This window comes from Malaya genurostris, chromosome 3 (assembly GCF_030247185.1).
Source record: "Malaya genurostris strain Urasoe2022 chromosome 3, Malgen_1.1, whole genome shotgun sequence".
Taxonomy (NCBI): Eukaryota; Metazoa; Arthropoda; class Insecta; order Diptera; family Culicidae; genus Malaya; species Malaya genurostris.
The window spans coordinates 49,191,595-49,311,242 of record NC_080572.1 but is presented as its reverse complement, the minus strand read 5'-3'; the positions used below and the strand labels follow the sequence as shown (position 1 = coordinate 49,311,242).

The 119,648-nt window shown below is 37.2% G+C and overlaps 4 protein-coding genes and 2 non-coding genes across 17 annotated transcripts; 3 read left to right on the top strand and 3 right to left on the bottom strand.

Annotated features, from left to right (window-relative positions):
• Positions 1-1,629: 1,629 nt before the first annotated feature.
• Positions 1,630-94,898, bottom strand: LOC131439170 (protein 4.1 homolog). 8 transcript variants are annotated; one of them, XM_058609868.1, is made up of 16 exons: positions 94,731-94,895; positions 93,922-94,108; positions 20,799-20,980; positions 20,294-20,739; positions 20,080-20,232; positions 19,660-20,018; positions 19,441-19,598; positions 18,913-19,017; positions 14,605-14,707; positions 14,470-14,540; positions 11,389-14,121; positions 10,936-11,154; positions 10,574-10,690; positions 10,250-10,411; positions 10,078-10,188; positions 1,630-3,703 (listed from the first exon to the last, which is right to left on the bottom strand). In XM_058609868.1, the coding sequence occupies exons 3-16, from the start codon at positions 20,940-20,942 to the stop codon at positions 3,638-3,640; spliced, it is 4,947 nt and encodes a 1,648-aa protein (XP_058465851.1). In that variant the 5' UTR covers positions 20,943-20,980; positions 93,922-94,108; positions 94,731-94,895; the 3' UTR covers positions 1,630-3,637. The 8 variants fall into 8 exon arrangements, with proteins under 8 accessions (XP_058465851.1, XP_058465849.1, XP_058465850.1 ...); XM_058609866.1 differs by having other exon boundaries at positions 93,922-94,103; XM_058609867.1 differs by having other exon boundaries at positions 94,736-94,895.
• LOC131439722 (U6 spliceosomal RNA) lies at positions 52,219-52,325 on the top strand. The gene has a single exon (XR_009231182.1). It is a non-coding gene; the product is annotated as a U6 spliceosomal RNA (small nuclear RNA).
• Positions 60,867-60,973, top strand: LOC131439721 (U6 spliceosomal RNA). The gene has a single exon (XR_009231181.1). It is a non-coding gene; the product is annotated as a U6 spliceosomal RNA (small nuclear RNA).
• On the bottom strand, positions 86,396-87,949 carry LOC131433790 (uncharacterized). Its single transcript, XM_058600387.1, has one exon. It carries the CDS (start codon positions 87,947-87,949, stop codon positions 86,396-86,398), a length of 1,554 nt encoding a protein of 517 aa, XP_058456370.1.
• Positions 94,899-103,286: 8,388 nt separating the features above from the next.
• Positions 103,287-104,591, top strand: LOC131435342 (peptidyl-prolyl cis-trans isomerase Fkbp12). 2 transcript variants are annotated; one of them, XM_058603118.1, is made up of 4 exons: positions 103,287-103,402; positions 103,487-103,556; positions 103,641-103,801; positions 103,917-104,591. In XM_058603118.1, the coding sequence occupies exons 2-4, from the start codon at positions 103,520-103,522 to the stop codon at positions 104,043-104,045; spliced, it is 327 nt and encodes a 108-aa protein (XP_058459101.1). In that variant the 5' UTR covers positions 103,287-103,402; positions 103,487-103,519; the 3' UTR covers positions 104,046-104,591. The 2 variants fall into 2 exon arrangements, with proteins under 2 accessions (XP_058459101.1, XP_058459102.1); XM_058603119.1 differs by lacking the exon at positions 103,287-103,402 and having other exon boundaries at positions 103,409-103,556.
• Positions 104,592-106,361: 1,770 nt separating this feature from the next.
• Positions 106,362-116,745, bottom strand: LOC131435341 (protein EFR3 homolog cmp44E). Of its 4 annotated transcripts, none has more exons than XM_058603114.1 (4): positions 116,243-116,745; positions 107,469-109,077; positions 107,024-107,403; positions 106,362-106,896 (listed from the first exon to the last, which is right to left on the bottom strand). In XM_058603114.1, exons 1-4 carry the CDS (start codon positions 116,322-116,324, stop codon positions 106,490-106,492), a joined length of 2,478 nt encoding a protein of 825 aa, XP_058459097.1. In that variant the 5' UTR covers positions 116,325-116,745; the 3' UTR covers positions 106,362-106,489. The 4 variants fall into 4 exon arrangements, with proteins under 4 accessions (XP_058459097.1, XP_058459096.1, XP_058459098.1 ...); XM_058603113.1 differs by having other exon boundaries at positions 106,362-106,902; positions 116,243-116,744; XM_058603115.1 differs by having other exon boundaries at positions 106,362-106,902; positions 107,033-107,403; positions 116,243-116,744.
• Positions 116,746-119,648: the final 2,903 nt, after the last annotated feature.

Sequence of the window (119,648 nt, the reverse complement as noted above, 5' to 3'; positions counted from 1 at the left end):
CTTGATATATTCTTTATATTTTATCATTATTTATTATTTGTTTAGCATTAGCAATTTGTTATTGGTTTGCAAATCACTTCTACCCGGGCATGGTTGAATGAACCGAATGGCACTATGCCGATATCGAGCTTTTGGTTGCGGAAGTACCAATAATAGTAACCAAATGTAATAACATGTATCTCACTTCACTTTCTCACATATGATTGAATAGATTATCGCCAACTTAAATTCAAATGTAGTATATCAATGGAACAGTACTATGCAACAGAAATCTTCAAAACTAGTTCCTAAACTTTTTTTAAGTTGTAGTATTTCGGGGAATTTCTGCTGTAATATACAGGAGAAAATGAAAAAGGCATCATTGCACCACTAGGTGGATTAAAACAGGTTTTGAGTAAATCATCGGCTGTCAGACTTGCTTCAGTGACAACACCGTCCATTTCCACCTCCTTCGATGGAATGTAAACTCTATATTCAAAAGCAAATAATTTACAATTTCGTTCACCTGTTTCACCTCTATATTCAAAAGCAAATAATTTACAATTTCGTTCACCTGTTTCAGATCGTTAACAACAACTCGAATTTTATCTTTATTAACTTTGGAGATTTCTAAAACTTTAGAAAAGTGTGATGTCAATTCCTTTGTAATTCGCATCAAATTTGATACCTTTTTTTTCGAAAATAGACTATCCATGGCCCAGGGGTACCCTCTGGATAATGTCTAGCCCTTGGAGTATTTGAGATCTTACTAGTATCCGGAATCGGATTCGGATGATCTTCCATGAAATCATCCATTACATTAACTGTTTTTTCTTTGGTAAATTAATAATATCAAAATGAAAACTTATGTATAGTAAAATTTTCAGTTATAAGAGAAATAAAAAAAATAAATTAAATTAAATCTACCTTGTTGCTGTTGTCTCTGTTCGTCAGTCGTAAAGAACGACGTGAAGCTCATCCAACGATTTCCAATTGGCAGTCTTTTGGTATCGTTTTCTGCTATTTCAGTTGCTCTGCCTCGCGATATATGTCGTCTCTTTCGATCCTATGCAGCGTGCAAATTCTGGTACCTGGTAGATCAGCAGTGGGTTGCTTTAGCACCTCTTTGCCTTTGCACTCCTTCGTCTTCTCACATTTATGCAATGGCACCTCTGTTACTCGTCACTTCTATGCGCTCGCACCTCTGTGTCTCTACACCTCTGTGCGTATGAACGGGATGGCCTTCGTTGCCAGCTTTCCAATTCGGAAACGCCCCGAATATTGCCTTTGCGATTAGCACCAGCAGTTTTAACTACCTGCATCCGTTAACTCACGAGCCAGTATAATCGAAACACAACCTCTTCGCTTGAATGGTTTTTACTGAATCATCGTGAAAATGTTCTTAAATGCTATTTTCGAGTCAACATTCTGTTGGCAAAGATTCTATGCATCAAATGAATGGAATAGAACGTTGTAGAGAAGCAGAATTGATATTTGGTTTAGAGTGCACCTATTCCTCCTAACACCTAATATTGGTTCACGACACCGTTTGGGTGGTGGCACCTTGGTTAAATCTCTTTACGAGTCTTGATGATCGTTCGGTCATTGAAGATTTATTGGATGATTTCGGCATGAATAAGGTACTGGGGATGGTGTTTTTTGCCACATAAGCTAGACTTAACCATTTTATTTCCTTTCGGCGAATGTCAGCAATACGTCCACTTTGCTTACTTGCACATATTAATCGTTAGCAAAGCTGCAAATTGCATTTTCTTACATTGTCATTCATCGATTTTTTCTGTTTGATGTTTCCGTTTAATAATCAATCACATGTGTATTGTTTGATACCTAACTTTTCTTGCTTGATTAATGTTCATTTTTTTACTACGCTGACATCTAAAATGGCGTTCAAAAATTAAACATACAGTATATTTCAAAGGCTCACTTCATAATTTGTCGTAAATAAATCTCTCTTAGAACAAAAATAATAAAATGATTGCAAAAGAAAGGGTCAACAAAAAGGACCCTATCAAACTAAGCTAAAGTATTATATATTATTTTATGTTTAATTTTCAACATACTGAATCATCAGATTAGACAGATAAATCAAGACGAAACATAAACTGCCCGGTGTCACCATCTGCAATGTGTGGTGAAAATAAACAAAACAGTTTGATTTGACACGACACAAGCTAATTTGATTTCGTTAACAAATGATACGATTCGTGGATGAGAACCAACCCTTATCGAAACTTTACAAATTTGGCGAGCCAATGCACACTTCTGCTAAAAGATGTTACAACTCAAGCAAACTATAATAAATATGTGTTTCAATCGTTAATAATATCTTGATGCTACCAGTTCAATTTGCGGTGTCGATGAAAGCTTCACGTACAAGTAAAAAAAAAAGAAATAAGTTAGCAATTAGTACGTTTTCGGCTGTAACCATATTATTTTGTTTCGGAATGTTAATTAAAATAAGAAAATAAATAGAAACACAAATCGATAGACACTCTACACATAGACAACATACATAATAAAGGGATTAAGAATATATTCCTCTATTGCTAGGAAGAAATGAAATACTAAAAAAAAACATAATAATTGTGATGCCGATCGCAGCGTCTTCTCCTGCATGTTTTTGGCATTAATAACGACGTCGCCAACATTGTAAATTCACTCTAGAACACTACTCTCGAAAAAATGATCAATGACAATATCTGTTCCATCATAACTAGACTTGCCATCAACACAGATCCATTCAATGAACACGCAGGCATTTTTCGTTCGTTAAATACGATCAGCTAGAAACATCTGTAGGATTCTACTTTTGCAAGAGGGAAAAGTTTCTGCCAAAATTCTGATTTAATACGATAGAAAGGATAAATTTGGAAAAAAAATGTTACCGTCTTCCGGTAACGCGTATATGCTTACTGTATATTTAGCTACGATGTGTAGGTACAATCACTAGTAGTAGACATGAGGACCACAGTTTGGGTACATTTGTTTCTTTTTCTTTTGCGACGCTCAGCAGTAGTAGTAATTTGCGCTTGATCGTGGTTATTATTCATTGTGATGTCCAGAAAAGAAAACGTTCACTTATTCGATAAAGTTACGATTAAGGCTCCGACTCGGGTGCCTGCTAACGTAAAACATTGAAAGCAAACATTCGATTTGTCAATTTTCTTGCTTTATACTATATATTTTTTTGTCAATTAATAAAAGCTTCTCATTCTCTTAGGTGTGTAAATATTGTTAAATATTTTGCAACAACTTCGCTTTGCTTGTTTTTGTTTCTTATTATCTTTAGCGAACAACATTTTATATCATCAGACATCAAACAGTTTGATTGTATTTGTTTGCTCCTCAAAAAATTTGTTCTTGATTTTATGTTTATTTAAAATTAATAAATGCTTAGCCTATGTTTGTAACTGTCCTCATTTTAGCGCATGACTGAATTCCGACTTTTTCTTTCAAGCTTAAAATCAACCAGTGAAAGAAATACAAATTGAGTTTCCCCGATACTGTTGTGATGATAGTTTTTTTTTCAGAGATTTAGCGTGGAAACCAGTATCTCCTCGAGTGAGTTACTGAAGCATACTTTTTCGCTAGTCCGTAACTGAAATGCAACTCTGAAGGCATTATTGTACGATCGGGTTTACTGCGTTTGCTGCTGAATTTCGATCTTCTCGACAGTCATATCCGGGTTCATGGCGGTTGCTTCCTGGAATATTAAAAAAAAAAACAAAATTAGAGCTTCAGTTATGGTTGGGATTTTAAATGGATCAATGTGACAATGCCCTCAAAGTTTAGTTAAAGTTGAGCTTGATTCCACTTTTGTATGGATTTGTGAGAATTTTGTATGCGTGGGCGTGAGATTGAACCCAGATTGAAATTCTGTGAAACTTTCAGTATGATTCATTGAGGCTACCGCCGCTACCAATTGAGGAAGTCAGGGAGGAAGATTCAAAATCCATACGCGACCCACTGTCATCAGGCCTTAAGAGCGGCCGCCTGTCACGACGTCATCTTGTTGAAATCAACATAGAAGCTTCAAAATCAGCTGATTGCATTGTAAATAAACAATCAGTAATGCAATCGTTTTACGGTTTACCATGTTAGTTGCAAGAAAATTACAGATTTTTCAGCTGATTCTCTTACAATAACTTTTTGGTTTACCTAAAATACAGCAGACAGTGTTTTGGGGCATCCAGTTTAAATTATTTTCGCGATGAGTATCGCAACATCGCAATATTTGGAGCCCGAAACCTGAGGGGCTTCAGAACAAATTGGCTCAAATGGCACGTTCCCCTTGATATTTGAAACGATAATGTTTTTAAATGACCGAACTGCTTTTTCGTTCGCACTAAATGTCAGGCAATCATTTCTATCGATATTCCGCTAACCCTTCGCATTCGAAAAAAAGGCATTTATCATTGTTTAATTGCACAATTTGGCTTATTTTGAATCGGAAAGAATTGTTCAAATATGTTCAGACTTCGAAACAATCGAATCTTGTAAAAAGAAATCAGCAGGTCGGTTTGTTGTATTTTAGCTGGCGTTAGTTGCGTCCTGCTTGGTGCGTATAGTAGCGCTTGATACCAAACTTAACCCAGTTTTCTATCTAACTGCTGTCAAACCGTTTGTTTGAAGCCAGTTTCAATTTCATTGATCTCAGAATTGCAATTCGAGTCAGTTTTGAACCTGATTCTTATACCGGGTTTGCTCACACCTCCGTTGCTGAGTTTGACTCCATAACAGTTTAGTGAGTAGAGTTGGTTTGATGAAACTGTGAAAACTACATTATATAGATCCCATACACACAACGATAATATTGAACTTATTCAGCACTTCATGAACTTCGCACAAGCAATTTGATACTCTACTGCGAGTTTCAAGGCAAATTCAAGAAAATGCATTCAACATCGAAGAACTTCGGTCCTTGAAATAAACTGTGATCCATTCAGAAGAATTCACAAAAGCATGCTTCAACGTTTACGTCCCTCATTCGGTAACATTCGCGGAACTAAATGTATCAGCAATAATGCAATTTGAACCACCTCTGAGGAAATAGAATGCGGTTAGAAAAAGTGCGACTTTACTTTTCGGTTACTTCACTTATACGATTCATCTTCGAAACAAAAGGCGTTTGCCATGCACATTGTGAACTTATCAAATAACCTAATAGTAGCTTTCAACTCTATCGAAATCGGTTCAGGCATCTTCGAGAAAATTTAGCGTATTGAAAAAAAACTGCAACCTGTCGGTTACGTCAACTGTAAGATTACATCTCCCAGTTACATTAGTTAATCTAAACACTGTTTTATCAAGCGATTTGCTATTATAAATTACATTAAATAAAATACATTTATTTTGTGCATGATCTTATAACTATTTAGGTTTGTTTGTATCAGTTCATCACTTTTATTCATATAATAAAGCTCATGGAAGAGAAAGGGGTCCAACATGAAATAAAATTTAAATTGGAACTCCAATAGACTTAATGAAGTGATAAAGAAGTTTCATGTATGTAAGGTCACGACAAGCAAGAGTGTCGCGAACTGGGACATTGGATAGTCTTCCTTAAGTACGCAAGGAATGAAATCCCTACTCACATCCAGTCCCCTAACCATGCCTTTGTCGATATTTTAGGAATAATTGAGTGCATCCACCGACCCAGATCATCTTTATCCCAAGAAGCTTGCCAGCTGACAAGTGTTCTTTGGCAAGACGCGCTATAGAATTGAAAGCAATCAGTTTCTCATAAATTTCATCCTCAATAGCAGCACGTTTGGCTAAAATATCGGCTGTTTCATTGCCTGGAATGGAGCAATGAGCCGGGACTCTAACAATTGTGATTTGATAATTATTATTCAATATGTCGTTCATTTTTCTCAATTTAATTGGTTAAAATTTTGTACAACTAATCGATTGTTGTTTTTTTCTAGACATGACATGAGTTTGAACATGAAACGTTTCTGGTGAAATGAAGAGGATTTTTGTTTTGCGTTTTACTATCTTCGTTCTCAGCCAACTGACAGCATTCGAAAACAGCAATTTCGTTTACCTGAATGGTTATAGTAAAACCAACAGATATGTTAGTGAAATCAACAACAGCTTAGTTGAAACAACCAGGGTGTGAAGAAACAAATGCAATATTGTTATTTTACGATCTGAGGGTTCTCTGAAGCTTGCTCAATGATCTCATAATAACTTTTGAATAGGCCTGAGCCATTTTTGAATTTATGACCGTTATTTTCGGTGGATCCGGAATCGGATACCGGGAACCAGAACAACCGGAAACGTTTTGATTGGCTGTCTACTGACAATGACTATCGATTCGAATAGTTTTGAGTCCAGTTTAGATTTTGTTCTGTATTTTGCACCGCCGCTTTAAGTGACTGTATACAACTTTCAGCACTCTTCACCCTATAGTTCCGGAACTGGAAGTCGGATCCGGATGAAATTTAAGCAATGTTAGTGTATAAACATGATATTGCCAATCATTTTCATTCAATGATTGAAAGAATTAAAGAAAATACTCACACAAAGATAAAATTAATAATAATTCAAATCTGAACTCATTTCGGTGCACTATCGTATTGCAATTTTTTGAAATGCACAGTCATGTGTTCTTAGTACACACCGAAGCTTCTAGATGACTACCAACTGAAAACGACCAGTATATCATAAACTTTTTTTTCGTTCGGGACTTTATCAGTAAAGATATTGTGCTTAGGTATTAATTGAAGTGATTCAAATAGAGATAACTTAGCGGTTCACGTTGAACTACTGAGTGGCGTAGCAGTTCAACATGAGCTGCTATGTACTGATGTGTTGAAGGCGAAACGTAAATTCAAAAAATAAATCATGTAATGTAATCATGTAAAAACAGTCATGTGCGCTTAGTACAAACCGGTTACTTGTGACTTGTAAATAGGTTTTAATAGAAGGTACTAGTTTTAACTTCTAGCGTGTTCAAATAGATATACCCAAACATTGTATGTGAAAAGTTGAACTTTAAAAAATGAATTGTATATAAAATAATTAAAATGGCAATGATGACTGGGCTTGAATTACCAGTTTTATATCATTAATGATATTTGTCAGTTGTTTGCAGTAACGAAAATTAAATAAACAAGCAATTGGACAAAGCAATCGTTGGCCATGTATCAATCCACAACGTATTAGTCACATATGCTCATACTATTTATATACTTGCGTGTACAGCAAATCAGGTTCATCTACTTTTCATTACATTTCAGTATCTACAGTTTATACTGATTGGGATAACCAAGAACGATGTTGTTAAAAATTATTTTATAAAACTTGAATATTTTGGTTTTGAATCACCGTAGATTTCAGAATTGAGATTAATTATAAATTCTATAACATTTCCCCGAAAACCATTCTCCACAACATAAAAAGCCGAAGCTTTTTCCCCAGAAATTTATTGCCCAGAATGTACTAATTCCCTGAAAAACAAATTGTACAAAGTAAGAAAACCCAGGAAAAAAAATCCCAGAATGTACCGAAGTCCAGAAAACCGTACACCTGATGGAATTAGTCGCTAGAATACTATATTTCGAAAATACCACCAAAATCAATTTTTACACGGTTGGGTTCCGTGCGTTATACTCCATACAGTTTTTGTACGAAGTACGAGGATTCTTAGCGTACAGAATCATTGCATGGCTAGTACTATGATTCTATTGACACTAAGAATCAGATCAGGGAAGGGATGGGATCCTGCCAGGCGTGCTTCTTCGTGCATCAACTAACAAATTCTTTGAAATAGATCAATTTATTTCGAAATAATTCGCTCTTCTTTGTCGTATTTTTTTAATCAAAATTCAATGTAACTGAAAGATCTTCCAATATATAAATAATATACAATTCGGTTTTACAGTGGTTGTATAGTATTTCTTCATAAGGAAAGATACACAACATCTACTCACCAAAACCGTTCGGGAAATATTCATAACATTGTATACAACAGTATGGAATAAATCATTTTTACAATATTCAAACTATTGCTACATTTAATGTCTCAGATAAAACTTTGGTGCCACCTATAAAATAAATTTTCAGTTTGTCTATTTTGATTCAATCTACAAATTGTGTCAAAGACACCACGCCTCAAAACAATTCTTATTCCAAGTTATAACATCTTACAATTCATATGTTCACTTTAATACACTCAAATTATTTAATCAGTTTTGATGGGATAGCCATCAATCTGTAGATTTTAATAAGAACTTTAAAATAAAAATTATCAAAAAATCGAAACCCAGATATTTTTTAATTTAATTCTTTTGATGCATTTTGAAATTATTGAGAAAAAAATCAAATATTTTTTCAGTGTATATATTTTTTAGAGTGCCCTATTGATTCCCTACAACTTTTTCCTGGACGTCATTTTTGTACGATTAACGGTTTCCGAATTACAACGAGAAGAACTTGATCACCCGTAAACTGTAAAAATTATCAAAAAAAAAATTAAAACCCCGATTTTTTTTTATTTAACTTTTTCGGATTATTTTTTCAGTGTATGTTTTTTTAGAGTGCCCAATCGATTCCCTACAACTTCTTCCTGAACGCTATTTTTGTACAATTAACGGTTTCCGACTTACAATGATTTGAAAAAGGCAATTTTTGTGAAATGCAAAAATACATACACCCTTTTTAAAAATCAGTCCTGAGTCGAATTGACCTCTCCATCGGTTCAAAACTTATGGTTTGCCATACTGAAGCCATGTGCAAAGTTTCATCCAAATCGGAGAAGGTCGATTCTGATTTTGTCACTTTTTCGTCTACTCATTCATGGAATTGCTCTATAGGAAGAGGCATAAAAAGAAGTCGGATCTAAAAAAAATGTATGAACTTTGTGGGAAACCATAAGAACTTTCATTTCAATCTAAGCTTGTGAAAATCAGTTCAGCCATCTCCGAGAAAAGTGAATGACAATATTTGTCACACACACACAGACATTTGCTTAGTTCGTCGAGCTAAATCGAATGGTATATGACATTCGCTCCTCCGGTCTGGGTTGAAAAGTCGGTTTTATCAGTGATTGTATAGCCTTTCTATATGAGAAAGGCAAAAACCAACCGGTGGTGAAGTGGTACTGAAAAATGTTCGAAGAAGCGTGTAAAGCGTTCATCTGTAAGCATAGGGGCAAAGTCACCTTTCGACACGATTTTCGGAGTAGTTTGCTACCAACAAGTTCGATTCTTTTTACCAAACTAATAAATTCTCTGAATCGCCCGGAATTTCGACCAATCGAAAAATACTGGACAATTTCAAAGCAGCGACTTGGCGAAGCAGTCAAGGACATCTAAAAAATGGATGCAAAATGAGAGAAATGTGCTGATTCCATGTCCTTTTCCATTGCACAGTGGTCCGAAATGGGAAATTAGATAGAAAAAAATATTTTCTCTATGAAATATTAGTTTTCGGTTGGTGTTTTCACAAAAGTTGTGTGTAATTAAATTGGGCTTCTTTTGAAGTAAAAAGTCATTAGGATGGCCCACGTTTCGACTGAAATCTAGCTTTCTTAATGAAATTTGAAAAGTACTTGCGTTCGTACTGAAGAATCGTGACCTTCTAATGTAGTACTGTAAAACAACCATTAACGGACTTTTCAAACTTAGTTATGCAATGACTCTCTATACGGAACAGAAATGCCGTTTTTTTTTTTATTTCAATGGACCTGACTTGCGGGTTTCTTCAATACGGATAAGTAATTTGATTGTGGGTTGACACATTCACGAGACCAAATAAAATATAAAAGATTCTTCTCTACAAACCAGTGTTCGGTGATAAAATTTTTTAAAATGTCGGAATATTCATTCTCATGAATAGAACGTCACTGACTCGATTCAGTCGCTGCTGTGTGTGAATATAAATTCTGGTTTAACCGGTCTGAACAAAAAAGGAGGGACGGTTTCATTTTGGCATATTATGACAATGGTTCATTCCATCCCGTGGGAAGCACTTATTAAAAAATATCATCCAAAAGCTACATATCCCGACGAAAAAATATAATTATACAAGATTTTAAGTTTAGCTTTGCTGAGGGTGCTGTGAGTGACCTACCTGTATGGCTTCAGCTAGCGCTTTGTCATGATCGATTGGATCACCATCAGATTGGATTGTGATTTTCTGTTCCACTCTCGTTTCTACAACACCATCTCGTTCCGTTTTATACTGAAAAGCATAGATTTACAATTATTGGTTTTCAATAGTACCGAAACATTTGCGTTCTTACGGTAATCGTTTCTACAGTTCGTGTTTTACTACTAACTGTCTGACTGGACACAATTTCTCCTTCAGCAGACACTCCTTCGTTGTTGTCATCCAACAAAACCCGGTGATGTTCTACATTAGGACCGGTTGGTATCTTCGAAGCGCCAGTTACGTCGTCAACTCCCTGTTGGTTTGAACAGAACAATGATTACAAATTTTTACTCTAAATCGAAGTCACGGCGTCGCCCTATCTATATACAATTTTTTTATCCTTTATTTTTTTAATTCAGCTACATTTAGTTCAAAAATCACTGTTAATTCGTTTAGTTTATTATGCAATACCAACCGTATAACTTTTGTTGTAGATTACGGTAGAATCATCTTCAACGCCATCGTACGGACCATCGATTGGTGTTCCGGAGTCACCGGAACTCGTCGATGAAATGCTATCACGGCGAGCATACTATGTTTCAAGTCGTGCAATAATTACAACATCGATCGGTTCAAATAATTCAAACGCAAACAAAGCGAATTAAATCCAAATCACGAGCAAACCACCGGTTCGTGCAGGATCGAATGCAGCATGCACAACATAACATATTTTCGAATGTTCATGGATAAAATAAAATAAAACAAATATAATTAATTAGAATAAAGTAATGCGATGCAAACTAGAATACAACAGCAGTTTTCCCGTCGTTGTCCTACCTGATCCCCACTGGTTACCGTAGCCGTGGTCTTAACTTCTTGTGTAATCACTCGTTGTTCCTGCCGTTCGCCGTGCTGCGTCGTAGTGGTTGCGACCGTTTTTTCTTCCAGCTGCTGTGTTTTGGCGTTGGTACCGAGATCTTCGTGGGTTGTGGCGGTACGTGTCGTGACGGCAGTAGCTGTTAAGAATTTCCCCTGAATGTCACTTGGGGCATCAGCCTATGGTAAGTGAGTTACGATCAAGACAAAGCTAGTTTGATTACATGAGGTTACTCGTGGGATGAATTTCACTTGACTGAAGCTGCCAATCGCTTTCATGATCATCAATTTCGAGAGAGCATTTTATAAACCAAAATGCATGCATACAAAGCGTAATTATATTTAAACAATAAACAAGTCTCAACAACAAAAAGCAGCACTCAATCAGACAAAAATTTACCACGATCATCTTACCTTATGCTCCTGTGTTGAATAAACGATCTGGCCGGTGCCCAGGTTTTGTACCTCTTCCTCTACGTTGTGCGTCACTCCATCTTCGTTTTTCGTGATCACCTGTTTCGTTGTCGTTTTCACCACGGTGGGAGTTCCGTATTTCCCCGTGGCACCCGCACGGGGTGTTCCTGAATTCATATCCTTGATACTTTCGCTTTCGTATTGTGCCATATCGTCATCGGAGCTTTCCGAGTCCCGTCGAATCGCTTTCTTGCCGAGATGTTTGATACCTTCGTAGAACTGTTCCCTCGTGATCGGGACCGTTTCCTTAGTGACGGTGACATTTTTGCCAAAATGGCTCGGTTCGATGTCGGCATAATTTAAGATCATTTTTCCTGTCACCGGGTCACGGATTGCCGTAGCAGGATCAATGTCTCCAGTGTTCGGATCAATATGACCCCATTCGGATTTGATTCGACCAGTAACGGGATCAATTTCTCCACTTAGTGTCATAGTCTGGGTAACAGTTGTTCGAGCTCCTGCAATGCTAGGATCGTTCGGATCAACCTGGTAGGTTTCGCCCGTGATCGGATCGCGCATCTTGTACACGTATACAGTCTTTGTAGCGATATTGTTTATTTTACCGGTAGCAGGATCAAGATCCACTGCGTTTAAGTCTACCTCTTCTGGTTTACCTCGTTCGTCTTTTTTAGTTAGGATCAGAATTTTGATGATTACCAATCGACCGGTATTGGAATCAATTTTTCCAACCTTCGTGTAGATTTCCCCGTTCTCATTGTTAATCTGCGAAGCAGCGAACAGCGGCTCACCGGATGTTTCATCTACCAAACCAGTGGCTGAGTACACCTGCCCAGTGGTTGGATCGACCTTGGTCAGATTAGGGTCTAATTTTGTTTGCTTCTCGATTTCATTTGTTTTAGAATTCAGATAGCCATAGATAGTGATAACATATCCACTCTTTGGATCGATCTGGCTTGATGTATAAATTATTTCACCAGTTTTTGGATCCTTTCCATCTGGAATCCAAATTTGATTGGTTTTTGGATCAACTTTGATGTCTTTATCTTCAACCGTCGAAACATGTTTTCCACTTGAAGGATCAATTCGATTATGAACAATTCGAATGGAAATAATTCTTCCGTAATCTTTATCTGTCTTGCCTGTTTTTGGATTAACTTGGTTCTTCAGTATCACCTGGCCGGTGACTGGGTCGATTTTGACTTCCTTCGTTTCGGTCTTGCCTGACTTTGGATCAATTAATGTAACCGTCTGCTTAACCAAATCAAATTGGCCAAACTTCGTGCTCACCTTCCCGTCCTTAGTGTCAAGCTGACCTGTGCTCTTATCATACACCACCGTCTTGGGATCAATGATACCTCTCTTGTCAAGTTTCCCCAAAACTGATGTGACCTCTACAACCGGATCCACTTGATTTCCGATAGCGACCAAATAAGCTTGGCTGTTATCCACTTTGTTGGTTTTCGGGTCAGTTACTCCAATAATAGTTATTTGACCGTTGTCGTTATCCACGGCAATGGAACGTGTGATAACTTTGCCGTTCTTCGGGTCTATAGTTCTCAACTCGCCGGTCTTTGGATTGATCTCCCCATACTTTGTGGCAATGACGCCAGTCTTGCTATTCAGAACGCCACGCGTTCTCTCGATTTCTCCATTGGTTGTATCAATTTTTCCAGTGACAGGATCTATTTTGCTTGAAATCGCGGTAATTTCCACAATCAAGTCATCATCGGGAGCGACAATAATAGCTTGACCCAAACTCTCATCCAATTTACCGCTGTTGGGATCAACAACACTTCCGACCACATGAATCTGACCAGTTTTGGGATCAGTCTGACCCTGGAAAGTTTCGTTCTGTCCAGTTCGTGGATTGAAATTGACAACAGTGCCAGCCTTGGGATCAATCAGACCGTATTTGCTTTCAATTTGCCCGGTTTTGGTATCCAACACACCCGTGGAATGTTCAACCACTCCGTGTGCTGTATCGACTTTCTTGGTTTTTGGATCATACTTCGATATAATCACCATAATTTTTACCTTTTTCTTTGCCGGTTCCGTGACAGCCGCCCCTGGTACAAAATTACCAGCCTGTTCGCCGCTTATAAACGCGGCATTTGGATCATTACCGTCATCCAATGGACGGAACATCCCGGCACCACTCAAAGCCGCATCACCCGAACGTCCTTTGTTTGGTGAATATGACCGGGCACTGGTTCTTACACCTGTCTCAGCATCTGTTTCTCCGGGTAATCCTCTGGCTGTGCCTTCTGGCGAAAGTTTATCTCTTTTCGCATCTTCGTGGGGTAACCCAGGTGTTTTTCTTTTTTCAACCGATTCTCTCACCTTCGCGTCTTCTCCGGGAGCATAGTTGAAAGCCAGCCCGGTAGCTCGGCGAATTTGCGAGTTCGGACTCAACTGTGCATCCTCTTTATCGCGGGCATTCTGAACCGGATCTTCATCGTACCGGAAACCACGCGTCTTGACATTCTTCTTGTTGGGACTAGTGTTCGGATCGCTTTCCGAGTACTCGTACGGTTTAGTGAATCCTGGTTTACTACCATCCTGTTTTTTCTGACTCTGTGCTTGCGCCTGTGTTTGCTCTTTCACTGGTGGCGTACCTTTTTTGCTACCATCCCCGTTGGTAGCTGTTACCGGAGTGGAACCCGGAGTTTTTTTCTCTTTCGGTGACTTTCGCCCGGATGAAAACAGGAAGCCCTAAATCGTTTGTTTTGGGTGTGCGTAATTGTTCAACGGTAAAGTGCATTTTTTGGATTTGTAAAATGACAAATAAAAAGAAAAGACACAGGAGAAAATGTAAAAATCTAGACTCTACTCAAATCTTACTATCTAGCGATAAAAGAGGGGAAAACACCTATGGTCATTCAACGTAACTTTAAGGTGAAGAATTGTTGTTCAAGAATTGTCTGATATTTCAACTATGGCTACTTTATATTGGGGTAATTGAAATCGGAACACAGCACGTAAGGCACACAATATAGACGGACAAATTCCTCAGATCTTACATTTAACTAATAAATTGTTAATAGGAAGCTACAAACTTACTTTTCGTTTTCCGCCAGGTGATGTCTTCTCCTCGGTAGATGAATTTAATGTTTCCTGGTTTCCATTGTTACCTTGAATGGAAGTAGAGTACGATAATTACCACGCTTCAAACACGCTCAAAACACAACTCATTACCGTTAACAACATCATCCTTCACCGGAGAGCTTGGTTCCTTCTCGGTCTTTTCCTTATCTTTCTTTCCCACCACAGGAAGAACTGCTATACCACCGATTGGTTTCTGCAATAAATTATGTCAATCGAATTAGTTACTGTACCGGTGGTCCCTGGGTAGAAGGCTATGAGGGGGCGATTAATAGTGCAAACAAGGCAACTAGTCTAGCTAAGGCAACAGAAAGAAGCTATCGATTTCGCTACTATTTCATTTACGCGGATTTATTTATCGACTGATTAGATTTGTTTGGATCTTATTTTATAAAATATTCGTGATGGTATTTCAAGGGATATTCTTACATTTCCATCGACAATGAACGAGCGAAATTGTTGCGAAATGATTGTGTTCTATTAACATTATTTACAGTTGAAGATTTGAACGGTTGATAGCAGAAATCGGATAAGTGCAACTTAGAAAGCTTCGTTTAAGTATTTTTTTAAATAAAAAAACATATGTCTTTATTCGGCTTTTGCATTTCAAATTTGTATACCGACTGTCGTTGCGAACGAAGCACCGTTTGCTTGTTTATTACGGTCGGCCAGATCCATGCTCCGTTCCACAGCGATTCGGCAGAAAAAAATTGAATGCAAGAACCGGATTAAAACATTTTTATTGTAAGAACTGACTCTTCACCAAACGGGGCCGTGTGTCAATTTTAAAATTGCAAAACTAGATCTCTTTCTTTTGAAAACGCAGTCATCTGTTTAAGGATTTACCTAATTTAACTACCAATCGATTCGGAAACATTTGATATGACCACGTCCCAAATATCGGTAGTGTATTACACGTCACCCTTCATTTTCTTAACTATACAGCAGAAAATAATCTACGTCTCAAAGTTACAGTTTCATAAACTAGTGTGCAATTACGAGGAGCTTCTCCTGTAAATGAGATTTTTCGTTCCTTCATTTCAACCGTTTCAATTTCTATCTAGTTATTATTTTTAATAAGATACTGTGAAGGGTTACCATATTAACAGATTTCTTTGTAAAAATACAGGTTTTTAATCTATTTTGCTAAACAGATTCTGCGTCACAGATCACAGATTTCTACAGATTTTCAAGAATATTTTGCAAAACCAACAGATTTCTTTACTGTTTCTTACAGATTTTCTCAGATTTAAAATGAAAGTATGAATCACAGATGATAAACAGATGATTTCAAGTTGAAACACAGATTACAAACAACTCTTGTGATGACCACCAAAAAACAATATTTAATAGAAAAAAATTCGGACCACTGTGCAATTTCTCAAAATTTGAGAAAACTCACTTGTTGAGTTAATCATGGCTATCACACACTGTTGAAAACTCAATCATAGATTGCTAATCAAATTTCTGATGGCATGTAAAAAGAATCATGATGTTGCGTTCAGTACAACTCGAAATATTCACGATTAAGTTTAACCCATTCTTCCACACGACGAAATTTGAAAAAGTGCCCCATAGTAGGTAATACGTATTCACATAACTGGCAAAACTTTTGTTTACAAGAGGTGAGATAAAAGATTTTTTTTGCAATTTTCTCAACGGTTTTCTATTTAAAATTTGATACGTATTATTCCGTTACAAATTACTTTTTGATCAGTCAAACTTTTGACTGACGGGAGACGCTACCCTTAATAGCAAAGGAAATAAACTGGATCCTCAATTTACGCGCGAAGTCGGGGACGCATAAGTTGAATAAAACATCACATTATCTTAAATATTTCGTGCAAAAATAGCATTTTTTCAATTCAATTTGATTTTAGTATAGACAACCTACAAAATCTAAATTCGTTCATACGCAAATGTATCTAGAACCATCCGAGTATGTTCTGAGACTACTGAAATCTGTAAGAGATGTTCCAAGGTCCAAGAACTACTTGGAATATTGTCCTCAAAGATAACACCGTGCCACAACCTGGACTCAAACAGCCTTTGTCTATTTTTTATTCGTTGTTCACATCTTTAGTGCTACATACTACCATACAGGTCTTAAGGTCTATACGAGCAATCAACAACCTATGTTTTATTTTACAATGTTGTTCATAGTCGTGGAGCTACATATTGCTTACTGGTCTACTTTGATACGTTCAAGCCTGGTAGATCTCAAAGCCTGAGCTTCAAGTAGTTTTTGGGAGCCCTAGAAGTTTCACAACAATCCTATGGTATCACGGGTATGCACTAGAATCTTGGTAGATAACTTGCTTGCGCTGCTAGATCTTTAGGCCTATACTCCAGGTAGTTTTTGGATGAACCAGCACTTTCTCATAATTCATCTCATTGGTGTCATCAATTTTTTGTGATACGACGAGGACACAAGAAACTGTAATGTAATCGATTACTTTGGTAGACTCTAGTATAAATGTTCCAAGGTTTTGGACTAACAAAAACTTCTACAGATCCTATCACAGTATGTAAATTTGCTGCATTTAGTACCTACGAGTACATACCGTCATGCAAAAGTCACTAATCATGCGTTTATATACTGATATTTGGATATCCATAACCTTAACTAGCTATGAAACTTAACAATTTAGTAATGTGCACTTCATAATATTCAATCCACTGAAGCATGTTGGATTGTTTTGTATATGCATAAATTGAAATTTCTTTCAGTATACAAAAAATTCGAAAAAATAAATCGAAAATCGCGTTTTTTTTTTTCAAATAAAACGCGTAAAAATGTCATGTAAATTAAGATTTTAGTGTACATACAAGTCATTGCACAGTGATCTGAAACGGGAAATTAGCGTGACAAAAATATTTTCACTATTAAATATTAGTTTTTTGTAGTTGGTGTCTTCACAGAAGTTGTTTGTAATCAAATGGCGCTCCTTTTGATGAAAAATGTTACTAGGGTGGTCCTCATTTAGATTGAAATCTGCAATCTAACTTTCTTAATTGAACTCAAAAATGATTTTGTTGTACAATGAAGTTGTAAGAAATTTTATTTTGAGCAACTTTGCTGAAAAAATCACCTCTCTAGCTTTTCATTTGATCGAGTTACATCAATTTTCCCGAATGAAAGTAGGGTGGCTTTTTTTTGTTCTAACTTTTTTGTGAAACGTTCTACGGAATAGTTGTTTTCAGAAGAGTTGTTGTACTAATCATTGCGCACATTTTGCTCAACCAACAATTCTATATCATTCTTTGAGTTCTTTTAACGTACATGTACTCATATCTTCAATCCTCCGGGGATGTTTTTCTGCCATCAGTCAATCCTGCCAAACTTCGGAGAAGGGTGGGAAGACAATCGACCGAGGGCCATATACCTACATTCAAACCACAATTTGGCCAATACATCTTCTACACCTCTTGAGATCACAGAGATCTGTTTCCACCACGTCACCTGTCATACACTATATATCAACCACATTTCTTCAATCTTTAAAACTTCGTTCTCCCACAATTATGTGATTACGAACGAAAGCGGAAGTTCGCAAAAAAAAGTTTTTGATGTGAATAGTATTATAAACTACTTAATCGCATAAACTTGACGAAATATTAATCATTGATGGTTATAATTTAATAAACTCCAAAATGACTGTCCGATTTTCTTCCAAATCAAATTGTTTCAAGTATTTCCGATACTGGTTTAACAAACTAATGTCATTATGAATCTTAACTTTTATATCCTAGATATTGTGTTATAATTTATTGCTTATTTTTCAAATTTGAATCTTTTTATTTTTTCATTGCAGAATCAACGTTTTAATACGGTTTTTGCATTCCAAAATACTTAAATGGGTTTTTCAAATTGGGTTTCACTTATCCGATATGTGCATTTAGCCATTCTTTTGCCGGACGACACTGTTCAAACATGCACAGAAAAATAACAAACAGGAAATTATGATAAACAAATCGAAATGATAAAACATCTAAACCGAATTTAGTTATACAATAACCATCACTTTCACATTAAATATATATTAGATCACATTTTCACCCGCTTTATCACACTATAAGACAAGCTATCCAGCTCAATTACTTCAGCTAGTTTAAAGATATGCAATGAAACGATTGAGAACTTTACAAACGAACATTAACTAGTGTCATTCTGTAATGAACAAGCAAGATTCGGCGAGAAGCAGAATCACAATAAAAATTGCCAACAGTTAATGATCTCCTTCGGAAAAGGAGAAACCAGTCTGTCGAACTAACGAAACCGTAATGCCGCCAACGCTGCAAATCTTTTGTGAAATGTACTATGATAAAAAATCTCTTTTCGAGCGGAAATAAAAAAAAGTATGAAATGATTTGATGTTACACAAAAGTTTCTGTATTAACCTGGCTCTGAACAACGTTAGAAGACGACGCAGCGATATCGTAATCACCCTCGAGTGAGCTCTGTGATGACGCTGAAGCAGTTCCAGTACTAGATTCGCGCTTCAGCTGCAGTTGTTCGATCGAATCAGTCGGTAGTTGTGGCGTGTTGTTGTTGTTGTTAGTTGGTGAATGGTGTTGACATTGTTTGATATTGTACGTTGATGAATTGGTTAAGTGTGTTTGATGGTGTTGTAGATCGAAAAGAAGAGTACATAGATAATATAATACATACGGATTAGTACGGTTGAGTAATGATAGAAAACCACCCGGGACATGGGTTATAGTGTGATAGAGGAAGATCCCATTAAACCTTGAAACATAATGATAAAACTTAACGGAATGGTGAGTACTGTAATATGTTTCGTTAAATATAAAAGGACAAGGTAATCAACTCTTTTTTATCAAGCTTTCAGTGTTGTGAGAGGGAATTCTATTTGGAACATAACTCATTCAACCTGGTTGATCTGTTTTCGTTTCAAGATTACTCACGCGTTCCTTTTTATCCTTTTTGATCGGGGACCGTGAACCACGGTTTGGTGATTCCAGATCAGGGATATGATCCGGTGGATGTGACATCGTGTGTCGTTTGCTACCATCCTTATTGGGATCTTTCTGGGCAGCCCTTTCCTTTTCTTGCTGACCCAGTGCTACAAAATAAAATAATAAGGTATTGGGTTATACCTACAGCTGAGAAAACCATCTGATTACCATCCATGCTTCGACTTGAAAGTCGTTTCCCAGTGAGACTGCGCTTGAAATCCGGTGCCGGACGGTCGACGGGAGTTTTTCGCGTCTCGTAGTGTGTACGGCCAGAATAACGGAACTTGGATCCCAGTCGAGGAAAGATGCCCGCCTTAGATGTCGGTTCTGGTGTCATGAGTCGGAAGAAAGTATGGTGCTCGACGCAGGCTTTCCATAATTTCTTAGCTGCGCGGTGATTTTCCAATTTAAATCCGATTGTCGACTCATACTGTTCGAATTCTCCCGGGCGAATTTTGATATAAAAATTGTTCCGCTTGTAGGAGATTTTCAGAATTTTGGGCCATGCAAAGCGATTAATTCGAAGCCTGAGATGAAACAAAAATTGAATATTTTTATAGTGACCAATATTATAATTGAGAAACTTACTTGTCTCGGTAAACTAGTAATCCTGATGCGCAAACACCAAGCATAATGTCTACACCTTCAGAATCTTTCGCGGGATGTAGATCGACTCCATACATTGCCAGTTTCTTAGCGTTTTCCAAATAATGCAGTTCTGCTTCTGCGGGAGTCTGACTCCTGTTTGAACAATAACATTCATGTATTAACTGAATTCCTTTTTCAAACCTAGTTCACTTACTTGTGTGTTTTGTGCAGATCCATCACCTTATCCAGCAGTTCCGGTGTTTGGTTGGGTGCAATCTTGAAGTCTTTCAGATAGGTCTTTTCCTTCATTTCGTCCGGATCATAGTCACCCAATTCCGACTGCACCAGGTACGAACCCAGAAGGGCATGGGTGACAAACGAGCAGGGAAGTCGTCCTTCGAGAATGTCGTTGCGCACCTGCAGACACAAATGATACCGAGTGATGTCTTCCTGCAGCTGAGCCGGTTCCGGTGGGTAGAATTTCACTTCGAAATTTAGCTCCCACAAATCGGACCGGAAGAACTTGGCCACTGGTCTTTCCAGATCTAACCATACTCGTGGATCGGCGGCCGTTGTGTAGGTTAAACCGAAATAATCTTTCTCGAGGATGTTAAGTCCGGCGCAAACTGAGTTCAGGAGGTCTCGTCCGCGGGCCTTACGCTGTAAAAAAAAAACATTATAGGATGAGGGACGCTAGTGTATATATTCAATCTACTCACATCAATGGTCACTTCCAATATCGAACCATCCAGAACTGTGACTTTCGCTAATGCTGCTTTGCCGGATGTGGCAGCCTTCTTCGGTGTGCTGGGTTTTGTTGCAGCCGGAACCGGTTCCGCCGTAGTTTTCGATTCGCCAGGCATGCTTTCTGGTAATAGTGACTTTCAATCTATATGAAACACTGGGAGCAAAATAGAGATACACTATTTAGTTTGTCGTCGTTGTGTTGTGTGTAGTTACGGTTAATGAAATAGGCACTGGCCCTGCAGAAAAGGATAGAACAGTTGAATGTGCGTAAAAATAGGTGAGAGGCATAATTGACAGGACGAACAAAGGAAGACACAAAGCAAACACGTAATTGGGCGACTCTCTGGCTAGACTTATCGGACCGTGCGCGTACGAGTTGATAGTTTCTGTCTGCTCGATATGCTGAACAGGGAGTGAAATATTTTTGACGACACAACTGATAAGCATTGCACCCGTACTGCAAATGGAGTTTAGCTGTAGGAAGCGCAAGTTTAGAATAAAATTTCCACAATCTGTTATACACCTGTTATCTGTTTTGGATCTATTACGGAAACAATAATTGTCCTGTTGGATAAAAAATGAATGATTATCGAACTACCTGAACAGTAACCGGAATATGAGAGATTCAAAATGATTTCACAGCAATTTGATATAAAACTGGGAAAACACCTCTAGAAACAAAATTCCGCGGGATTGGAAGTCAAAACTAATCGTACGATAGAATGCTTTCGAGAAATATGATATTGAATTCGAGGCATTCGGTCGAATGTAAACAAAAGAGGACATGTGTGCTTATCTTATCTGATGAAGAACCGCTAACTTGAGTGTCATCTTTGTTGTCTGTGTAGGCTTTGTAAATATATAGGTTGTGTACGGCATATAGCTGGTGCAATTGGAAAGTTGATGCCATGCAGCTATTACTGGGAATCAATATCACATCATCGATAATGGACATCGAGACTCAACGGATATGTGTGTTAATACCTGCAACCATAGTTGCAGTTCGTCAGTCATGTCGTATGACCTTGACAGTGTAGACTATCAGTTAAGGTTACTTTTATTACCAAAGGTTAGTTAATTACAAAATTATCAGGTCGTACATTACCTATGTGTTCAGTTGAAACTAACAGAAGAATCTGATCACCTCGTCGCAAATGCAAATTTAGTGCGCAATAAAGGGTAGTGAAAAATTGTCACGTCATTACACTCTGCCTAGTTTTTATACATTTCGAAATAATGTTACACAAAATGCTACAACAGACGGATTAAAATCATCGTCAACTGTGATCTGTACTGTAAAAACGGACTGTCAAATGAGATACTCGATAGTTCTATGACCAAGTAAAGGTATACTTAGTCAAAGACAGGACTCTTTTTGCTTTCAATATCATTGTCCTATTCCCGATTGAAGTAAAAAAAATAACAAAGAGACTACTACCATAGAAATAAATCGATAAAGTTAATTATTGCAAAAAGTCATTGGATTCGAAGTTTATTAGAGTAAATGAATATATTTCAAAGTTTTTTTGCTGTGTCACTAACGTGACAGGTAAGGCCATTGATGGCCCATTATGTCCGTGTATTGTTAGATTATTAGAATAACCGAATTAGTCAAGATGAATTTGTGTCAAAAGTAGACCAAAATGCATTATCACACCATTAAGTGAGTTAAAAAGAGGTATAAAATATCGTTAGAATTAAAGTTTTTTTATGGGGATTATTCAAATCTTAAAAATTTCATGGTTTTGTTTTGCGGATTTCCGAAGCTATATGGATTTGCAAAGTAATCCGTATCTCCCGCGTAAAAAAGACTTCAGTGTATAAATAAAATTATATACTTATACATGTTAATTGTGTAGACTAAGCAGACAGAAAATCGTAAAAACACTCGGGAAAACTGTGAAATGTTTAAATCAATCGATAAAAAGTAGCTGAAATATCGTGTTGCCTTTCTCATAGGCTATGCAATCACTGTAAAAATTGGCATTTGAAACGAGACCCGGAGGGACGAGTGTTATATACCATCAGAGATGTCCATCTCCTCTTTGTGACGATGAGCAAGTGTAATTCCTTCCCTTCACTGATGACCCAAAGTGCTAGAGCAGCGCTCTCATATTCTCTGAGGTAGACGCAGATATTTTCACCGAAGTGCCGGTGAACACCCTGGTGCACATAAGAGATTCAACTTACCGTTGAAATTTCGTTTTTCTTTGCTGCGATTAAAGTTTTTATAGCAAATCCAGCACTACTCTCTATAAATTAAAAAATATCACTGAAATGTTCGCTCACCAGCACGAACCAGTGATCACTTGGGTGTATTTAGGCGAGAGCACGTGGCAGCGATGCACACTTAGAGTCTGTCTATTCGACACTGAGAAACATACATGCTGGTGTACACTAAGGTCTCTTTTTACACGGGGGTTACGTACCGTGTTAAAAAAAATCCGTGTAAAACAAAACCGTGGTAATTGCGAAAACCGCGTAAATAAAAACCGTGTTAATTCCGGAATTCGTGTAAAAAAGCCGTGTATGAAAAAAACTGTGTAAAAAGAGACCGTGTAAACCGTGTAAAAAGAGACCTTAGTGTACCACTCTAGTGAAATGCTATCACTGTATACCATTCAGCTCAGTTCGTCGAGATCAATGTATGTCTATCTGTATGTATGTATGCATGCAGGCAATAAAATAGACACCAAATTTTCTCAGATGACAGAACCGACTGTTCGGAAACTTGGATTCAACTAAAAATTATGGTATTTAATATTATTCGAGTCCGATTTCCTGTTCTGGAATTTAAAACCAAGTGAACTCACTTTTTTAAGGAGATGATAGATCTGAATTTCATAAACTAAGATCCAAATAAAAGTTTCATAGATTTCAGTTCCGGAATTATGGGGTGATACATTTTTCAAACATCAATTTCAAAAGTGTGGTTTTATAAGTGACAATGAAAGCGAAACGAATGTCTTAATACCGATCAACAAATCCTTCTAATTTGCAAAATTTGTTAGTTGTTGGTCATCAAAACTAACTTCGGCTCTACTAATTCCAGAATTCCAGTTCCGGAAGTAGTTTTCGGAAAACATCGCAATGAAACTTACGTCTCTTGCTTGGAAATGACTGAACCGATTTTCGCAAGCTAAGGGCTGAATGAGATTGCTATTCAATTTTACTTGGATCCGACTTCCGGTTCTGGAGTTACTGGATGATTTCAAACTGTCGCATAAATGAAGTCATCAAAAAGGTACGAAGTCGTCAAAACTATAAAATTTTCAGGATTTGTCAGTCGATGTCGATTTGAGAGTCACTTCGACATTGGTAGCAGCCGTGATGTTTCTGCTATTCGCAGACGACTTTTTGGATTTTCACCGAAGTGCAATCACTCCCGGGCATACTTAAACTTTATCACTTATTCAAGATGACTAACAATAAATACAATCTTCTTGATAAAAAAAGTGAGTTGAAGAGCAACAAACACTACGATGCTATCATTCTACAGCTTACTGGAAACCACTTGATGTCGCATAACTTTAAAACTTACAGCAAACGAAAAATTGTCTAAAGCTAACACTTAAATAGCTACAGTAGGTTGAAAACAGAATTCCTTTAATACATAAGCTAACAGTGTGATGTAAGTATTACCAACGGCACTCAAGAGAACGATTGCTTATCGTACATGAAAGCAGGTTACCGATAAAGCCTTCCGTTGCTTCCCGTAATCAAGTCACAAAAAGAAAACATTAGATTGTTATTTGGCAGACGTTTTGTTTTCTTCTTCATTATTGTGAGCAAACCAAGTGCATACTTACTTTGTTACTAAAGTAGCTGAGAAGCCACGAATACAAAAAATCAGGTTTTATTACATTGCTTAAGATATTTTCAAAACGCAATGAATTTTATACGAAGGATTCGAACACATGCAAGTATAGTTAATGATAATTTTCTTACCTCGATGGTCGAAGATAAAGCATTGTAGTTAAAACACAGATTTGTTATAAAAACCCTAAAATAAGGAATTAAATAGAAATACTAACCAAAAATCTATCAACACATAGAGATTTCAACGATTCGTATAACGGCGTCGACTAGGTTGCAAACAGCTTCTGCGTTGGCAGCAGAATGAGAGGGCGTGAATGGATTTGTAGCTCATCTGTTTTTGCGAAATCAATGAAAAATCCGTCAAATAGGTCAAGTAGTGTATTTCAAACCGTTTTATCATTGAACTCTATCGCGATTGTAATGAATTCAGTTGATGCAATTCATGAAATTTGTTCAAATTTACTTAGACTGCTAGTGCTCTGTTTGATTTTTCGACGTAGGACTACGTCTTTGTTTTCCAAATAGGGATATACTCAGAATACGAAAAATAAAAGCCCCCTTGAACGGAAATATTTCGTTCAAGCGTACCATTGGTATTGTGAGCTTATCAAATAACATAGTAGTAGCTTTCAAACGAGTCTAACGAGGATTGAAAAATACTGGGATTTGTCGGTTATGTCACATATAACATCATACCTCGAACCGGAAATATTCGCCATAACCCTTCTAAATTTGATTGGCATTGTAATTTTTCAAACGATGTTTACCAAAATTAGTTGGTTACGTCACTTATACTGTTATATCTTCAAAACCGGAAGTGACAACCAAAATCCCAAATTCAATAGTAGTTTTCAAACGAGTCACATTATATGTTTTGAACCAGAAGTGATAGCCATTTTAGCTGCGAACTTGATTCACAATTCTACAGTAACTTTCAAATGAACCTAAGCTTCTTAAATCAACTAATCGACTTTTGTCTCTGAGAGAATTGAACGGTAAAAAAGAACCCGTTCTGTCGCTTACGTCACTTATATTACTATATCGTCAGAACCACACGTGACAGCCATTTTATCTTCGGACTTGTTTCACAATACAATAGTAGCTATCAAAGGAGCCCACGCATGTTAGTATCGGCTCTGCCATCTGCGACAAAATTGAGCGGTAAAAAAAAGAACGCGTTTTGCCGATTACGTCTCTTATACCATTATATCATCGGAACCAGAAATGACAATCATTTGATTTTCGAACTTGATCCACATTTTAATAATTGCTTTCAAACTAATCTAGATTTGGTCAAATCGGCTAAGCCATCTCTGAGAAAATTGGCGGGAAAAAAACAATGCGTTTTGTTGAATACTTACTGATACCATTAACATATGTCACTGCCAGAACTGCTAGCCATTTGATTTTCGAACTTGATCAATGGTCCAATAATAGCTTTCAAACGAGCCTAAACTTTCTGAATTAGGCTCAGTCATCTCCGAGCAAATTGAGTGAAATAAATCTTTCAAAAGAGCACCCCCAGAAATTTTCCGATTTCGTCAAGCTGAGTCGAATGGTATATAACTCTATGGGTCTTCGAGGCTCCGTTCGAAAGTCGGTTTTCTAGCAATTCTATTACCTTTCTATAGAGAATGCAAAAATATATTTAAACTAAATACGCATCGATCGCTTGCCATTCGCAAGAGATCGAAAGTATCTTTGTAATGTTTAAATCCATTTGATACAAACATTGCACTAAGGCGGGGCTGGTCGATGGAACGATGCCTTTTAAATACGAAATGGGTCATCGAAATTCGATACTCAGATGCAAGGCTTGAGATAGATTGAATATACACACACTAGCCCACAACGAGTAACATCAAGCAAAATAGTTTTTCAAATAGTATGGAGCACGCGTCTTCTGCGCGATACGAATTACCCCGTTGCGTAGGGCGTTGACAAATTTAATTTAAAACCCAACCCTTGATGCAGCCTTTTGCACATCACATGGTACACGCTTTGGCACTTGGTATTCAAATTACAATTTGAAACGAAATTATAAGACCCGGCTAAAACCACCCACTTGCACGATTATGTCGCAACGGAACAATCACATAAAATACCTTCTGCACAAAACCGTTCGTTACTCGTGCATTAGGTTAAACACAATCACAATTGCACTTGTGGTTTGCTATAGAATTTAGGAGCATATAAGTAGCAACAAGTGTGCAGACCTTCAGCAATCGAGCTGTGCAATCTCCGAGTCCGCCGTCTGTTTAACGCCACTGGCACAGAGAATGATGTCATCAATTTGCTCGCCTGTCGGGCTGCAGCATCGGCGTATGTCGAACGAACATCCCATTTTTAGATTGAGCACACAATGAACCACGCGACAAAACCCGTCTGAACAATTTACCGGTACTGGACAACGGAGAAAAAATGAAAAATGGTATGTGTTCCTTTTAATCATCTCCGACCGGTGAAGGATGATACAAAATATGCACCGCGCAATAGTCGATTTAGTTTTTAATTAAAATAATATAGCATACATAATTGAATATCTCACGCTGGGTAAAAGTGAAAATCTTCCGCATCACAAGCGGGTGGTCGTTGCCCCACAGAATAATTTTGCTAGCGATAGCTACGTGTATGGTGCGGTATCAAAGTACGATCACAGGATTGTTTCTTGGCTCAGCACGTCAGGCAAACATCGCATGAACTACTCTCAATAAACCGCAAATTGCACATTCGCACTGCGTATAAATGTATGTGCATAGGTCGCAATCTTACTTCGATTAGATAAAGTGTTTGTTTATTTGGCCAAATGCTTCAAGCTGCACCCTATTTTAAACGGTTGATTGAACGAAAATCATTGCCACAATCAATTGGTTTGACTGACAGCTTGGCACATCTCGGTGTTCAGCCTTGGCGCGAAATCCGAATGGTTCCGAGAGGAAATAACATGCTTCGTCATATTCATATCTTGCTCACCAAGACCCGAACAGCTAACTGGTTATGTTATACCAACAATATTGCCGGCATAGTAGTTGTGACGTTATCTCGAGGGTTGAGATATGTATACAACACACTGACCGAATGAACTTGAGCTTAATTTAGGCAACTCATTATAGACATCAGTGAAAGCAAATAACAATAACACATAAACAGGGTCGTGTGTAATCAAAATATAAACAGACTTCGGAACCAGTGCTCATGAAAAATCGACGATTCTTTTTTTAACCGAGTTTTTTCCTGTGCTGCAACTACCGCTGACAGATACACAGATTTTTCGTTCAAACTGGGCGTTGACTTCATGTGTTACTAAAACTACAGTAACTGCTATCGTACATTAGCTGATTCTTAGTCACACATTTATTGTAAACAAGCCACACGCGCACTATTCCATGAGCTGCTTCAAAACCTGATCGGTAGCTGTCATAGAAACTTTCCTCCAACCGTTGGTAGTTGTGCCAGGTACGACCGGAATCCTTGCTTTAGAAATGAATCACCGATGCAAAAAATTGTTCGTGGCTCATTTCTATGCTGTGGATGGTGGTATCGATCCGCTGCTGAAAATGCTTGTGACTCACTAGAGATTACAACTAAAATTACGCCGGCTTGAGTAATGTGTTTCACTGCTATAGTATATTATTCTTTGTTGTATGGAGACGGGAAGATCCCAGCCTCAACGTAATGTTTTCTTAGAATTGATTTAAACTTTACACAATAATTTTTGATTTCTTGCACGGATGGGACACAAGAAATTGGTTCATATTTGGCGTATTCCACTGAATTTTTATCAAGATATAAAAATGTTGTTGCCAACATTTCAGTTCAGTTTAACGACAACCTCTGATTTCTACTCTGTAATTGATCAGGATCAGCTGAAATAGGCTGAATTAAGTAAGATTCAGACTGTCCGTCACCGTCACCGTCAAAATAAGTTGCATGCATTCTTATGGAGACATTCACACATAACATCATCGTCACGGAACGTCTTGACGGACGGAACGTTCCGGTAAAGAAAGTATGATACTAATTTTGACGGATGCTGATGTTCCAGTGACTGTGACGGAAGAAGACGGCTAGTTACATGTGATCGAAGCAAACCTGTTAGATTGAACGCGATGCGATGAAAGTGCATCGCATCAAAACGCTGCGCAAATCGTTCTCTTTGAAAGCAGTTAAAGGTTTGTTCGCGAAAAAATCTGGACACCTCTACTAAATACGTATATTTCTGGAAATATTTCATCAACACGTAAATATTTCGCAGACTTAGGGCACGTTCAGGAGTGTTCTAGTTCTAGATGCATAATGTCAGTTTTTAAATTCAAATCCGGAAATTATAGCAAAAGAAACTGTCAGCCCCGGCAGCGTTTTACTCGTGTTTCAAATATAGAAAACACTTTTTCATTCCCCCTAGTGGTGCAATAATGCCTTTCTCATATTACTTATGTTTTCAAAAACATCACTAGAAGATTCTGTCAAAATTTTTTTGTTTCAAATTTGAATAAAATCAGAAACTTTCTTTGGTATAAACTACCATCACCTGTTAAATTTGTAAACAGTTATGTCAAGTTAATATAGATTTCAATGTGGTAACCCTGCACATTATACAAAATTAAACAAAGCTTGCTGTGTGCTAGGCGGGCTCGTTTTCTTTTTCTTCCGTACCAGCACGTACCGATGCGTACCGGTTTTGCATCATTTTGTATGACAGTTTGAAAGTTTTGATACGCATTGCCCTATAATTTCGGACCCCTAACTTCCGGGTGAAAATGAACAGTATCTTTTACGACAATGAGAGCTTTAATTTGAGTAATGATTTGTGAAAATCGGTTTAACGGTTGCTGCGAAATCGAAGTGAGTTCCGTTTTGGAGCTTTTCTTCACTATTACCGGTGCGTTCGGAAATGGAAAATGTGCACTAGTAGTCCCAGAGTAGATTCATATATTCTCCAACTAACAAGGTCTACCGAATTGATGAATTTGCTAGTAAATTTTATAAAAATGTGCACCTTGTTTCGCCATCGCTTGTGAATAAAAATACTCATGAAATTTGAAATTTTTAATTATCGCACTTTAAAACCAGAACCGGAATCTCGGATCTGGATCAACTTTGCGGGGACTTTTTAAAAAATATGAAGATCTTTCACTTGCATCTTAGTTTGTAAAAATCGGTTGAGAAATTTCCGAGAAAATTAAGTGCGCACTTTCTCATTGGTTTCCCTTGTCGAATCGGAAGTCGGATCGGGATAAAATTCAATAGCGATCTATGGAGGACCGTAAGACCTTTCGTCTGAATTTAAGTTTGTGAAAATCGGTCATGCAATCTCTTAGATAATCGAGTGACATTATTTGTCACATACATACATACATACATAAATACACAGTTCGTCGAGCTGAGTCGAATGGTATATGACATTCGGCCCTTCGGGCCTCGGTTCAAAAGTCGGTTTTCACAGTGATTGTATAACCTTTCTATATGAGAAAGGCAAAAATAGAACGGCATCGTATACCAGTTGTAAATTTGACAATAGAACTGTTCGAATAAATAAAACAAGAACGGCTGTTTGTTTCAGTTTTGATTCTATTATAGATACATTAATAGATTATAGATCAAAGATGGCGTCGAAAGAAGTGCAAGTGAGAAAAGCAAATGTGAGCTGTTGCCATCAAAATCCGGAGCTTGATTTTCCTGCAAGCACTTTTTTTTTATTCAATAACATATATTAAGGCACACTGCGTTAAGCTATAAGATGCCGAGGGCATTTTTATACTACTTAAAATTAGAGTAAATTAGAATCTTCACTTTCATGACCATATTTTCCAACTAGTCATTGGTGGAGGCTGTTCGGTTGGTGACGTTGGTGCCTGGTGACGATGGTATGCATCGATGGTGGTTTCATTCTTCGTGTGGGTCCGCGGGAAACACCCCCGGGCAACAAGAACCCGGCGAGTGGCCCGCATGTTGATCGTCGACTCGGCCCTCCGGGGTGGTGAATTTTGCGGAAAAGAAGGAGTGAAACAGAGAGAAATAAATGTTGTTGAAAAATGGGGTTAGAAAGCGAAATTACTTAGGTCAGCGAAAAGATCTAATTAGTTCACGTCGAGATAGTGAAGAGACGAAAGAAGGGGGAGCAAAAAAAATTAGTGTCAGCACAAGATCTTGTTAGTTCCGAAGAAGATGGTGAACAGATGTTGGATGAGGAGTTGCGAGCGGATGTTAGAATCGAGCTTGAATTGAAATATCATCGGAGGATAGCAGAACACAGATCAGACTTGTAAGTTGATGTTTTTTATGAATTGGTACAAGAGTGACATATAGGGAAGGTCTCGATGGGCCAAAACGTCTCGTACTGGAACCCCAGGTGATATACCTCGGGCCCGAAGGGAGTCCATTAGCTGCGATCTGGTGCCACAATACTCGGTACATGCCCAGACAATATGTTCAATGTCGTGATAACCCTTACCGCAAGTGCAGAGACCGCTCTCCACGAGGCCGATACGCCGGAGGTGTGCATTCAAGATGTGGTGATTAGACATGAGCCGGGACATCACACGAATGAAATCACGACCCACATTCATCCCTCTGAACCAAGGTTTCGTCGATACCTTCGGGATAATGGAGTGTAACCATCGTCCCAGCTCCCCATTACTCCATGAAGTTTGCCAACTTTCGAGAGTCCTTCGACGAGATATACTGAAAAATTCGTTGAAGCAAATTGGTCTTTCGTAAATTTCACCATCTAATGCGCCCGCCTTGGCCAATGAGTCTGCCTTTTCGTTGCCCGGAATAGAGCAATGCGAAGGGACCCAGACTAAGGAAATTTGATAAGACCGTCGAGATAAAGCTCTCAAGTGTTCCCGTATTTTCCCCAGGAAATATGGGGGATGCTTTTCTGGCTTCATTGCCCGGAGAGCCTCTATTGAACTTAAACTGTCCGTGACAATGAAGTAATGGTCTTCGGGCAAAGTTTCAATGATCCCAAGGGTATACTGAATAGCAGCTAATTCTGCGACGTAAACTGAAGCAGGATCACTGAGTTTGTATGAAGCGGTGATGTTTTTGTTGAAGATACCGAAGCCCGTGGACCCGTTGAGATTTGATCCGTCAGTGTAGAACATCTTTTCACAGTTGACTGCTCTAAACTTATTGTAAAAAATATTGGGGGCCACTTGAGGGCGTACGTGATCCGGAATTCCACGAATCTCTTCTCTCATGGATGTGTCGAAAAACACAGTTGAATCAGAAGTATCCAAGAAATGAGCACGGTTGGAAGCAAGCGAAGAAGGATTAATATTCTGAGCCATGTAATCAAAATACAAGGACATAAAACGGGTTTGAGAATTAAGCTCGACAAGCCTTTCGAAGTTTTCAATCACCATCGGATTCAAGATATCGCATCGGATTAACAATCGATATGAGAGATCCCAGAATCGGTTTTTCAACGGTAAGACGCCCGCCAGGACTTCGAGACTCATCGTATGAGTCGACTGCATGCAACCTAGGGCAATTCGCAAACAACGATACTGAATTCTTTCCAGTTTAATGAAATGGGTGTTCGCGGCGGATCGGAAACAGAAGCATCCATATTCCATAACGGACAATATCGTTGTTTGGTATAGCCTGATCAGGTCTCCTGGGTGGGCACCCCGCCATGAACCAGTTATTGTACGAAGAAAGTTGATTCTCTGTTGGCATTTTTGTTTCAGATACCTAATGTGACATCCCCAGGTGCCTTTGGAATCGAACCAGACCCCGAGATATTTAAATGTGAAGACCTGAGCTATGGTTTCACCCCCTAGTTGAAGCTGTAATTGTGCTGGTTCTCGCTTCCTTGAAAATACAACCAGCTCAGTTTTCTCCGTAGAGAAATCGATACCCATTTGAAGAGCCCATGTTGACAAGTTGTCGAGAGTATCTTGTAATGGTCCTTGGAGATCGGCAGCTTTGGGTCCTATAATAGACACAACGCTGTCGTCGGCAAGTTGCCTTAGCGTGCAAGGTGTGTTGATACATTCATCAATGTTGTTCACGTAAAAATTGTATAAAAGGGGGCTTAAGCATGAGCCCTGAGGAAGACCCATGTAACTGAATCGTATTGTCGACAAATCACCATGCGCGAAATACATGTGTTTCTCGGATAATAGATTAAACAAAAAGTTATTCAAAACTGGCGAAAGACCATGCTGATGCAACTTCTCAGACAGGATATTTATAGAAACTGAGTCGAAAGCCCCCTTGATATCTAGGAAAACTGATGCCATTTGTTCTTTACGAGCAAATGCCATTTGAATTTCTGTTGAGAGCAACGCAAGACAATCGTTCGTTCCTTTGCCCTTGCGGAAGCCAAATTGTGTATATGAAAGCAAGCCATTAGTCTCCACCCAATTGTCAAGACGAAAGAGAATCATTTTTTCGAACAATTTCCGGATGCAGGAAAGCATAGCAATCGGCCTATACGAATTGTGATCGGAGGCTGGTTTCCCTGGTTTTTGAATGGCGATCACTCTCACTTGTCTCCAGTCGTGTGGGACAATATTACCCTCTAGAAACTCGTTGAATAAATTCAGCAAGCGTCTTTTGGCGGTGTCAGGCAGATTTTTCAACAAGTTGAATTTAATTCTGTCTAGCCCCGGGGTTTTATTGTTACACGAAAGGAGCGCAAGTGAGAGCTCTACCATCGAAAACGGTGTTTCGTTTGTATTCGATGTCGCGACGCGGGAGATCTTCTGTTCCGGAACAGAATCGGGGCATACTTTTTTTGCGAAATCGAATATCCAGCTGTTAGAATATTCTTCGCTTTCGTTCGACTTGTTTTGGTTGCGCATTCGTCGAGCAGTGTTCCAAAGAGTGCTCATCGATGTTTCTTTTGTTAATCCGTCAACAAACCGTCGCCAGTAACTTAGTTTCTTTGCTTTAACTAAGTTCTTCATTCGCTTGTCTAGCGCCGTGTATTTCCGATAATTATCAGATGTTCCGTTTTTTCTGAACTTTTTGAATGCTAGAGATCTTTCCGCGTTCAGAGATGAGCACTCTTTGTCCCACCACGGGTTGGGAGGACGGATGTTAGTTTTCGCGCTTGGTACACGTTTCGTCTGAGCTTGAATCGCAGTATCGAGAATCAAGCCAGCCAAAAACGTGTACTCTTCCTCCGGGGGAAGTTCTTGTGTTGTTTCTAGTTTCTCAGATATCAAGATTGCGTAGCATTTCCAATCAATATTTCGTGTGAGGTCATACGAAACATTGATTGTCTCCAATGGTCTCAATCCTCTGGCGACTGAAATTACGATAGGTAGATGATCGCTACCGTGGGGATCAGGGATTGTCTTCCACTTGCAATCTAGCCGCAACGAGGTCGAGCAAAGGGATAAATCCAGCGCACTTGGTCTTGTTGGTGGTGGAGGAATCCGTGTCATTTCTCCCGTGTTCAGAATAGTCATATTGAAGTTATCGCAAATATCATAGATCGCGGTTGATCGGTTGTCATCGTGAAGACAACCCCATCCCGTACCGTGAGAGTTAAAGTCTCCTAAAACTAACGTCGGCGCAGGAAGGAGTTGCATGATATCGCTGAGCCATTGGAACCCAACCGAGACTCTTGGGGGAATGTAAATGGAAGCAATGCAAAGGTCCTTGCCTTTGATTGTGATATGACATGCGACCACTTCAATACCTGGTATCGAGGGGAGGTTAATTCGATAGAAAGAATAGCACTTTTTGATCCCTAAAAGTACTCCTCCGTAGGGGTTATCTCGATCCAAGCGAATAATGTTAAAATCGTGGAAGTTGAGGGAAATATTTGAAGTCAACCAGGTTTCACATAATGCAAACGCGTCACATTTCACACTATTTATTAAAATTTTGAAGGAATCAATTTTCGGGATAATACTTCTGCAATTCCACTGTAAGACAGTGATTGAATCCTTAACCCCGTTCGATGAGTTAGCCATCGAAGGATACAATCACTGAAAGGAGGGGCCATGTAGTTCCTGCAAGCACTGTCCATAACTTTCTTAAATCCTTCGATACACGTTTGACAACAATCAGGAAGGCTTGAAGCGGAACAGAAACGGAACTCAGGAACCACCAGAAGAGCGCAAAGGTAAAGGAAATATTGTAGAAGAGACCAGATTATGAAACTTTTTTTAAACGATATATTTAATAAGGCACACTACCTTAGAGCAAATTCAGCAGCTGCAAGATTCATATGGGTAGTCTATAATAAAACTGAAACTGAAACAAACGTATTCCCACCAAGCCGTTTTAGTTTTATTTATTCGAACAGTTCTACTATCAAATTTAAAACTGGTATACGCTGCCGTTCTATTTTTTCTTTATTTGAAACACAGATAAAACGCTGCTGGGGCTGCCAGTTTATTTTGTTATAATTTCTAAATTTTAATTTTAAAACTGACATAAATTATGCATCTAGAACAAGAACACTCCTGAGCATGCCCTTAGCTCTAAGATGCCGAGGACAATCATTATGGCACTACTGTCATTAGCTAGTGTTGACATAGGTCAACTCAGACAGGTTTTTTTCAATAGTGTACTATTAAACCGCTTTAATGTTCACTCAAATAATATTCAACAACATTTAATTCTACTATAGTACAATTGAATGGTGTTGAAATATTATTCTAGTGAAATTATTCCACTAAACGCTCAAGTAACAAATTAGTGACTTTAATGTTGACGCAATACACGTATAAGTTATACAATTACGACCCGATTGATAGTTGACTTGTATAAAAACATCCACGGCCCCGTATAGTGAAGAGCTTAAGTATGTAGCAATCGGTTTAGCCAAATCAAACAGAGAAAAAAAAAGCGTTTTATCGGCTATCTCCAGAACCAGAAATAACAGCCAACTGATCTTCGAATTCGATTCATAGCCCAAGCGTAGCTTTCAAATGAGTCTAAGCTTGTTAAAATCAATTTTATCAACTCTGAGAAAATTGAGCGTAGAAAAATCTTTGCAAGGTTGCCAGACGTTTTTCGATCTCGTCGACCTCTAATCTACCCCCGAACAATTCCATTATCTTTCTATGGAGAAATATTAAAAAAAGGCTGGAATGATAGTTCAAGAGGAAAGACACTGGTCTCATAAGCCAAATGCCGTATGTTCGAGCCTCTCGGTCACGGCATTTTTTAACTAGTGCGATCAGTAGTACTCGAGGCATGTAATTGTCTTGTATAATTTGAATCTTTCGAAACATTTTTTTTTCATCAAATAAAACAATGAAGAACGAATAAAATAGGGATCTTTGGTTCCGATTTTTGTCAAAATTTTTCTCATTCTTCGGAAAGCTTCTTGTGAAGAAATTTCAGATTCCGATTCTTTGCACTACACATTTCATGAGCAATCATAAGTTTTTACTCTTGTAAACATTGTTGCGAAATCAAGTTTTACATAGCTACTATAAAGGATGTTTTTTAGGAGGTTTGTTTTGTCTTTCTCATATAGAGAGGTTATGCAATCACTGTGACAACCGACTTTTGAACCGAGGCCCGGAAGGCCGAGTGTCATTTACCATTCGGCTCAGTTCGTCGAGTACGCAAAATGTCTGTGTGTGTATGTGTGTGTATGTATGTATGTATGTATGTAACATTTTTTTGCACTCACTTTTCTCGGAGATGGTTGAACCAATTTTCATGAACGATTAGATACCGTCACTTGAAGCGGTGAAAAAAACACATAAAAAAATTCTTAACTTGCCTCAAAACTATTCCAATCGGTAGCCATTGTCAATAGACAACCAAACAACTCGATTCCGGCTATACTGGTTTTCGGTTTTTGATTCCGGAAGCACCGGAAATAAAAAGTAAAATAATTTCTAAACTTGCCTCAAAACTATTCCAATCGGTAGTTATTGTCAGTAGACGGTCAAACATTAATTTGGCTTTCCTTGTTCTTGGGTTTTTGATGAATGACCGAAGATTTAGCCATAGACTCAAAAATGGATCCCAGTTACTTTTCTCGAACCAACTTCGTTTAAACCGGTTTCGGAAGTACCTCTTTTCGTTTCCTCTAAGATGGCCTTACCGATCTGAGTACTGTTTCACTCTGTAGGTTATACTAGTTTATGGACAAACTGTTTTGTTTTTTTTTTAAGAATCAAAGAAAATTATTTTGAATAATACCACACATTTATATATGAGAATATGAGAGATATGTGAAAGGCATCATTACACCACTAGGTGGATTAAAACAGGTTTTTTCAATAGGGATTATTCTATTGTCTGAAAATTGTTTTGACAGTGTAAAGTGACGTCTCTATTCAGTATTGTTTGGCAAATCATCATGAATAGGTTAACTCCAGATCAACGATTTTAAATCCTGGAAATATAGTTTCAAAATCAGTGTTCAATTAAAACTGCTTATAGAGCACCTCGTGAATTTTATGGTGCACATAATCGCCCGTCAGATACCACCATAAAGAACATAATTACAAAATTTTGGTCTACATTCCCTCTTTTGGATGCCAAGCTACGACAAGAATGAGAAGAGTAAACAGAAGCAGATTGCCAAATTTATATTCTTTTTATTGTAGAGTGCAATCTAATACAGGTGTACCGAAGCAATGTTGTTAAGTTTTACAATAAATAATTAAAATTTAATATTTTGACCAAATTATTGTATATTGTGACTCGAGCAAATAATTTGTGACTAATTTATGTATGTAAATTTATAGTTGCCCTGAAGATGAAGAAATAAATCTTCGAAACGTTGACCGTTAACAATGTTTTGAAAGCAAAATATGAAGAAAAAAGCCTTCTTTTGAATCGAACAACAAAAGTGGGCGTACCCGTTGTCAGTAAAATATGAGAATAAATTGATGAAAGAATAGAAGACAGGCTCACTTTTGCAGATAGTCCCTTTTATCTTTTTTGGGATGGTCGATTAATGGTAAGATCTAATATAGTCACCGCATTGTGCAAAAAAAAATTTCACATTATTATTGAAACTTAAAAATTATTGTTATCTTAATGTTTTTGTTCAGAAAAAAATCTTATTGTCCTATAATTTTTCGTCGTCTTTCGAATGAGTGAGAGCAAATTTTGAATATTAGAAGTAAATAGCTCCCACAAAAGACGTTTCCATTAAATTATCCAATTTGATCCAGTTTCTTTAGAGTGTCCATTTGAGTACGACATACACCAGAAAGTATTCTACAAGGTCATTCGAATCAAATGACATCATATGATGATGATTCTATTTCGACCGACTCAAAATTTATTTTTCATTTCGCCATGATATTTTAGCAAACTCGGTAGTAACACGTGTAGCTCATGCAATAACTAGTATGTAAAGTAACAACTAGTATGTAAATGAAACAATGGATCTATCGAGAGCATTGCGAATTGTAATAATTGTTATTTGTCTGTAGCATAATAGAAATCAAGCGGTGGCTTGTCATTCGAGCTTAAGGCTCCCCCTTCAACGTAGGTTCCAAAGAATGTTGATCAAACGAGACTGAGCTTCCACTGTGCAGGTACACGACCCTTTCCAATACCAGACCTACCGTGTGTATTCGCGCGTGTGCCATTGTTTACGTGTCCCTCCCATATTAAAGACTGCGTGTTTCGCACTTGGACTGGAACCCAGACCAAAGCTGAAAGCTGTTTTATGTTTGAATAAATGCCATCACATAGGCCGTCTCAGATGCCAGCCCATGGCACATATTCGTGCTCGATCAGGTAAACGGTCGGAGCGGTGGGTTGGTGCGCTACGATGGCCAGGGAAGAAGGTCGGAAAGAGAAAGTAATATTGTATTTGACCGTGTTACTGGTTGCCTGCCGTAGAATTAGGTCATCCGTCAGATTTGTAAAAATATAACATTTACACCCCGCTTAGAGAAATGGAAGTTCGTCTCAGTGCATGATGAAATGTCGAACTGAGAGGTTTCATGATGGGGTTGCTAATTTTGCGAGAATTTGACGGTGTGATTACGGAACTTAAGAATTTCGTGAAAAGCAATTTCGATTTTGTCTAAAATCACATACCACATACCCACATACCGTTGACCAAGTATATTAATGATATGAAATTTATTTTAAATACAGTTTACTATGGATTTTTCACTACTTGAGACTAGACAGACCAGATTTCACGAAGGATTTTCAATGTTTCCAATTATTCAACCGAAAGTAACATATTGACAGACAAACTTGGATGGAAATGTCGTAAACCAAATTTCTTATTAATTTCTTTTGGAGTATCTGTTGATGTACAATTAAAGATAAGTAAAACAGTTTCCATAAATTGAAAAAAAAATCAAAATGGTGGGCATATCGAGCATATCCCGAGGCGGATTGAAAAGCTTGTTCGCGACAGTTCTGGACAGATTAAATTTGGAATAAAACAAACTTGCTGTTAGTTCAATGCAAGATGGATTTTCTATTCATTTAATTGTGCATTATTAGTCAGCTTAAAACTAATTACATTTACTTAATTAGGCTGCATGAAGAAACTACGAACTTTTGAATTTACTCCAGTCATTGGGGGTTGTGAAGACTTCTCTGCAAACGATATAGCTTCTTTTGTCTAAGATTTTCAAAATTTTTCTATAATTCAAGCTTGTTGTTCATATTGAGAGAGTTCTCTTTCACGAGATCCCAATACCGCTCGATAGGGCAGTTAGGTGGATTCGCCTCTTTCGGTATAGCATGGACTTCATTCGCTTTATACCATTCTAAAACATATTTGGCGTAGTGACAAGATACCAAATCAAACCATAGTAATGGAGCGTCATTGCTGGTAATAATCGCTTCTCTAGGTATTGTCCCGGGTTGGTGGTTCAATGCATAGGACGCTGGTCTTACAAACCAGTTGTCGTATGTTCGAGCCCCGACCTGAAAGGATTCGTAGTGTCAGTAGAATCGTAGCACCAGCCATGCACTGGTTCTGTACACTTTGAATCGGCTGCGAAGTCTGTTGAAACAGAAGGTCGAATTCCACTACAGGAATGTAATACCAAGGCTTTGCTTTGTAGGTATTCATTACGGTATATTGCCTTGTTTACCGTTTTGGTAGTGATGAAACTTTGGCTGGCTCGACCACAGCTACACATTGCCTGTCAAACCAAATATTTTTTGGGAAACTTCATATTTTTCTGCGTCCTGAAATGTTCTTCTGCGCCGTTCCGTTGCATGGTAGTTTTATGCGGTTTTTCATACGGTCGTTCATGCATTTCTAGAACATTTGGCTTAAAAAAATTCAATTTCGGAAACTTAAGAAAAATTTCGAGACACCAGATCTCGTCTTTCATGTTTCTTGAATTTTTAGGACATGTGTCAGTAAAATATTTTTTCCTTGGTTTTGCGTTTTTTTTCCTGCAAATTTTCAAAGCTATGCGGTTTTTTATGCGAATTTTCAAAGTTGTTAAGCGGTTTTCTTGTTTCGTCTTAGAAATGCGTCGAGATTTTGTGTTATCTCGAAAGAAAAACTATCTCGACTCTTTGGGAGCGAGAAAAAATATTTTCCAGAAACTTTCTTTTTCGAGGTAAGAGTTTCAAGAGGTTAGATATGAATTGAAATTTACACGACATCTGAATCTATAGTAACAAGGAATAGACATCAGTAGAATCGAAAGAAAACCATCATCGATGCAAAACTAAATTGGATTTCAATGAGCATAACTGTATAATTCAATTAACGCTTAGTTTTGCGTTCATATTATATTGAAACGTAAAATAAATGTAAATTCACAAAATATTTTTATCTGGGCAAGAGGATCACTGAAACAATTAACAAGCAGTTTCTGTACGAATAAAATCCATGGGAATAATTCAACAGCAAGGCTATTGGGCGCCTTATGAACTGAAACCGAGAAACATTGAAGCTGATTCAAAGGTAACAAACAAAGGTTTTTTTACATTGAATTGTTACTGGGGATGAAAAATGGATATTCTATGATAACCACAATCACCACCAAAGCTGAATATTAATAGTTCAAAGGTCATGTTGTGCATCTGATGGGACCAATAGAGTGTTATGTACTATGAGCTGCTACAACCAGGCGATACTATAACGGACGATCGGTATAGGAAATAATTGATGCGTTTGAACCGTGCATTACGAGAAGAATGGCCGGAATAAAAGCAAATACATGAAAAGTTATGTACCATTTAATAATATATATATATATATATATATATATATATATATATATATATATATATATATATATATATATATATATATATATATATATATATATATATATATATATATATATATATATATAGATATATATATATATATATATATATATATATATATATATATATATATATATATATATATATATATATATATATATATATATATATATATATATATATAATTCTTTCGCATGACAACGCTCGGGCTCATGTCACAAAAGTCGTGAAAAAATATTTGGAAACACTCAAGCCGCACCCACCGTTCTCTTTGACTACTGGTTGTTCCGACGGATGCAGTACGGTCTGACAGATCATCGGTTTACTGCTTTCGCAGAATTGGCTTCAAACTTGGATCACCATTAGCTACGAGACATTTTTTTGAAAATTGCGTGACGAATACTTTGAATAATCTTTAAATTACATTTTTAACCCCAAAACAACGGATCGAATTAATTTGTACTCCCAATAATTAACGAATTCTTACAATATATGTCTTGTTTGATTGGTATTACAAGAAGGTATCTAAATTTAAAAACATATTGAGTATTCAAGGTCGATTCTTGACAAAAAAATTTGTATAACTCAAACAGTAAACATCAGATCTAAAAACAAAACCAATAGCGTACATACTTCCACGAGGACCTTCCATTTGCCACTAGTTTGATCAGAATCGGTCTAGCCATCTCTGAGAAGCAAAGAAGCAAAGTCTTGGTATTAAATTCATTTTGTGGAATTAAACCTTTCTGTTTTAACGGACTTCGTAGCCGATTCATAGCGTACAGAATCATTTCCCGCTACTACAATCCTACTGATACTATTGCCGTTTTTCATTGAAAAACACTGGTGGCGTGGATTGCTCTGATTTTGCACTTTCGAGCAGAAATGCAATATTTTGATGGTGTTTCATTGCCATTTCTGCTCGAAAGTGCAAAACCAGAGCAATCCACGCCACCAGTGTTTCTCAATGAAAAACGCCATATGAATCCTTCCAGGTCGGGGCTCGAACATACGACTACTGGCTTGTAATTCCAGCGTCATATGCATTGAACCGACAACCCGGGTATTCTTGAGAAACATACCTTTTAATTTTGCACTCTTTATAACTTAATGAATCAACTACCAATACGGTGATAAATCTCGAGACTGGCAGGGAAATTGAAAAAAATGGCCTGAATAATGGATGTTAATTATCAAAGTAAAGTGCTTCCTAAAATCTTTGTTGCAATAGAAGTTTTGACTATGGACTTCCATCCTATAGTATTGTTTCTACAATTCCAATACCAGCCCATTTAAACTAATTCTTACAAAGACGAAAAGAAAACCGAAAAAACGATAAAACATTAACAAGCCATTCAGCAATAGCAACCGAATTCTATATAAATCATACAAATAAAATTAAAACGATTCGTTGATTTTTAACTTCAATGGTACACAATTCCCATTCAACTCACGACTACGTGCATCCATTTTCGAAAAATCAAAATCCTATAAAGAAAACTGCTTTATAATGTCGCACGGATAGGGCATGATTTGTATGCTAAATACGGTCACCTTACTTGTCCCAGATCATTCTCGGTTGGGCATGTTTTTTTATGACCGGTTTCGAATCGATGCTACCTAACGATTCTCAAAACTATAAAAGCAACGATCTCCGGATTCACGCTAAGTCGGCTTCGTCGGAACCAACAAGCGGCTAGTTTTAGCATAATACATATTTTCATAACCAGTACATCAATAGACGTTGGAACCGATGGTTTCGGCATTCAATTTCAACGAAATGCGTCAGTACACCAGGGTAATGTTCAGGCTATCCTAAGCAAAAACTGTGTGCTCGAGTTGTTGTTTCAACAGTTGATACATTCGAAGAAGGAGAGTTGTTTGATTAGCAGGAGGAAAGCAACATATGCATCCACGCCGAGCTTACTTATATCTGTAAGTTGATATGTTGTTAGTTGGTTGTTGTTCAGGGAACCCGATAACGGCGAAATGGGCGTGGAAGCGTGTAGGTTGTTCGGCTCGACGTTGGCGCTGTTGGGTGAAATCATTTAATAACTGTTTCGCCTCGTTCTTCGCGCATACACGTCACCGGTGGTGCGGGGCTGTTTGTTTCGGCGGCAGAGACGAGGGGAAAACCTCAAGCCACACGTATTAAAAACACCAAACAGGTTCCTCTGAGGATGGCAGGACTCATGGTTTGTCGAAACCCGAAGCGTTGAAAAGTCAAAGCTGATAGGTCTTTAATTGAAGCATTAACGTTTATGAAATTTGGGAATGCATGACGATGATTGATTGAAGCAATTTGTACGCGTTCGGGTGAAGCATTCGCAAACGAGCAGCAAAACCTCTAGGCTACGGTTATTGAGTAAATTGATAGCATTGATTTGGTCTTCGATAGAGATCGTGGAAGATGGTGTTGGAAGTGTGGTATTACAATTTTGCAAATATGTAGAAAATATATTTTACATATGCAAAAAAAATCTCTTCAAAACTCACTACACAAGCGCGCGTCTATTAGCAGAGGAAACAAAACAGCTTTTTAAGTGTCTTACCATATAGGTTATGTTTCCGAACAAAGAATATTTTGAAAATGTTCGCACTTTGATGAGGCAACGATGTACCACCAGTATATCAGCTTACTGCGTTGGTGAAATGAAGAAAAAGTTCTAATTACACCAGAAGCTTTTCGTACATCTTTTCTTAAGAAGTGAGTTTTTTTTCATTTTTACATTGAAATGTTTTCATCATTTACCAACATTAACCGCCCATATTCCGAAGCGAGTTATCGTCGCGGAACTGGTGATTTTCCAAACCAAATTAAACGAATAGATTGTCACTTTATAATGCAATCATCGTTTTTAGCATTGCACGTAGCTTTCGGTACTTTCATGCACTGTGCCATTCCCACATTCAATCGGTCACCACCAGCAGCAGTAAACAATTCGAAACAGGTCTCAACATATCTAGAATCTAGAATCCACTGACCAGAGCTGATTAAAGTTGCATCTCCTGTGGTACGCAAATGGGAATATTGAGTAAAATTGCGGCAAACGTGAGAGTTTCTGTTTCTCGAAGACTTTTAGTCGACCTGGAAACCGGAAATCTCGGGAGAGATATATTAAACTGGATTGTTATTACAAAAAATGTTTTCCCGGTGCGCGAGACAAAAAATTCCCGGTTTTAAGAACAGGCGCAAATCGCCTATGTTCAGTATGTTTTTCAATATTTCTAGAAATCCCACATCTAAAGTTGAGAAATAAAGTATTTTTTGGATATCTCGATTTAGAAATAGGAAATATGCATTATGCCAAATGCACATAACAATGGGAAGAAGTCGTTCTTTGCTTTCTCATATAGATAAGTTTTGCAATCACTGCGAAAACCGATTTTGGAACCAAGGCCCGGAGGGCTGAGTGTCATATACTATTCAACTCGGTTCGTAAAGATCAGAAATTGTTTATGTATGTATATATGTATGTAACGTTTTTGAGCGATAAATGCTGAACCGATTTTCTTGTGATCCCATACGAATTTCATCCGGATCGGATTTCCGGTCGTGAAAAGGGTGAACAGGTGGAGATCTGCAGAGTGGAAATATAAGCTCTAATCTTGATTAGCAACCGTTTCTTCTGTTCGACAGCCTCCTTATATCGGTTATATATGATTATGAGTGCTGTTTTGTTAATTACACTCCCAGGATTCAATATAGCATTATCAACGAAACGCTGAGCCACAAGACTTTCAAAACGTTTTTGTTTAAGTATGAGGATTTGCTTAATAGAAGATTTAAGATTTTAATAATCCTTGGAACGACGTTTAAATACCTCATCCACAATTTGCCCAAATATTCATTTTTAGAACCAACAGTACATCCCCAGCTCAATGTATTCTATCTTTATTTCGTCTGTTACTTTGCTACTATTGTTATTCGTATGTACTAGCTCTTCAAGATAAAAACTCAATCTTTTTGACTATTTCAAATTAATTCGAGGTAACAGTATGATTAAAACAAGAAACATAACTGGCCAGCGGATATGATAAGAATTCCTAAGAATTTTTCATAATTTTATTGAACACGTTACCGGATGTTTCTTTTGCAATCATATTATGCAAACTTATTCTGAAATTTAACAGAAATCCAGCAAAAGCATCCGTTCGATGTGCTGTTTTTTTTATTCAGGCCTATTTGCGTACAAGTTTTACGTGGTCGATTGTCTCCTTGTAAAATTTATCACATGGCTTACCGTAGTGAACAGCTTTTTGGCAATATTGACAAGTGGCCATCTGATTGTCATAGGTGACAAGTGATTTGCACGGGATTCTTGTATCCTGACCGAAAGTCACATAAGAAGGTATAGCCTTCTTCAAGTGTATGCGTAATAAACGTACGCCATTTAGAATACCGGGGAAAAAAGTCTTCCACTTTTCTTTTTCGATAAAGAAAATCTCTCCGTATTGGGACATAGTTTTGCGAATATATGAATCGGTGACGACCAGAAATAGTCGAAAACACGTTTTCGTTCGGCACGTCAGAAAAGACATTGCACTCTGTTGCAAAACAGAAAGTGTTCTGTAAGTAGCAGAAACTTTACGTCTGCTTAGCGGTTCAAATTGAACTGCAGAGTTTAGCACTAAGCAGTTCAATTTGAACTGCTCTGCACTGATGAGTCAGAGACGAAACGTAAAAATAAAAAAAGGTCCCAAGAAGTAGTTCGTCGCCCCCCTAAAAACGTTGCACGCGGGGCAAGTATCCCCCCACTGGTGTCCAAAGTTGATTTCGTCAAACCCAATGTAAGAATAACTCTAGTCTTGTATTCTCTATAACCAGTTATTTGAATTCTTTTTGAATACGAAAAGAAATTTATGGTTTATTATATTTTGATTATATTCCGTCGGAAGCGTTTCCTTATATTGGTGCAACCGCATGAAGAAAGATGTGAACACTGCTTAAACACAGCATTTGACAGAGAACTAGAACCAAAGAACCAAAAATTTCGGCTTCAAGCCAACTGCGTATGCAGATGACAATCGTGTCACCGGGGTGAAGAAAATACGTAGATGCAATTATTTTCATGTTAGCATTTAAGTCAATTCGTTGAACAGCACTACCATGTTTGAATATCTATGCTCAACCCATTCAGACCGTTTCCGTTAAGAATCTAAATGTTAGTCAAACTTCAAATCCATTAACATATTGGCTTCTTTCGACCGGTACCGTTAGAAAAATTGAATTTCTAACTAAGAATCCAACTACAGATGCTTTGAATCATACGACGGTTTCCAACAATTTATTCTCAACTCAAGAAAGTAAATTATTCGGAGCGTTCGAAATCGCGGTCAACATGCAAGATGCAAGATCATTTTCAATTGGATTTACTTGAGCGCGACCCGGGGGAGAACGAACCCGGTAAATTTATGTCAAGTACTTTATATCCTACTCATTCGAACCACTTGACCTGCGAGTATGAGTTTGCTACGGCAATGCGCGCACGGTGAAGACGATTCCTCTTTTGGTTCAATTCCAATCAGCAAATGAAAAGTTAGTCCCAGTCTGACAGCAGTTGAGCGTGAGTAATTTTCTTCGTCGGCAGTTAATGTTACTTTCCTCCGGAAGGAAATGCAGCGTTCCGTCTTTCTTGAACAGAAACAGTGACTGGTAAATCGTTCGAAATTAAACATTACATCATCATCATCATCCACAGGAAACCGAATATTCCAGCTTAAAACTCTGAGTTGGTGTATGATGTGATGTGATCACATAGTTAGTTGAATTAATCAGTGACGCCAACTTTTGATGAAATCATCGGTTGTTTCTGCAATCGATATTCCGTGCGGTTATAAATAACAGTTCAATGTCGACAAGTGATGTAATTTTCAGACCAACAAAAAAATTGTTAAATTTTCGGCTAGTTTCTGGACTGGCACTAAATCAAAAATCATATCTAAAGTGAAACCATGCACGGAGAACCCTTCGATCATAAAATTGCGATATCGCAGTTTTTGATTTTTGCGATAGTTGATTCAACTAATTTCTTTTTGATTCAACCAAAATGGTTTTTGATTTGCATATATTCAAGTAGTTGAAAAATATGTTGTTTTGAATGCTGTCAAATGCCGGAGACAGTTGAAAGCAAAACAATAATTGCAATTCAAAATCAACAACTTTTTTAGTTGAAATCTGTTCGCGTCGCTTCAAAATGTCAATGAAAACAACATCGATGGTTAAAGAATTTTATGATAACAAGTGTTTATCTAACAGCGGTGTTGTGATAAAGTTAACCTCGTTTGAGATGAAAGAGATTTGGTGACAAATTAGAAAATGTTAATGAATGATCATCTCGTAATCTTTCAGGTATGCGCAAAAATTTTATGCTTCAAATTCGATCATTATTTACTTCCAGCAGACTGTTTTACTTCCAGCTGTTTGTTACCGATGATGATGTTATGTTCATGCATTAGCAATAAAACGCTTTTTGACATGAATTTAATTTATAAAAGTAACAGGAGCGAAGGGTTTCAAACGCACAGAACGCAGCGATTGAATGGCGCGTTTGAATTGCCGTCGCAAAATTCCAATTCCCAGCGGTTGATACACACAAGCTCATATAAATTGACTAAAATTATCAGTGCATAACTTTAGTTCAACCGTTTGAAGGCATCATTCTAGGTAAATTTAATAATTTCGCTGATTTACTCGCCCCTCCGGGCACTTTTGCTGATTAAAAACGTTTTTCTACATCAATCATATCCGATCGAATCAGAAGTATTTTTTTTAGAATTTAGATCTTTACTGATCTCAAAACAAACAAACAAATAAAGCCGATTTATTTTTCAACTAACAGAATTTTGTTTCAATAACAACACCAGTTATTTCAACTAAAATATTTGTTGAAATTGAAAGGTATGTGTCCTCACTAATTGACAGCATTTTTTTCAAACAGTTAAATTAGTTGTTTCAACCATCGTTTCTGCTAATCGAAAAACAAAAATGACAGTTTAGTTAAAACAACAATCGATTAGTTGTACCAAATTTTAACCAATCGAATTCAGAAAATCAACTAATATTCTGGTTGAAATGGGATCGCGGGTGGTTCCGTGGCATCTAGGTTTGGTTGAGATAAAATTCAATTATTTTTTACCGTATCTGGTGACGACCCTTCATTTTTTACGACTTTGCCAGACAACAAAAGATGCAGAATAACTTTCAAATCGAGTTTTGAGTAACTTAAATGGTAATTGGATTTTGAGATTGGCATTTGTAGTTGGGCCGGTATGCTTTTTGTCCTAACAGTTTTCGGTCTTAAGTGATATCATTTATGATACCCTTTTATGCAGATATGGGACCTGGATTCTTATGAAGACTGAAAATGCTTTCAATTATTCACCTGAAACGAAAAAGGAAAAAAGAAAGTATTAGTATCACTTGCTATCAGGATCTAATTTCGATTTAACATCGATAGAATGTGAAGAGCAAACGCATTATGACAGCCAAAAATCTCTAACTGGCATGTATCGCTCTTGAGACTGAATTAGGGCCGACTTTGGTAAAATATACGACTATTCGTAGACAATGCTTATTTACGGCTAGAATGCATTCCGTATGCTGAATTCTGATTGATTGACAACAGATGATCTCTCAGATTTCAGATATGGCGCTAAAAGAATTTTCGGTACTCATGAAAGGTTATATTACAGTCATTATATGTGCTTACTGGTTGTCCGAACAGTGCATAAAAGTTTGTGTTGAACTGTTATGCCACCTACCAGTTCAACACAAACTGCTAAGCAGAGGTAAAGTTTCTGCCATTGGCAGAACACTCTTTTCTTTGCACCGAACTTCAATGACATTTGTGCCCAAATAAAACGTTTGTTCGACTATTACTAGCCGATTCAGGTTTGGTCATTCAGGGGGTATATATTTTAAAACTAGTAACATACGGAAAGACTTTTGCTCCCCAAGCCATCGACGCCGAAATCTCTAGTTTATTTACTGAAACAGATTTGTGTCGCCGAACAAAAGTGGTTCATACTGTTTTGCCTCACCTAATCAATTTAATTATCAATCTACGGTGTGTTTTTTCAATCTCTAGTACTGCGTTTTTTCTATCTTCCAAACAACACCAAAGTCCCGTAATTTGTTCTGGACCATCCACACGTTGACTTGTTGATGTTATCCATTTGAATAGTTCATAAATGACCGACTGCCTAGTGCGGCTCTGAATATCCGGTACTCTATTTTTTTGCCGTGCTGACACGTTGCTGCGAGACTATCATCAAAGGGTCGGTTTTACCGGTTCTGCACCAAAGACAGTATGCTCCTGCATGTGCTAAGCATAAAACAAACAACCAGCGAGAATGTGTTGCGGTGAACAACGATTTAAGACCCTAATGAGCCCAACCCATTGACACAGGCCCGTTCGTAAATGTGAGATGCAGGTACGGTGGAAGGTGTGTGTGTATGTGATGTGGGAGGAAAGAAAGAAAACCATCAGGTGTAGAAGCACGGTAAAAAATACTAACTCTGAGCGTGTTTGATTTGGATTCTACGATGAAATGACGCTTGGAATCAAAATTAGACACAATTTTCAATACAATCGTTTTTGAGTGATAGATACATTGAATACAGTACTCTTTAGCATAGCATTTTGGCTCGCTTTTTCAGCACGATTCCTTTTTGGTGACGTAAATGCTTGACTTTGATGTGTTAATCCTTATATTGTAAATTCTACATTATATTCGAATTCAAAGTGATAGCTCATACATTTTTATAACTGAAAAAATTGTAACCGTCTTCAACTTTAACCACTGAAAAAACGAAATTTTGATATAATTCAAATATATTTAAAAAACATTTTAAATAAATTTTTGGAAGTCGTCTTGATTGGCCTACTTATTTTAATAAAGCATTCGAAAGTCAGTCTTTCTAGACACCATTTTTAATAGAAAAACAATTATTGATGCAGAACACATGTGCATCGATATAAAACAGTATCATCTCACTGCTAGGTGGATTAATAACGTTTTTTTTTTCTAGCTGTTTTCACAGTGAGCTCTTTGGAGGCGTTATTCACTCCGTAATTTTAGGATTTGTATTGATGTTATTCATGTTTATAATTGAAGTTCATAAACTTACCATAACCCTTCAGTAATTTTTGGTAAATTCATGACTTTCAAGTATAGATATGAAAAACTTTTTCGAATGAATTAATCTAGAATTATGATAATACGTCCAGTAAAACCGAATATTTTCATGATCTTTCGACAATTATACAGACACCCAACCCCACCAGTTCATAATCATTAAATTTATTCGATAGGTCGGTATGTTGGACGTTTTATAATGATTTTAATGCGACAAGTCATAAATATACTTTCAAAGGTGTATAGTATTTGGCTATAGAAATTAATATTTGTGTTCTCATATTACTACATGACACGAAGAGCTGGAGCATAGTTGTGTCTCGCATCCCCTCGCAAATCAGTGAACTTTAACATTGCGGAATAAAAACTTCAATTCAAGATACTATTTCTGGTTCAGACGCGTTTATTGGTTTAAGATCCAACCACACTATCATAACTACTATCGTGAACATTTTTCCCAGTGCATTGCCATTAAAAGCAACAGCACCGGATACACGGAAAGTGGAATCCTGTGTGTCTCACATACAGTCACCCTCGTTTTTCCGCGCGATTCTCGCTTTGCTATACAGCTGTATGTGTTCACAAATATCGAAGCATATCGTACCGCATGGGCCACAACCACCGGGAGTTGTATATTACTGCACATTTATCTATGCGTCCGGGTCGTGGGATAACAGGTGTGTAAGGAGACGAGTTTCTCCGGCTGTCCTACCAGTGGGTATAAGCCGGTGCTGCAATACTCGGGTAGTAATTGGTTTGACGCGTTGTAAATTGAATAACTATAAAATTTAAATAGTGTTTCCGGAAAAATAATCCTACTTTATTGAAAATGTTGATGAAATTTTTTTGAATGAAACTGACAGCACGACTCTCAACTGCCATTGAAGAACCACCCTCACTACCGGCATTTTCAATCATAAAACACTGGCGCAAAGTAATGCTGGGTGCTTGCTTTCAGACGGCTACGGGGGAACCTGAAACCGTAGTAAAATGCAGAAAATATGATTATTGTTTTATTATGAGGTCACGTCGAAGGCAGCCATCACGTTACGGTGCGGTGAAATTCTTGAATTTTCCAAGCATATTTTGTGCGCATCATCAGAAGGAGAATGTAAAATTCACCGACTCGAACGGAAAACGTCACATTCGTGTGAGGCAAAAAAACATATGCTATATTCGTTCGAAAACGAAAACACCCAGTAGAAACAGATGGCCTCCTCCTTCGATATTCAATGTCGCACATTCCGAGTTTTTCAAGAACCACGTACACCTGTTACGGTGGTGGATACAGTTATTCCAGCAACGATAATAATTCCTGCGTATTTAAAAATATCAAGTTGCGGGAAAACTTTGATTTCCGGTAACTAGGCAAACTGGCAGCCAAGTTGAATGCGACAACAGCACAGATTTTGTCAGACATCATGCAGACTGGGAGAATCAAATTTGTCTGGCAATTCCAATTAGCTTCATTAATATTTAAATGACTTTTAATAGCTCAACGTGGCTTATGTCTGCATAAGCCTCTCTCGTCCTAAGTGAAGATAACACAACCAACTGTCGAAAGCCGGTTCCGTCACCACCCACAATGTTTGTCATCTCTTTCCTACCCTACAGGGTAGAACCTTTAACTCCGAACAATTTGTTTTTGTTTTTTTACCAGCTTTCTCTCGGTTGACATGCTGCTGCTGCTGCTGTTGACTTGCTATATCACAGCCAAGCAAGTTACGATAGTTGAGATTGATTATTATGCAAGCGGGATTTTCAAAAACGCCTATCGTTGGGGCTCGAACTGGAAGCGACCGAACGAATCTACGAATGATAGTGTAAAAATACAATAGCTCAAGTTCTCGGTGTAAAATCAACTGGTGGCCAAACAAATCTTTATTGATCGTGTTTATATTTTTTTAACAATTTACAAATGTTCAAGTACTTCCATCATGATAAAAGTCAAACAAAACATGGTGCTTAATAATTGTAACTAAACTAGATTCGAATAATGATCAGGCAACGGCAAATGTTTACGTTTTTTTCTTTCTTACATCTCCTGTTTTTTTTGTTTCATAATAAGATGACAACCGCACGCACACATAGAAAAATGCTATCACCAGTTCATTTTACATCGTGGTTCGAAACAAACGACGAGTCACAATTGAATCGGGTAGAAAAACTCCGTTTGGTTCAGGTAGGGGAACAACATCTTCATCTTCATCCTGTTATCCATCGCTAGAACTGTTTACATTTACATCAACTATATAGGCACCGAGGTACGGTGTCATGATTGTCCTAGCTTCGGCTGGACATATACTAAAATTGGAACGATACAGAGAAGATTAGCATGGCCCCTGCGCAAGGATGACACGCAAAATCGTGAAGCGTTCCACATTTTTTTGCCGAATGAACAACCAAAGCGTATTCGACGATGATACATTTTCTCTTAAGATCGTGTAGATTAGAATGCTTTTGGTTTTCTCGTTCAAATCTAGTAAGTTGATGGATGGGACTTTGACAGATGAGACCGCTTACGGTCCATGTCACTGATGATATGGAATTGTTTAGTGTTTTAATGTTTGTTTATCAGTTGGTGTTCAGTGTGTTGGTATTAGAGAAAGAATTTGGTTTCAATTGCAATTGGTAATTTAAGTGAAAATAAAAATGACACTGAATATGCTAAATCATATTTATACCAGTGACTCAAGTGGAACTGCTTACTGATAAGTCGATGACGAAATATTAATATAAATGTTGGATTATATATATATATATATATATATATATATATATATATATATATATATATATATATATATATATATATATATATATATATATATATATATATATTTTTTTTTTTCAATAGTATAATATATATTTTCAGGCACACTGCTTAAGCTCTAAGATGCCAAGGGTATTTCCTAATCTTAATTAACGACTAACTTAAAACTAGAATAGTATCATTAGATTATGTCGTCTAGAATTTTTGAAAAAAGCTTTTAGCTGGTATTCGGCAGGTGTCGGTGAATTGAATATTGCATGAATTCCAAATGGTGCTATATATGGCCGCTTCCTTTCGGTTCGTGTGGGTCCGCGGGAAACACCCCCAGGCTACGAAGGCCCGGCGGGTGGCCCGCATGCTGGTCATCGTCTGGAGCGTAGGACCGTAGGCGGTGATGGTAATGTTACGAAGAGATGAGAAAATAAAAAAAGTAAATATTGTGAAAACCGAGGTAAATAGGGGGTATGGAAACAAAATGTCTGAAAACTACAGAGATCTAATTAGTTGCCATCGAGATGGTGAAGAGACATGGAAGGGGGGAACGAAAAGTTAGTGACAAAAAAAGATCTTGTTAGTTCCAATGAAGATGGTGGACAGGGACGGTGATCTAGAGAATCGAGCGGATGTTAGTGTCGAACCTGTAGGTGGAGATTATACTTTCTGAGCGAGGTATAACAGATTACACTTGGATATTAATGTGTTTGAGGTACTGGTATATAAGAAGCATATAAGAGATATCCCGACTAGCCAACACATCTCGGACCGGAACTTCAGGTGGTCTACCTCGGGCCCTTAGGGAGTCCTTTAATAAAGACCTGGCGTCACGATACTCCGTACACGTCCATACGACATGCTCGATGTCCTGATAACCGTCACCACAAGCGCAGAGACCGCTCTCCACGATTCCAATACGCCGGAGATGCGCGTTGAAGGTGTAATGGTTTGACATGAGCCGAGACATCACACGAATGAAGTCACGACTCACGTTCATCCCCCTGAACCAAGGTTTCGTCGATACCCTAGGGATAATGGAATGCAGCCATCGTCCCAGTTCGCCATTGCTCCATGAAGTTTGCCAACTTTCGAGAGTTTTCTGACGAGAGATACTGAAAAATTCATTGAAGCAGATTGGTCTTTCATAAATATCACCTTCCAATGCGCCCACTTTAGCCAATGAGTCTGCCTTTTCATTGCCCGGAATGGAAATATATATATATATATATATATATATATATATATATATATATATATATATATATATATATATATATATATATATATATATATATATATATATATATATATATATTCATTTAACACAGTTAACCATTTCAGACTGCTTAATGCATTTTATAAACAACTAAATAAGTATGTTGAACATGTGGTCGATTATTCGGTTACTTTTAGCAGTGCTAATGTCTCTATTCATCGTTTAAATATGCAAAGAAACAAAGCCATATCTTGGATATATTAGGTTTTTCATAACAGTCACTCCACGGACTTAATGCCCCACTCTCGGTTCATCAGTGTACTTCGATTTAAAATATCCTTTTATAGATTTATAACGATTATTAAAACAAAATGTAACATTGGGAGCATCGGGAAATCGAAAAGTTTATCCACGCTTGGCGAGTTAATATCAATCATTTATAATTTATGAATTCTTAACATCCAAGTTGGCGGCTTTGGTTTGTAAGTTAAATGAATTTATGAATGAATTTGAACATTACATTTTTAATGTCATCGTAATCGGTCTTGCCCTCTACACAATCCTGTTATTTATTTCTTTCGAATGCTCCGCCTTATTTTTTTTAGAACTATCGTTCAACAAAATAAATTTTTTCGTGGAAAAATATTGAGAAATCAGTCGGTGAAGAGGCATTTTTGAGGACGCTTCTTAAAAATCATGATTTGTGGTGTCCACTGTATCTCAGCGCAGACTAATCAGAAGTGAACAAATCAGAGCAGCATAGTTAGAGCAAAAGTTTTTATAAACCCGAACGTTTCTGTTTAATTTTGTTTAATTTTTTGAAATTTTGAGGATTGTTCAAAAGTATTTTCCACGAAAAAATCGGTTTTCGAATGACGATGGACACGGACTTTCAAAACTTGCTTTCGAGAAAAACGCGTTTAATGTTTATTGTCTATAAAACCGAAGGAAACAATTTATTACTCAAGGGAGCACGTAGGCTCTAACATTCTCAAAAAAACATATTTTTTCTTTTGGAGTTTGTTATAATGAAACATTTCGAGAATGTTTTGTCAAGTTTTTAGGTCAATAGAGTCAGAAATCTTGGGCCTGTGTGCGCAGCTCTTATTTCTTCGTAGTATGAGATCGGCAAAGATAAAGAACCATAACTTGCTGAGTTTTGTTCCGATAGGCTTCAAAATTTCACAGAATATTTTTGAAATATTTTACTATCAGAAAGTAGAAAGAAAATAATAAATGATTTTTCAAAAGTGTTAGACCTTACCCGCCCCTTAAGGGTTAATCACAATGAGTATGCAAGTACTAAACGATGGTGATTGAAAATAGAAGTGCTCTTCTATGAAGGTATCGCTGACCTATACGATTTATTTCCACATAACCGTATTTACTTTCTTTATGTTTCCTCTTAGACACGTAAGTGCATAACAGTTTATGTTGAACCTGTTATGCCACCTAACAGTTCAACATAAACCGCTAAGGAGAAGTAAAGTTAATGCTATTTGCAAAACACAACGTCTTTACTGACGTGCCGAACGAAAACGTTGTTTTTGGCGCTTGAAGAAGTCTATACATTCTAATATGATTTTCATCCAAGATACATAGGTTACGTGCAAATCACATGTTACCTATGACAATCAGCTGGCTACATGTGAATATTGCTAAAAGTTGTTCACTATGGTAAGCCATGTGATAAACTGATAAACAAGAAGACATCTACACCAAATGTCAAAAGCGCTTCTTCTACAACAACCCCGAATCACCCCAGCACATCGGCGACAGTAATCTAAAACAATGAAGCATCCTCCTCAATAAAACCATCAGTCGTAAACCTGGGTAAATAAAAGTGATAACGATGATTCCGCCAACAACGATGACATCGAACCAATGGATGGGAGCATAAATAGCGAACCACTGATCCCCCTTCATTTGCTGGATAGCAATGAAAACGCGTCTCCTCCAAGGAAGAAGATTACTACTAGATCCAGCTATAAGAAAAAAAAAACTTGTTTTTATTATTGCTTAAAGGCCACGTTAAGCAAAAGTGCGTGTGAGCCGAAATAAAAAATCTTTATGAATAAAAAAAAATAGTAATTAAGAATTCGAACCATGCTAATTTCTGCTGTTCGAGAAAGTTCCAATTGAACTGCTCTGTTGAAACCCAACTCAGAAAGTAACCCAATTATGCACAATGATTCATTTTTCAATATCGATCTGGTGACATCCCTTCGCAAGAGAACAATCACCAATCTTATTTACCTTCTTCCTACACTGAATATTTGAGATTCATATTGCTTCGTTTAGCCACTTGTTGGTGTTGAAGTAGCATCAACTTCCTCATCAACATAACGAAGTGAAGTGTAATTTAATTAAAAGCAAATCAAATCTTATCGGTGATTTTCGATTTGGATCTTTATGACGTACGCAGCCGTCATAAACTCAGTTGAACTTTTTATCATCATCCAACCAACAGATATATAATTGACTGATGAACGAAATAGAAAAATAAAAAATACTGCGAAAACAAAATTACTGAGAAGTGGGATTCGAACCCGCAATTTTCTCCCGCCCTTGTCTATCTTTCATGTATGAGATAAGTTAAACAGGAGACTTTTGATTATGCTGAAATTATTAAGTTTAGTGAACTGAGGTTCAGATTATTCTAAAAAAAACTGTTTGAATCCACCTAGTGGTGTGATAATGCCGTTCTCTAACTACTCATATTACGCTAAATATTAATGTGGAATTCTTAAAAAAAACTGTCCGTTGAAAAAAAAATTAGGAAAGATTTTTCTGGCGTAAACTACCAAGTAACAATTCGAATGCCTTATGGTTTTGATTATAATTTATAGGAGTTTTGTAATTGCTTGTTCAATCACTACTTGTTTTATAACAACTATAAGTGTCGCTTTTGACAAGTAATATCATAGTTTTTAAAGCTTCTATAAAACCTTTTACCTAGACTAACAACTGGACTAAAAATAAATCAATTTGTACTAGAATAAAACCATGCAAACACTCTTAATATTGCTTTAAAAATTTTTCTTTAAAACATTATTGTCAGTTAAATTCTTTCATAAATCTAGTTTTGTGTGTGTGCGTGTTCATTTAATGACAGTTCCACTTAGAGCAAATTTGAGGGTTCTAAAGTACATTTATGACACTCTTGTTGTGGGCTATTTGATTCATTGCTTCTTAGATTAAGTGTAATTTGCATTAAAGAAAATTTCATGGCCGCCATTATGATTTTCTTTGCCGTAGACTTTATTAACATCAAATAAACTTCGAAATGCAAAAACGAGGAAGTATGATGTACTTTTATAATTCATTGTCAGAACGTATGAACAAGTTTTACCGCCACGAAATAGTTTTATACAAAAAAGACGATGAATCACAGAAAATAATTTTCATAAATCATGGAGACTTTTGCAAAAATCGTATTTATTTCAAGGCGATTAGTTATAATTCTTATTTTTATCCATACATTCACGATAAAAATAAAAGCGCATGAAGTTTTTACGTTCGGTTAAAGCCTCAAACTTGTAAATAAAATCCATTGAATACTTACTGATTGCATTGCATAACACAGACATAACACATATATTCAAGAAAAATATTATCAAAACGACAGTTTATTCATAGCGGAATTCATTCCATCCAAATAAATTTAATGTTGATCGTAAAGCTGGTTTCAAAATTTTCTTGAGTTTGAAGCTGATTCTTCACTTTGCTTTATAAACCTTATGAAGAATGGTCCACTAAGAAGGAACATGCTCTTATAGAGGTTTTCAGTAGGCTTTCGTGGAGTTTAAAGTTTTAATGCAAGATTTATTATGTAGCATTGAAGACAGCTACAAGTATTTATTAATATTAAAAATGTTACTTGGGCTAGCAAAACTCACAAATCGAAATAGTTTTGAATCAAATGAAGAAGAATTAGAAATTGAATCAAAACTTTTCTCCCAGTAGTTCCAGTACTGGAAGTCGGGTCCGGATAAAAATAAATAAGGATTAAGGACTGTCCATGTTGAACCTGATGTGAAACTCGGTTCCTAAGGAGTTTTTGGCCACTATTTCCGGGACAGATCGAGGGCTCGCCTTCAACTAACAATATATACATTTGGCCTTCCGCTAACGTTTTTACCTTCCTTGCATCGTCGTGCGTTTCTTACGTCGTCGTATAATTCCGGAACCGGAAGTCGAATCTGAATAACATTCTGAAGTTTCCTATGAATTACAAGGTAATATGTGCAAATCTACGAGAAAATGCTCACTCAATTTTCTCGGAAATTTCTTAACCGATTTGAACTTCCGGTTCCGATATTACAGTGTGATAAATGAAGAATATTCAATTAATAAGTATTTTTTCCCAAGTGATGGCGAAACGAGGTGCAAATTTTTATAAAACTTACTGGTAAATTTATCTAGTTTGCAGATCTTCTTAGTTAGTGGATATATAGACCTACTTTGGCACTCCCCGGTTTCCGGTCCCCTAAGCAACGATAATAGTGAAGAAAAGCTCCAAAAAACGGAACTCTCCTCGATTTCTCAGCAACGGTTGAACCGATTATCACAAATCATGATTCAAATTAAAGCTCTAATTGTCTTAAAAGATATTGTGCAATTTCCTCCAGATCTGACTTCCGGTTCCGAAATTATATGGCGATGAGTGTCAAAACTTTCAAACCGTCATACGAAATACGGAAGAAGAAAACATCATCGCCTTTGCTCCGTTCACAGCGTGCTTTATTCAATTTCGAATAACGTGCAGGGTTGCAACATTTAAATTTATTTCAAAAGCATAAATCTATATCGAAGGAAAAAAAATCTGTATTGAAAAATTAAAATATAAATATTATTAAAAGAAAAGTTGATACAGATAAACCTATTCTATAAAACTTATTGTCTTTCGCATATAAAAAGTTCATGCAATCACTTCAAAAATTAACCAGTGAAATGGCATAGATGGCTAAGTATCCGAAACTGAGCAATGTCTGTATGTATATTGTGTTAAATAATGTCATTCATTTTTCTCGGAAATGGCTTGACCGATTTTCACTGTTGAATTTAATCCGGGTCCGATTCCGGAGCTATAGGGTAAAGTGTGTTTAAAATTTCGAACCGTCATTTAGTGCGACGATGCAAAATAAAGAAAAGTTCTTATTCACTTGACATAACTGTTTACAAATTGAAAAGCTTGTAATAGTTTTTATCTAAAGAAGGTTTCTAATTTTATTTAAGTTTGAAAAAAAAATTCCTTGACAGAATCTTCTACACGGATACAAATCCATTGCCGGTACCATAATTAAGAAATCATGAAAATCATGAAACATTACTTGAGACTATGCCTATTACTAATGATTTTGTGAGGAAATCTCATGATTCAAATCATTTTGCTCATAACATCATTAATAAAAGGTGTAATCTCAAGAGAAGACACGTTTCATAATTTTCATAATTCCTTAATCCTGGTACCACCGGCAAAGGATTTTTATCCATGTAGCAATATTTTTGAAATTATAAGTAGTAAGAGAAGGCATCATTACACCACTGGGTGGATTGAAAAAAGTTATCATTTGTTAGTCACTTCTTCACGAATAAAACCAAAGTATAAGTATTTGAACAAAGATTTCAAATTGTAATTTATCCTGGGCGATTTTACGAATTCTGACTCAAAGTAAAAGTTCCAATGCAAATATTGAAAATATAGCAATTTCAAACAGTATTACAACTTCACCGTACAAATCTCACCGAAATCATTTACAATTAATTGCCCTCCGATTGCAATTAGATTACTGCTAGACACCGAAAACTACTACCGAAAGGTGGCGAGGGAACCTTCCACACTGGCGTCATTGTTACTAGACTCGTTACAATTATCCTTCCCCTGTTTCGGAGGCATAATCAATCTAGCAGGCCGGCTGTTCAATGATTTAAGGGCGAGTCGCTGTGAAGAAGGATTTGACTGTGTTAGAAGAGTATTGCATTGCTTGTTGACATCACGATGACGTCGCCTGATGACGTGAGTGTCTGTGTGTTCACCCCGCCGTAGAGTAAATGTTCGTTCACCAAAGAACTGTTGGAAGTTATTAAAAATGTATGTTATAACCGGGTGAGGAGAATGAAGTGCATTGTGCGGTGCTAGAGAGACTAACCCTTTTTTATGCACTAGTCTGAGTTCCATTTTCCAGTGTCTAGAACTCCACATTGTTCTTTTTTTCTTGCAACAGCAAACAACACTTTTGAATGTTTTTCATTCTTCTGGTTTCTCAGTTGCCTGCTTTATGATTGTAATCATTCCTTATCGCACTATTGGATCATTTGTGACGGAAGTTTCATTCGTTGCTCATTCTAAGCATAAAGTTGAAAAAAAAATTAATTGAAATATTCCTCACTCTTCAGGGTTCATTCGACACCGGCTGAGAGTGGATTCCAACTTGAAGATGATAATTATATTGAACGTGACATACTGACTGAATGAAAGCCTGTCATTATTCTAAGGTGACTATCCCTATCTGTCCACTCCAAGAGTTACCAGTACGAATTCATACAGGAGCACGTTGGAACCGTTGGAATGAGACCGAATAGTTATTCAACCGCCAGTAAAGAATCATACATCATGATGGCATACATTGGAAATTCAATAAGCATGAGTCACCATAGTACATTTTTAGTGGAGAAGTTAATCATTATTCGTTTACGAAGACAGTGGTATGTTAGTTTTGGCACCTAGAAGCTGGGATGAAGTAATGAGTTTTGCACCACATCCAGGTATAATAAATTCAGCGAAGATAAGAAGATCCAAATAATGGAAAAGTTTCCAGTAAGAAATATGTTACCTGGTTAGTGCTAATAAGAATTTTGATTGCAGAGAAAAAAAAAGTATAAATCGCTAGAATTGTGTTCAACCATTCGAACTATATAATAGAAAAAAAAAGACTCGTACTCGTCCTAGCTTCGGCTGGACATATACTAAAATTGGAACGATACAGAGAAGATTAGCATGGCCCCTGCGCAAGGATGACACGCAAAATCGTGAAGCGTTCCACATTTTTTTTTGTGTGTTGTAACCCAATCAAATTGTAACTTTGAATTACGCCACTGATACATTTCTTCATGGACGTGACGTAACGTTAGAACGGAGGTGATGTAATCCGAAGGAACCCTGTCAAAACAAACTCACTTCAAAAATTGACATATTAGCTCCAGTCAACCACGATGATGTATACAAGCACAAAAGTGCCACTCAATCATTTAGTTAGACTATAAAGCGACATAATACTAAACATTCACACAGTTTTGCCTTTGGGGAGTTTTCTATTAACATTTGCTTACTATCGACCATTTTCTCAACAGTAAAGTGAATGTTTACACTCTTCAAGTTTAAAAACGATGATCTTGTGTAAACAAATTCTCGCCGTAGTAAATTTCAATCGCAGTCAGTATGCATGTTTCCGATCGTACGTGTCACGCTGACAGACTGAAAAAGTAACAGATCAAGCTTTCAAGTACATCTCGTAAAACACATCAGGCACAGTTGTGTTGTATCAGCATTGTGTAGGCGAATATGAAATAATTTGCCCTAGTAAAAAGGCAGCAGCTCGCCAGCACACACCCCAAAACTAAATGAATTATATTTACGAATGCGTTGAAGTCATCTTCCTCGGAGCAGCTGAAAATAGTATTATTTTCGTTTTCGTCAGAATGACCTTTATGACACTAAGTTTACATTGGAATATTTCCGCTGCTTGGTCATAAATTGTGACATCTTCTCGATTTGAACTATCTTGAGCTAGCGGATTCTTTATTGTTCAACCTAAGACAATTTGCATGAAAAAAAAACTGTCGTCAATAAGGCACTATCTTTGGTATAACAATTCTCCACTCACCAGTTATTGTTACGAGTCCAATCAATTTCAATTATGAATGAGTTCACATTTAATTGAATTTCACCGATTGCAATCGTGATTCGAAATACACAAATGGAACACTTTGCATTCCGTCGGTTAGTTCTGATGACCTCAACCGAATGTATTCAGTGGGATTTGCATCGTTGGGGATTTGCACCACAGTGAAGCGTACTTCACTTCAATTCACTGTTATCGAGTGCCAACCAACTGGCAGATGTGTGGCTGAGCATCAACTTCATCTTTCTGAACACCGTCACCGGTGTTCAGCGGTGATGCTGATTCTATGCTCAATGAGTGCCATTATGTTCATCGCCAGTGCATGTTGAAAAAGCGAACACAATAGACAAGAAAGCGCATTTAAACCATACATTCGTTGCCACCAGAAGAACAGTGTGAGTACAACAATATAACCGTGAGATTCACTCAACCGTGGTCCTCCGTTCTTCGTTGTTGGGATGCTCGAATCGGTCCCGATGTCGGATTATTTTAGTGGAAGTTTCTTGGGACTACTTCATACAATTTTTTTTTTGTTTTTCTACGTCTCTCAATCGTATTGAGATTTGTTGTGTATTCTTAAGAACCACCATTTATAACTAAGCCGAGCCATCTACCTTTTACTTTCTGTCCGAGGTATGTTGCCACCATCATCTAAAAGTTACGAATTGTGATAATTATATCATTTTACTTGATTTTTCACATTTCATCCTCGACTTATCTGTGCAGTAGCAGTTCATATTCTATATATTTTCTAATTGAAACGATTGTTTTCCGAGTGGCTCGTTAAGCCTGCATCATCCTTCTGGACACAACTCATTCTATCGTCTTATTCCATGTTTTGCGCGATTCGAATTGTTAATTGCAATCGCGGAAAAAATGAAACTATTTGATTATTATTATTCAGTCATATATTTAATAAGGCACACAGCGTTAGCTCTTAAATTCCGAGGGCTAATTATGAAATTATGATGAAAAATTCTCTGTGTTTTTTATGTAGTTTTATTAAAGAGTATCAAAATTTGTTGCTTGCATTGTAGTATTTACATAATGGAACCATCTAGATAATATTGAAGAATTCAATCATAACACAAGACTAATATTAAACGATCAAATGACAAATCAGTGATAGTCTACATATTTTGAAAATTTTTGGAAAAGATATTCGATTTACTTGAGTATGAACAATTGCTTATAGTAGAGCTTTCCAAATGAGTTTTTTTTTAAATAACTATTTATTGGAATATGAGTTAAAATTAAATTATTAAGATTTAAATTGGGTGTTCAGCCACAAGTGGTGACTTTTCAGCCCTGTTATATATATATATATATATATATATATATATATATATATATATATATATATATATATATATATATATATATATATATATATATATATATATATATATATATATATATATATATATATATATATATATATATATGATTTGGTTATTACCATGAAGACATCATTTGCTTCCGCAATTCTGAGATTTTTGTGTAGGGAAAATTCTAAACCTACTTGTATTGTGTAATGGGGAAAAGGAACTTATATACTAACTTACTAACTAATACAAAGAGCGAATCGATTCAATTGAAGATTGCATCGATTTTTGTCGGAATTTGCTTATAATATTATGTGACATTACATCTAATGGTTCTATATTTGTGAGTCTGTGTAACTCATTTGTATTAAACCAGGAAGGACGCTTCAGAATCATTTTCAGAATTTTATTCTGAATCCTTTGAAGCGTTTTCTTCCTGGTGGAACAACAGCTTGACCAAATTGGTACCGCATAAAGCATGGATGGTCTGAAAATTTGTTTATAAATTAACAATTTGTTTTTTAGACAGAGCTTAGAATTTCTGTTTATAAGAGGATATAAACATTTAATATATTTATTACACTTTGCCTGGATTCCTTCAATGTGATCCTTGAAAGTGAGTTTTTTGTCATACGTTAAACCTAAGTATTTAGCTTGATCAGACCATGTCAATTCCAAGCCATTCAATTTGAGAATGTGATTATTGTTTGGTTTAAGAAAAGAAGCTCTTGGCTTATGAGGAAAGATAATTAATTGCGTTTTTGCTGCATTTGGTTTAATTTTCCATTTTGACAGATAATCACTGAAAATATTTAAACTTCTTTGTAGGCGACTGCAGATCACTCTTAGATTTCTACCTGTGGCTAACAGACTTGTGTCGTCACAGAATAGCGATTTCTGACAACCAACGGGTAGATTTGGAAGATCAGAAGTGAAAATATTATACAAGATTGGAGCTACACTCGAACCCTGCGGAACACCGGCTCGTACGGGTAGCAATTCAGATTTACAATTCTGATAGCTAACCTGAAGAGTACGATCAGTTAAATAATTTTGAATCATTTTGATCAAATAAATAGGAAACTGGAAATCAGACATTTTTGCTATTAAACCTTTGTGCCAAACACTGTCGAATGCTTTTTCTATGTCTAGAAGAGCAACTCCAGTGGATAACCCAGAAGATTTATTTGATTTTATCATGTTCGTTACTCTGACAAGTTGATGAGTAGTTGAATGTTCATGACGAAATCCAAACTGCTCTGGTAAAAAAATTGAATTCTCATTTATATGAGTCATCATTCTCAACAAGATAATTTTTTCAAAAAGTTTACTGATAGAAGAAAGTAAGCTAATTGGGCGATAACTTGATGTTTCTGCTGGGTTTTATCAGGTTTTAGGATAGGAATTACTTTAGCGTTTTTCCATCTTTTTGGGAAGTAAGCTAATGAAAAACACTTGTTGAAAATTTTAACCAGGAGTCTCAAGGCAACATCGGGAAGATTTTTAATAAGAATATTAAAAATTCCATCATTACCAGGAGCCTTCATGTTTTTGAGTTTCCTAATAATTGATTTAATTTCATCAAAATTCGTCTCAATAATGTCATCGTGTGATAACACTTGGGTTGAAATATGATCATATTTCAGTGAGACTTCATTTTCAATAGGACTCACAACGTTTAAATTAAAATTGTGGACACTCTCGAACTGCTGAGCTAGTTTTTGAGCTTTTTCACCACTTGTAAGAAGTATTTGATTTCCTTCCTTGAGAGCAGGAATTGGTTTCTGAGGTTTCTTAAGAACCTTAGAAAGTTTCCAGAAAGGTTTAGAATATGGTTTAATTTGTTCAACTTCTTTAGCGAAATTTTCATTTCGCAAAAGAGTAAATCTATGTTTAATTTCTTTTTGTAAATCCTTAACTATGTTTTTCATAGCAGGATCACGAGAACGTTGATATTGTCGTCGACGAACATTCTTCAACCGAATGAGCAGTTGAAGATTGTCATCGATGATAGGAGAATTTAATTTAGTTTGAGCTTTGGGAACTGAAAGATTTCTAGCTTCGATAATATAATGATTCAAATTATCAATTGCTGTGTCGATGTCCGCAGAATTTTCTAAAATAGTTTCATGATCCACATGATTTTCAATGTGAGATCTGTAATCCAACCAATTAGCTCTATGATAGTTGAAATTAGAACTAATTGGATTAATTATAGCTTCGTTGGAAAGTCTGAATGTTACAGGAAGATGATCTGAGTCAAAGTCAGCATGTGTAATTGGTTCACTACAAATGTGACTTTGATCTGTTAGAACCAGATCAATTGTAGACGGGTTTTTCACGGAAGAGAAACAAGTAGGATTACTGGGATGAAGAACTGTGAAGTAACCAGCTGAGAGTTGATTATGAAGTATTTTACCATTACTGTTATTTTGCCTACAATTCCACTGGACATGCTTAGCATTTAAGTCCCCTATTACGAAAAATTTCGATCGATATCTTGTAAGTTTTTGCAAATCGCCTTTAAAGAAATTTAATTGTTCGCCGGTGCATTGGAATGGCAAATATGCTCCAGCGATGAAATAAATTCCATGAATGGTTTCAACTTCGATTCCCAAGCTTTCAATAACTTTAGTATTGAAAGAAGGTAAAATTCGATGTTTAATTTGCCGTTGGACAAAAATGGCAACTCCACCACCCATTCCAGTAAACCTGTCAAATCGATGAACCACATAATGTGGATTACTTTTCAATTTTACATTTGGTTTAAGAAAAGTTTCTGTCACAATGGCAATATGAATTTTGTGAACTTTGAGAAAATTATAAAATTCATCTTCACTCGATTTCAAAGATCGAGCATTCCAATTTAAAATATTCAAATAATTATTTAACATCACTGTTGAATTTTAAATTCATTATAATATTATTTGCAAATTTCCATCCGATTTGAAATGCTTCAAAAAGTGATGAAGTCGAATTCATTTGGATGATCATTTGAAAAAGTTGATCTTGTAGGTAGATCATTTTATTTTCAGTTATATCGCCTAAATCGACTTCATTTAAAGAAGCGAATGGCATTGAAGGAATATTTGTATGTAGACTGCCATTAGAAGAAGATGATTTGGCCGGTCTACCTATTAAAAAATTGTTTTCGTTAGAAGAAGAACTGCAAGGCGGTCCTGTGTTTTGATTATTTACATTAGAAGAAATAGGTGATAGATTTCTACCTAATATACCAGCATAACTGACATTAGAAGAAGATGATGACGAGGTCGATCTACCTGTCAATAAATTGTTTTCGTTAGAAGATGAATTGGCAGGCGTACCTGTTTTTTGTTTCGAAGAAATCAGTGCCTTAGAAGAATTAGGCGTGGCATTTGTATCGGTTTTTTGATTTTCAGGTATGTTCTGTAAATTTAGGGTCGTTGATTTGACTTGTTGTCTAAGTGAACGAGCGTTTAAAATTTTTTCCCTGACAGGACATTTCAAATAATTGGATTTATGATTTCCATTGCAATTTGAACATGAAAATTTATCAGTGGTTTCATTCATTGGACAAACGTCTTTCGAATGCGATTTACCACAATTCAAACACCGTATATCCATATGACAATTTTTGGTTCCATGACCGAAGCCTTGGCAACGACGACATTGCGTTAAGTTTGCAATACGATTATGCCGTTTATAATGTTCCCAATGAATTTTAATGTGGGAAATGAAACGTACTTTTTCTAAAGTTTTCAAATTGTTTACATCACTTCGATTGAAGTGTATTAGGTAAAGTTCATGGGAAATTCCAGAGCGTGGTTTAGAAGTACCATTCGCTCTTGTTTTCATAAGTATTACTTGGGAAGGGGCAAAACCAAGCAATTCTTTTAGTTCATTTTTAATTTCATCAATACTTTGATCATTTGATAATCCTTTCAAGACAGCCTTGAAGGGTTTGTCTGATTTTATATCATATGAATAAAATTTATGAAGTTTCTCGGACAAATATCGAATAAGACGTTCGTAATCTTCCAATCCATCCACCAAGACTCGACATTCTCCTCTTCGTCCGATTTGAAATGAGACTTTTACTTCCGGGAGAAAAGTAGAAAGCTCAGTACGGAATGCTTTGAAGTCGGAAATCATCACCGTCACTGGTCACATAGATTGATGTTTCTTCCCAGAACGACAAGCGTCCATTTTGGGAATTTTTGAAGAATTTTCTTCTATGTCGCTACAATCGGATTCAGGAAGAATCTCGTAAATATTGTTAGACGGCATAGGATCAACGGAAGGGAAATCCGTCCGTTGTCTTTTATTTTTACATTCAGATTCTATAAGATCGTGAATGTTATTAGAAAAATGTTGAATAACGGATTGTGATTTATTCCGTATTGAATTATTTTTAGCCTTAGGCTTGTTGCCTTTCCGGTTGGACGCAGGCATTTTTGAAATTAATGAAATTTTAAATTAAATTAACTAGGCTAAATTAGTCTTCGATTAGACTCCTAGCTAGCCTTAAAAAAGGCTGATTAATTTATTAGTCACTCTAATATCACTCTTTGTATCACTTAGTCACTTAGTTAGTGATTCAGGTAGCCTTGAAAAAGACCGAAGCCTTGAATCAATGAAACTCTAGGTAGCCAGAAAAAAAATTCCAGGAGCCAAGAGCTATACGCGTGCGGTGCGAACGACTGTTCAACACCGACTGTTCCAAATGAGTTTAGCAAAACCTTGGTATTATATTCCTTTTTTGTGGAATTTGTCCTTCTTTTTCAACAGACTTCGTAGCCGATTCTTAGCGTACAAAACCATTGCATGGCTGGTGCTATGATCCTACTGACACTAAGAATCCTTCCCGGTCCGGGCTCAAACATACAACTCATAAGACCAGTGCCCTATGAATTGCACCGCCAATCTGGGTTAAAAGTTGAAAAAGGCGGGTGGGTAATGTCAGAAACCTAACCGGATGACGTCAATACGGATAAAATGAATGATTCAGTTTCTTCGATGATAAAGAATCTGAATTCTGGACCTGGATTCCAGGAACCAAATCATCAAGCCGAATGCTGAATCCGGGAACTGAATTCTGAAGCCAAAGCAGAATTCCGCTCCGAAACTCATTTCAAGAATTCAGATCTGGAATATCTTCAGAATCTAGTTTCTGAATTCTAGTCCTGCATTATGGAACTGAATTCTGAACCTGGAATGCATTTCAGAACTGTATGCTGACAATACAATCGAATTTTGGATCTTAATTATAGTCTTGGATTTTTGTCTGAAGTTCCAGAACTCAGTTTAAGAATTCTGATACTGAATTCTGAATCTGAGTTTTGGACAGTAATTTACAAACTGAATTCCGGTCTGAATCTCAATCTCAAATTCAGATCCAAGTCCAGAATGCATTTCCGAAATTTAGTTCTACAGTTTAGGTCTAGAATCGAGGTCCTGATCTCAGTTCAAGATTTCGGTTATAAAATCCACGTTCAGTATCAAATTCAATAATTCAGTTTCACTTCCGGAATTAGAGAACTCGATTATGGCCTTGGGTTCCGAACGAGGAATTGAAATTTAGACCTGGATTCTGGAAATTAAAAAGAAAATCTGGTCTTGAATTCTGAATCTGAATTTCAAAACTGTGCTCTAGAACTGGAATTTTTACCTTCTTCACTTATCAAACAATTTATAAAACTTTAACTTCTAGTTATTTGGGATTATCTAATACTACTGAAATGTCTATCAGAAATTGATGATCATATCAAGGTGTGGAGAAAAAATTATGCTGATACGTTAAATAAAACAAGAGGTATTCTATTCACGATCAAAAACTTATCATTCACCCAGAGTGTCATTTTTTAAAAAGCGCTCCATAGTAAAGTACACGAAAGACAAAACTCTAAAATGAGACTCACTCAATTTTCTCAGAGATGATTTGATCGATTTCCACAAACTTAGGCTTAAATAAAAGTTCCTATAGTCTCATAGGTTGCTATTTAATTTCTACCGGTTCCGACTTCCGATTTTAGAACTATAGGGTAAAGTGTGTTTAATCATTTAGTACGAAGATGCAAAATAAAGAAAATTTTTTATTAGGCATAACTGTTTACAAATTGAAAAGATTATGTATTAACTAAAAACTAACCAACTAACCTAAGGAAAGTTTCTTATTTTATTCAAGATTGAAAAAAAAAACAAATTCGTGACATAATCTTCTTTGATATTTTTGGAAATATAAGAAATATAAGAAAGGCATCATTATACTAGTAAGTGGATTAAAACAGTTTTTTTTAAATTATAACTTTATAACCACTGCATGGATTTTCAAAATTTTGAATATGTTATGAAGATAAGTCTATACATTCCAGGACAAACATGAAAACATAACGAAATTGGATTCTTATGTTTGAAAACAAGATTATTTCACTTTTTGCCTTTCTCACATAGAAAGGTTAGGCAATCGCTGTGAAAACCGACTTTTGAACCGAGTGTCATATACCATTCGACGCAGTTCGTCGAGTATGCAAAATGTCTGTGTGTGTATGTGTGTATGTAACAGTGCACTAACTTTTCTCGGGGATGTCTGAACCGATTTTTCTTAGATTCAAATGAAAGGTCTTGTGGTCCCACACAAAATTCCTGAAATTATTTGGATCCGAATTCCGGTTTCGGAATCATGGGATAAAAGGTGCAAAAATTGTGAAAATAAGTGCACCAACTTTTTTCGGAGATGACTAAACTGATTTTCACAAACTTAGATCCAAATAAAAGGTCTTCCTGAATATTATTTGGATCCGACTTCCGGTTCCGGAATTATGGGGTAAAATGTGCAAAATTTGTGAAAATAAGTGCAATAACTTTTTTCGGAGATCTCGAGTGATACAAGTTGCTATTTCAACATTTTGCACTCAAGGATATTGTGGTCAGATGGAAGATACAGTCTCAGTGATAATACATTCAATATTGCAAAGAACGTAATAAATGGAATGCGATTCTTCAAAAATATTGTAACAATTTTTGTGTATGATAAAAATCGCATTCTTAAAGCAAAATTTACACGACATGTTTACGAAGCGAAGTCTGACAATAAAAGAAAAGAAGAAGATCTGGGATTCCATCCGTAGTGATAAGAAAGTGTTCTAATAGTTTGTTGGTTCCACTATCCAACATTTTTAATTGTTCTTTGCATTCTGGAATTTTTCCTGAAATATGGAAGAAATTCTATGTGAACAAGGGTATAGTATCCAACTACCGTAGAATTGTTGCTTTGTGCGCTGTATCGAAGCTGTTTGAAATTATAGTTCTGGATTTTATAACACATAATTGCTCTGACTATATATCAGAGACTCAGCTTGGATCCATGCCAAAGCTTTCAACTTCCTCTGCTGCGTTCGACGAAATCAATCATCACATAACGATCACCAAGTTAAGTAGACTGAGATTAAACGGATCATTTTTTAATTGGCTTTGATCATATCTAACTGGTAATGAAATGATAGTGAAAATAGGAGGCTGTACAACTTCACCATGTGATGTTACATCTGGAGTTCCTCAAGGAAGTCACCTTGGACCGTTCATAATTTTATTGTATCTCAACTCTATCTCTAAATTTTTCGATCAAGTGTATGAAACTATCGTACGCCGATGACTTTCGTATTTCATATTTCAAAATGGTTTAAATGCCACTAAATGCTCCGTCGTCTCTTTTTGTAGTAAAAAGACTGTATTCAAGTTCGACTATAATATGCCACAAACTGTTCTCGAACGCGCATTGTCTGTTAAGGACCTGGTGTTCTGGAAACCAAGTTAAATTTTAAAGAGCACATAAAGCTTTCAATTGTTACAATTTGACATTCGACGTCGTAGTTTTCCTATTTTTTTCTTCGGATTCCCTATGTTAGAACTGATTATGGATATAACGAGCCCATTGCTGGCATGTGCCGCATATTTAACAAATGTTTCAATTCTTTTATTTATCACGTAATGTTATCAAGAAATCGTTTCTTATGTTATTGTCTCATTAGATTTAGTTACTATAGAAGCACTAGATTTAAGGAAATGTATCATTTGGGTGATTTTGATCTATTGATGCAAAAGATGAGGAGGTTTTGTGTCTGCTGGAGAACAAGTTTGACAGAAACTAATTCCAGTGGGTTTTTCCCTGATCCAAATAAAATAATAAAAGATGAGGAGGAAAAGAAAGACATTCAGAGTAAAATCTGACAACAGAAGAAGGCGCTATTGTAATTGAAACTGAAATTAAAAAGAGTGAATCAGATAATCCTGATGTGGTCTACCTTAAAATTCTTCTTGCCAAGAAGGAAATGTTTGTCGAGCAAAAAGATACCGAAGCAAAAAAAATATCATCGATGAAATCTGTTAAACTTCTTTCCAAATCACAATTGTAAGCATTTTTATTTTTACTGTAACATTTTTCGTACATCAGAGAGTATTAATTAAGGATCAAGTGTAAACCAAGTTAACTTGTGTTGGTAATTTGTGTACGTACTTTTTATTCAGTACGTATGTCATAGATTGATATTGCACTGCATCGAGTTTATTGAAGTGACTTGCAGGATTGAGTTTCAAACAATCTTTTTTGACAATAATTTATTCTCAAATGAATGTTAAGCCTGACATTTTGTATGAAATATCAGTTTTGAACAATTTTTCATCAACGTTTGATGGAAAATTGCTTACAATTTATTAATGTAGATTTCAATTCCCTAATAAAAAAGTTGGCAACATTGCTTCAAAGCATTTATATTAGATTGCGCTACACCAAATAAGCAAAACTGAATATTTTCAGTTACAAAAGTAGTTTTCCGGAAAAATAAATAGTTTTACGACAATATGCCATTTCCATTGGATTTCGCATATTAAATTAAAGGTTCCTATTTTACGGGTTTATTTATAGAAGCTACGAAAAAAAAAATTTGCAGGAGGAAATCCATATAGGAATGTGTTTGTTGCTAATCAGATGTGTCAGTGGCAGTAAGCTGAAACTGAGATAATTTTTCTCGCAGTTTTAAGGAAAACCAAAGAGTTACAGACTAAGACACTTTTATTGAATTGCAATATTAAGCAGAATGAACTGATTGGTTTATTTTTCAACCATATGGAAGATTTATTGATTAAAATCAGAAAAAGAAGCGCCGGAATTTATTTTTACGCACATATTGTTGACATTACTCATACGTTTGCAAAAAGTCTTGCTCCTTAACTAAGGGCATCGAAAAAGGAGAAGAATAAAATTGAAATCGTTTTCATGGGGTTTCTCGAAGTGACGTGCTGTATGCGGAGTTATATATTGTGTTCATATGACAAACTTATGCAGATTTTTAAATTATATTTAAGTGAATTTTCAAGTACTGCTCAAAGTATCACCTGCATAAAAATAGTTGTCTAACGCTTCACTCGAATATCGCGCGTTTTAGTTTTCAACTTCGCGCGGATTTCGCGCGTTTTGATTTCGAAATTTTTCGTAACAACCCTGCATTTCATATAGTAACACGAAAGCAGAGAGTACATCTGCCTAGCGGTTTACGTAGGACTGCTATGGAGTACTTGCTGTTCAATATGAACATCTTTGCACTGACAATTCGAAGACCAAACCATCAAAAACATAAATTATTTTTTCTACAATCAAGGTAGGTACATTTATATTTCGAAAGTAGAACAAATTTCGTTGCGATTGATACATCAGTCACGGTATAGTTCTATAGGAAATCTGCAGTTGGATTATTTTGAAACAGAACCCGTTTTCTCATAAACTTAGATTTTGGTCATCCCTACGTTGACACCTAGTCTGAAATAAATCAATATCAGCCAATAATACTGGGTCGCCATCGAACACATAGGCTATTCAAATCAATTCCATCGAGCTGCCCCTTTCAGGCATTCAAACGTTCGTTGACAGGCTCTTTTATTATCGAATGACCGCTGATGCCTTTACGGGTATGGGGTAAATCAATCCCAGTAAAATATAGAAAAAGAGTAACAGAACGAGCCAATCAAGTGGATACCACAAACTGGAATGTGGTTTCTTTTTTAGTGGTCGTTCTGATGGGAACCAATTTAGTTTCAGCACAGGTTGCTCATATTCCAGATGTATCCTCATTTTTTGTACATCAAATTGACTGTCATTTCAGAGGTTCGGTGTAATGCTCGGGAAGAAGAATCTTTCATAGAACTCTCAGTAACCATCGTTGTTAGTATGAAGAGCAGATTCTGTGGGAGTCGTAGGTCGCGGCAGATAGTGCAGAGCAAAATAGAAAACCATCAACAAACATTCATACCTGACAAAACACCAACCACAGGCAATTCAGCACTGAATGACACACTTATGTTCAAAACAACTTCTTCCGGCAACCAATTGCTGATAACGGGATACGGCCGTGTGCGAGCATCGACGATAATCAAGTACACTTCCGCCGAGAGAAGAAGCACGAAGTATGGAGAAAGTCTCCCGGTTTCGGGTCGTCACTACGTTTGCCCTGCGTTGCGAGCCAATGGCAGTGATGCAGTTTTTGAAATCCATTTCATTCGATGTGAGCTAGAAACTATGGATGTTATAACTATGGAATTTATCGCTCTGCCTGCATCTGGCTGATTTGCATCCGAGAAAAAATATTTAAAATTAAACGATATAAAACAAGCCATTCAGATCCAATTGAGTACACTGAGAAATCATGGCCCTTTATGGGTTAAACCTCTCTCGGACCAAACAAGTAAACACAAATAAATACGCGCGAAGGCCTGGTGCAGCACCACACGAAAAGCTAGATGGCGTAAAAACCGCGATTGTTTATACTCCACATACGAGGGAAATTTGTTTCATTTTACTACTTCTTACCTTTTTCTCAACCGGTAAACAGAGCCGAACACACAACAATCTACACCTACTATGCATGTGCTGCTGCTGCTGCATGTGCAGCAACAAGAGATTCGCATATCGAGCGCCGGGAGAAAAAAGTGGCTGACCTACTTCCGATCCCTCGGAGCACCGCGAAGCAACATGCACACAACCAGCCGCCATGCAGAGCATTAACGACGATGGTTTTCTGAAGTATGGCGACAAGAGCGGTTAGTCTTGGAGACCGTTTGCCGGTCGTCTCTTTCTCGGTTGCTACGGCTTACCAATAACTAGGGTAGCTGTCCGCGGCATGTTTTTTAGCGGACCTGATATCGATTTTTACTTTAACATATACATTTTTATGTTACTTTCCAACGTTTCTCTCACTCGATTAAATATTAAAACCGATAGTAAAAGGCTCACACCTTACTCACTTTATTATGTTGACGTAGAAGATCTCATAAAATTGAGCAGTTTACAGTACTGCTAAATATATACATTTCGATGGAAAGATGAGATCATGTTACTTCTCAGATGTACAGGTTTTTCTACTGTAATACAGTTAGTCGTCTGATATTTCGAAGCGTATTCCACAAATTTAGCATTTATATTACTTTCTCGTGCGTTAGATCGGTAAAAGTCTTTACGGTGACTTTATGGCACCTTGAAACATGGGCTTCTGTTTCGAGACCAACTTCGCAGTTTGCGTGTTTCGGCTTGTAAACCCGATCAACAGAGCATAACAGGATGCTCGCAAAATTATATCCGATTTTGATATTTATATCTCATAAATTTGCCATTTTATCTCTTGTCTTACTTTTGACCTAGGAAAAAAATCCGTTAAAAATTTTCAATTATATATTTTCCAGAAACGGAGGGTCAGATCGATTTGGTATCTTCTGCAATGTTTTAGGTAATTTTAAGGACTATGTCAAGTGCAGTGTTCAAAAAAAAATTTCTGCTTCAAAAATGACACATAAAATTGAAATAGCTCAAAATATGTAATTTTGTAACAAAACCGCTTACGTTGGGGACAGAAGAAACCAAGTACAGTATTGTGCAGTATGCAATAGACCTCGAAAATGAGTGAACCAAACGAACAAAAGCTACCGCCGACACGAAAGAATACAATTATTGTTGACTTCAAGCAGTGCAAAATTCGACCTTCGATACGAGAACTTGAAGGTTTGCTTAAGGAGCAAATGCATCTTGACATTAAACGTGTGCATTTACTTCAATGCAATATGACCAATAATGTTGTTTATAACCAGTTCTATAAAGAGTTGGATGCAATTCAATTCGCTGAAGACAATAATAATGTGCACTATGTCGAGCATGAAAATATCAAGTACAACATTCCAGTATATATGGAAGATAGTGCTATATAAGTGCGTGTGCATGATCTTCCTTCAAGCGTCATCGATCCTTATATTCGCAAAACTATGTCCCAATACGGAGAGATTCTTTCTATCGAAAAAGAAAAGTGGAAGAACTTTTTCCTCGGTATTCTAAATGGCGTACGTTTGTTACCTTCTTATGTAACTTTCGGTCAGGATACAAGAATCCCGTGCAAATCACTTGTTACCTATGAAATTCAGATGGCCACATGTCAATATTGCCAAAAAGCTGTTCACTACGGTAAGCCATGTGATAAACTGGACAAGGAGACAACCACACCAAAGGACAACGGTGCTTTCTTCACACCACCAAGCAACCCCAGTACACCTGTGACAGTCACCAACAACAGTGAAGCATCCCCTTTAACGAAACCATCTAACGTATCCCCTATAGAACAAAATACACCAGCTGCAGTTAACAACTTACCATCCAACCAACCAGCAACTGCAAACAATGTACAACAAGACGCATCTACAGCAACTAGCAACAAAATCAACAACAATACCATCGATGCGGCAATGGATGATGAGTGCCCCTCAATCCTCGCAGGAGGGAAATGGAAGCTCCTCCTAGAAAAAGGGTGACAACGAGATCCAACTCAAAAATAAATTTATTTAAAAAATCGGCTCAATCGGCCACGTAAAGCTTGTACGCAAATAGGCTTGAATACAAAAATATTTTTTAAATAAAACTCTTAACTGTACTGCCTAAGTCATGGACAGCCCAGAAAATAACGAAAACATCCCATACGACGATATAAACGGCAAAAAAAAAAACAAAAAGATTACTGAATGAAAGCGGTGTGCATTTTACTATTGGATCGAGGGCAACCAGTGAACTAGATGAAAATATTAGGGACACCGTTATGTAATTTTACGAGGATGATGAAACCAGCCGACCAATGCCTGGTCAACGTGATTGTGCAACAATCAGGAAGGACGGAAAACGGCAAGCTGTTCAAAATAGTCTATGACCACTTTTGTTGAAAAATATATAATTTTTTTTTTCATGACTTCAAGAATTTTTTTCAAGGAATTTTTACTTAGTCTCTTCACAAAAGTAAGGCTAGCGTAAAAAGTTATGATACAAATTGTCTCTTTTGATTATAAAGAATGCATATGCAAAATTTAAACAAAAAAAAAACAAGAAAAATCGACCTTCGATTTCGCATGCAATTCTTCTAATATGGCTTACTCTAAGCGAGTCTTTCGGAAATACTCTTCAAAGTGAACGTCGATAGGTGGCTTATTGGCCGTTATAAAAAAAAGCGACATAATTCCAAATCAGAATTAGAATTCGATGTCAACATTTCATAAGGTCACATAAACCAATGAGAGTTTCTCATCGTTTACTTTCTCTTTTGTTAATATCTCCTTAATTTTCACGTGTACTTACAAAATATTCGTGTAGAATTAAAGACAATATTCCCGTGTTTCTAACAGCACTCAATATGTGACGAACTTTTGTGTAATAACGCAGATATAGTCGAAAGAGAAAGTAAACAAAAAGAATCTGTCAATTGATTTTAGGCCCTTTTGAAATGTTGACATCGAATTGTTGTAATTGTGAAGATTGTGAACAAGGGCCGTTATATATCAGGTAGAAATATACTAGATAATTGAAAAATTATATATTACTTTAGTTAAGCAAATTATTGAATATCCCTTAAAAGAGCAAAAACACGTTTATCGCACTAGCGCAGGAGTAAAAACATTTTCCTATTTCACACAATTTGAAAATACTTGATGAAAACAATATTTTGGCATTTGATATTGAAATGACGACCAAAACAGTAGAACTTGAGAATGTTTCTATGTAATTTCTACTTTTATTGTGTTTAGTTTTTATTTAAAGACTAGAACATTCTCTAAAATTAAAAAAAATTCAAGATAGTTTTGCACTTTGTCTCTTTCTAATGAAAAAAGGTTATTCAATAACCTTAAAACTCGGCCAATAAAAAGGTAAAAAGTGATATACCACTCGACTCAGTTCGTTGAGTTTTGCAATGTTTTCCCATAGATGAATAAACTGATTCTCACTAGCTTGGTTTGGCTCTTTAACTTTATTGTAATACAATTTTTTCTGAAAATACAGGGTGATAATTGTTAAAAAATTCGAACCGTCATTAAAAGTGACGCAGCAAAAAAAACCTGTTTTAATCCACCTAGTGGTGTAATGATGCCTTTCTCATATCAATCATACTATCATATATAATACTGTGGTATTCTCCAAAATTATTTTTCTTCGATTTTTAAAAGAATAGATTTATTTGACCGTCTACTGATAAAAACTATCAATTGGAAAAGATTTGGAGTCGATTTAGAAAGCTTTTTACGGTTTTTCGCTCTTTTTAGTGATGGTATAAAATATTTAAAACACTTTACCCTATATTTTCGGATCCGGAAGTCGGATTCTGATGAAATTCAAGAATTACGTATGGGACCACAGGACCTTTCATTTGAACCTAAGTTTGTGAAAATCGGTCGCGCCATCTATGTGAAAAGTTAGAACACATATTTTCTTTTTTTTTGCACATTTTACCCAATAACTCCCGAACCGGAAGTCGGATCCAAATAATATTCAGGAATTTTTTATGGGACCTCAAGACCTTTCATTTTAATCTAAGTTTGTGAAAATCGATTCAGCCATCTCTGAGAAAAGTTAGTGCACTTATTTTCACAATTTTTTGCACATTTTACCCCATAGTTCCGGAACCGGAAGTCGGATCCAAATAATATTCAGGAATTTTGTATGGGACCACAAGACCTTTCATTTGAATCTAAGTTTGTGAAAATCGGTTCAACCATCTCCGAGAAAAGTTAGTGCAAAAAAACGTTACATACACACATACACACACACAGACATTTTACGTACTCGACGAACTGAGTCGAATGGTATATGACACTCGGCCCTCCGGGCCTCGGTTCAAAAGTCGGTTTTCACAGTGATTGCATAACCTTTCTTTATAAGAAAGGCAAAAACGTAAAACAAAATCTAAGCTAGACTCAAAACTGTTTCAATTTGTAGTAGAGATGGTCTGGCAAGTATTTTTTTCTCAAACTCGATCCGTACCCGATCGAAAATAAAAAAAATTACCCGTGAGAAAGCTGGGTGGGTAATGTCAGAGACATAACTGAATGATGTGGAAACGAATGAAACACCATCATACTTCCAATTATCAGTTAGTTGATCGATTGTGTGAATTGTACAAGTTTGTCCAACATTCTGACACATGATTGAATATTACGAAATAATTTATATAGTTCATTTTAATAAAATAATAAAATGATGGTGAAAAGAACCATTTGTGAAGGCGTTCGTGTTTGAAAGTGACGAGTTGAAATCGAATTCCGATGGATGCCGCTGACTTTCGTCATCTATTTCCAAGCTGACCTGTTGTCCGTGGTAGAAAGAAAACAGGAAGCCATACACGACAAAAAACTTCAATTCAATATCTTAAGAAAATTTTCCTCTGCTTTAATGGTGTAATGAACAATAAAATATCAATAAAATATCTGACACCACTTGTACACTCTGATGTCAACAAAACGCATTTAAATCAATACACAAAAAATCCAATTAAAAAAAGGTCGAGAAAAGTACGCGAAAATTTTACAATTAGAATCTATCAGACTGTGACTCTTCACTAAACTGATTATTTTCACCTCCGATTTGCATATTTCAACAACATAAGTAATTCTAATAGTTCTTTAGATTACATTTAGAGCCTTAAGAAAGGCTGATTTTGTAGAATGCTCCCCATCGATATATTTTTCTCCAATGCAAACGACCAGCAGCTGGATGACGCAATCGGTATTGTTTGAAGTGAAACTGACACTGCAAACGTCCCGCAATAGAACTGCTTCCTGTAAGGATTAATTCAATACTGAAGCAATTGTTGTGAAGGGATTTCTTTTCACAGTGATTTCGTTTGCGGCTTTTTCACAAAACTGCAATCTTAACAACTCGCAAAACAGCAGCATACTGAATTTCGATGTTGATTATTACCCTCTTTTATAAATATAAAAAATAGATATAGAATTCGCTCAAACTTTAGGAAAATTTTCCGAGGTCCGGAGGGCCCAACCGAATCTGCTCGACGAGCTGAGCAAATGTCCGTGTGTGTCTGTATGTGTGTTGTCAACTAAGAGATCGAGATCTCAGACAGCCATCCGATTTTGATCAAACTAGTCGCAAATGAAAGGTCTCCCCGTCACCCTGAACGCTATTGAATGGTTTTGAGATCGAATGTTTACTTTTTGAGTTAGACGAAGTTTTATGTTTTTTGGTTCCTGAATTATGTTAGGATCTGATTTTTGGCTCCGGAATTACAGGGTACCATGTGAAACGAAATTGAAATAGTGTTACTCATTTTTCTCGTAGATGACTAAACTGATGTAAGATTCAAATAAAATCTAGGGATCATAAAAGATTAAAATGAAAGGTCTTAAGATCCTATAAAAGTCAGATCCAACTTCCAGCTTAGGAGATACAGGGTGATTAGTATAAAAATGTCCAGTCCATTTCACATAAATTTATCAGGGTTTGAAGATTCGGATAGTCGATAACCAAATAAACTTATTTCAGTTTGAGCGGTATTCAGTTTTCGATTGGGAAGCTACCCAAAAAATTAATTCGCACTACGATTTCTCAAAGACGTCTACACTGATTTTCAAACAGTTTGAATCAAATGTAATCTATACAGCTCCTGAGGTGGATTTAACTGATTTCGGCTACACCGATTTTAGAATTCTGGTTCCAGTATCGAATCGTTCCTCAAAGCTCAATCGTTTTCTCAGAAAAGGCCAAATCAAATTACAAAAACATAAATTCAAATTAAAGGATTTATGGCCCCATACAAAATTAAAAAATTTTATCCGATTCTGGAATTACAGAGTGATGAGTACAGCTTCAAAGTTGGACTCAGAACTATTGCAATCGTCATATTAATTTATGGCCATACGAATCGTTTTCGGTTATGCTGGTTCCGGTTCTGGTAGTACCGTAAATAACCGTAAACTCTAAAGTGGAACTTACTTCGACATCTCATGGAATGTTCAATCGATTGTCACACGTTTAGATTCAAATTTGATCCGATTTGCAGTTTCGACATTGATGATTAAAATATTAAATTGCCGCTTAAAACGACGGTCCTTAAAATAATGACATAAGAACTAAAACACCAAAGAATATTCATGCAAAAACCACATGCGGATGATAAAAAAAGGTATCATGTCACTGCTAGGTGGATTAAGCAATTTTTCATTTCGGATTTGCATATTTCAACGATGCTGTACGGGATCAATTGCTAACTTTCAGAAGGGCCGAATTTACGATATTAAACACAGTTTGCAGCATTTTTCTCGATCGCTTAGCAGCCAAATTCCATCTAGCTTTATTTGCACACGTTTGGTGCGAGTTTCGCATTACGGAAAGTTTACAAAGAAGTTATAGTTCTTTAGAAAAAGAAGTCATCTTTATAGTTTTTTAGATAACATTTAGAGCTCTTAGAAGGGCTGATTTTGTAGAATGTTTCGCATCGTTGTATTTTGCTCTAATACAAACGTCCCGCAGCAGAACTGCTTTCTGTTTGGATTGATTCAATACTGAACTGAATTCTTGATATTGGAACTGAAACTGAGCTCTGGACCTGAATCAAACGAAAGGATGCATTTGCTTTACTTCTTGCTTTGTTCACTGCGCAGACTAGAATGAACGAATGAACAGTAGGTAACGCAGAAATTAAATAAAACCGACGGCTCGGCACACGCCTCATGAGTTTTCTTCTTTGTTACTCGTTGATACCAAACATTTCAGAAAATTTTAATTTTGAAATATTTGTGATTATGTCATGTAACTGAAAATATTACCATAAATCGATGATCACATTACCGATGGCATGTAGCAAAACTTATGTTTACACGTTAGATACATCAAGAGATATTCACGATCAAAAACTTATCACTGTCTCAGAGCGTAAAATTTGAAAATGGGCACCCCGTAGTAAAGTAAGTCGTATTCTCGACATAAAAAAGGACAAAAGTATAATTACTTCAATATTTGTTGAACAATGTCGATCGCTCAGCACTTCTTAGTCAAATAATCATAAATGTTCGCGCACGAGCTCTTCGCAGCAACAGTCTCCTCAGAATGCCTATAAGCCGCAGTAATTATGGAATCAACGGCGCCATTATTGGATTGCAATGTTTTTTCAATGCTGTTTCGACGGGATTCGATTTCCATGTCCCGCGCAGTCGAATTAAAACTAGTTTTTTTTAAATATACATACTTAGAAATAATCATTAGGACCATATTTTGTCTGTTGATTATGTATAGTAGTTAAATATAGCAATAGTAAAGCCAATAGCAATTTCATGATTGAAACACCGTTTGATCTCGATAGGTTTTGCGTAGCCTTTGTCAGTCATGCCAAAACTTGGCTGGGTTGAAGAATCAATCGGGAAAATTTTATGTGATTGGCGTCATTACGGAATTCTGGCAAATTCGAATCGCCTATTGATCTCCACACAACACGAACTCTGCAAAGTAACCCGAACGTCATATCACAATATAAGTCTTTCTCATATAGTTCTAGTTTTTGACACTTGTTGGGTTTTTTTTATTTAAACTACTAACGGGATCAGATTTATATTAACAAATGTTACGAAAAAAATTTTTCTTCTAAACTTGTTACTGGTTGCTGGTCGGGAAAGCTCTCAGGTTCAGATCAAATCGATACGATAGCCAAAGGGGAAAACCTCATCGGGCGCTCTCTGGCGAGAATACAAACAACCACCGGCGGATGGTAGATTCATTCAAAATCGGGGGAGTTTCCTTCTTTGCGGTTGTACACCGTCGGCGTGGGATGAAAAAAGCAAAAAAAAAATTTATCAATTTATGCGTAAAATGATATCTCGAGGAAAAACCACGCTGGAGGTGTTTGATCTTGAGGTTAATTAGTTGGAAACTTATCGCGGGGAGATTTGTGGTTAACATTTGTAAGTAATTATCACTCTTTACGTTTCACTGTTCACAACAGTCTTGGTGTATGGAAAAAAAACTCCAACCACTTAAAGATGTTAGATTTGTGCTCGAATAGCAGTCCAAATTTAAACTGTTTAAAACACTTATCACCACAGGGCCCACACCCCAGCATCGGTGGTTTCGGTAATGTTGGTGTGGCGGCATTCGCGAAATGACACACGCGCTTAGGTGATGATCGGTGCCGTGTTGTTACTTTGAAATAGTTTGAGTGACACACTTCAACAGCATACCCAGTTTCTCCGGTGAAACACCTCAACTACATTGTCACCGTGGATCGCCAATAACAACTACGATGATGATGATGATGAGGACGATGATGTGATGATTAATATCATGTATCGTACAACAAGCGTTATGTTTGTCAGATCGATAGACGCTCAGTGTCTTTGTGCGGACGACGTACGAAACAGCGTTAATCATTCGTGCTCAGAGCGTCGATGACCAATGTCCCAGCGTTGAGACCGAAATGAATCTTGTGAAAAATGTTCTTGAATGCTTACTGGCATCACGTTTTTTCGTGTGTTTTTTTAAATACTGCGAATGTTTGTCTTACGAGTGAATATGACGAATAAGAAACAGTTGAGACGAGAATTATGTCATTTCTATTTACGTTACGTACACATACTCACAATTTCCGAAGAATCGTTGGCTTTGCATACGATATACATTTTCGATTTGCGATTGATCATGAGAATTCACAATGATTATTCAATTGAAATTTATTGATTAACGGAAGATTTGATGCATTCCGAAATCTGAAACAATAACATTGCAGAATCATATAATATCGTCTGCTTGTTGCTACTCCGTAATCGAACAAAGCTAGGGTTCCCTCAATTATTACGTTTTTTTGGAGGAGAGCAAAAACCGTCGTGATTTTTTTACGGTTTCCCTGGTTCGCGAGGTCTTTTTAGCATTTTTTTTAAATATTCCATTATTTCAAGCTTTAAACAACATTTTCCGGGTATCTCGATATACAAAAAGTCCTTATAAGAAAAGCAAAAAGCCTTCTTGGAATTGTGAACTTTTTTATATTGAAGTGTGTTTTTTTTCTAACGAAAGTAAATATCGCCCATAAATAATGTAAAATTACGCCTTTAAACCTATCGTCTCCCCTTTAAGAGTTATATAGCAGTATTCAACTTTGCTCATCAATGTTATGAATAGTGCTAAAAAGTCGAAACCTATAGCCTATGAGAGCGGTCTTTGTCAGATCACTTCTTTTAATGTAATTTTAATTTTTTATTTTTTTCATTGCATTCATGACATTGAATTTAATTAACTGCACATTATCTTTTCTCTCAGGGAAAGTTGGAATGCAGAAGAAAATTGTCATTTTTATAAATTGTCTATGAATTAAAACTTCATATACTAAGCGATCTGACCCTTGCTGTGAACTGTTTTGCGAATAGTTTAAACTTTAAGTCGAAATTACAATTTTGATATTCATTTTCTAAAAAGTAGTTGAATTTCACTTCAATGTTATTAAATAGTATATTTGGTGCAATACAGTAAGCATAAGAAAAAGTTATACTACAATTGATAGCTCTCGTTGAGGTGAATTATTATGTGCACCTCGTGCACTGCACAACCGGTCAAATGGAAGGAATGAACTGCATCCCATTCATCCTATTATTTATATTATTTCTTAGATTCTCTATTTGTTCGATAAAATCAGGTCAGATGGTACCGAGAAGGAAATAATAAACGTTTTTGTCCGCAGCACAATAATATGCACAAATTCATCAAAAGCTTTTCATATCTCATTGTCATAGCCAATACGTGGCGCTCTGAACTCGAGCATTTTGCCTTTTGCACCGAAATTGCGTGTATTTACACACATCTCATATACATTCAACCGAAAATTTCAAGATACTTTTGTCGCAGTATTAGTGTCTTTTCTGTGCACATGAATTACTGCACTGATTCAAGACGATAGGGAGCTCGGCTATGGGATTTGTTGTTTTCTCTGTAACGTTTGGCTCAGTGAGAGCTTGTATGCACACTTTCAGGAGAGGTTTCAGTAGTTTATGCTTATGGCAGTTGAAAACAAATTGCTGTCTCCAGAGATGCAAGGTTCACAGATTAATGACATGTTTTGCCTTTCTCATATAGAAAGGTTATGCAATCACTTGAAAAACCGACTAGTGAAAATTGGAGGGCTAAGTGTCATATACCATTCGACTCAGTTCATCGAGCTGGGTGTGTGTGTGTGTGTGTGTGTGTGTGTGTGTGTGTGTGTGTGTGTGTGTGTGTGTGTGTGTGTGTGTGTGTATGTGTCAAATAATCTCACCAGGTTTTCTCGGAGATGGCTGAACCGATTTTGACAAACTTAGATTCAAATGAAAGGTCTCTTGGTCCCATACGGAATTCCTGAATTTTATCTGGATCCGACTTCCGGTTCCGGAGTTATAGGGTAAAGTGTGTTCAATATTGTACACCGTCACTTAAACCGGCGAAACAAAACACGTAAAAAAATTTCTAAACTGGTCTCAAAACTACACAAATCGATAGTCATTATCAGTAGGCAACTAAACAAACCGATTCCGGCTATCCGGTTCCGTAAGTACCGGAAATAGTGGTCATATATACCAAAATGGATCTCACTCACTTTTCTCAGCGGTTTGAAAAAAATAATCACAAAAGAAGCAAATTTTGTTTTGAAACAGAAGATAAATTGTTAAGCAAAAGCTAGTATTCATTCTATGATGTTTTTTTTTAAATATTAGAATGTATAAAATATATTTTTTGTAAAGAATCAGACATGTTTCCCAGTTTTCTGAAATAAACATACCTGTTATTTCCTAGGGTTGTTTAATTTTTCCGGATCTAATAAAAATGAACCTGTAGGATGTTACAGGTACCCATGTTTGTATATAAAACAATTTGATACTGCGAAAAAAAAACAAGCTAGTGAGAAACAAAAAAAGTTCAGAATTGAAGAATGAGTACAAAATTCATAGCTTCTTCAACAGGGATTGCATAACCGTGTTTTCTGAAATGTGTTCCAAAAATTGCCGAAATCTCACTAAAAGTAATATTGCCAAATTAGTTGATATAGGATTTATTGAAAAAAATTTGCTTGGAAAAAATTCAAAATTTGCGATTAATGTTGCTTTGTCAGCAAAGGTAACAAAGAAACGGACTCAAACGCTCCAGAATACGTCCAAAACGTTAGTATTGATCTCAATCAATCAATCTTGAGTATTGCCGTTGCCCCATTTGACGAAACAGAAATTAGTTCTGTTAAATATATTACGGAGCAATATCACGAGATAATAAACAGTATTAGAAAACATACATTTGCTCTAAACAAAGAATTTAGTTTCGATGAAGGAAAAATCGTCGAGTTGAATGAAATAATTGCACAACTCAAAGAAAAGTTTTCCAGTGAAGGTACCGCAAGGGTTGAACAATTTCAATTCTTAGCTGTACTGCCTGAGTAATGGACAACCAAGAACATAAAGGCAACATTTTATATGACGATATATACGGCAACGAAAGCAAAAAGATTACTGAATGAGAGCGGTGTGAATTCTACTATTGGATCAAGGGCAGCCAGTGGACTAGATGAAAATATTAAGAACACCGTTATGCAATTTTACAAAGATGATGAAAACAGCCGAACAATCAGGAAGGACGTAAAACGCTAAGCTGCTCGAAAAAAGGCTAATGGCCACTACATTGCGAGCTTGTCTAATGAATTGAACCTATTTCATGATTTTCGAAAATTTACATTACTTTGAAACTGTAACTGTAACTTTGACGCATTCACCACCAGTCTCACCTACGCAGTTTTGCACACCGTCCATCGTCGCTTTGATCATTCTAGTCAGCTTCCCAGGAAAGCTGTTCTCGTCCATAATTTTCCATAACTCTATGCGGCCGATACTATCGACCGGTAGTCGATGAACAGGTGATGCGTTGGGACCTGGTATTCACGGCATTTTTGGAGGATTTGCCTCACGGTAAAGATCTGGTCCGTTGTCGATCGGCCATCGATGAAGCCAGCTTGATAACTTCCCACAAACTCATTCGTTTCAGGTGATAGACGACGGAAGGTGAATTGGCGGCGTTCAGAATGGTGATCACTTGGAAGTTCTCACATTCCAAATGGTCGCCTTTCTTGTGAATGGGGCAAATTACCGCTCCCTTCCACTCCTCCGGTAGCTGTTCAGTTTCGCAGATCCTGACTATTAATCGGTGCAAACACGTAGCCAGCTTTTCTGGGCCCATCTTGATGAGTTCAGCTACGATGCCATCCTTACCAGCTGCTTTGTTGGTTTTGAGCTGGTGCATGGCATCCTTAACTTCTCTCAGTGTGGAAGATGGATCATTTCCGTCTTCTGCTGCACTGACGTAGTCGTTTCCTCCGTTATCTCGAACTCCCATGCCTACGTTCTCCGCGCCGTTCAGGTGCTCATTGAAGTACTGCTTCCACCTTTTAATCACCTCGCGTCCATCCGCTGAGAGGCTCCAGTCCTTATCCCTCCACATTTCGGCTCGTGGCACAGGGTCGTTGCGGGATTTGTTGAGCTTCTTGTAGAATTTTCGTGTTTCTTGAGATTGGTACAGCAGTTCCGTTTCCTCGCACTCCGCTTCTTCCAGGTGGCGTTTTTTCTCCCGAAAGATGCGGGTCTGCCGTTTCCGCTTCTGTTTGTATCGTGCCACGTTCTGCCGGGTTCCATGCTGCAGCATTACCGCCCGCGCTGCGTTCTTCTCCTCCAAAATCACTCTGCACTCGTCGTCGAACCATTCGTTCCGTCGATTACGTTTCACATTTCCGACGGTACACTCGACTGCGTTGTTTATGGCTGCTTTTCCTGTACTCCAGCAGTCTTCGAAGAGAGCCACATCGAGCTCGCCCTCGTCTGGCAATGCTGCCTCGAAATTCTGCGCGTATGCTGAGGCGACATACGGTTGCTTCAATCGCTCTATGTTGTACCGTGGCGGTAGCAGGTACCGTGCATTGTTGATGACGGAGAGTTTTGGGCGCAGTTTCACCATCACCAGATAGTGGTCAGAGTCGACGTTAGCGCCACGATTGGTCCTGACGTCGATAATGTCGGAGAAGTGCCTTCCATAAATCAGAACGTGGTCGATTTGCGATTCCGTCTGCTGTGGTGATCTCCAGGTGTAACGATAAGGGAGGCTATGGTGGAACAAGGTGCTACAAATGGCCATGTTCTTGGAGGCGGCAAAATCGATGAGTCGTAAGCCGTTTCCGTTTGTCAGCTGGTGGGCGCTGAACTTTCCAATCGTCGGTATGAACTCCTCCTTCTGGCCTACCTGATCGTTTAGATCTCCTACCATGCTTTTGACGTCGTGGCTTGGGCAACAGTCGTACTCACGTTCGAGCTGCGCGTAAAATACGTCATTGTCATCATCAGTGCTTCCGGAGTGAGAGCTGTGCACGTTGATTATGCTAAAGTTGAAGAAACGGCCCTTGATCTTCAAGCTGCACACTCTTTCGTCGATCGGCCACCAGCCGATCACGCGTCTCTGCATATCACCCATCACGATGAAAGTTGTTCCCAGCTCTGGTAGATGGTATGATCACCTCTAAACGTTCGCACCATAGATCCTGTCCAACACACCTAAAGGCAAAGCCTTGGTATTACATTCCTGTAGTGGAATTTGACCTTCTGATTCAACAGACTTCGCAGCCGATTCAGAGTGTACAGAACCATTGCATGGCTCTATGCATCGAACCGATAACCCGGGACAACCTCCTGGATCTCAATCCTCGCTAGATGGAAATGGAAGCTCCTCTCCCCCAAGGAAAAGGTTGACGAGATCTAATAATAAAAAATATATGTATTTTACAGAGATATGGTTCAATCGGACACAAAAACCTTCGGGGCGAGGGATAATCAAGTGAAATGAAATGTAAGTGAAGTGAAAGTGAAACTGGAAGTGAGAACGGTAATGAGGGCCAAAAAGTTGGTTTGCTAGGTTAAGTGAAAAATTGTTGAAGTGCAATAATTTCAAAATTTTGTTTTTTTATTAATATTTTTATTTACAATAAATAACGAACGATTACTAGATTTCATTCGTCTAATTTATTTCCGTAGAATATCTCTTAGTAAGGGCCCGTATCGTCCGTATGGATCTACGGGTATGAATATTACTCCCTTGAAAAAGCAGAAACCAATGACACGGCTTGCAATAACGGTCTGAAAACTGCTGTTAGAATGATAACTATTTCTGAACTCCCGCTCCGACACTACTGCTGCGTCGTCCTGTAACGCTTTTCCCAACAGTTCCTGCTCGAGGCTCTCATTAATTTGTGCCGAACCACCCGAGCTATTGACTATCAAAAGTTTCCTACTGTTAAAAAGATTGTCCAGCTCGTACCCGTTTGTAACCTTGTCCTGTAGATCGCTGGGTACCATCGCAATTGTAGGATGACCTGCTAATTCGAACCACTCTACGGCGGCTCTAACTCGTTTTGCATCGAATTGTCGAAAAGCGTCGTCATATGCTAGGCTTTCACCGTCGCAAATAACTGGACGCCGTTGGTCTTGGGGGATATTTTCATCAATTAGCTCTCGACGAATCCGCCTAGATGTCGCACGTTGCGTACTGGATACAGGATTTTTATTTTTTCGATTTCTATGGTTGATTTTATGTCTTGGTAACGACTTCATCACTTTAACGAAAATTTTGATTCCGCATAAATTTCAAAAATAAAATGCTCCGATAGTTACCGTTTGCTATGATTGAAAGATTTTTGCTTTCACGTATGCAGTAGGTTTCATAACGAACCTGCTATTAAAGCATATTCAGCAACTGGAAGAGTTTTATGGGCGATCTATAATAGAACTAAAACTGAAACAAACGTATCCCCAGCCAGCCGTTATAGTTTTATTTATTCGAACAGTTCTACTGTCAAATTTAAAACTTATACGATGCCGTTCTATTTTTTCTTTATTTGAAACACGACTAAAATAGCTACTGGGGCTGCCAGTTTCTTTTGTTATAATTTCCGGATTTAAATTTTAAAACTGACATAAATTGTGCATCTAGAACTAGAACACTCCTGAACATGCCCGTTACAGAAAAACTCGAATTTCTGACATTTCAGTAGAACTGTTTACATCCTCATACGGCAACTTACGTCCAACATTAGACAAACGTGATGCGAAGCCCATGTAAACAGTCCTTTTGAACCGTCAAGAATGAACCTGAGTTTACTAGATGACGTCACGAATGAATTCGAGATTAGCTTTTTTTCACCGCGACGATGCAAATGAACACTCAGGTTCATCCTTGGCTGTTTTTTCGAACTGTTTACATGGAGTTTGTCTTATTCTTGTCTAATTAGATCGTTTTTCTTGATGTCACAAATGAACTCAAGTTCATTCTGAACAATTCAGTAGGGCTAGCTGGACTCTGCCTTATGTTGACTTAATGATGAACAAAGTTGTCGAGGATGTAAACAGTCCTACTGAATTGTCAAAGTTAGTTAGCTGAAAGAATAAAAAATATAAGAGCTTCAGAGCACTGTGCACATATTCAATTAGGTTTTACACTACCAGGGTACAACTTGACAGTTCCAGCCGTAACCAATTATTTGGCGTAACCAATTTTTTGGCTTATATTTGTTCCATAATATAAAAGGAACTTCTCGGGTAGATGTAAATAACAAACAAAAATCAAAATAATAACAAATTTTACCATCATATCTTGTTTTGATGTTTCCATGCTGTCATAGCGATACTTGATATTTTCTACAAAGGAATCAAGAAATTGTGCAATATCCGCTTAGCAACAAACTTAGTCAGTTCGTGCTCGCATCTCACACGACGCAATCGAAAATCATTTGCGGTCGAAACAACAGAAACAAAGACAATACAGTACAGTGAACAATAGAGTGTACGGAATGGTCAAATAAGATTTAACAAAGCCGGAATCTTGGCCTACAAGACCAAATTCAATTTGTATAGATTTCAAGCGTTGCAAAGTTAGACCAGCAGCAAATGAAATTGAAATCTTACTTAAAGAACGAATGCATCTAGACGCTAATAATGTATGTGAGATTCAATTCAACAAGGCGTCTAACTGTGTGTACATTATGTTCAAACGTGAAAGAGATGAAATTGCATTCACTTCGGTTAACAACGAGGTGCACAGTGTTGAGTGTGATAACATTAAATACAAAATCCCTGTGCACATGGTGGACAATGCCATAGAAGTACGCATGCATGACCTCCCCCCGCAGGTCACCGATCAGTACGTTCGGGAGAATATGTCGCGGTACGGTGAAATCCTTTCCATCGAAAGGGAAGTATGGCGGAATTTTTCCCCGGTATCCGGAATGGCGTGCGAGTGGTACGTATGCATCTACTTAAGGCCAGAGATGTCTATCTCCTCTGTGTGACGAAAAGCAAGCAAAATTTCTCCCCTCGCACTGACAACTTCAACGAGAGCTCTTCTCTTTCACATTTATACACCACTGTTGTGTAAGTGTGCACGCATCATGAGTGCGTTTGTTTATTTCCTTTTATCTCTTCCACTGAATCGCACCAAAGTGCTAGAGCATTAGCTAATAAATTCTCTGAGGTGGATACAGATACTTTCACAGAGGTGTACACGCCGGTGAGCACTCTGCTGTATGGTTTTCGTAGATAAAGCGTGGACACGCAAAATCAGCAAAATAAAACAATTTATCGTAAAATTTTCGGTTTTCCTTGCAAATTTTTCATAGCAAGGCCAGATGTACTCTCTATTAATTGAAGTTCACAGAAGTGCTCGCTCACCATCACGCGCCAGTGGTCACTTGGGTGTATTTAGACGAGAGCGCGTGTGAGCGATTCATGCGAAGAGAATGTGTTTCACTCGCGCCACCTGCTTTAACCACAAGCACACACTCAAATGCTGTCTATTCGACACTGAGAAGAAGTGCGCTTTCCTCTTTGTGCGGTGCTTCGTTTTTTTCATCCTCGGTGTGGCAAAAATCTGACTCTAGCGTGTATAACTCTGGTGAAATGCCATCTCTGCTTAAGGCAATTCCATCTTACATCATTTGTGGTCAAGGTGGGACACATCCGTGTAGAACGCTGATTACCTATGAAAATCAGCTGGTTACAAGCCAGTTTTGTGAACAACCTGCACACTACGGTAAACCTTGCACCGAAACTGCGAAAAGGACATCTTCAACCAAAGACAAGGTCAACCGTTCAACAATGGAAACTAGTGAGCGCAGTACTCCTGTTTCACCATCAAATCAACCAGCAACCAATATACAGCAAGGCGCATCTACAGCAACGAGCTCAAGACTGCGAACATCAAGGAAAACGAAAAGAAGACGGAACTCAACATCAAAACCACCGATGCGGCAATGGATAACGAGACGAGTCACGAACAAAGTGTCCCTCAACCCTCGCAGGAGGGAAATGGAAGCTCCTCTCCTCCTAGAAAAAGAGTGACAACGAGATCCACTTCAAAAACTACATTATTTAAAAAATCGGCTAATTCGGTCACGTAAAGCTTGTACGCAAATAGGCCTGAATAAAAATACCTTTTAAATAAAAAACAAACTTAGTTATTAGATGTTATTTTGTTATTGATAAATTATTACACTGACAGAATTTTATATTTTGTTGCAATTTTCTCATGCATATTGATATTCTAACTCTTATTTGAAACTAAATAATGTTAATTTCTTCCATTGAAATTTGTTATTGGTTTGCAAATCACTTCTACTCGGAATTAATACGAGCTTAGGGTCTAGATGATGAAAAAATCATAATTTTTGGGATTTTTTTTTCAGAATTATCGTTTAACAAAATAAATTCAAATGTTTTGCATGATAAAAAGCATCATCCGAACAACATTTTGTAATTTTTTCGTGGAAAAATATTGAGAAACAAGTCGGTGAAGAGGTATTTTTGAGGACGCTTGCGGTGCCCACTGTATCTCTAACTCGCAGACTAATCAGAAGTGAACAAATCAAAGCAGCATAGTTAGAGTAGAAGTTTTTCTAGACCCCAACGTTTTTGTTTGATTTTTTTTTCAATTTTTTTTGGATTATTGGTGGTTGTTCAAACTGAAAACTACGATTTTTCACGGAAAAAATACGCCGTTTTGTAGCTGCAAAACCTTCTCAAAGCAACAAACAACGGGGTCTGTTTTTTTATATGTGCAAAATTGAAAAAAAAATTGTTGCAGTAGTTTTTGAATGACGATGGTCACACTTCTTACGCTTGATTGGTTTTATTGTAATTACTAAATATTTAATATTTAGAGAAAAATGAAAAAACAATGCACAGTAATAGCCAGGACAATGTGTTCTTTTGTTGATAATCGTTTGCTAGTAGTTAGCAGAAATTAGACAAAATGCGAATGCTATGTAAATCATCCAAGTATCAAGAATACGGCAAGTCGCCTGCAAATATTTTCACTTTACTTGTTTCGGAAAAGATGCTAAATCAACTTCATAAGAACTTAGCGTTGCACCCGGTAGCAAGGGACATGGGGAACGTTTTATTTAAACCAATTTGTTCTGATTCCTGATATTTAGAAACTAACTAGAAAGTTTCGGTTTGTTTTCAAACTTATTTAGAAGGAGTATTTCGTTATCTCATGATTTTTTCTTTAATTGAAAAAAAAATTGACAGTAAAACAGAAGTTTGTTAGTTTTACTCGTATTCACGTCAATCCGGTAATGTCTCTGATATGACTCACCCGCTCAACTTCCATGCCAAATCGACTAATTGAAACTGGAAACATTGAGAAAATTTATACAATGACTCCGTAATAATCGAAAGAAAAAGTGTACAAAGAGAGATTCTCATTGGATCCGAATAAAACTAAATAATAGGTAAGTGGTTGTCGTAACCGCCTTAGAATTTTTTTTGATCGGATAATTTGTAATCCGAAAGTGTTTCGCCGTCTATTCTCTACAACTTCATCGAATTAGTGAAGCGTAGTTGTAGAGAATAGACTGCGAAACATATTCGGATTACAAATTATCCGATCAAAAAAAAAAATTCTAAGGCGGTTACGACAGTGGTATGTTACTTACATTGAGAAACTAAAAAAGTTTTCAAAGCTCTTTAAGAAAGTTAGTTGAAAAATTGTTTTGCTGTGATTGTGTAACTCAAAAAAAAAAACAAAAACAATTTAAATCTATTGTAAAAAATGAAATGTATGTGACATTCAAAGAGAACAAACGTTTAAAAGCTTTTTATATTATTTTTTTCGATTGTGAGAATTTAATGTGTTTAAAAAAAAATAAGCTTAATTGTTTGAACATATAAAGAAAAGGCCATCATAGTGTTATAAAAATAATCCTAAGAATGCGAGAAACTTGTTTTCGGCAATCGTGAATAAAACCCCTTTTGCCCTCATTCATCACTGGGTGGTGGCTAGTTTCGTATACATTCAACAACTATCATTGAACACACAAGCAAAAAAAATCCAGTTTCACCTCGTTCGACCCTTGTGTATTGGTGAGAACGAGAAAAAGTTTGTGTTTACTGTACCTTTTGAGGTGTTCCGCTGGAACTCTTTTATGTTATTCGCTGCCTTCTGTTTCTTCACACTATATCGCCTATTTAAATCCACTCTTTATTTCTTGTCAGAATAAACCGATTTTACGGTATTTCACAACTGATTTTTTTTGTAATTCATCAATAACTATTTAACACAATTTTCCAAGAAGATTCTACCCTTTCGAATAAACAAAATTAACAAAAATTGAACCAACTTCCAATGGTACAACGGTTGTTTTTGTTTTCATTCATATTCATAAAAAAAGAGCAGTCATTCTTCGAAACAAATTTTCAGCCGTTGTTGCAGCAGGAAGGTTGCTTTGTTGTGATACGCTCTTCACTCGACAATACACCACTAGAAAAAAAAATAACAACGAAATCGCTATCACAATTCACAAACTGCCACCATTAAAATAATATTCTTTTTTGATTTTCTTTGTTGAATCACTTCTTTCTACCCACGGATGTACGTGTTCCGTCGATTACCGTAGTCACACACAACTGCACAGCCCACTTTTGGGTTGCGTTTTTTTGGGGTCGCGTCACGAACCGCGAATTGTTCTTCCTTCGACTCTTCTTCTTGATGTTTCGGACCGTTTAGCCTTTCTACGTCTTGAATTTATCGGACTTGTTTGCAAGGTAAGCAGACGAAAATGAATTACTTATAATATACACAAATTGAAACCATTGCGTTAAATTTTATTAATTTTTCTATTCGAAGACTCAACGCCGAAAGTCAGGAAGAAAAATGTTTTAATGAATATGCAATGCGCGACTCAGAGCGAGAAAGAACTATGTACCATACTGTAGAGGTATACAGGAGAATCACCGAGCGGGATCAAACCGAAACTACGTCCACTCTATTTGAAGTCCGCGAAACGATTGAGGGTGTGTTGAATTCGATGATCTTGGCTAGTCGATTCATGCCTTTGGTTCGCAAGCAGTGTAAGTTAACGGATCCACATACGCATAGGTGTATAGTTAAGTGCACAAACTCTAGCAAGCTACTGGATGAATGAAATTCGTTCATTAAAGCAAGACGGAAAGCGTTGAAGTATTACCGTAAATCGAAAGGTGACGTCATTAGAAGTTTGGTTAACGGATCGATGAAATATTTCGGAATAGTGACATTTGTTCGTCGATGCAAGATTTCACAGAGTGGTGTTAATCTCAACATACCCAGTAAGACTGCTAACCAGCCATATGACACCGGTATTTTAGCATCAGCCATTGAACAACTTGTCGTCGCTGTAACGCACACGGAGCCAGTGTGTACAGATATATTTGAACAAAAATTAAAAATGTGTGTGAGTCCCAGTCAAATTTGTTGGGGGTTCAATCTTAGCTTCATATTTTTCTAAGTCCGTATATTCCTCCATTAAATTAACGTATTAAAACACACTGTTTCGAATTGATAACAAGAATTCTGCTTTATTTCGATATGTCTTAACTTATATAACTTCTCTCTCTTAGATTTATTCTGGTAGGGGAAGTTAGACTTTGCGATTCAATTTCGGTTGGTTCCAAATTAATCACCAATGAGGTTTCAATATCGCATAGTGTGTATAGTAGCCATTATGGATTAAGTAAGCGCGAGAGGGTATTTACGTGTATAGTGGTCAAAGCATGCGCGTGAGTGTGTGGTAAGGAAAGAGAGGGCGAGAGCGCGTCTAATGAGCGGGCTGCTCGTGAGTTACCTGAGTTCTATAGATTGCTTTCGCTGTTCTTGTTAATGGTTCCATATAATGAGTCATGCGTCGCGATTTGAATGTAGGTCTCGTGTTTGTAAGCATACGTTGTTGGTATCAAATATCTGCTTCGTATGTGTTATGAAGCTTTGATCGTTTCATGACCTCGTTTCGTAGGCGATGTCATAATATCGTTGAATTTAGTTGCTGATTTTGAGTTTACCTTTATGTTTATAGGAAATGTATGTCGTTTGAAAATATCTGGTTCTTTCTAAAGTCTTTTGGGAAGTGTACGGTTCTTTCTTGAGTCTTTGAAAAGTGTCTTTGGGAATGAATTCTTGAAGCGTTTCTTGGGAAAGTATGTATAAATGAAAGTTTAAGATGTTCATATCACATCATCCCTCTTTGAAAGAATGATGTAACGAAGTGAAATCATTCGGTTGTAGATTTCGTTTCGGTGAACTCGGTCTAACTCCCTAACATTTTTAATGGATATTACATAATTATCTTATAATAACAATGAGTGTTGGTGTGTATTGTGTGTCTTCTGTTTACAATCTAATGTAAGTGTAATTTCGATTGGAATTTTAAAAGTGTACTGAATTTGATATGATTTGACATTGTTGTTAAGTTTTGATTAATCTGTTTTTGTGTACTATAATGGATTGGTTGGTTCTCAGGTTTTTGATTTTACAATTTGGGCTTAAAATTTCTTCTACAATGAAAGGTCCATTATAAAATGAATCTAATTTATCGTCTATTCTCTATTTTGAGGAAAACTGTTTCGTTAATGTCTAAGTGAATAGGGTTGATATCGTTATCTGATGTAATAACTCTTTTTTCTTTACTTGTAATGAGCTTTTCTTTGGCAATTTCGTTTGATTTTTGTAATTTAAATTTAAGTTCTCTACTATATTGCTCAAAATATAGATTGGTTCTGTTCCTTGTTCATAGATTTCTTGTGGTAATTTCGCTTTCTTTCCAAATATTAGTTTGTATGGTGTTATTCCGTGTTCTGAATGTGGTGTTGAATTGTAGTTAAATGCATAAAATTTCAACCATTCATCCCAGTCAGACTGATGCTCATTTACGAACGATCTCAGGTATTCGTTTAAACACCTGTGATTTCTTTCTAGCGAGCCTATAGTCTGAGGATGATAAGCTGTACTGAATTTTTGTTCAATTTGTAGTATTTTGCGAATTTGTTCGAAAACTTCATTTTTGTTTTCCGTTCCTTGGTCAGAACGTAAAATTGAAAATTTTCCGTAAATTAGTAAGAAATCATAGATTAATGCTTTTGCAATAACGTTTGCTTCTTTTGTTGGTACGGGGATCAATACGACATATTTGGTAAGGTCGTACTGAATAGTTACTGCGTATCTATTGTTATTGTTGCTTTTTGGTAATGGTAATGGATTTTAGCTAATAATGAAATATCAGGAAAAAACTGCAAGACAACAGCAAAACATTTCCTGAGTTGGTGTTTCATGATTAATTCTCGATGAACATTAGAAAAGGTCCCAAGTGCAAGTGACAGTTTCTCTTGGTTTACTTTCTCTTTCAATTACTACGGCAAATTCTAGTAAGTTCCAACAAATTCTACTGTGGATATCGAAAGTTGATGGTTTTTGCTATAATCCTATGTGAAGTGTTAGATGGAAAGATTGCTGATTGGACCGCAATACTCGAAAAAGAAAGTAAACAAAGAGAAACTGTCATTTGCACTTAGGACCTTTTCTCGTGTTTGTCTTCAATTGTGTTCCTTTACTATGTGGCTCCTTTTCAAATTTCATTTTGCACAAGATTGGGCAGAACCTAATTGTTGTTGTATTCAAACATCATAATTTTTTCTCCATATCGGAAATATATTCAGCAATTCATAATAAAATGTTCAGTAGTATGAGATAACCACAAATAACTCAAAATTGTAGTTTTCTAAACTGTTTGGTATGAAAGAGCATTAGGGAGAAATCCTGCACAAAAATAAGGTGCTCAGAATATCAACCGCATAAATTGAACGAATCATCACACAAAGCGTATCTTGCAAAACCGATACATAGAAATCCGGATTTTTTCAGTGATTGAGTTAAGTGGGCACGTGTTCACGTTTTATTCGCTAGTAAAACATACACACTTAGAAAGTTCGTAAAATTTCGTAGAATTCAGTAATATTTTACCAAATTTTCAACAGCTGATTGCGAATTATTTGTTCGGGAAAAGTGAGAGCTGGATATCTTGTTAATATGGTGCCATTGCCGTATGGTAATTTGTGTATTCATAAATTTTTCACAACTAAGTGTGGAAAGATTCAGTTTCAGTCGTGACCACAGTTTCATTTCCCAATAATCCTCACAAAAATAAAGAAAAAAATCAGTTTTCGCCGGTTAGATGTTCACCACGCAAAAAATTGAATTAGGATTTCAAACGCCGACTTCATGCCTCGGTTTACAGGAATTATAAGACCATTTCAACACATTGCGCAATCTATCGAGACCACCAGGAATTGACCTCAAATGACAAGTGTTGGCAATAATGGACATACTATGATGATATCATCCTCTGCCTATAAGTATACAAAAGAATTTGAAGAACTTTAATATTTCAAAAGCATGTGCATCTATAACTCAATCCATTCGGCAAGCCTCTTGAGTGGATTATTTCTTGCTTTTTCATTCTGCTTCGTTTTTTTGGGGAATGTATTTGTATCGCAGAAGATGTTATCTAAACAAAAAATGTTCCCTGAATCGAATAGCTTTCTAGAGCTGATTTCAATCGGTTGTGAATTAAAAAAATGCATGGTTTGATGTTTTAAATACGAATTTTTCTTCTCAGAGGATTGGTTGGCATAAGTGACGCAACCGACAAAACGCATTTAGTTTCTCTGTTCAGTTTTATTTTTTAGATGGCTCAATCGATTATACCAAACATTAGCTCGCTTGAAAGCTACTATTTAGTTGTGAATTATGATTGAACATCAGTTGGATGTCAATTCTCGTTATGGAGATATAATTATATAAATGACATAACAAAACGCATTATTTTTCTATATGCACTTTTTTAGAAGGTAACCAATGATCAAGTTCAATTGTATTATTGATTATATTTCCGGTTTCGAGAATGCTGTCGAATATGCGGCGTAAGCGCTCATCACGTTTTCTTGAACTAACCGAAACAATAATTTCTGATACGAATTTAGGCTGATTTTTCACACAAATTCATTCAGTGTTAAAAATCAGCTCAATTCGTATCAGAAATTATCCTAACGAAAAAAATACGTTTCAATGGGACTGTTTGAATGACAAGAGGGGCATTGTCACACCACAAGAAATATTAAGAACAGGTTTTTATCCTTTGGTATATTAAAAACCACGAAGTATGCAACAAAGTTCCAAAATTATACCAAAATTGTCACAGTTACGACGCATGTAACGATCAGACTTTTGAGTTGCTTCAAATATTAATTGAACTGAAACTGACGGTGGACCGAAATCAGCGAGGGGTCGTTTTAAAATGGTGCATGAAAAATTACTGACCACTGTATCTTGAGATTATCTTTATTCGCGGAACGTTTCGATTGAGCAAAGTTCACCGTCGCACGAAGTTAACTATCTACAAAACTCTGATTAGACCAGCTATCCTCTAAGGGCACGAGTCCTGGATAATGCTTGTGGAGTACTGGACATTGCTTGTGGAGTCCTGAACAATGCTTGTAGATTTTTTCGAACGAGCGAATTTTCGCGAACCATCTATGGCGTAGTACAGATGGATGACGGTACGTGGAGAAGTCGAATCAACCATGCACTGCACTAGTTGCTGGGAGAATCAACCCTCGTCCAAATGGCTAAGGTCGGGCGGTAACAGTGGGCCGGACATGTTGTTAGAATGTCGCACCACAACCCGGTAAAATGGTTTGACCGGTATTAGAAGTAAGGCGCGCAGCGGACAAGATGAGGACGACCTGCGGACCCTTCGCAGTTACCAAGGCTGGTGGTGAATAGCCATGAATCGAGTTGAATGCCTCTTATATACAATTGTCTACGACTGGAAAAGTAAGTTAAGTGAATATCATAGCAATGTGAAATAATGTTAAGTTCTGGAACATGTATATTTTGGAACAGACTTTTTGGAATCTGAATACGCACGTATCGAAAAACGGAGCATGTTTTAAACAGTTAAGCAATTACTGAGTAGAATTTTAAACATGAATAATGAATGAATTTCTGTCTGATTTGAATTAAGTTTGTGAATATAATGAATAAGTATATTTGTTCCAACTTATTTTCCTGTAGAACTTTTAATCCACAGACGGATTATGACTGCACTCCATCTAGCGATTCGTATTCACTAATCGGAATGACTTTCAGCTGGTTGATATTTTGAGAGAGTACGCGGATTATATTTTTACTGTTTTTTTTAATTAGTCCTCAATTAGATTACTTTTTATCAGTAAGTGACAATCTCTTTTTTTTCATTTTGACCTTACTACTTTTTGTTTGAACCGATATCTGAAATCATTGACTATAGGTTAATACCAGAAAATTATCTAAAATTTCGATTACCGCACCACAACAATGATGTGTAAATGTTTATGTTTTCGTGTAATGGAATTGTAGATTGTCTTAAAAAACCTTCGGCTTATATCGATTATGCCAGTCGACGAGGTTCTCGCTGAGAGTTAGTCATAGCAGTGAAGAAAAATAAGTCATGTTCTCTTTTGTCTGATTTAAAAGAAAGAACACTTTTCGCAATGGTTCGCCTCAGTTCCTCTTTTAAATGGATGCTGACAAGTGGATTATTGACCGTTATAAAGAAAAAAAACTCAAAATGAGCGTGAAAATATAATAATGAAACACTTCTCAGTTGATTTTTTCAACTGGCCGTATAAGCAAGCACATTTTATCTTTGTTGACTTCCGTTTCTATTAATTACTGAGTGGTTTCCATGTTTGCCACTAAACTGTGTATAAAATGATACCCGAATTCTTCGACTTTCGATCAGTACTAGGAAATCTTTACAATCGCGTCATCATGTTCGAAAAAGAAATTAAACAAAAAGAAACTGTGACTTGCTCATTCGGATATTAAAAAAAAGGCGGGTGGGTAATGTCAGACATAACTGGATGTCGTGAATACGAAAAAACTGGCAGGCTCCCATCACTTTTCCGAATATCAGTTAGTTGATTGATTGTATGAATTGTGCAAGCTTTCCCCTTTTTCACTAATAGAGTTTGAAGCGATGCACCTACATTAAAGTACAGATTAGTTACATTAAACAGCTACTATTCTACAGCTATATATTCCAAACTTGAAACAATTCCTTTTTAATTTGCCAATATAGGAAGCTAGTGTAGTAAATAGAACATAGGTAATCAAAAATAAAAGTGACATTTAAGAACCCTATAACAGTTGCAAGTGACACTGCAATTTATCACCCAATGTAAAACATTATAAAGCGCTGCTTCCGAAATCACAGACAGAAATCGATTTGAGGATTTTTGAGTTAAAAATAACTCTGCGTTTCCATCGATCAAAGCGCGAAACGGAAACTGGAAAAGCAGTGGGGATATGCGTTTCATCGAAAAGCGCGGAACGGAAACTGAAATAGCAGTGGGGATATGCGTTTTACTGGAATAAGAAAAAAAGAAACAAAAGCATTCATTCTGTGAACTAAATTGATAGTCGGTAGACGTGTTTGTGATTCGCTTACAAATAATTTATAACTTTATTTAAATTCGTTTACGACAGCTAGGTACGACAAATTTGTAGTTTATTTTTATTGAAGCTATGAAGTTTGAAGATATCTGATTCTTCTCGAAATTTCAGTACGAAACAATTGGAATGGCCTGGTCTGAAATGTATTGACGATCTTCGGTATGCAAGTCATTTTAATAATAATAATGATAGTAATAATAATGATAATAATAATACAGAATAATCTGTACATATATGTATGTATAAATAAAATACAGATTAACCTGTATATATGGCAACCCTGTATCACATGGCATATTTTCACACGACCCCATACTAGTATAAAGATGTGTTCAACATCATCACATTCGCTTTCGCATTGCCGTTCGTAATTGAATGTGTTAGTGACGGTACAAATCTGCCTTTTTTCGGATTTTGCCATCTAGCTGACGGTGTCTCGTACGTTCAGAGCAGCTGCTTTAACTTAAATGACGCTATTTCTCACATCACATTTCCTTTTATACCTGCTACTGGTAAGGGTGTAGGGACCTCCCCTTCGCAGAACGGGAAACAGTGAGACGATATAAAAGAGAGAGTTAGTATAGCAGCAGCCAGTAATACTGAATTGGCTATCGAGCAGTAAACAGCATCTTGTGGAGTTTTCACGCAGAAACACGCTCACAGGAGGAAGAGTTAAGGGCAAGGCAAAGTCTCGCTCGAACCGTGCTGGTGTGCAGTTCCCAGTTGGCAAAATCCATCGTCTGCTCCGAAAGGGAAACTACGCAGAGCGTGTCGGTGCCGGTGCATCGGTCTATCTGGCGGCAGTGATGGAGTACTTGGCTGCCGAAGTGTTGGAATTGGTCAGTAATGCTGCCCGTGACAACAAGAAAACGAAAATCATCCCTCGCCATCTGCAGCTGGCCATCCGTAACGATGAGGAGTTGAAAACCCCGTCCTTTTCAGGATGACCACATCACTGATAAAGAAATATTTAGAATTGCTTTAAGTTTAGCCAGTTCTGAAACGCCTGGAAAGTAGAATGCGCAAATCAAGTGGAAACATTTGTTCATCTCTTTCATTTGTTCAACTCTGTTTCGCACGGCATATTTGTATACTAGTATAAAGATGTGTTCAAAATCATCACTTTCGCTTTCGCATTGCCGTTCGTATTTGAATGTGTTAGTGACGGTGCAAATTAATTTAGCTTCCATCTTGATGAATCTTTTGGTAGGAAATATTGAGATCTGATATGGTTCTCGTGTGTGTCTTGTTTCAGCAATGGGCCTTGCTGGACTTTTTGGCTGACTTTTTTTTACCGATTTTCGGTGTCATTGTACTGACAGTGTCTTGTGCATTCAGATCGGGAAACAGTGAGACGACAGGTCCTCGATGTTGCTCTCGCGCGTCTTGTTTCGGGAACAGTTGCTCAGCAAATGGTAGGAAAAATGAACCACTCAACTTTTATATGAATGCTCTTGTATAGATTCAGACATCTCGCGTTCTGATTGGCTGGTGCTTTCAGGGGTTAAATCAAACAGGTTTTTCAATAGTGTACTATTGAAAAACTTCAATGTTGTTGCAATACACGTTCAAGTTAAAAATTTTCGATTCTATTGGTAGTTAGATTATATAAATCCTTCTACAGATCACTGAGCTATGAGCTTTCAAAATACGAGAAAGGCAAACGCGCCTTATGAATTATCTTCTATGATACTCGTTTATACCAAACATTTCAGAAAAGTTTAATTTTGAACTATTTGAGAATATGTCACAGAACTGAAAATTTTATTATAAAATTGTGATCATATTTCCGATGTCATGTAGCAAGAATTATGTTGATTCATTAGATATAACATGAGATATTCACGATCAAAAACTTATCACTCTCTCAGAGGGTAAATTTTGAAAAGGCGCCCCATAGTAAAGTAAGTCGTATTCACGACAAAAAATAACTTGGACCTCTGTGCAATTTCTTACAGGGAATTGTGACATGGGTGGCGATAATTGACTGAATCCCTGTTTTATCGATCAACACAAGAATCGATTAACGAAGAAGAAAACGCGACGATCCGGCATTTTACTTTTCTTCTCAAGGTAAGACTTTTCGAACAGGCGGAAAATCTATCTGAAATATTCGGTCCAACCCAATAAAGTATAGCTTTTATTTAACGATTCTAGTTAAAGTAATTGAATAACACGTAGGTAATCAGGATGGGTGTTCAGGTCATCTCAATGTCCAATGGAGACCGTAAGTTTAATTTGCTTCTTACAAATAGTAACAAATTTAAACTAAGAATTTAAACTCATTAAATATGTTTTCTTCTGAAAATAGAATCTACCTTCCCAAAAACCGGTCAAGTAGCCGTAGTACATTACACCGGCACACTAGACAATGGAACTGTGTTTGATTCCTCCCGTACCCGCGGGAAACCTTTCCGCTTCACTGTAGGACGTGGTGAGGTCATTCGCGGTTGGGATGAAGGTGTCGCTCAGGTTAGTATTAGTGTTACTCATACAACTTATTAACACCGATCCAGTTTTTTGATTTGGTGTAACTTGGTTTATCATAAGTGAAAATTAGAGATCGCTAATCGTCTCTTATTTTCAGATGTCAGTTGGACAACGTGCCAAGCTTGTCTGTTCACCTGATTATGCGTACGGTAGCCGCGGTCATCCGGGAGTGATTCCACCGAATGCCACCCTTACCTTCGATGTTGAACTGTTGAAGGTAGAATAAGATAATCAACAAAATTATTTACAAGACATTACAGCAGGCAACAGAATCAAACATTTAACAACACACGAAAATAATGAAGCAATCCCAGGATCCGGGCCTGTTGAATTAACTTTAACCTTCTGTTTTTTTTTTGCGCGGGGGAATCGGTACATCGGTAGAACGAGAAAGGTCACATTTATTCGTAGGTTTGTAATCGAATCCCGTGTGCTAAAATCCTACATTGAAATAGGAAGAACAAGTCAGTAAACAATGCATTTATACTATTTCCTGTTTAGAAAATTTATTAGAAGGCAAATTGAGCTCTTGAAAATTGTAGCGTTGGGGGCAATTGGCTTCCGAACAATGTTTTTATTTGTACAACTTCTTGGGACGTAGCGATAAGTAGTTTCTTGCTCTGGCAGCAGTTTCCAATATTATCCAGTGCATCTTCCGTTTTGCTATTCCAGAAACATATAACTCAAGTTTCAAAATTGTCACACCGAACCAGTTTACAAGAATAATGTACCATTTGACGTACTAACAAAATATACGCATATGTACTCTCTATCAGTAATAGAATAAAAAAAAAACATTGTAGTTTATCCATATTTTCCGAAATCCCTTTGCGTCGTTCTTATCTTTGGATTTTTTATCTTCCGTTGGGTGTTTCACCTACTTGAAGATGTTTGAGATTTTTCCTCCTATTGTAGACTTCAAAGTTCTGAGAAATCTATATCCGTTTAGGAATATTTCGATCGGATGTGAAATTTACATTCTGAATTTCTATCGAAACAAAAGAAAACACGACCAAGGCGCCGAAAACATCTTATTCGATCGACTCGATCAAAGTACAGAATCCGGGAGGGAAACACCCAGTATGATAACGCATAATGTTTGAAATCTTGATAACAGAAAATGTTTGAAATCTTGAAGCAAAGTTAAATTTACATTAAGAACGTTTGCATGCTACACTAGTTCAATGAACGAGCAATTGCTTAGATTTGATTAGATTCGATAACATTTTCTGTCATTCATTTTGTTTAGTGTGTATAAAAGGCGGCATATCTCATAAACGGCGCCAATGCTCATCAACTTTTGTCATTGTTATGCTTTGCCAGGTATACCGATTTCTCGGTAGTTCCCGCATACGCATGGCTGCCAGATGGCTGACTAAACGCTGCCAGCTGGAAAAATATGGCTGGCAGACATTCTGGTGACCGACTGCCTCACCGCTACCAGAAATACAACTCAAACGATACAACCGTATCCACCAGGATTTTTCCACATTGAAATCTGACATTTTCAGCGAAGGTGAGAAGATGAAAACGCTCGGCTAACTTAGATACAGGTGACTTGGTTTTGTCAAATTGGATTTGACAACCGTCACTGAATCAATTTTGGTAGCCGTCTGGTGGTCATGGCTGCCCAGGTAGTCAAAACGCTATGCGGGTTATACCTATTTTATACCCTTACAGGAAACCGCTAAATATCCTAATTTTAAGTTTCCGTTCAATACCCTAATTTTAGGTTAACTGGTTCTTGGTAGTTTTCGTAAGGCAGTTGAGTCGTATTGACTCAATTTCAGGTTGATACGGTTCACTTAATTTTAGCTTATTGAACGCTACTCGGTGGGGTGGTTTTGATTTTTGTATTTTGACAACAATGGAAGGAGCGAATGAAAGAAAAGATTCAAAAGAACTCAAAATTCAGTAAAAAGAAATTAAATAATAGACAGTTTTTATTTTCCGTGTTCACCCCCATTGAGTTTAACTCAAAAATTGAGTTCATTGCACTCAAAATAAAGAAATTATTCTTCGTGAATGTTCACATACGAAATCATTCATCGTTCTTTTAAATGGGAATCACAAAAAGCGCTTCAAAACCATTTTCTTTTCACGGGTTTGGTGTCAAAATTAAACGATTTTATATCCTTATGTTGGACTTCTCACTTAGCATAATTAAAACCAGGCCCGTGCGCAGGGGGGCTTAGTTTGGGGGTTTCGATCCCCCCATGGAAAAATGTTCAACATTAAGTTCCATGAACAAGAGTAGAGTACTTATTATATAAAGTTGCAAATGACTAAAATTTATACTTCGTTCTCAGAATTTGTTTTATACTGTCAATATTGTGGATTATTTTTTAGTAATGACATTTTTAATGACTCGTGTAAGGGCCGCTAATTAAAGTCAACAGTCGTTGATTAAAATCGTTCTAACACATAACACATTTTGGAATATGATACTTACATGTTAGTGGACTTCAATGATAGTATCTTTGTGTCGTGCAATAAGTTTTGCTAGTAATAATTTAGTGTCAATTGTAAGATTCCGATACAATTCATTAGAAACATCAATTTTATTGTGTTTATTTTGGGTTTCTTTCCGTACTTGACTTTATATGGGTACATTTTCTAACAAGCTATCAACAACAAAACAACTAATAACCACTCCCGCCAAGCACCATATTAGTAGAAAAAGAGCTCCGGGAAATTGTTTTCATAAATCGTGCGCTGTTGGCTAATCTTGCCAGCGTCTACTACCGTTCCGGGTGAATTCATCATCAGTTGATTACCGCAGCTAATCTGTCGTTCGGCAGCCAGTGAATTGAAGATCTCATTCAACCGGTTCTGGATAACTTCGTGTTGAGGTTCGGTGCGGCGTACCAAATCTTCGAATGCAGTCTCACGGAAGGTTCGCCCAATAGCGGCCTGCCGCTCGTGGGCTTCCCGTTTGGCCGTTTCGGTTGGTTCCGCTAGGACACGTTTCATCGATTCGAAGTTGTAATCAGATGCGAGCGAACGTTTTTGCACTCCCGGGGAACTGCTGATTGACTCAATATCGTTGAAATTCGCATCGACAATGCTGTTGCGAGCTGCACCTGGGAACAAGGAAACAACGGATGAATACATCGAAGGGCAGTCAATTTAAATTGGCAGGATTATTTCTACATCCTAAGGTTACGTTCCGTAAAGGGGGAAGTTCAGAGAAAAGTCACCCACCATACTTACTGGTATCAACCCACGAGTGCCTATGGGCTGACATGTCAGTCTGGTTTAGTGAGTACGGCATTCCGGTTTGTACACGGTTGTGTTCGATGCCAGCTTGCTGCAAACACTCCGCAATAGCCAGCTGATCAATCATGAGATGGGGAAGATTCGTATTCAGTGTGCTTGGAGCCGACTTGTCGTTGTCTAGCAAGGGTGGCAGCAGGTACATTGCTTCCTCCATACGAGCCTGGATTAGCTTCTCCGCATACTCCACGATGGACACAGTTCCCGTGGAGCGGGCGATCAACATAAGCAGAGAAATCGCTATACTGTGTAAATTGCAACGATGTTTCGGCGATAGCTCGGCTTCGGTAATGGCTACTTGCTGAACGCTGGAAGATGAAAACAAATGCTTTCAAAAAAGTCAGTTCAGCTATCAAAAGGAATTCTCGTTTACCCGAGAACAAACAGCAAAAACTCCTGCACCGTTTCACCACATGCCATCTCCACGACCATCAACCCGGCAGTGTTGAAGGAAGATTTGAGTACGTCCATGTTGTTATCCTGCGATATGCAATCGATAATGGACTGCAACATGTTGGAACCGTACTTGTGTGTGAACAGGATGTCCGATCGGGACGGTTGTTCCATCGTAAGTGTTGGATAGTGATTGATACTGATTACGTTCATCAGGTGCTGATTCTGGTGACGATCGAGCAATTGCTGAAGTATCTGCATGACGATAACACGGATTGCAACCGAGGATGCACGAGCCATTTTCAGTAGCGGCTGGAGGAACGATATGGGAAAAGCTTTTTCGAACGAAACGGTCCGATATTGGGTGCCAACTTTGAGCAGTGACTTCAGTAGGATGTTCTGAAGCAGTTGATCACCTTTGTTTTTCTTCGATGGATCCGGAACGGTGTTCATAATGAAGAGCATGATTTCGATTTTCTGATAGTCCGGATGATGGTTTGCAAATTCTCCCAGTGCGTTGATTAATGCTTCCTGATATTGGGTTTCTTCTGGAGTAGATTCATGCTGGGTACTGACCGATGTTTTCAAGTGTGTAAGTAAATTGTTAATAATATCAAGGGCAGACGGGCCAACGCTTTCGCCAGCTGCAATGGCAATAATCTTCGAAAGGACAACTGCCAGTGAAGTTCGTGTCTTCGGAGATGACGCAAGATTTTGGTCCAAGTGTGACATTAGTGTTTCCACAACGGTGTAAGAATACTGCGGTTGAATCGAAATCATCACAATTCGGAAAGTGTCAATCGCGAACCGATTCGGCACCCACAACTTATGGTTATCCATGTGCGTCAGTAGTGGCTTAAGCACGGCTCGAATGTGGCCAAATGATGCTCGCGAAACCAGCTCTCGTAAAACTGCCTCAGCCAATACCGGTGGCGTAGATGGAGTTGCTTCCTGATCTACAACTTTGTTTTCACTTGACGATTGCATGTTGTACAGAAGAGAGGGAACTATTTTTTCCATGTGTTGCTTTTCCCAAATGTTTTCAACCAAATCATCCGAAACCGTTTTCCTAATTACACCCTGCAGACCTTTGATGCCAGCCATCCGAATGCTATCACGCAGTTCGAGATCATCATTATTTCCGAAGCACATAGAACTGAACTTGGAAATGAAGAAGTCATACCGGCGATGATATGATGGTGTGTCTTCCTCAATGTTTGCAAACCGCACGAACGAGTTAGTCGCCATAATCTGCAGTGTCGGATTAATATCCTCCATCAGCTTTTGCACCATCCGTAGGAAGCTTTCTACAAACAGGTTCAGTATCTGGGCGTGACAAGCCATCAATAGTAAATCCATTGCTTCCATTGCAATTTCCACAAACTTGTACCGCTTGCGGTTGATATCCTTGGACGCTCGTTGGTACAGGTACTCTCCGATGCGGTCTAGTTTCTCCGGCGAGCGCAGCGAGTAAAAAGTGAGCTTTTCCATATTTGATTTGACCAGTCCATCTTCAGGGTTGACCGGGAAAATGTTATCTACCAATCGCTTGTAGCGAGGTCTCAGGGCCGAGCAACAGCCACAGCAACCTGTGGAAAGAAAATCATTCTATGGTTAATGACTCATCATACGCTCTAAATTGTTTAAATGTTTAGATATGTTCAATGCCAACATGGCTGATGAAAAATAATGAAGATAAAATTGGTTCGATTCCATTTTGGTTGCATTAGGCGAATGTATAAGTTACCCATCATTTTGCGCGGCCGGCTAAGAAATACTGTACGCTTTCACTAGGGGTACAAAAACGATGGACATTGATTACTAATGGACACTTGAATTTTTCAATAAATTTCCATTAAACGATCCCTTTTTATCCTAAATACTAGAAGACGAATTATATTCCATGACTGACGGCGACATGATCAATGACGGACTATAGGGATGTCGTGATATTGATCGATTAGTCGAGTAATCGATTAATAACCCAGATAATCGAGTAATTTTCAATCGATTAGTTTGAAATTAATATTCGATTATTAGGGCGTATTCAGGAGTGTTCTAGTTCTAGATGCATAATTTATGTCAGTTTTAAAACTTCAATCTAGAAATTATAACAAAATAAACTGGCAGCCCCAGCAGCGTTTTATCTGTGTTTCAAATATAGAAAAAATAGAACGGCAGCGTATACCAGTTTTAAATTTGACAGTACACTCAGGCAAAAAATATATGGAATTTCATAATGATTTCGTATGGTTTTTAGCCACAAGAATATCGTAAGCGAATCATAAGGCCGCCTTATGAAATCACGAAAATTGGAATTCCAATAAAACGCCTTATGAAATTCATACGAACTTTTTAGGAATATTGTGCGAAATTTCTATAACAAACATAACTTCTCTCATATATTGTGGAGTTCATATGTTGTTCGTATGAAAACTATTATAGTGATAGATGAGATGTATGTTGCAGAGGTATATTGTTCATATTAATCTTATGAAATTATGATTTTGGTGATTTTTGATGCATCATAAGATTTGCCTTATGATTTTTACTACTCAATTTGCTTGAGTGTAGGACTGTTTGAATAAATACACTGGAGTCTCTTTTTACGCGTTTTTTTACGTTTTCTTTTTACGCGAATTTCCGAAGTTATGCGATTTTTTTACGCGGATTTCTAAAGCTACGCAGTTTTTTTCGGCATCAAAAAAAATTTTGATTTTGGAAGTCTACAAATTTTTCTAAGTCCCAAAGTTGATTGTCACAAAAAAAATTTTTCGAGAATACACCAGATCAGGACGATTTATGCATTTCTAAGATATTTCCGAAATTACGCGGTTTTTTACGCGGATTTCCGAAGTTAAGCATTTTTTTTTGGCGCGGTTTTTTTTACGCGATACGTATCAGTGTAAAACTAAAACGGTTTCCTGGGGATACGTTTGTTTCAGTTTCAGTTATTTTATAGCCCACCCATATAACTCTTACAACTGCTGATTTTGCTCTTAAACAAATCGAAAAGTTCTAAAATTCAATAGCAATAATCGAGTAGTCGATTAATAGCCCAGATAATAGATTAAAATTTAATCGAATAGTTTGAAAATTATAATCGATTATTGTATAATCGAGTATAATTAAAAAAGTCTGACATCCCTATGACGAACTGATTGAAAGAGTGTTGTCGAATCAATGACATTTTCAGTTTTCTTCAGCAGGGATGATTGTTTTGTTTACCAACGCTAGTAAATGCAGGGTTGCAACAGCAAGGACCATCAGAAAATGAAGCAAGGTGCACTATTATGTTGTTTTCGCTTGATGCCAAACCTAACCCAGTTTCCACTCTAACTGATGTTAATGCTCCGTTTATGCCCCGTTTACACTTCTGCTGGCTGCCAGCATGCTGGTGTCAGTGTACTGCCCTCTTAGGAAAAAACGTTCAACTGTGGTCCAATGATCCAAAGTATTAGACCAACGAAGGATCACCGTTGAACGTTTTTTTCCTAAGAGGGCAGTACACTGACACCAGCATGCTGGCAACCAGCAGAAGTGTAAACGGGGCATTACACTTCTGCTGGCTGCCAGCATGCTGGTGTCAGTGTACTGCCCTCTTAGGAAAAAAACGTTCAACGGTGGTCCTTCGTTGGTCTAATACTTTGGATCATTGGACCACAGTTGAACGTTTTTTCCTAAGAGGGCAGTACACTGACACCAGCATGCTGGCAGCCAGCAGAAGTGTAAACGGGGCATAAACCGTTTGTTTAAAGCCAGGTTAGGTTCGGTTCAATATTGTTGAACTGAAAATCGAGTCAGTTTCGAGCCTGGTTTTTATATCAGGTTTGCTCGAACCCTCGTTGCTAAGTGAGAAATCAACACAGTTTCGTGAAAAGTGTTTGTTTGATGAAACTACCCTGGGTCAGTTTCAGTTTTCTCAAGCGAAAACGACATAAGAATGCAGAGTTCACAGGTATCGCCATGCTCGCTAAAAAGGATGTTGCCTGCGAGATTTGCTCGGGAAATGTGAGAGCTGTACATCTTGTTGATTGTTAATGCGATGTATTTGGTACTAGCTAATTACTGACCAAAGTTGATTTAAGTGACGCACATTTATTTTTTTACCAACATTACTGATGACATGTCGCTACTCTGGTTATGGGCACTTTAATTCACATTATCGAAATGACGGAATTTTTTGCTAATTTCCAGCGAATTTCAACAGTTTATGCTGGATATTTAAGAAGAGATGGTTATTTACTAGTTCTGCATATGCGAAAAACTTGAAGATTTCGATTTATATATTAAGTAGAAATAGAATAAAAAGAAAACGAATTTACGATTCAGTCCGCATTTTCTCACTCAATTCTGATAGATTTCCGAATCAACCGGTTGGAGGCGAATTTCATTCGGAATCGGTTGTTGCACTGAAGTTGGAATTTATTCGGAATTCATTATGATTTCCACATGAAATTTCGAATGAAAATTTCTCACCGATTCGGAATTCATTCGGGTCTATGATGAAGCTACCAGATGACCCACTTGTACGCGGCGGGTAGATTTCCCCCAGATGGTTGGCTATAATTCCGGCAGAGAATTTCGCCTAGCGGTTATTAAAGGTTCTGTTTCTGCCGGGTTTTGCCGTACAAGACTGACAGAACCGTTTTGAATTGGTTCTACATTTTTTTGCGCTTTGGATTTATTTTTTCAATAAATAGTATATAAGAATGGTAATAAGTTATTGCCCTTCATATTATGGAAAATGTTATTGCCAATAACATTCGATTCGTTTTTTTTGTATGTACATGAAGGATTAACGAATATCAAATGAATTCGAACAAGAAAAAGAAAGAAGTGCTAAATTGGCAAGACACATACGGTGAGAGAATGACGCAATTTTGCCTGGACAATTTTGACAGCAGCCGGAATGCAGTCAGACTTCTGCCGTTGCCAGAATTCCTCACAAGCGGGGAACAGTTAAAGGGTTGTGTACAAGCAAAGACATCATATTAACAAGATATCCAGCTCTCACATTTCCCGAACAAATCATTGGCAGCATCATTTTTTGCGAGTATGGCGCCCTCATGCAGGTCCGCATCCAATGTCGTACATAGAAAAGGGGAGATAAATGTCAAATTCGTTCGCACTAAAATAGCAATACTGCACATCCATACAATTGACATGATTTGTTGAATGTGATGCCATGCGATGGCGTTGCTGAGCTGAAAATTGAATACGCTCCAAGCTGACAGAGTCTGGTACAAGGCACGACCGACCATAGCAGTGATGCCAGATCTGCAGATTTGTCTGTAAATCTGCAGATTTCGGACATAGTGTTGCAGACATTTTTGTTGTACAGACTTTTGCAGACTTTTGAAAATCGAGTTTTTTGCAGACTTTCGTCCAAATTTACAGACTTTTGAAATTGCCGCGACCTTTTTTTGCTCGTCAAATCAGTTTTGCGTGTCATACTCAATAGAGAAACTGCTGCCAGCAAGGCATGCTTGCTACCTGCAGATTTTTTTTTTCACATTTACAGACTTTTTAAACCCTGTCTGCAGATATTTGAAATTTTCACCTGGCATCTTTGGACCATAGTGATATTGTAAATGCTAATACTATGCTCACACTATTAGAAAATAACACGTTTTAACGAAAGTAATATAAAATTGAAACCGAACTGTTCATACTCGGATTACGTTATATGCATGACATACTGTTTGTTATGAAATTGATTAGAAACAAAAAGCAAACATGTCTACGTCACAGAAGTTAAGCATTTGTGCTGCGTTTTCTTTATTAATCAACGATTCAGAGCTCCACCTTCCCTGCTGCTTTTTAGTGAACAAAATATTTTTTTCTTACAAAATTTGAGTGATGTGCTGTTCGTAATAACCATAAGCTCATCTAAGTAATTACTTTATTCTCTGAAGCGACTCCCGTAATAAGAACCTACATTGATTTCCACCGTGAAGTGATACTTATAATAAGGGTGAAAATCGTTGACTCAACCTTTTGTGTTAATAAACGTCACGTAAGATACTTATCGTACAAAGTAGCAGCATGCTAGATTGGGTTTTGATGTGCAACACACCTTTGTTTTCAGTTAATTTATAGTTCAGTCAATTTTGTATCAATTTTGATTTGAATGTATCAAGTCACGTATTTTCAATTATATATGATTGAAATTTTAATTAATGGCGAGCAGTGTCCTATTTTGTCAGTTTAAAATCTAAGACGCTTTGCTGGTTTACTGGGTTTCCCTTACGGAGACGATGGTTTTGAAGGAGTGAGCGATCTACCAGTTAGGAAGCATCGCTCTGATTGGTCAATTGATACAAAAGCGTTGCTGTAGGGAAACACGCGAATTTATGAATATAAACGAAGTTGTAGCCAACGTTTCAGTATCCCGTGTAACATGTCAGAGGAAAGTAGCTGCTAGACAACAAGACTTAAAGCGTTATAAAACGATTTGAAGCTGTAATTTGTTTTCTTTGATCTTGTGTCATGCACGTTCGGATGAAATGCTTTGTTATGTCGTTTTCACCTGAGAAATTTGCTAGTATCCCAGCGTAAATTTTAGGTGCTTCAGATTAATTTCTAATTTAAATAAGATAAACTATAAAAATAACTGTATGCTTGCCAAAACTTGATTACAAGCTTGACGAAGAGAAGCTTAAATATCGAAATCCGTTACGCTAGTATGCACGTAGGTATAATTGCATATATTTGGGCTATTGATGTAATTCCACCGAATCTAGGCAAACAGAGTCTGTGTTCACGTCTTCGATGTTGGTTCTTAATACACTGAGGTCTTTTTACGTAGGGATATGTAGCGCATAAAAAATCGCGTAGCTTCGGAAATCCTCGTGAAAAAGGCGCGTAAAACCGGATGTAATAGATCATTCGAAGGAGATTCTCGTGCTATCGCGCATTCAAAAGCATGGCGATTGATTAAACTGTTTGAATAAAATATCGATCATTAGAAATTTTGGTTGCCTGGTTTCACATCAATAGATCGAACAACTCCATGGGGTTTTAGTTTTTTCGACACTGTGCTCTTTTCAATCCATCCAATTATAAATTCAACTCTGCAATGAATAAATCCGGGTTTCTAAAATCAAGTGTAAGCAATAAAAAAATCGTTTTATAGGGTTAAAGTATTACATAGTAATAATAACTGTAAAAAAATATTCGAAATTTAACTCAATTATTATTTTAACGTGAGAATATGTAAAATTTACCCTGTACAGGAGTGGGTAGAACTTTATCGCGAATATCTCTTGATGTTCTTAACCCAACATCATAATTTTGATGTGGAACACATCTTTATTTTCTATATAGGGCTGCAAATCAGAAACTCAAGGAAAAATACACGTAGAAATGTGGTCAGGTTTTAAACACTTACAGCTCAGCATATTTTGTATCAATTATGAATATTATTTCATTAATTAATTGGAAACATTTCTAAGAATCGATTTGAATGTATCAAGCAACATATTTTCAATTATAAATGATTGAAATTTTGATTAGTAGCGAGCAGTGTCCTATTTTGCCTGCCAAAAAACTCCGGCATATCGGATTTCCCTGCCATAGACGACGGTTTTGAAGGAGTAAGCGATATATCGAAGTGAAAGTATCGCTCTGATTGGTCAATCGATCCAAAAGCGAAGCTGTTGGAAGCACGTGTCATGCGAGTTCGGATGAAATTCCATGCTGTGTCGTTTTTGCCTGAAAAATTTGCGACTACTCCAGGATAAATTTTGAGTGCTTAAGATTAATTTTAGAAATTAATGTTAATCGATTAATAATAAGAAAAAGTTTATTGCTTCAACCGAAATCGCAGAATGGTAGTAATGGTAGAGAAACGCTATAAAAATAACTGCATGCATAAAAAACTTGAACACAAGCTTGACGAAGAGAAGCTTAAATATCGATATCCGCATCGCAAGTATGTACAAAGATATAATTGTATACATTGATATGGCTATTGATGAAATTCTTAGGTCTTAGTTCGTGCTCTTATTTGGACTTCGGTCTTCAGGTGGAGTAGTTGGCAATAAAAGCAGACCTTTTGCGTGGTATAAAGCCTCAAACGCTTAGCTCGTGCTTTCATTTGTACTTCGATTGTCGGGAGCAGCAGTCGGCAATAATGAGAGCAGACCTTTTGCGTGTTACAAAACGTGGTACGGCACACCTGCCCTATACTATATAATATACCCAAAGAATTATGCGAAATTTTACTTCACTATACTGTATACGGCCCATCGGAAGTCAATGGTATCTATCAGAATTCGAACTCAACTCCTCACTCTCCATCACGAACGCCTTTATAAAAGGTTCTTTTCAGAGCCACCATTATTTTATCATAAAGAACTATACTGGTTATTTCGGAATATTTGTGTGTCAGAATGTTTAATGTAACTAATTTGTACTTTAGGTGTTTTTGTTTCATATAGGATGTCTGTTCTCTGAGATAGAAATCTATTTTGCCTTTGTCTCATTCATTAAACCAAATCAAAAATTTCGGAATGTGAAAACTAATTCAATTCTTTTCTGAATAGAATATAGAAAACTGAAACATTGAACAACGTCGAATTTGATTGGTATTTAGCTGTTGTACTCATCAATTACTCACGAAGCAATCTCACTCACAACGAAACTATGTCATTCACATTTTTTCAATGTCAACAAACAGAATGAATAAACATTGATTTTTACATGTAAAGTGTAAGAATGGTAAAAACTGTAGGATACTGTATAACTTACATCCTTCAGTGCACTTTTTCACGAATGAGTCCAAAAACTCTGGCATCTCCACTGGTTCAAAGCAGCATCGAATCATTGACATGATGCCAGTAAGTGCTAATTATTGACCGCTATCTGCTTGCAGACGTCAAATACGACTAAGTTTCGTTGTTTGGGTTCACGTCAATAATCAATTGATGTAACACGAATGAATGATTCGGAGTTTAACATAATCACTTCAGATACGTAAACTAACCGAATTAATGATTTATATAACATGAGTATTGCTTCATCTAACACATCTAACACTCTAACAGTCACTACGAGCACGTACAAGCAATGGGCGAAAACTGGACTTTTTTCAACTATATAATAGAACTATTACGATGAATTTGACGACCCAAATCCATTTGTGTGAAACAACTTTGTTCTAATCGTCTCATCGCGAGTTTCAACTTCGATTTTTGCATAGAACTATTTTCACCCGCTTGTCAATCAGGAATGGTTTGACCAGTCATGCGCAGTCATCGTTCGTGCGAAGGAAATAAAATGCAGAAGTGCTTTCGCAATACGATTGCGAATGTACCGAAGGAAAAACACAAATAATAAATGATAAAAAAAAACAATAAATTCAATAATAAAATGAAATAGAAACAAACATGTTGTTTCGTGTTTTTGTCGAATAATTTAGGCCACACTGTTTCAAACAAAACATTTCCCATTGTTTCAAACAACTGACTTCCCTAGTGTCTGAAATAGTCCTTCCGTATGACAGAATGTAGTACGATTCAGATGGTCCAGCTAACATTCAACTAATTTTGACAATGACGGTATCGGAGGTTGACTGTGATGGACCGTCTGAATCGTACTTTAAACTAAAATTGACGGATTTTACTGCGGTGGAGAAAGTTTTGTTTAGCAAGCATCCATACAACAGCAAAGGTTTTGCCTGGGTTTCATGTCTTTTGGGACGAAAGTGACATTTTTGGTAGTATACCATTCTACCGTTGACTTCGAGTAGTGGCAATAAGCTAGATCTAACCAGAAGACAACAGGATCCTTGTGGCTTCGAATCATGGGTAGAAGTCGTTTTTGTAAACATTCCTTGATGTATATTGCGCTGTTCATTGAAGCAGTGGTGATGAAGGGGTTCGAAATCTTACCGCAGCTACAAATTGCTTGCCAGACCATAGCTTTCTTACCAAATTTTTCGACTTCAATCGATGTCTCGGACTGGTTTAACACTTGCCCTTCTCGCACCATATAATATTGTGGTCCCAGCAAGGATTTGTAATCGAGTTTCACGTAGGTTTCGTCGTCCATGCAGTCCATGCCGTTCAAATTTCCAGCAAGAATCGTATTGTACAGCTTTCGGACCCTCGGCCTGATCGATGCTTCTTGTTTCGGACTACGTTTGGGTTGTTTCTGATTCTCATAGGTTCGAAGATTCTAACGTTCTTTAGCACGAAGATCATTTGACTTCGAAGTGCCCACTTTTTTGGCTACATCCCGAACTGAAACCTCCTTCTTTTGCTCGAACGCCTTCAGTATACGTTTATCCAACTGAGGGTTAGCAGGACCTTTTTTTCGACCCGTTTTCGGTTTATCCTCAAAGGTGTTATCCTCCGAACTTCCTGATTGCATTTCGCACGGCTTTTTCACTTACTCCTTCCATTTTTGCTATATTTCTCAGTGACAGTCCGCGTTCTGTGCATCGTTTGAACACAATTTTTCGAGGTCGTTCTGCTGAAAGTCCACGCATTTCGAAACAAACTAATGAAAACGAATAAACAACTGCACAACTTCGTCCCGGGTTGGCGGTTCAATGCATAGGGCGCTGGTCGTACAAACCAGTTGTCGTATGTTCGAGCCCCGACCTGGAAAGATTCGTAGTGTCGGTAGAATCGTAGCACCAGCCATGCACTGATTCTTTACACTCTGAATCGGCTGCGAAGTCTGTTGAAACAGAAGACCAAATTCCACTACAGGAATGTAATACCAATGCTTTGCTTTACAAGTGGTTAGGGAAGAGTGTAAACAACAAGACGCAGCCATAAAAATTGATAGATTCTGAATCATTGCAAAATGGCAGCGGTTTTTGGTTGCGTCCATACTTTCTGGGACAGTCTTTAATGTTTATATTGCTATTGCTGATCTTACAAATACAATTTAAAGCTAACGAAACTGCCAACATTTCGGAATAAATGATTAGAATTGTAGTCAACATTACGGATGAGATGCCGTCACTCTGGCTATAGGCACTCTACATTTTATGAATGAAAGCAGGTGCCGCGTTGAGTAGACGAAAGTCGGGTTGTTCACCTATTTATCATATTATTTCCCAGTATTGTTAATATGGATTTCAAGTAAATCAGATGCATGATTGATGTCATGTTTCAATATCACGATTAAAACGACATCCGACAAGCTTCGCGTAGTAAAATGTCTCGCAAGTATGTCGTAAGATATGTTTGTGTTCTAGGCGACGATTCTCAGTATGTAACTTACCACATGGTCTGGCAAATCCGACAACTTTCCATACATGGCACCCGTCATTGCCTTGTCCAAAGCAAACCAAGGTCGTATTCTATGCTGAGCAGTAGCGAGAAGCTGTGGAACCTCAACGGAATCGCCTACCGATATGGTACCGGTCATTTTGTTTATGCTTTTTATGCTATGGTTCGCATGCAAGAGTTTGACAATGCCGATAGTCGCGGACTTGGTTTACTGTGTAATCAAGTAAATGTTATTTTACAGGTCGCGATCGACGGACAGATGATGAAAGTTTATCTATACTGGTTTGCATTGGTGTGTTATAATCTATTAAAACTCATGAAAGTTACACGAAACACGATAAACGTTGATTTTGATCACCAGTGACATTACACACTTGAAAGAGAGCTCGACATAACGAAATGCCGAATCGGCAACACACATGTTACTGATTGTTCAGTGAACCAAATGCTCTGTTCCGAGATTCATTAGAACAATATTCTGATGTTCAGAAAAAAAACGTGCTCAATGCACCTAGCAGTGAGATGATATCTTTTTTTTTTATCAATCCGCATGTGATTTTTGCATGAATATTCTTCGGTGTTTCAGTTTTCATTACATTATTTTAATGACCGTCGTTTTAAGGGGCAATTTGAGATTTTAATCACTCATTACTCTGTAATGTCGAAACTGCAAATCGGATCGAATATGCATCTAAAAGTGTGACAATCGATTAAACATTCCATGATATGTCTAAGTAAGTTCTACTTTATAGTTTACGGTAATTTTCAGGTACTTCCAGAGCCGGTATTCAGGAACGATTCAATACTGGAACCGGAATTCAAAAATCGGTGTAGCCGAAGTCAGATAAATTCACTTAAGTTGCTGTATAGTTTACATTTGTTTCAAAATGTTTGAAAATCAGTGTAGACAT

Excerpts from the sequence above, each read along its gene's own strand:
- LOC131439170 (XM_058609868.1), bottom strand. The coding sequence starts at position 20,942 with ATGCCTGGCGAATCGAAAACTACGGCGGAACCGGTTCCGGCTGCAACA. Across the intron at positions 11,155-11,388 it reads ATTCAACACAGGAGCATAAG|GCTGATGCCCCAAGTGACAT; the intron begins GTAAGATGATCG and ends CACTTACCATAG. Across the intron at positions 10,189-10,249 it reads GAACTGTAGAAACGATTACC|TATAAAACGGAACGAGATGG; the intron begins GTAAGAACGCAA and ends TATGCTTTTCAG.
- LOC131433790 (XM_058600387.1), bottom strand. The coding sequence starts at position 87,949 with ATGGGTGATATGCAGAGACGCGTGATCGGCTGGTGGCCGATCGACGAA.
- LOC131435342 (XM_058603118.1), top strand. The coding sequence starts at position 103,520 with ATGGGTGTTCAGGTCATCTCAATGTCCAATGGAGACC. Across the intron at positions 103,557-103,640 it reads CTCAATGTCCAATGGAGACC|AATCTACCTTCCCAAAAACC; the intron begins GTAAGTTTAATT and ends TTCTGAAAATAG. Across the intron at positions 103,802-103,916 it reads GGGATGAAGGTGTCGCTCAG|ATGTCAGTTGGACAACGTGC; the intron begins GTTAGTATTAGT and ends TCTTATTTTCAG.
- LOC131435341 (XM_058603113.1), bottom strand. The coding sequence starts at position 116,324 with ATGTCAATGATTCGATGCTGCTTTGAACCAGTGGAGATGCCAGAGTTT. Across the intron at positions 109,078-116,242 it reads GAAAAAGTGCACTGAAGGAT|GTTGCTGTGGCTGTTGCTCG; the intron begins GTAAGTTATACA and ends TTCTTTCCACAG. Across the intron at positions 107,404-107,468 it reads TTTTTGCTGTTTGTTCTCGG|CGTTCAGCAAGTAGCCATTA; the intron begins GTAAACGAGAAT and ends TTCATCTTCCAG.